General features: G+C 45.4%; 2 protein-coding genes across 2 annotated transcripts; both read right to left on the reverse strand.

Annotated features, from left to right (window-relative positions):
• Positions 1 to 14,158: 14,158 nt before the first annotated feature.
• On the reverse strand, positions 14,159 to 57,536 carry RAMP1 (receptor activity modifying protein 1). Its single transcript, XM_045558677.1, has 3 exons — positions 57,472 to 57,536; positions 42,300 to 42,438; positions 14,159 to 14,683 (listed from the first exon to the last, which is right to left on the reverse strand). The coding sequence occupies exons 1-3, from the start codon at positions 57,521 to 57,523 to the stop codon at positions 14,428 to 14,430; spliced, it is 447 nt and encodes a 148-aa protein (XP_045414633.1). The 5' UTR covers positions 57,524 to 57,536; the 3' UTR covers positions 14,159 to 14,427.
• An 18,559-nt stretch (positions 57,537 to 76,095) lies between these two features.
• RBM44 (RNA binding motif protein 44) lies at positions 76,096 to 107,702 on the reverse strand. The gene is made up of 15 exons (XM_045558678.1): positions 107,616 to 107,702; positions 96,206 to 96,296; positions 91,114 to 92,705; positions 90,766 to 90,824; positions 89,447 to 89,620; positions 88,823 to 89,006; positions 88,714 to 88,736; positions 88,248 to 88,332; positions 86,440 to 86,554; positions 85,582 to 85,710; positions 83,009 to 83,085; positions 82,829 to 82,902; positions 80,809 to 81,097; positions 76,356 to 76,501; positions 76,096 to 76,219 (listed from the first exon to the last, which is right to left on the reverse strand). Exons 2-15 carry the CDS (start codon positions 96,276 to 96,278, stop codon positions 76,096 to 76,098), a joined length of 3,144 nt encoding a protein of 1,047 aa, XP_045414634.1. The 5' UTR covers positions 96,279 to 96,296; positions 107,616 to 107,702.
• Between the last annotated feature and the right edge of the window lie 8,920 nt (positions 107,703 to 116,622).

Raw genomic sequence — 116,622 nt, forward strand, 5'->3', positions numbered from 1 at the left:
TATCTCATTGGGTTAATCTTTATTTCCATAAAAATGCAGCACACATTCCCAGCACCAGAGGGAGAACAGACCTCATTCACAAAAGACTTAATCATTATTTGACCTGTCTTCCCTGTAAAACCAGCCCAAAAGACATGTCTTTATTTCTCCTGCCTTGGACTGGTACAGTGGCTCACGCCTATAATCCCAGCACTTTGGGCTGAGGCAGGAGGATTGCTTGAGACCAGGAGTTTGAGAACAGCCCAGGCAACATAGCGAGACCAGTTTCTACATGAAAAAATTTAAAAAGTAGCTGGGTGTGGTGGCTCATGCCTGTAGTCCCAGCTACTTGGGAGGCTGAGGCAGGAGAATAGCTTGAGTCCAGGAGTTTGAGTGAGCTATGATGACGCCATACAGTCCAGCTTGGGCGACACAGTGATACCTGTCTCTAAAAAGAAAAAAGATAAAATTGGTAAACCTCTAGCCAGGCTAACCAAGAAAATAAGAAAGAAGACACAAATGATCAATATTAGAAATGTAAGGGGGGCCATTACTACTAATCCCGTGGATATTAAAGGAAAATAAAGGACTCTATGAAAACTGTATGCCCACAGATTTGATAACTTAGATAAACTGGATCAATTCCTTGAAAGACATGAACTACCAAAACTCAAACAAGGAGAAACAAATAATCTAAAGAGGCCTATGTTGGGGCTCAGAAAAGGAAACCCCAAAGTACGGTACTTTGGCATGTTGAGCAGCTGCTTGGGAGGCTGAGGCAGGAGGATGGCTTGAGCCCAGGAGTTTGAGGTTGCTGTGAGCTGAGATGATGCCTGGGTGACAGAGTGAGACCCTGTCTCAAAAAAAAAAAAAAATTAATGTGATCCCTCCTATCAACAGGCTAAAGAAATCATATGATCATATTCATTAATGCTGAAAAAGCATTTGACAAAATCTGTTGCCCATTCATGGTAAAGACACTCAATAAATTAGAAATAAGGGGAACTTCCTACGCTTGATTAAAAAATCTATAAAACACCTACAGCTAACATATTTAATGATGAGAATTTGAATGCTTTCCCTCTAAGACTGGAAATAAGGCAAAGATGTCCCTTTTACCCCTGCTATTCACCGTCACACCAGAAGTCCTAGGAAGTGCAATAAGACAAGAAAAGGAAATAAAATGTATACATATTTGAAAGTAAGAAGCAAAATTGTCTTTGTTCATAGACAACATAACTGTCTATGTAGAAAATCCTAAAGAATTGACTAAAAAAACTCCTAGAATGAATCAGTGTTTGTAGCAACATTGCAGCATACCTGTTGATATCCAAAAGTCTATTACTGTCCTATGGATGTAACCATTTAGGAGGTCGGGGGATCCCAGGAAGATATGCAGACCGTAACAAGAGAATATAACTGTATCACAAATTATGCAACGACTTCAGTGAAGGGGATGGGAGGAGAAGTGCTGACTTAAGAAACTCTGGAAATGAGTGGCATCTGCAAATCTAAAGACAGAGGGACCGCACATAAGCATTGTACTCTAGTCAGTAAAGTTGTTTGCCATGGGGTATGGGCTAGTAATTCAGATACTGCCACACACACATACGGGCATAGGGCAATTTCCTTTTTCTTTGCCCCCTAACAAAACCCCTGACCCTCACTGTGAACTTCTTTCTTTCTCTTGTGCCATGCCCTTCCCACCTTTGGGAAGTACAATAAACTTTCTTTCTTTAAAACTATTTTAACCTTTGTGTGAGAATTCTTTTTTATTCCATGATGTGAGTCCCCAACCTAACCCTTTATGGCTGAAAATTCATAATAGGAAAAACAAAAGCACCAAAATGAAGAGAAAATAACCCCAGCTTGTAATTCGCAAATACTTCCTCATTTCTGTCCCCTGTTTTTAGACAATTAACGGCAGTAAACTCTGTAGCTGGTCTCATTGTATAAATATGTTCTTCTTTGGGGAAACCTATTTTTGTTAACCTCTTGATTCTGTTAAAAACATAAGGAATTATGACATATATTTTCATCAAAACAGGGGGCAGAAAATATTTTTTAAAACAAAATTTAAAATTTTATATTTATTCATCCATTCAAAACCTATTTATTGAGCATCTACAACATCCACTTTCTGCTCCAGGCCATGGGGGCTCTGAGCAGGCAGCAAAGAAACCAAAACCCCTGCTCTTGTGGGGCTCAGATTCTAGAGTCAGTGGCTGGCAACAAGGAGCAAGCCCTTGCTGGAGAAGGATGCAGGCTGAGGGCCAGGAGCGAGGGCCAGCTGTGTGGCCAGGCAGGACCACTTTGGGCACAGACCTGCGGAGGGTGAAGCATGGGAGGAGCGTCCCAGACAGACGGCTGCAGCACAGAGGCTGTGCGGGGGTGCGCTGGGCTCGCCTGAGGACAGTGAGGTGGCCGGCCGGCTGCAGTGGTGCAGGAGGGGCAGGCAGTGGACAGGATGAGGTCACAGCGGGCACAGAAGCCAGATGAAGTAGAACCCTGTAGGCTGTTGCAGGGATTTGGGCTTTTACTCCGAGGGAATGGGACGCTAGTGGTGGCACCCGAGCAGAGGGGACGTGCGTGATCTGGCTTCTGTTTTTAAAGGATCACTCTGACTGCTTTAACAGACTGGAAGGAAAGAAGGAAGGAAGGAAGGAAGGGAGGGAGGGAGGAAGGAAGGAAGGAAGGAAGGAAGGAAGGAAGGAAGGAAGGAAGGAAGGAAGGAAGGAAGGAAGGAAGGAAGGAAGGAGAGACGTGGGGAGACTAAAGTGGGGCTGATTGCGGGGACGTAGGTATGTTGAGTGAGAAATGATCAGATTCTGGCCCACCTCGGAAGGCAGAGGGACAGGGTTGACTGACAGGATGGAGAGGGTGGAAGGGAAGTGGGCTGGACTCCTCGGTTTGCCGGTGAGCAACGTGGAGAAGAGGGAGGCGCCGCGGGGCAGGGAAGGCAGCGGGAGGAGCAGGGTGCGGGATCCCACGTGGGCTTTATACACCTGGGCTGAGATGCCTCTCAGCTCTTTTGTTAGTTTCTTCAGGTGGTCATTGATTTGAGACCTTTCTTCTTTCTAACATGGACATGTATTATAAATTTATCATATAGGCTGTAAATCTCCCCCAATTCCCGCTTTAGGAGCACCCCACAAATTTTGATATGTTGGTTTCATTTTTATTCAGTTCAAAGTATTTCCTTTTCTTTCTTTCTTTTTCTTCCTTTGCTTTCCTTTCCCCTCCCCTCCCCTCTCCTCTCCTCTCCTCCCCTCTCCTCCCCTCCCCTCTCCTCCCCCTCTCCTCCCCTCCCCTCCCCTCTCCTCTCCTCTCCTCCCCTCTCCTCTCCTCTCCTCCCCTCTCCTCCCCTCCCCTCTCCTCCCCCTCTCCTCCCCTCCCCTCCCCTCTCCTCTCCTCTCCTCCCCTCTCCTCTCCTCCCCTCCCCTCTCCTCCCCTCCCCTCTCCTCTCCTCTCTTCTCCTCCCCTCCCCTCTCCTCCCCTCTCCTCTCCTCTCCTCCCCTCCCCTCCCCTCTCCTCCCCTCCCCTCTCCTCTCTTCTCCTCCCCTCCCATCTCCTCTCCTTTCCTCTCCTCTCCTCTCTTCTCCTCCCCTCCCCTCTCCTCCCCTCTCCTCCCCTCTCCTCTCCTCTGTTCTCCTCCCCTCCCCTCTCCTCCCCTCTCCTCTCCTCTCCTCTCCTCTCCTCTCCTCTCCTCTCCTCTCCTCTCCTCTCCTCTCTTCTCCCCTCCCCTCCCCTCCCCTCTCCTCTCCTCCCTTTTTTTTTTGAGACAGAGTCAGTCCCCAGGTAGAGTGCAGCCATTGTAGCTCACAGCAAACTCAAATTCCTGGGCTCAAACGATCCTCCTGCCTCAGCCTCCCGAGTAGCTGGGACTAGGTAGCTGGGACCATGTGGCTGCGATTACAGGTACAAGCCACCACGCCTGGCTAATTTTTCTATTTTTAGTAGAGAGGGGGTCTTGCTCTTGCTCAGGCTGGTCTCAAACTCCTGATCTCAAGCGATCTTCCCACCTTGGCCTCCCAGAGTGCTAGGATTACAGGTATGAGCCACCGTGCCCAGCCACGTTTCATTTTTGATTGACCCATGGGTTATTTAGAAGTGCATTATTCAGTTTCCAAACATTTAGGGATTTTCCAGAAATCTTTTTGATTTGTCATGTAACTCCACTGTGGTCAGAGAACATGCTTTGTATGACTTGAATTATTTGAAAACTTTTTGAGACCTGTTTTAAGGTCCAGAGTGGGTTTATCTTGGTGAATGGGTCCTGATACAAACTCAGTGATGCTATTCTGAAATTCTGCACCTTCTATTAATATGTTTATTGTTACTTGAAAAATAATCTCGGGCTGTGCTAAGGACACCTGGGAACTGATTTATCTGTTTGGGGTGTGTACATAACCTCTAATGGTGACATTGCAACAGAGATGCATTTTGGCGGGTGGGCTGTCCCCACCATGTGACAACTGTGACTGTCATTGCTCTGGAAGAATCAGGACCCTCACTCGACACTCCAGCTGACTTTGATGCTTCGTTTCTAGAGACCCACCCAGCAGTGTAGGAAAATAAACTCCCCGAAGCTGTGAGTTTTGAATAGCCTAGGGTAAAAACAGAGCCAAAAGTTCCAGAGAAAATATTTCAAGCTATGGATGTGTTTGAGGAACTGAAAAGTCAAGAAATAGCTGGGAAAGAGGGCGTAGTGTGAAGTAAACTCAGCTGCATAGACATATGGTCTGTTGGTGGAACTGGAGCCTGACCAGATACTAATCCTCGGGGAGTGACACTCTGAGGAAGCCTCCCATCAGCAGGTGGGGTTCAGGGCTGCCATGGAAAGTTGCACAGGTGCGCACTGCACCAGTCAGGGCCACCACTGACACCCCACACAGTGGTACCTGGCAAAAGCCTTGGTTGGCTAGGGTGCAGCCTTTTGTCTTTTGGGTCAGCCGCTGTGCCTCTGAGAGCCTGCCAGGGCACAAACCCCGCAGGGTTCCTCTGATGCCGCAGTGTGGTGCCCCACAGCTGTTCCCCCAGGGCCCTGCCAGTGGCAGCTCAAGTCTCAGGGCGTGGCAGACAGACCCTTGGGGAGCCCCAGAATATCTTCCCCTTGAGTGTAGGTGGGGCCCGTGACTTGCTCATAACCAGCGGGACACAGCGAAGGTGATGGGATGGCAGCCCCTGACAGTGTGACGGTGGATCCGCACTCGAGGCTCCGTCTTACGCACACACTAGACGGTCTCCTTGCCGGCCTCGTGTAGCGAGGTCCATGTCGTGGGAGTTCACCGAGCAGAGAACCACCAGCAAGGATTTGAGGGGGCCCCGAGTCAACGGCCAGCAAAGGCAGGGCCCCAGCCACACAGCTGGAAGAAGATGAGTTCCGTCAACGACCCGAATGGGCTTCCCGGGCTGAGCCTCCAGAGGAGGACGCAGGCCTGGGCGACACCGGGTTACAGCCTCGCGAATCCTGCAGTCTCGGAGGACGCAGCGGGGCAGCGCCTGGACTTCTGACCACGTAAGAAATGCGCATCCTTTCAAACCACCGAGTGTGTGTGTGTTACACAGCAACACAGCTAACACAGGGGGTCTTGGGAACGCAGTGCGAGTGGAAGGGGAAAGGAGAGGACTTGGCTTCAGCTGGTGAACATGCGATTTTTACTTCGATTATGTGTCTGTCTGCATGGCTTGTGGATGCTGGTGGAGTATGGGACCATGGTAGGGAAAGTCCCTGTGCGCCACCAGCAACCAGGCCCGGTGACCTGGAGGAGGAGGCAGCAGGGCTGGCCCCTGGCTTGTGGAAGAGGATATCTGCTTGGAACATTCTAGTACAATTAATTAGTATGAAAAGGGTCGTTGTTTTTGCTGTCATTTTGACTTTTTGACTCAGTTTGGTTAGGTTCGATTAAAAAAATTATAATGCAATATATGAGATGTTACTTAATACACAAACACAGTAAAAATTCAACACTTCCAGAGGGTACACAAATTCACCAATTCCCTTCCTCACCCAGTGCCCCAGTAACTTTCCCCTGCGGCAACCAATGCTAAGTTTCTGCTTTGACCTGCTAGAAATTTTCAGTGGACAAATGGCATCACATTTTTATGTTCTTTTCATTTAACAGAATGTCATGGAGGTAATTCCCTATCTGTGTTTAGAGATCGTCTTGTCAGTGGCTGCACGACCATCTGCTGTGTGGGCTCGTGTTCTCTGCCTCACCCGCCCCGACAAGACACTCAAAATGACCCTCCGGAATGAGCCACTGCGCAATGCCAAGACTGTCTCAGTTTGTGCACAACCAAAGCTATCTACCCTTCCCTCCTGCGGGGATGAAGGAAAGCAAGAAAGCTCAGCCTGGCTCAGCCAAGCCCCAGCCTGGTGCTCCCCAGGACCCCAAAGTCTCTTGCTGGCCATGTCAAAGTCCCAGTTTGCCCCAAGAGGACTTGTGGGGGCAGCTTTGGGGGTTTGTAACCAAAGGCTGGTTCTAGTGGATTTCCCAAAGCACAGAATCAGGCCGCCCCAGCACTAATTCTCCCCACAAGACATTGATCTGCTTGCTACTTATGAGAGAGGGACTGCCCTATCCCTGTCTGCCCACTCGCCCGCCCCCACCCTCATCCAGCCCCTTCCCTGCCCCAGCCCCTGCGGGATCAGTGTGGGGTGCACGCCTGTAACCATGAGTACAGCCAGGGCGAGCCAGAGAAGGCCTTTACAGCGTTCCCACCCATGCCATGGCTTTGGATTTAGAGTCTGGAGCCATCTTTTAGCACGGGGGGCCTGGGGCCCTGGCATCCCTTCTAATCCCTCCCAGGAAGAGCACAGGGTGGCTTTAAGTGACCAAGGCTGCAAGGCTGTCACAGGGGCCAGTACCCATCATCTTCCTGGGGCTGGTGCCACCTGCCCATTCTAGAACAAACAATCCATCCGGCGGCTCATGCCTGTAACCCTAGCACTTTGGATGGCAGAGGTGGGAGGATCACTTGAGACCAGGAGTTCGAAACTGGACTGGGCAACATGGCGAGACTCTGTCTCTACAAAAGGAAAAAAAAGTTAGCCAGGCATCCCAGCTACTCGGGAGGCTGGGATGAGGGGGAGAATCATTTGAGCTCAGGTGTTCAAGGCTGCAGTGAGATGTGATGCGGCCACTGCACTTCAGCCTGGGTGACAGAGCGAGACCTCGTCTCTAAAAAAACGGGGGGAAGAAAAAAAGAATCCATCAAGTATTGATCGAGTTTCAGCAGCCATGAGGACAGACAGCACAATATGAAATCCTGCCTGGCGTGTTTACAAAAGAATTCGGTCAGTTTTCTCCAGGGCCCCCCTGAAACCTTTGATATTCAAATCACTCTCTTATGAGCCGCCTCACCTCGCCTCTGCAATCCTCTTTGCACTGACTGCTTCTGAATTGCAGCGCTGGATACTGTCATTCCACAGTCTACAGGGGCACTCACCAAACTGATGGGAGAGGGACAGCACTGCTTTTATCTTTTTAAAATAATGCTTTTATTTTAGAATGGTTTTAGATTTACAGAACGATTGCAAAGAGAGCACAAAGAGCACCTATATACCCCACACTGTTAATCCTGTTATTAACATTTTATGTTAATTTGATGTATTTGTCACAATTAATGAACCGATATTGATACACATTACTATTAAAGCTTATACTTTGTTCCAATTTCCTTAGTTTTTCCCTAATGTCCTTTTCACATTCAGGATCCCATCCGGATATCGTATGGCATCTAATCATCATGTCTCATTAGGTTCTTCCCCGCCGTGGCAATTTTTCAGACTTCGCTTGTTTTTGATGACCCTGACAGTTTTGAAGAGTGTGGGTCATATATTTTGTAGAATGTCTTCAATTTGAACTTGTCTGATGTTGTTCTCATGGTTAGACAGAGGTTATAGTTCTTTAGGAAGAAGACCACAGAGATGAAGTCCATTCTTAACACATCACAGTAAGAATACACACGCTGGCGGCTCACACCTGTAATCCCAGCACCCTGGGAGCCGAGGCTGGAGGATCGCTTGAGGTCAGGAGTTCAAGACCAACCTGAGCAAGAGTGAGACCCCCCCATCTTTACAAAAAATAGAAAAATTAGCCAGGTCTGGTGGTGCATACCTGTAGTCCCAGCTGCTTGGGAGGCTGAGGCAAGAGGATGCCTTGAGCCCAGGAGTTTGAGGTTGCAGTGAGCTCACCAGAGGCCATTGCACTCTAGCCTGGGTGACACAGTGAGACCCTGTCTCACACACACACACAAAAATACACACTCTCAACAAGACTCACCACTGATGGTGTCAAAGCCAAGATCATCTGGCCGAGCTAGTGTTTGCCAGGTTTCTCCATTGTAAAATTAGACTTATCCCCCCAATTTTTAAAATTGAGGTATAATTCACTTAACATAAAAGTCACCATTTTAAAATACCCCATTCAGTCATTTTTAGCATATTCCCAATATTGTGCAGCCATCACCACTATCTAATCCTAGAACATCTCCATCATCGCCCCCAAAAGAAACCGGTACCTGCTAGCAGTCACTCCCCATCCCCTCCCACCAGCCCCTGGCAACCATTAGTCTACTTTCTGACTCAATGGATTTGTCTCTGCTGGATATTTCTCACAAATAGGATCATACGATATGTGGTCTTTTGTGTCTGGCTTCTCTCTCTGAGCGTAGTGTCCCCCAGTTCATCGTGTTGCATTGTGGATCAGGCGCTTCGTTCCTTTTTATGAATGAATAGTACTCCACTGTATCGACAGACCACGCCTGGTTTATCCTTCCGTCGCTTGATGGACGTTTGGGTTCTTACCCTTTGGGGCTATCATAAGTAATGCTGCTATGAGCATTCACGTACAAATTTTTGCATGGACATACTTTTAGTTCTGTTGGGTACAGACCTAGGACTGGGGTTGCTGAGTCATATGGCAGTTCTATGCTTAACGTTTTGAGGAAGTGCCAAACCATTTTACAGTACCACTAGCAAACCCAGGGGTTCCAATTTCTCCACCTCCACAACAGCACTAGCCATTTTCTGTTTTTTAGTCTTTAGGATAGCCATTCTGGTGGGTGTGAAGTGGTGGTCCATTGTGGTTTTGACTTGCATTTCCCTAATAGCTAATGATGTTAAGCATCTTTTCACATGCTTATTGACCACTTGTCTATCCTTTTTGAAGAACTATTTACTGAAATCTTTTGCCCATTTTAATGGGCTTATTTGTCTTTTTATTGTTAAATTGTAAGAATTTTTTATATATTCTGGATATGAGTCCCTTATCAGATACATCATCTGCAAATATTTTCTCCTAACCTGTGAATTGTGTTTGCACTTTCTTGGAGTCCTTTCATGCAAAAAAAGTTTTAAATTTTGATTAAGTCCAATTTATTTATTTTTTCCTTTTATTGCTTGTGCTCTTGGTGTCATATTTCAGAAACCATTGCCTGGTCCAAGGTCATGAAGATTTACATCTCTGTTTCCTTCTGAGAGTTTTATTTACATTTAGGCCTTTGATCCCTCTTGAGTTAATTTTCACATGTGGCCTGAGATAGAATACACATTCTTTCGCATGTCCCAGAGACATTTGTTGAGAACACCATTCTCTCCCCATCGCATGGTCTCGGCATGCTGGCTGAAAGTCAATTGACCATAGATGCGTGGGTTTATCTCTGGATTCTCAATTCTATTCTATTTGTCTATGTATCTACCCTTATGCCTGTACCACACTGTCTTGTCACTATATCTCTGTAGTAAGTTTTTGAAATCAGGAAGCGTGAGTTCTCCAAATTTGTTCTTTTTAAATTCTTTTCGCTACTCAGGGCCCCTTATATTAATAGCAAGTGGGATCCATGCCAGAGAGCGGAGACGGCGCAAATATTTGCCAGGGATCTGGTAACATTTACACAAAGCTTAAGGATTCCTTTGGCCCAAATATTGCATTTCTAAACATTTGTTTTAAGGAAGCGCACATCAGAGAGTTGTTTATAAATAGCAATAAACAACACAGACAAAATCCTTGCCCTTAGAAGCATATAAAAACTGTGTAGTCATTTTTAAAAAAAATATTTTTAAAATTGAAAAAGTCATTTATAAAACAGTATGAGCTCATTTTTTTTGTTTAAGTATCTATCTATCATCTATGTGCCTAAGCATAAATTAAAGTTTGGAAAGCTATATGCCAAAATGTACATTAAAGATTATCTGAGCAGTATGAATTAAGGCTTTCTGTTTGTTTACCTGGTTCGACAATGTACTTCTGTAACAGAAGAAGTTGTTTTTAAATACCATTGGCATGACAAGAAATAGGGGGAAATTGCTAACAGGTTAAATGTCTAACAGTAGAGGATCGGCTGATGAAGCGTGGTGTGCTGATTTATGATTTATGAATCACAGTTAATGAATTCAATAAATCCTTTTTGAACACCTACCAGGTACTAGGCACCGTTTTACGCATTAGAAGTTCTTTGTTCATTCTGCACTGTCCATGTGAACGTGCCTTTCCTGAAGAAAAAGAAAAAGAAAAGAGAAGAAAATGGAGGGAGGAAGTGGAAGAGGCCAGGGCGCCCTGGGCTGGCTGGCGGCGCGCTGAGACGGTGTCGCCGCCGAGCCGCGTGCGCCCCTGGCGTCGGCCGAGCGCGCGCACCGTGTCCTCCCGGCCCGCAGCTCTGGCCAGGCTGAGCCGCACCCCAGTTTTGCTTCCAGAGCTCCCACCGTCCTCGAAGAGCCTGGGCAGCCAGGTGTCCACCAGGTGTCTCCGGGCCAACAGGGGGCCAGGGAAGGGACGGCCTGGGCAGCTCCTGGCCCTACCAAGGGGCCGGGGCTTGAAAACTGGAAGGCAATTATCTTTTTAAAACCATGGGAACTGTGACCTCGGAAAGTCCCCCTCCAAACCCGTCAACAGGAATTCACTGTTCTATTGGTACCAGCTTTGGAAATCATTTTAGAAAGTTAAAAATTGTAGGGTTGGGAAGAAAGAAGGGCAATCCCCTTGGCAGCAGAGTTGAGGTGAGGGGCTTTGGGCTGCGACAGCCAGAGGCTGCAGGGGCTGTGGAGGGTGCTCTGCCCCCAGGGTCAGCACGGTGTTAGGCCAGAGACTGACCTGTGCTCCTGGGGACACACGGAGTCCCCCCTCCACCGTGGGACTTTGCTTTCTCAGCGTTCACCCCAGCTTGCTCTGGTGGTGGGCCGAGCTACTCACCCTTCCCGGAGCACAGGAGGCGGAGGCGGGAATCCATCCCCAGCATGCACAGGTGAGACTTGCACGCACTGCCCTCCTTCCAGTGAGCTCAGCTGAGCCGAGAGGTGGCGTGGAAGAAACAGGTGACCACCCAGCTTCTTCTCCCGGGTCAGACTTAGAGCCATACCTGAACCTGAAGGGCCAGGAGGGAGAACTGGAGCATCCCGTGGGGCTCCCTGCGTTGGGCTCCTCCAGGCACAGAGCATCCGGGGGGAGCTGCTGTGTCGGGCACTTCCCCAGGGCAGAAGTGGCTCCAGGGGGGCTTGGGCAGGAGTGGGCACGAGTCCTGCATGGGTGGCCCACTTGGACTTAGAATTCCTGGAGTTGCAAACACCCAGCTGTGACTCACCTGAACGCACACACAGCTGGAGGCAGCCAGCCTCTCCTGCCCTCCCTCTCCTTGGAGCCCCCGTTTCTGATTGTTCTGCACTGTCCTATGTCAAGGCAGGCAGCACAGGTTCGTGACTGGGGGCCTTGGAGTCCGAGAGACCTGGCTTCAAGTCCTGGCTCCAGCACCCACGCTCAGGGACACCCGGCATGTGTTCTCGCCTCTGTACCTCTGTCTCCTCACCTGCAAAATGGACGTAACCTCCGGAGTGGTGAGGCCAAGGAGAGAAGTCAGTGGCAGAAGGCCTCACAGTGCCTGCACACCCTGTGTCCCTCGGTGCTCGCTCCCTGTGCTGCCCCCCAGCTCTTGCCCCCGGGAAGCAGGCCCAGGCTGTGCCCCTGCACCCTCCCCACTGCATGCAGCAGACTGCACAGGTGCCTCTCTCGAACTTTCTCTTACATTCTTCCTCTTTCCCCTGCTCTCCGGATGCTTGGCCCATTAACTCAAGGAAAATAGCTATTTCTTTCTTTCTTCTCTTTTCTTAGCCTTTCATTTCTTTGTGCCTTTCTGGATACCACCCTCGCCCCCCCCCCAAAAAAAAAAAAGAAAAAGAAAAAAGGAGGAAGAAAAAATAAACCCTTCCTGCGGGGAACACAGGCATCAGGGGAGAGGAGAGCCGTCCATTTGTCAGAGAACAAGATGAAAAGCCTGTGCTGCCAACTGCCAATGCCCCGAACACACCGGCTCAGGGATCCTCCAGGAACCTCCCCTGAGACCTTCCTGCACTCCCCGCCTCGCTCCCTAATTAAGTCTGAATTTTCCCCCAATAAGAATGTGTGATGTCTGCAAGGTGAGATGACATTAACAAAAAGAAAGAAAGAACGAAAGAGGCCAGGTGTGGTGGCTCACACCTGTAACCCTAGCACTCTAGGAGGCTGAGGCAGGAGGATCGCTTGAGCCCAGGAGTTTGAGGCTGCAGTGAGCTGTGATGATGTCACTACACTCTACCTGGAATGACAGAGTGACATTCTGTCTTAAAAAAAAAAAAAAAGAGGAAAAGAAAAAGAATGTGTGATGACATGTATTGATGAAAAGCAGGATTTTATCCAGTCCCATGACGTTTCTGTAGCGATTGCCTTGCCACAACTCTGCTTTCCACTAATTTTCACAGCAAATCACAACACTTTAGCTTGAATCGCCTGCAGTGGCACCCCCCAGTGGCACTTTGACGGCTGCAGGAAGTGGGCTCTTGTTATGGGCTGAGTTGTGTCGCGTCCCCAAATCCACATGTTGAAGCCCTAAGCCCCAGGACCTCAGAATGTGACTGTATTTGGAGGCAGCATTTATACAGAGGTGATTAAAGTTCGATGAGGTCATTAGGGTGGTCCCTAATGCAAGGACTGGTGTCCTTTTAAGAAGAGGAGATTGGGACTAGGACAGTGACCGGACCTCCCCTCCGGGCTGCTCCGGGAGTTTTGTGCACAGAGGTTGGTAGCACTGGTCCTGGCTCACCACAAACGCTTTGCTGTTCTTCTTGTCATACTTATTTCCAAGTGGCTGAGAGCCACGGGCTGGTGGGGACCCTGTGCTTCTCCACTTATGGGCGGTCACCTTATAGAAGCGGAGGACGCTGGGCCTGGGACGGCAGTTTGACCAGACCCTCAGCGAGGACCCGAGGCTGAGACCTGGACGTGGACGCTGGAATCCCTGGGCTTCCCAGTGGGACGGAGACCAGGACTGGCCCCTGAGGCCATTGTCCGCCGTCAGCAAACCCTCTCCTGACGTGGCATAGGGCTTGTCTCTGGGAAACCACCCACACCACACGGTTCAGTCCGGAGGGGACCCTCTGGTCCTCTAGGCCAGCGGTGCCCCTGCAGACTCTGCTGCCCGTCCGCACTGGTTGGGGTGGGGGCGGGGCTGCCCGTGGTGGGCAAGCTCTTGCGGGGCAGCTGCTGGAGGACACAAGGGGCAGGGACAACGACACCCTCCCTGGCAATCACCAGGGCCCTCCCTCAGGGGGCGGGGGTGTCTGGCCGGGGCCGGGCAGCGGGTGACCCCACGTGGCTGTGCTGTGCTAAAGCAGAACAGTTACAGGCACCTGTCACGGGACTGCCGAGTTTGGAAGGGGCTGTCCTGCGGGGCAGAGGGAGGGGCCGGCCCCTCGGGTGGGTGGACACCCTGTCAGTCGTCTGGAGAAGGGACTGGTCCTGGGGGCAGGCTGGGGGCTGCAGCGGCCTGAGGAGGGGTCTGAACTCAGAGGACATCCAGAAGGACCTGGGGGGTTTCCCTTTGGGGATCCAGAACCTTCTGAAGTCTGGCTACAGGTGGGGGCTCAGGAAGTAGTGCGGGTGGGGGGAGTGGCAGCAATCATGGCGGGGTGGAGGGTATGAAGTGCAGAGGACTGAGCTGGGGACGGACAGGGAAGAGCCCTGCACGCGCGGGCTGGCTGCCAGTCCGGTCCTCAGCGCCCTGAGCCAGTGGCTCCAGACTGCGGGGGTGGTGGGGGTGCCAGCCGCGTGGGGCAGCTTCAGTGCACTCAGCGCCCCTGTGGTCCTGTCAGGCTCCTCCTCCCCCTACTCCCAGTGACAGACACCCAGAAGCAACGACGCTGCCCAAGTTCACGAACATCCTTTTAATCGCACACTACTCGTCCACAGACGCGTCTGTGGGGTGAGCAGTCTGGCAGGCTGGGGGGCGCGGGGCTGCGGGCCCTTCCCAGAGGTAAACCAGCTGGGGTGCTGCAAGGCGGATGCCTGAGCCACGACTGCCAGGACATCCGGCCAGCTAGAAGAGGGGACTCAGGGCCCGGCCCATGCTCCCCCTGCCCCACCCTCCCCGTCTTGCCCTGCAGCCATAGTGCATCTGGGGGCAGCCCCGGGCCACCGCCTACACGATGCCCTCCGTGCGCTTGCTCTTCCAGACCACCAGCGCCGTCACCAGCAGGGTCACCAGGATGGGGACCACGATGAAGGGGCAGAGGACGCTGTGGGGCGGGTCCCGCACGGCCCTGCCGGAGACAGGGCAGCTTCTGAAGTAGCGCTGGTGGACAGAGATGAAGAACTTGTCCACTTCCGTGTTGGGCCAGAAGCAGCCCAGCTTTCCCGCCACCAGGCAGGTGCAGTTAGTGAGCTCTCCGTAGCTCCTGCAGGCGGAAAAGGAGGTCATCAGACCCTGGGAAGGTGGGAACCAAGGCAGGACCTATACTGGGGGCTCTCTGTCCCATCTCTCATGTGGCAAATCACCCCAGAAGCCCAGACTCCGAGGCAGTGGCCCCGGCTGGAGGAGCTGAGGGTCCGGACAGCCCCCAGGGGATTCCCAGCTGTCCTGAACTGGAGGACTGCCAGGTGTGTGAGGAGCACTGGCATGACTGTGGGGCTCTCGCAGCCCTGTGTGCACCTCAGTGACCGCTGGGCAAGGTCACAGGCCAGGGTTGTCAGGCCTGGGGCACTAGTGAGAAGCCGCAGCCAGCCAGCATGGTGGGACCCCTGCAGAGGGCCAGGAGCCAAGCTGCCTGTTGTACTCTCAGCCATGAGACTGGAAACTAAGCCGGACGGGCCTTGTGCTGTGCCCTGGTCACGTCCCCCACCAGCCCTCCAAGGCTCCCGGCCCCCTGCTCTCCCCATATGCTGCAGGGATGCGCCAGACAGCCCAGCCTGCTCCTGCCCGCCAGCCCCCGCCCGGCCGCCATCCGGGGAGCCGAAGGCTGGGTCAGGACCCGAGCAGAACCCACAGGGAGACCACACCGGTCCCGACGAAGTCTCGTGACTTCTGTGGAGCTGTTCAAAGAGGAGTGGGGTGTCCCCTGGCACAGCTTGGAAAGGGGCCACAGGAGTCACTTCTGCCTGAGGACCCTCCAGAGCCTGCCCTGGACCCGGCGGGCAGGGCTGTCTGGGGAAGACTAAATGCCGTCTCCTCTTTCCATAAGCTTCTCCACAGACGTGGGTCTGGAGGCCACGGGGCGCCCTTTGAAATGAAGCGGAACAAAGCCATTCCCAAGTGGCTCCTGTGCTGCTGCTTTTCTGTGTCATCTTCAACGCAGGACGTGGGAATCAAGTGCCCTATTGCAGCGTGGGAAACTGAGGCGCAGAGATCACAGACTGTGCCAGGCCCCACTGTCCCCAAACCCTGCCTTCTCCCCTGGACCTCTTACTCCACAAAAGGGAGAAAGGCCCTTATGGGGGCTGGGTAGGGCTCAGAGGCTGTTCTCAGGGACTGATGGTCTCACAGGGGTCTTGGTGGCACTTCATTGTTGTCGTCATCTCCATGACAACCACTGCCATTGCCAACACTCATTAAGTGCTCATTCATGCCAGGCACAGGTGGGCTCAGCAGGTTCTGTGTGTGATCTCATTCGGTCCCAGGTACTGCTGTCACCTGTCATTTTATAGGAGGAGAAATGGGGGTTTAGGAAGTTTCCAGAGCTGCTGGTGGGAAGGTGGGAGTGCCAGGGGCTGACTGCAGGGTCCTCACACCTCACTGCTCACTGTCCCCTCCTGGTGTGGATCCAGTCACAGCTTGGACACGTCCTTGTCTGGGTCCAAATCCCATTCACTGGGGGTCAAGGCCACAGTGGGCCTCTGTGAACCCTGAGGCCTGCATAGGCCTGTCTGCCCCGGGGGCAGCTCAGGCTCCTCGAGGGCAGGCTCAAGTCCCCTTCGCCTCTGTCCCTGCAGTGCCAGCTGGGTGCCAGCATGTGTGGCGGGGGCCCTCTGGCACCGGTGTAGAGGTTGTGTGTCCAGGAAGAGCGAGTTCTGCACCATAGCACAGCAAGTCCTGGAGTTCATGGCGGTCAGTTTCAATTCTGGTGACCTGGGTCCCCCCCCCCACCCCCCGAGGAAGGCCCCAGGATCGTGTAACCATGGAGGCAGGAGTCTGAGCACGTGCCATGAAGCTGGAGGTGGGTCTGTGACCCAGGGAGTCTAGAGGCCCCCACATCCCACGAGAACGCCGGGTTGACTGTGCAGTTTCTCTGCCACGTTGAACAAGCTGAAATGTAGTTTCGAGAAGGTGAATCACTGCTGCTTCTGCTTAGGATGTAGAAGGCAGTTGCTCCCACCCGAACAACAGAACAGCTGGAGAAACTAGGAATCGTGCATTTGCTGAGTCTATGGGAGAGCGAAGGCTGCAAGGCAAGGAAGTCATCCCACCTGTGGCAAAGCCGGGGGAGGGGAGACACAGGCCCACCCCACAGGTGGGAGGAAGTCGGCTAACTGCTAAACTGCCAAGGCCAAGCGTGGGCTGGAGGGTCCGTCTGAAGTTGCCCGAAACTCGCCACTCTCTCCCACGAGGCTCCACCGGGTGCGCATGAGAAAGACTGGGGGCGGCACAAACACTGGACGTTTTCCGAGTCCTTCTTGGTAAGAAGTGAGCCTCAGGCCCCTGGAGGAAGAGCCTCCTGCCCGCAGGCGGAAAGGAGCTGCTCAGAGGGTGGGAACAGGCCACAGCCCTTTCCACTGTCCACTCTTTTCCCGGGAAGCAAATGCCTTAAGCTGCTGAAGGAAGGATAGCAAAGCCTGTCATCCCCAGGACATAGGCAAAGACATACTACAGCCGGGGGAGCATAAGAAAGAACTCTTTTCCCTTGGGAGGGCACCAGGAAACTACCCTGGGCCTAGGATCCTGCATGATTCCAAACAGAGGTCTTCTACCACCGGGGAAGGGACAGGAGAGTCTCACCCAAGACCCCCGTAGATATAAGGCAGAGTTTGGCTAGCACAGGGAGGAGGGGCAGGACTGCTGAGGCCGAGGGCACAGCCCTGTCTAAACTGAGGCTGGATCAGGACACAGAGAACCCCGTCTCCACGCCCCCAGTGCAACCCTGGCACAGAATAACAAGCAGCATCTGTCTGCCGCTGGGAGGAGGTAGGGAGAGATCCAGGCTGCAGCACAGGCAGGCAAGGGACAGGGAAAGCTGAGGGTGGGGCACCACATGGAGGAACATCCTCAGAGCCCCAGCCCCCGCCCTGAGCACAGGGCAATGGCAGCCCACTGCTGGCGGCGCTGGAGGCCTGAGGTGCAGTGAAGCAGTCGTAGCAACAACAAATCCCAGACCCATCTCAGTTCTTGACAACATTGACTCAAATCCCACGCTGACAGCCTGACAGAACAGAAAAGGCTTGCTCATTTCCACATGTAAATATTATTTACCTCAATCTCTTCTGTCCTACACATTCAACAAAAAATTATGTTCTGTTCCAAAGCAACAAAAGCCAACCAACCCATTGCCAAGAGGCAAATCAATCAATGGAATAAGACTCAGAGATGACCCAGATGTAGCAACAGTGGTGTGTATGGCACAGGGTCTGGTGGGCAAGGTGGGCAACATGCAAGAGCAGATGGGGAGTGTCAGCGGAGAGATGCAGACTCTAAGTTCACAAAGACACTTACTAGCAAAAACCATGGTAGCAGAAAGAACTGCTTTGAAGGGCTCGGCAGACATGACAACTGAGGAAAGAGTGAAGATAGGTCAGTAGAAATTACTAAAACTGCTGAAACACAAAAAGAAAAAAAGGTGGGGAAAAACCATAAGAGAACACCCCAGATCTGTGTAAAATAACGTTATAAATGGTATGGACTCCAACTCATGATTGGAGTCTCAGAAGGAGGAGAGGGAATGGAGCAGAAGAAATATTTCAAAAGATAATGGCTGATGAGATTTTCCAGAAAAAATGAAAAGCAGCATATCCCAAATCCAATAATCTCAAAGAACCCCAAATAAGACAAGAAACAAAGCAACAACAAATAACCACACAGACAAAGTCAAACTGCCAAAAACCAAAGAAAAAATCTTGAAGTCATTCAGAGAAGAAAGACACACGCTGAGGACAGAAGTAACAGCAGGCTTCTCACCAGAGACTGGGCAGGCGGGAAGACGGCCGGCAACGAAGTACTGGAAGTCTCTGAAGTACTGGAGGGGCAGAGTGGGGGACACACTCCTGTCAGCCCAGAATTCCATACCCAGAAAAATACCTTTCAAATATGAGGCTGAAGTAAGGACCCTTTCAGAAAAAAAAGAAGCCGAGAGAATTCACTGCCAGCAGACCTGTGCCACAGGGAACGTTAAAGAAAGTTCTTCAGGCAAAAGAATATACCAGAAAGAATTTTGGATCCACACAAAGAAATGACACGCTCCAGAAATAGTAAAAGTGAAGATAATTAAAAGGTGCTTTTTGTTATTTATTTATTTTTTTTTTGAGACAGAGTCTCACTTTGTTGCCCGGGCTAGAGTGAGTGCCGTGGCGTCAGCCTAGCTCACAGCAACCTCAGACTCCTGGGCTTCAGCGATCCTCCTGCCTCAGCCTCCCGGGTAGCTGGGACTACAGGCATGTGCCACTATGCCCAGCTAATTTTTTCTATATATATTTTTAGTTGGCCAGATAATTTATTTCTATTTTTAGTGGAGACGCGTTCTCGCTCAGGCTGGTCTCGAACTCCTGACCTCGAGCGATCCACCCGCCTCGGCCTCCCAGAGGGCTAGGATTACAGGCGTGAGCCACCGCTTTTTGTTATTTTTAATCTAGAATGTGAAAAAACGGGGCGGAGGCCACACATCAAGTGTGAGGAGGCCCTCAGGGGGCTTTAAGAGGCTGCTTGGAAAAAGTGGGGGCCCCTCTACCCCAGGCCCTACCACACAGTCACTGCATTTCCTGCCTGGCTGCCCCCGGGTCACTGCCAAGTGCACAGGGCCCCCCTCAGCCCACACGAGGGCCAGTGGGAGAGGCCGGGGCGGGGGCAGAGGGTGTGCGGGACCATCCCCACGGCACCTGGGTGCGTGGTGTCTCCAAGCGAACAGGACTCAGGTTTCAAGGAGAAAAGAGAAGTGGAGGCAGCCGCAGGACGCCGTGCGGGCAGGGTCTCGTCGTGAGGAAAATATGAATTTTCAGCGCACGGTGAGCGCTGAATGCGTTAGGTGCTGCCGTTGAAAAGCCAAGTGCAGCCTTTTCAGCTGTGGATCAACTGCCGGGCTACACGGCAGCAGACACTGGTTCGAGGAGCATCCACCTCCTGACCTTAGACCCTCGGACCCACCAGACTCGAGGGCAGTTTCTGGAGCTCCGCAGACCCAGTGACACGTGATCCTGGACATTGTCCCCCCGTCCTCTGTGGCCTGAGAAGTGGAGCTGGGATGTCTTTACAAGAAGCCGTTGCCATCTCTGGCCAACCAGGACAGGAAGGAGCCCTGGACTCGGGAAGCCACGTGACCACAGACCCCGCGCCGAGGCTGAGCGTGGGTGGGCTATTCTGGGACCAGGCGCTCTCTCCTCCATGCGACAGCCTTCTAGATTGAAAAGCCACTCATGTCTAAAAATATCTCCAATGTGCACTCGGCTGCCCACTTCATCCTGTTTATTTATACAGAAGTGACAGCTGAAACTTTCAATAAATGCTGTGAGCTCTGTCAGCAAGGATGTGATAAAAGAATTCCCCAGGGACTGCAAACATTCTTCTGCCCAAACGAACTAGTACTGACTGAAGGATCCAAAATAGTAGTAAAAATGCTCTGGCTTTACTGCTCTGAAGTTGCAGTTCTCATGTCACTGAATAATTATCCTTTTTTGGCTAGGACTTTCTATTCTGGGCCCCTAAGCAAACTTTACTTGGAATGTTCCTGAATACTATGGTAGGAGTTTCCAAAGCATCTGCCTCCCAAGTCAAGGCTACAGGCACCGTGATGCATGGTTGCTTACTTGCTGACGAGAAAGGGTGTCCACTGAGTCGTCTGCTCTGGGGACACCCTGTGGTTGCGGTTGTCCCCCAACCAGCCCTAATATGAAGTATCTGAGCCTGGGCCCTGGCACTGCACAGACCTGGGCTCAAACCTCAGCTCTACGCCTTACTCTGCAGACCCCATCTCTCCTATTCCGGCCTTGGTCTCCTCACACTAAAGTGTAGAGACAGGTAGCCGCCTGGCAGGGGGTCGGGGCAGGCCAAATTAACAGAGGCAGAGGGCCCGACTCATAGGAGGTGCCCGCTACGTGGAAGTTTTCTCACTGCCTCTTCCCTGACAACTAGTGTGAGACTCATGAGAGATAAATTTTTTTATCTACAAACTCAAGCAGAAACTGACCAGGCAACATGTGTCTAAATCCTCAGAAAGGAAGCAGTGTAGGGTTTCAGTTCACTCCATCCGCACCTGGGTCTGCCTCCTCCATCCCGGAAGGTTCGCAGCCTAGTGGCTGCCAGCAGTTTCCCTACCTCCTGGGGGAGGGGTGCCACCTCCTGGCCTCCTGGCAGTCAGCGCAGGTGACCCACCGCAAGGCTGGCTTGAGGAGCCTGTCACACAGCCAGGCTGACAGGGGGGTATTCAGATAGGGAGCAGTGTGGTGGCTGCAAGACAGAGAGGGATGCCCACGGGGCGTTTGATAAACGTTTCTTCTGGAAATGCTAATAAGCATCTGAACAAAATTTTTAACCTCACTAATAAAAAAGAAAAGACCAAACATCCCAATGGCACTTGTCTTAAAAATGAGAATGCTCAGTGCTGGTGAAGGTACAGGGAAATGAGCAGGCACGAGCATCATTACTAAGGAAGATAAATTGGTACGATTTTCCTGAACAGCATTTGGGAATATGTCACAACAACTTCAAAATCATGGATACCCTTTGACCCGATATTTCCATTTTTGGGAATTATCCCAAGTTAATAATGTGAAATGTAGACAACAGTAATGTAAGACCGTGTCCCCTGCAGATTTATAATTATGAAAACAGCAAACACTGCGACGCTGGCAACAGAAACTGTTGCTAGGAGGCTCTACTGTGCAGCTATTAAAGTTATACCTGGGAAGAAAATTTAAGATGTAGGAAATGTGTTACAAAGTTGAACAAACGCAGCAGCAGATCGGACCAGGTAACACAAAGTGGCTTCAGTGGAAAACGGCCGGCGCGGAGGACGACACCGGAAGCTTAACAGGCTGCGAGCACAAGAAGGATACCCATATGAAGGACTTTTATTCCTTCATCTCGGCTTTCTCAGACTTTCCAAGTTTTCTACAGTGAGCCTACGTTATTTTTATAATTACATTAAAAAGGTTATTTTAGGAAAGCGGCCCACAGGACACTGGACGTCAATGTCACTGCATCTGCGGCCACCGTGCCTCGTTTGCGCGACAGCTCCGCCTCCGACCGGGACTCGGACGAGCAGGGCTGGGAAGGGACCGCGGGGCGCCGGGTGGGGACGCGACCTGGGACGCCAGGGCCCGCTCCTGCTTCCCTGAGAGGGGACAAGGCGTCCGGCCTCTCAGGTCTCGGTGGCCTCAGGCGGCATGTGCAGCCCGGTGGCGGCGGCGGGGATCAGATGCTGAATTCCCGGGGTCCCTCAGGCGGCAAGTGAGCTGCGCGGGGTGGGTTTCGGGCTGGGACCCCCTTTCCCACGTTCCCCACCCAGCCCGCTCCGGCCCAGGCCACCAGATGGCGCCCGCTCCGCGGGGACCACGTCCTCCTCCTCCTCCCCCTGCTCTCTGTCGCGTCCTCCTCCGTGTCCCGCCCCCGCCCGCGCCCGCGGAGCCCCCCCCCCCGCCCCTCCTGGCCCGGGGACAGCGTCACCCCGCAGTGCTGCTTCCCCTGGGCCCGGGGCTGGGACGTCTGACACCCGTGACGCCCCGTCTGAAGCCCTGGCCCGTCCCTTCCGGCTGCCAGCGTAGCTGGCTCGCCCCGCTGGCCCATCCCTGGGAGGTCAGGGGCGCCCCCTCCCCAGGGACCCCCCTCCTGAGCGTCGCCGTGCCCAGGAGGCAGAGGCGACTCGCGCAGGTTGCTGCAGCTCACACGCCGGCTCCCACTTCCCCGCACTGAGCGTAGGAGGGGCCCGGCCTCCGCGCACCCTGCTCCTCTTGCCCCCCAGGTCGGGAGCAGCCGTCCGATTCTCTGCATCGGGCTCAGCCCGCCACGGGCCCTCCAGGCCTGCGGTCCCTGACCCGGCTGAAGACTGGTACATCCCTCTGTTAGGTACCTGCGCACAGAAGCTTCACCTGCGTTTACAGCCGCTCCCCATCCTGGCATCACCGCCTGAGCTCCGCCTCCTGGCACATCAGCGGGCATTAGATTCCCATAGGAGCGCGGACCCTACTGTAAACTGCGCGTGGAGGGATCTAGGTTGTGCACTCCTCTGAGGATCTAACGCCTGATGATCTCAGGTGGGGCTGCAGTGGGGGCTGCAAATACAGATGACCATCAGCAGAGAGGACTGCCAGGTGAGTTGTATTTAACTCAGGCTAGTTTTGAGCCCAGGGCCTTATGAAACAAAACCTGCAGTTGGTTCCTGAAAATTTTACTTGTTGATGTTCTTATTATTGCAATTAATATTGACAATTTAATTCTAAACACATGGACTGCATTGCGTTTTACTCACACACAGAAAACCATAAAAAATAACAGATTAGAAAGGGTTGTTTTGTCTTAATAAAACACTGTGGCCCCAGGGAAAAAAATTCTTTTTTCTAGTGTGGCAATGTGTTACAAAGAACAACAAAGTAAACCTCTCCAACGGGGAAATAATTTAAGTCCATCAGTAATTATGAAAAATGAATATTTGTTGACATATTAAAAACAATAAAATGGATAAATAAGTTCAATAGCTGATTTTTATTTTTTAGAGCCAAGGTCACACTCTGTTGCACAGGCTGGAGTAGTGGCCCAGTCATACCTCACTGTAACCTTTAACTCCTGGGCTCAAAGGATCTTCCTACCTCAGCCTCCCAAATCGCTGGGACTACAGGTGTGCACCACCATGCATGCCTAGTCTTTTTTATTTTTTGTAGAGAAAGGGTCTTGATATGTTGCCCAGGCTGGTCTTGAACTCCTGGGCTCAAGTGATACTCCCATCTTGGCCTCCCAAAATGCTGGGATTACAGGTGTGAACCACCATGCCTGGGCAATAGATGATTCTTTAGAAAAATAGCTACAATGAAATAGACACATTTCTGGATAGTGTAATCTAGAAAAAAAGCAGAGAAAACACCACTATACAAAACCACAGATAGGAGAATATTAGAAAAAGTACACGAGATTAACATGTAAAAAAAGTGTATTAAAAATTGGAAAATCCTTGATGAATAGGGATACTTTTGGGGAAATTATATACTGTCAAATATTGACCTAAAAAGTAGAAAATCTGAGAAGAAAAATGGAAAATGTTATTAAAGAATTACTTTCCCAAAAGGTATTAGATCCAGGCAGTTCTTTCAAATTCTTAAGATCATAGAAAAAGATGTCAAGCTTCCCAGTCCCTTTAAAGAAGTTACAAACCCTGGTCCCAAACCCAAAGGCATGTCACGTGCCCCGGTGCACGCACCCACAGAGGGAACAGCTGTCCTTCACTTCCACTTATAAATAGACCCAAAAGTCCTCTGTAAAACGCTAGCCAGTTTCATCTAGCTGTATAGAACGCGCTAAAGGAGGTGGATTTCAGCAATGCTTTAAATCTGTTACTACGACATCACCTTCCACATGCCAAAGGAAAAAACATCCCGTCATTTCAACACATGTTGAGGAGGCATTTGATTCAACATTCATTTCTGATTTTAAAAAAACCACAACCTTGAAAACCATGAAGAGTCTCTTTTCTTAATGTGATAAAGATCTCTCTCAATTCAATCAATCATAAGCCTCACATTTATTATTGCGACACTGGAGGCACCTTCATGACAGTCAGGAACAGGCCTCTTCCAGGTTTAGGTGGTCTGGTGTGTTTTCTCCCTTGTGGTTTCCACCCAAGATTCCATAAATAGTCGCGGTGGGACCTTTCCAGGGCAGGCAGAGGCTGGCCACTCACCCGCTACTTCCTCTGTTGACAGAGAGCCATGCTGGCCTGGCCCCGCGCGCCAGGCACGGAGCCTGCAGGCCCAGCTCGTCCCTACGGAGGCCTCAGCCTAAAGCCGGGGATGAGGAAGGCCGCGACTCAGTGTCCCGCTGCCTCTGCGTATGTGCGCGGGTGAGGCCGGCTTCCTGCCTGCTTCTGCCCAGCACGGCTACAGGCAGTGAGGAACAGGGCATCTTTTGTTTCTCTCCGCGCTGGGGGAACGTATGAGGAAGTCTTGTTAATTGTTTGATTAAAAACACTTCACATCAGCACCCTGTCATCATCCTGGGAAGGGGTGCTGGGCCGCAGGGACGGAGCCAGCTGTGCACACCTGGAACTCACCCCGAGCGAGTGGCTGCACCTGCACCCAGGCTTGGCAAGAGGGAGGGAAAGGTGGACATCGTGCAAATGCCCCCTAAATCAGGCTGGTCAGAGAGAAATCCAGTCAGACTGGTGACGTCCTCAGACATCTGTGCTGGCCCGGGCTGTCCAAGCACTCGGCCTACCGCATGGCTGAGACAGGAATGTCATCACTTGCATTAGTGTCACCCTTGCGTGCAAATGAACACTTTACCAGGTCCTTAATGTGGTTATCTGCTTAAGTTGTACAACAGGGACTTCTGACATCTCAGCAAAGCTGTTTTCCCAGGGAGCAGGAGGGGAAATGCCAGCTCCATCCCAGTCCGAGGAATGTCCCAGCTGAGCGTGCGTCACTGAGGTTTCCACTGAGACTCTTGGTCAATAAACAACACAAGCGCCACCACTGGCTTCACGCAATACTTGCCGAGTCTCTAACGGTGATTCCATCCCACACCTTGGTTTCCAGCTAAATATCGTATTTCCCCGACCACCGACCGGGCGCTTGCTGGGCAAGGAGGACAAAGGCCTCTCTCTTTTAGGAGAAAGAAAAATAGGAATAAAGCACAGAAGAAAGAACCCCGGGAGGGTTCAAGGTAACGAGAGGAAGACGAATGGCAACGGGCCAGTTCTATCACTGCTGTGTAGGAGGCAACAACAGTTCCTCCCGCCACTCCCCCCAGGCTTGCAGCCCGTTAGAACCCGCTCATATTAAACCGCAGGCTGGCGCCGGGGAGGGGTGACCCGGGAGAGCGCCCGCCTCTCCGCAGCTTGCCCGCAGAAAGCAAAGTGGCACCAGGGTCTCCGAGGCCTCCTTCGCGCCATTGCTCCCCTCACCACCCCCTGGGGCCCTGGCTTCGGTCCCCTGCCCTATCTTAGGCTCTTCCAGTCTCTTCCTTTCCTGGCCTGAAGTGAACCTGCTTCTCCCAGCCCAGAACACGCTGGAAAGGAAACCTTACAACAGGCTTCTGGGGCCAAGCCGGCTTGGGAAACCTGCCCAGGGGAGCGCCCGGACGCACAGCACAGGGCGCCTCCAGCGCGTCTCCGCCCCAGAGTGATCCATGGCCCGCTTGTGCCCTGTCTCCTCCCCAGCTGGGACGACCTGCCTCACGTGTCCTTTCTGGGGGCAGCAGCTGTCGGAGCAGGGCCGGTGGGAGAGGCTGCTGGGGCGGAAGCGTTGCTCTTCTCTTGACACCCCGGGTGTGCTGCCCGCTCCTGGGAGGCCTGGTCTGGCAGTCCCCAGGCCCCTGCCCCCAGCCCCGTGGAGCCAGCCTCGGGCCTTTGGACGTGCTTTGGACAGGCTTCCTCCAACTCAGTCCTTGTGTCCCGACCCTGTACCTCTCGCTCTGGGCCCCGCCCTGTCCCTCTTGCCTTACTGCAGCCGCCTGCTTGCTGCTGCCTTCCTCCCCGGACGATGACCTCCAGGAGGGCAGGCAGGCCCGCTCTGTGCCCTGCTGGATCCTGGTGCCCCCACTCCTGCAAGCACACAGCAGGGCTCAGTAAATGACGGTGAATGACCATGCGGCTGATGGGCCTGAGACTCCAGTGCCACCAGAGGATGCCGTCCTGGGCCCTGCTCCCAAGCCTGGGGCTGGAGCGGTGGTTGTGGTCACTGGCCCCGTGAGCCTGGCTGCCTTGGGGCCCCCAGAACCCCCACGTCTCTCAGAAGCACGGTCTGCGGTCTGTCCGTTCAGAACTGTGAGCGTCCCCAGGCCAGCCCCACACAACCCTGCCCCTCGGACCCCAGAACCAGGACACACATTTTGGGGGAGGAGTGGGGACCCTGAAGCATGTCCCTTGGCTCAGCAGCCCGAGCCATCCAGCCACCCCAAGCCCTGCGCACAGGCTGTGTGGGGCTGGGCCCCGCGTGGACCGCGGAAGGGCCCCTCCTCCAGGCAGGGTGCGCGGCTTGGCCAGTGGAGTATGAGCTGGATTCCAGCCTCCGCCTCGGCCAGCAGCCCTGCGCAGGACACGGTCCCTGGGCTGCCGTGTGAACTTGGCTTGAGAGGCGACCTGGTATCTCCATGTGGAAGACGGCCCCAGGCTGAGATGGAGGCCATCCAGCAAACGCACCAGGGTGACGGCCACCCCACGCCCTCTCGGCAAGGCGCCCAGCCACGGTGGACAGCAGGGAGCTTTGCTGCCACACGGGCTGCCACTGCCCCAGGCCTGGCCAGGCCACAGTGAGAGCGCGGCTCTAACATCTGCTTGCTCTTGGGAGGGCGGCGGGGGTCTTGCAATCCTTGCCCAGTGCTGCAGGCTTCCTCAGCTGGGCCCGCCTGCGGACAAACACCCCAGGGGGAGCAGGAGGCACCTCAGGGAGCAGCCAGGGGCCTCCCTGCACCCTGGGAGATCACATCCTAGGGACCCAGGGCCGCAGAGGGGCCGTGGATGCATGCTGGCCTTGGGCAGAGGTCAGGCCCAGTCCACACCCAGCGACTGATGGACACCCCATAACTAAGAGTGCACCCCACAGGAGCATCCAGTGAGCTGTCGGCGTGTGAAATGGGGACCGCTGAGGCTGGGGTAGATGGCCCACACGCCCCTGTGGCTGGCTGTGTCCTCTGAGGACAACAGATCACACCCCCTGGTGTTCAGAGGTAGAGAAAACCCTAAGACCCACGTTCACAGGTAGGAGTACCCTGCACAGACGAGGGAGCCTGCTGGGGTGGCTGGGGTGTCCCTGAGGTGGCAGTGCAGAGTGGGCCAGGCCCGGGCCAGCTTGGCCTCCACTCAGGCTGCTGCTGCCCCTGACCCCCTGAGAAGCCGCTCCCGGGAAGGGGGAGGTCCTGGGTACCTTGTCCCCTCCCTCCGCAGCTCCTGCTCTGACAGCTCTGGGCCAGGAGGAATCTGGGCGTCTCCGTGCAGGCTGGGAGGAAGGAGAGGTTTCTAAATCCATCCCTGGCTCCGTGCAGCCAGCGCTGGCACCAGACGCAGCTCGGGAGCTGCCAAGCAGGCCCCCCACATGGAGGCCCCACCACGCGGGCACAAAGCCTCCTCTGAGGACAGGCCGGGGCAGGGACCTGGCTTCTGGGGCTGCCAGATGAAACAGTTTTAAAATTCAGCTGGGGTCCCAGGCGAAGTCACAGACTATCCTGTGTCGGCACCAGCATCTGGGCCCGGGCAGGGGGGTGCTCTGTGCCCAGCGATCCTGGCCCCCAGGGTCTGAGAACACAGGGGACAGTGGGCTGGGCACACGTGACCCCTGCAGCCTCGCGGCAACTCTCAGATCTCCCGGGACCCCCACGAGGACACCCAGGTCTAGCTGCACAGCTGTGCGCGGTGGTGCTGGGACTGCGCCCAGGCCTGCTGGGCCCAAGGGCTCCCACCTCATGGGGTCATGGGTGTGACATATGTCCAAGCCCCAGGATCAGGCATGACAGCTGGGATGCTATATTTGGATGCTAACACCCTGGGGACATTACCCTTATCCTTGAAGCCACACTGGCGGCTGGAAGGGACCCAAAGCACACTCTGCCCTCCGTGCCGTGCCAAGGAACGCACTGTCTCCCTGATGCCGCCGGACCCCACCGGGCCCCGCAGGGACCCTGCAGGGGTGCTCCCACTGGGCTGGCCCCCCCCCAAGTCTCAGCAACTGGCCACCTCTGTACAGGCAGCCCCGATCCCAGCTCAGGGGCAACGCTGGGTGTGGTAGAAGGGAAGGGCCTGGAACATTCCGCACAATTGAATATTCACTATAGGTGGGACTTTGAGACGTCACTAGTCACTGAGCCTTGGGGTTTTCACCCTTAAAATGGGTACGGTGGTCCCTGGCACACAGCAAGGGTGTGATGAGAACCCCCTGGGGGCCACCACACCACTGTCCTCCGACGGGGCCCACCACACCCTTCCCAGGCCCCTTGCGTCACTGGCTCACGCAGCCCTGGGCGAGCGTCTCGCTCTCGCCCACCTGCCTCTGCATGAAAGCCCCTGCGGGTGGCCAGTGCGTGGCCCCTGTCTTCCTTCTGTCTTGACAGAGTCACAGAGACCCACCCGCAGATGAGACCATTCACATGCAGGACTCGTCCCTGCGCCTGGCACAGGATAAGCTGTCAGAGATGCCAGACAGGCCCCGCTGGCATTGTCAGATGTGCCGCACGCCAGGCTGGCATGGGGCAGACACAAAGACGTCACACCTGGCCCAATCCAGGACGTAAACCCAGCCAGGGAGCCCGGACACCACCCGAGGTTGGGACGTGGAACAGCAGCTGCCAAGGGCCTGAAGTGACAACCAGGAAACTGAGGCAGAAACCCCGCTGGTGCCCACTGTCTCTGCAGGAACCCTGACCCTGGCTTGGGTGAAGCCCACTCCCTGGAGGGAATCCCCCCGCCTGGCTGAGGCCTGGCTGGAGGGTGGGCACAGCAGAGGGTGCAGAGGTGGGCTGGAGAGCAGGGGTGGTCAAAGGTCAGGAAAGGAGACAGGTGGTGGCCCCTCTGTGCCCTCACGGCTTCCTGTCCTGTCCTCACCCCGGGCAGAAGCCCAGGCAGCTGGCAGCGGCCCTGACACGGGGTTGCAGCTGCAGGTGCCAACCCCACCTTCAATCCCCACCTCGGGGCTGACCCCAAGGGAGGGTTAGGGGCTCCCAGAGGCCACAGTGCTGGGGACTGTGACTTCAGGAGGGAGAAGGTCCTGTCCTGCTGGGTCCTCAGCAACAGCTGCTGAGCCGAATCGAGCATCTGGGTTCTGAGGGCCTCCATGGTACCAGGGTGCCCTCACCTGACCTGTTCAAGGAGAACCGCAACCAAACAGGAGTGGCAACAGGCCACCCCGGCCCCCTGGGCTGGAAACACTCTGTCTCGCCTCGTGCAAACACGTGTCCCTCCGTTCTGTTTCTGAGTGTGCCCCTGTACAACAGGAAGCCACCGTCACCCCGCAAGGGAGAAGCTTCCAGCTATCCCTGGAGTCTTCTCCCTAATTCAAAGCTATCATGGACACAAGCCTCGGAGCAGCCCCAGTGTACTGGGAGGACAAGGACACTGAGAAATAAGTATGATGGGGACCCACAGAGCCTCAGACCCACCTGGCTTCTGGGAGGGAGGGCTGGCATGGGGGCCTCAGCCCCGACCCAGGTCCAGCTGGGGAGGGGGATTCAGGCACTGGTGCTGCCTGACAGTGACATTCCCTGGTGGTCCTGGCTGCCCAGGGTCTGAGGACACGTGGCCTGAGAGCTGCCCACAGGGCCTTCCGCAGGTGGTCCTGCCCCTGCTACCTCTCAGGCAGCCCCCACGCCCCGCAGTGGCTGAAATCTGGCCTCCCGGAAAGAGGTTAGTTAATATGTCCATTAGGTTTCGGGATAAAGCAAACTTTAACTTACTGCACTATAATTAGTACCAACTGCAATATCTTAATTACGAACTGCTTTAGACAGAGTAAAAGGCAGAAATTGTGCTGCAGAAAACAAAAGCAGAGTAACTGGAACAATGTATCCAGAAAGAAGACGTAAGGACTAGCGGCAGCAAAGTGGGAGGCAGGATAAAGCACGGAATTCCAGCGGGGGCCGGGGGCTGGAGGGAGGTGCGGGAGGAGCAGGGACGGCATCCCTAGCTGACAGTGCGACAGGAACGCCGGTCCTGTGAACGTCCAGGTGGGAACCGAGGCGCGGGAGAAAGCCCCCTGCGAGTTTAATGGCGCCACCATCCAAGCAAGTTCTCGCAAGAATTTTAAACTAAAAGGAACACGGCAGCAACCACGCCGGAAAGGAGGAGGTCATATTTTAAAAATACACATAAATCAAAACCACTTCTGCCTTCTCTGATGACATAATAAACACCCAGAGACGATGGAACAACATCTGCAGGATCTTCAGAGAATGAGGTTGTTTCTTGTAGACTTATTATCCTGCCAAGCTGTCATTCTTGTACAAAGGCAGCAGAAAGCTCCTTAGAAATTTTTGAATTCTGAGAATATATTAATCACAAGGCTTATTTCTAGGATCTACTTCAAACAATCTCCTGAATTTAAAAAGGGAATGATGGCGTTAAAATAAGGCATGCTTAAATCAACAAATTCTCTATTTGTTAATTTGCTCTATTTGCAAAGATAAGTAAACAAGAACCCTATCAGAGCAAGGGTCATTACTGATAGAAGTGTGCAAATAGTACAACTGTCAGAAAAACACACAGTATAACAAATAACAACCCAAATAAATAGGGGACAGAAAGGAAGAACATTAATTGCAATCAATGAGAGACAGACTGAAGCCTAAAACTCTGAAATTCCTGTTGTTTCACGGGAGAGGACAAGGGGTGCGGCTTGACAATGCAAGAAAATAAATACAGGAATAAGAACATTGCCTCACATTTCAGTGCTGGTTGAGTGAAAAACAGCTTGCCAATATTTCAATCTCATTTAAAAGAGAAAACACATAGTGTATCAACAATAGAGAACAAAGAAAAATAATCAGCATAGAAAGATAAAAATCGGGATGACAAAAAAGCGGAGTGCCTGAAGACAGAATCAAAAGGACAAACTCAACGTAACTGCCTTTGTTAAAAGGCTGTCACTCTCCAGATGAAAAAGTATCCAGCAATAAGCTGTTTACGAGAGACAACTAAAACAGAAATGCACAGGAAGACTAAAAGAGTTATCAGTAAAATATCAGTAAAAATTCTGGGGTTTCAATGTTAATATGAGGTAAAACATCGTCCAAGCAAAAACTATTACATGTGATAAGGACGATATAATAAGAGGCATGGCTGACAGCAGCGTAATTATATTGAATCTAAATGCGCTAAAGACAGAGCAAAATGTATATGTAAATACCTGCTAAAAAAGTAAAGTAGAAATGATAAATATATGATTAGAATTGAAGCACCTAATAGTTCATTATCAAGTACATAAAACAAATTCAGAAACGCGTGAAAGAGCTAAATATCAAAACAAGGTGACATTACTGGTTGTGCGAACTAAAATAAAATCTTAAGCCCCCTTAGCTGATTGAGTGGACCCCCTCTTGGCCCAGGGGACCCCATAAATACCCTAAAGCTGAGTTGCTGCATGAGGAGGGAGGTCAGACAAGCCTCGTCATGCCCCCTCCCTTCTTGGAGATGTCCTTTGTAACTCAGGCCAAAGGTGAACCACACCTACAGGTCCTCAGTTTATCCAACAGATCTCATGAGTCTATGTTTGGTGACTTGTCTCTGATTAGCAGACTTCCTTAACTTAAAACATTCCAAGCTTCATTTCTTTGACTAATTACAAATCGAAGAATCTTTAAAACCACCTATAACCTGTAAGCCTTCGACTGGAGATGTCCTGCCTTTTTGGGCCAAACCAATGTACACCTTCCATGTACTGATTTATGACTATACATGTCATTCCTGTCTCCCTGAAATGTCTAAAACCAAACTGTAACCCAGCCACAGCAAGTCCACTTGCTCAAGGCTTCTTGGGTGTGGATCTGGGCCATAGTCCTCAAACTTGGCTCAGAATAAACCTCTTTAAATTATCTTACAGAGCTTGGGTTACTTTCCGTTGACCGTTGTTTTGGTGGGAATTAAACAGAATGAACAGAGAACACATTTCATCTTCATATATTCATGGCATGCTCACAAAAGGTCATCATATACAAAAGATCTCAAAGAAAATCTCAGTGAAAATGCAAAAGCAGAAATTATTCACACTACCATCTTTCCCTATATTAAGAGAAGAGAACAAGAACAAACAGAAACAGAACAAAGTCTGTGAGAAGTAAAATACACTTACCTAAGGAAAAAACTGTCAAGAAGAAAGTCAAGAAGATGGTAACTGTCTATTAAGAACTTTCAGTTAAAAAACCTGACTTCCAAAATCTACAGAAAGTGATGAATAAGGTACTTAGAGAAAAGCATCAAAGCTTTAAATGCCTTCAGTATGTTAAAGTGAGAAAAGATGATGAACTAAGTATCTATGTTGTATCTTAGCAAAGAACCAAATTTTTTTTAAGAATGGGAAAAGGATGGAAAAGTGAATGACAAAAGTTAAAGCAAAATATTTAGAAAAGACACTGCTAGGCCAAACGTAGCCTATTCAACAAAGACTATAAAAATGGGCATGTTCTGCAGGGCACGGTGGCGCATGCCTGTGGTCCCAGCACTCTGGAGGCTGAGGTGGGAGGATCCCTCAAGCCCAGGAGTTGGAGGCCGCAGTGAGCTGTGAACACACCACTGCACTCCAGCCTGGGTGACAGAGTGAGACTCTGTTTCTAAAAGTGAAAAAGAACAAAAACAAAAAGCAAAAAACCCCACATTCAATTAATGAAAAAGTGGGCCTCCTCATTTCCTTTTGATGAATGAAGTGACATCTAAACAAAGAAAAAAAGGAAAAAGAAGAAAAACATAGAAAAAAATTTAAAAAAGAGGTATAAACTTGAATATATAGGATATTAAACATTTAAAGGAATACTACACATCAATATGTTGTAGTGAATTGAGAAGCCTGAGAGACACAGACCAAATACACATAGATGAAATACAAACATTAATAGAGAATCAAAATAAACTGATAGTGGAGAAAGAGACTAGAGAAGGAGATTCCCCCAGCCGCCCAGATCTGCTGGTTTTAGTGATGAATTCATTCAAACTCCCAAGGAATAAGTAATTCTCACATCACAGATTATTTCCTGCTCTTGCCTCCAGTGGTCAGCTAGCAGATCTATTCTATTAGGCAAATGTGATCCTAACCCTGAAACCTGATCAGGGAAACACACACAGAGGATAAACCAGAATTGCCAATGAGGTAAAACTTCTATACTTGCTTCCTGGGGAGGAAGCAGGGGCCCGAGTTTAAGCCGTGATGGCATCAGCAGGCCCATCCGAGGCGTCCCATGTGGAACCATGCTCGGTGCACCGGGTCCATGATGGTTTCTCTACTAATTGTTCAAAAGCAGTTTCCAGTAACAAGGTGGCAACAATCCATCTGAGCAGTCCCGCTGACAACCCTGAGGACACGGGGGCCACCCTGTGCCCCCACCAGGGGAGGGACTCTTAAATCCATTGCAGGGATTCCCAAGCTGAGGGACTGAAAGTCACGGCTTGTCAATGTGGCCATCTCAGCTAGAATCCCAATGACTTTTTACAGAATCTGGCAAAATGATTCCTAAATTTTTTTGGAAAAATAGGCAAAAAATGTATCAAAGAAAGTGAAACAGTGTATAATAGAATGCAAATGAAGCATGCTAAGAGGCCTTCTAAATTGTAGAAGATACTATAAAGCCACATTAATTAAAATGGTGTAGTATGACTCCAAAATATAAGCAAAAATGAATTGAATCAGACTCTACTGCATACAAGGAGGCACAGTGTGTTAAACAATGGAAGCAGGAAACATTGATTGAATTATGTCAGGATGATCGAGGTAGGAAGGAAATAAATTTTAATTATTTATGTCTACATATTATGTTAAGACAAATATTACAAAACACAAAACTACAAAGAAACAGAACATAACACTGTAGCCGTGTGGCTCTGGGCTCGTGGAACAGGAGGACAGAGTGAACTGGGTACAGACCTCTGGGGAGCCGGAGCTCCGTGTCAGCTGATTAATGAACACACGGGAAATCGTCATCACCAAAATAAGCACAAACGAAAGAAGAAAACATTTAGAACATAATGACAAATAGTCACTGTGTATCCTACTCAAGGATCTGTAAAGGAAGATTAAAAATACCTGGATATAGGGAAAATCTCTACCTCCCTCTCAATTTAGCTAAGAACCTAAAACTACTCTAAAAAATAAAGCCTTAAAAAAAAGAAACCCAAAACCCCAATGACTCAAAGGACAAACAGAAAGGTCATGGTGAGGTAATTTGCACTTGAGAAAAAGCAGCTTGCAAGTAACTGTAGGACCCTGTGTCAACCTTCCTAACAGCCAAAGATGTGCAAATTAAAACCAAAGAGAAAACTGCAAAAGTAAAGAAACTCACCCCATGAATGAATTTCAATAACCCCTATGTATTTATAATCCTCTTCCTTAGCCACCTACTTGACTTTCTGAGTTGTTTCCCAGAAATGGGGGATTTTCTGCCAAAGGGGCTGAGATTCTCGAGGTCCTGGACAGACTTCCTGATGCCAAGACTCACCACCCCCGGCACCTCCCCAAGCACGCGGCCCCTGTTAGTCACAGCACGACCTCCCCAAGCACACGGCCCCGAATCTCTGAGCCCTGGAGACAGACTGGAGGCAGCTGCTCCTGACAAGACGTCTGTCATTAAAAAATTCCTTTCTTCCTTGGCAATCCTCCTTGTCTCAATAACTGGATCTTTGTGCCACGAGCAAAGCTGGACCTAGGCTGAAACCCCCTGTGGCTTTGATAACAATAAAATCTCTACAAACTCAACCACCCGTGGACCTGTGGGGAAGGAACTATTCTCATATGCTGCTGATAGAGTTAGTCATGTTTTTCAGAACAGCAACTGGGCAAAACCTATGCAGAACCATGAATGTTCACAGCACACGCTGCAGAAAGCCCATGTGCAAGAATGATTTCTCCCAGGAATTTTTCACAAAGAAATTGGTCAGAAAAGGGACATATGTACATAAGTGCTGACAGTGTCATCACTTAGCTTATAATAACAAAAACCTGGAAATGGCTCCATGAGCAGAATTACAATCGTGGCTCAATAACTTGGCTTTCCTGCTTGCACTTGGCCTTGGCAGTGAGGGTGGCTTCTCCTTTTTCTGATTGAGACAGGAAGCTGGGAGAAGAGGAGACTCAGACCTAAGGCCAAGTCCCACAAGATACCCCGTGTCCTCAAAATATGCACGGGGAAGGCCAGCTGCCATGCTGAACCACTGCTCGCTGCAGACCCCCGACAGGGGACCCAGAACATCCCTGTTCTAGCCTGTGCCCGGCAGATGTCCACCAACTGGACAATGAATGAATGGATCCCAGGAAGTGGCTAACCGGGCCTAGGGGTGGGGTGAAGGTCAGAGTTAGGAAGGGACATTGGCTACCATCCCTACCCCACCGCCCAGGTGTTGCCCACCGAGCACATCGTCATCATCCTTCCCACCGCGTGCCTGCCCCGCCCCCTTCCACGGGGACAGCCCAGCAGGCTGCCTGTGACGAGACGAGGGCCAGAGGGAGCGAGCCTGGCCTGTGTGCACAGCCTGGACGGCTGCAGCCGTGTGTCCACGGGGGGCCCCACCGGCGGGACACGGCCCACCTGCCTGCCCTTCTGCTCACGGCGGCATCTGCTTAGTGTTGCCCCATTTCTGTCCTCTTCCATGCTGACACGGAGGCCTGATTTCATCCGTAGACTGGGGAGGATGTGAAACGGTGCAGTTCGTCACCCGATGGGAAGAGATGGCACCGTGGCTCAGGCCACGCTCCGTGCTAAGCTACCACCGAGGCTGGGGCAACGTCTCTCGGGCCCTGCCTGCCCTCCCAAGGCCAGAGGCTCAGCATGCTGGAGACAAAGGGGCTGAGGACACGCGGGGGGCTGGGTGTGGAGGGGAGGCCAGCAGCCCCCCATCTCCCCCTTCAACAGCCCCTCTGCTGTTGGCCTCGGTGCTGCTGACCAGAGCTCTTGGGTGGGTTGCCCTGCTCAGCACCCCATGCCTGCTCCACGGGGGGCGGGGGCTCGAGGCCCCCCTGCCGAAGCCCAGCCACGGAGACCTGAGTGAAGGTAAATGAAACAGCTGCAGAGGCTCCGGGAAGGGCCTCAGGAGGTGTCCCCTGCCCCAGCCACTGCAAAGCGGTGTCTATAACCCTTCCCCATGGGGACGGAGCACCCCAGCTGATGCCTGTGCTGGTGGCAGGAGCGATGTCCTCAGCAGAACCAGCCTGACGTCACTGGAAGAGCTGGAGGGTTTTCCTGGTATCTCCCCTCCCCCCCTCGTTAGGCTGTGGCCTGGCCTGGCCTGGCCTGGCATCTGGGAGGACTCAAGTCCTTGGACCTCTTCCTGCTCCGCCCACCTCCCTACTGGGCTAGAAGTCACCCTGAAGGCCCCAAGAGGTCCAGAGGTGCCAACCAGACTTCCACGCACCTGGGCATGTTCTCTGGAGACACCTGGAAGGCTCCCCCTACCCAGGTGGGCAAGGGGTGGGGGAGTGGGCATCTGTGCCAGGTCTTCTCCCATAAGACGGGGCTCTGTGCTCTGTGCAGACCCACGGTGGGCAGCCTTGGCTTGGGCAGCACCCACCCTCCCATCCTCCGAGGCCTGGCTGTGCTGGGCACCCTGCGTGGGTCCAGCCTAGGGCCTGGGGGCTTTTCTGTGGAGCCCACACTCTCCCACCGGTACACGCAGTGACGTCAGCGCCACAGCCACCAGGCCAAGCACAAATGTGACTCGAAGGCTTGTGGGCACATCGAGAGTTCCGGGGCAGAAGCCTTGATGGACAAGCCCCGAGGGTACTGAAGGCAGCCCCGCCCCTGCTCTGGAAGCTGCGGGCTGCGCAGGAGGGACTCGGGCAGGGCCCCCATGCCAGGGCTCCGGACAGGGGCCACGGCCGTCAGAGACCTTGGCGAGGTGAGCGAAGCTCAGCAGGAAATGCAGGGAGGACGACACGCCGCTGGCCCGAGGGCTCTCGTGATTTAAGAAGATGCCTCCCTCTCAGTTCCTGTTGAAATTCAAAACAAAAGCAGCTGTTCGGACGTTGCTGAGTGCTGAAGAATTTCCTGCCCTGACTCTTCACAGGGACACACAAAGGAGGCTCATTGTCCCAGCAGCGAAGCTGGAGCCGCGCAGGCCCGGGGTCCCCGGCCCTCCGGAACCAGGCGCCACGCTCGGCGCTCTGCTTCTGAGCGACAGCACCGTCGCCGGCGCTCCGAACGCGTGTCCTTCGTCCTTCAGTTAACACGCTGGGCTGCGCCCCTCCCTGGGGCCCGGACCCCTTCCCCATAATCGGGCAGCTCCCCAGGCCAGGCCGGAGGCGCCTCCTCGCCCAGCACAGGGGCTCCGACCCGCGGCCCTGGGCCCCAGGGCTGTGTACGGAGGCTGTTGTGAGCTGAGACCGGCACGCGCAGCGTTTACAAACCCGGAGGCTTTAGGGCAGCGGGAAGGAGGCGCCCGACTGGCATGAGGGTGACCGCCCATGACCGTGCACGGCAGACGCTGGCCTGGCCCCCGGCATCTCCCACCTCTGACCTCTCTCCCCTGCCCACGGTGATGCCTCAGCCCCTAAAGCTGTACGGAAGCGGAGGGGCAGAGGTATCCCCAGCATTTCTTGCCTGGGTGGGAAATCCGACGTGCGGCATCTTAAAACCACCCTTCCGTAGCCGAGTCCGGGCATGCGGGAGATTCCCCCTCTCCGCTGCCCTCCTCCCCTTCCCCAACACCCACAGGAAGGTTTCTGGACGTGGGTGTTCCTGTGACACATTTTCCACGTTCTCTACACCTTCCCAAGTTAGGCGAGAGTCCCAGGTAGTGGGCTGCATTATGCTCTGTCTCCATCAGCAAACCAGGCTGCTGTTTCATGCGATGACCACCTGGCAGTGGTGGCCTCGCTGAGCTGGGTCCCAGACACCCGAGCACTAGAGAAAGTGCTCAGGAACAACCCCCAGCCACGCTCACAACCACCCGACCAGGTATGGAATCGAAAGGCCGGGAGGTGGAGTGGGGGTCTCTGTCACGGTGGGGGCTGCTGGTGGCTGCAGACCTGAGTGCACCTAACTGGGAAGCTTTAACCATGCAGACCTTGGAAACGCAAAAGCAAAGCGAGCCCGCAGTCCCAGGCGGGCCACTGAAGAGCGCCCACTGTCCTCTGCTTGGGCTGTGGCCTGAATGTTCTCAACAGCCCTTTGCTCTCATTGGGGACATTTTTATCTTTGAGCAACGACACACAGTGGTGACAAGAAGTCCTTTTAAAATAATCTGATACTTCCATGCAGTGTCCTAAGTGAGGCGGGGTCACGCGGCCCTCCCGTCTGCGTCGAGGCAGGAGGCAGCACTGTCGGGCCAGTGCCCCAGGAGCTGGCTGGGACGAGCACGTCCCTACACTCCCCACGTGCTCCTGTGTGTACATCCTGCAAAAGCCTGGCTCACGCTTGTCTGTTACTTGTGGGAAGTGAGGCCCCTCTGACACACAGCTGTTGTTGAACTAGACCTTCTCTGGTTTCAGAGAGCCTGGAAGCTTCCCTCTGCCACATCCGGAGCCACCTGCAGGCCCAGCCCAGGCCCCGAGGACAGCTATGACCTCGGCAGCAGGAGCGTGGGGCTCTGGCCCCAGTGGCTCTTGCCTTTGGAGTCCCCGTGATCTCTGCAGGGCCCTCTTCTCTTCTCCTTCCGCCCAATCACTTGGACAAGCCTGTGCACCCTGGACCCTGGGCCTCCACTGCTCCAGGAGACCCCGGAAAGGCTGTTCTCGGCCCAAGCACCAGGCTTGGCATGGCAATGCAAATGGACTTTGCCAGGCCCGTGGGACATTGGCAGGGCTGAGACGGCACCTGAAAGCTGGCATCCACCTCCCAGGCAGCCACACGTATGCGAAGGCATCCCCACACCTCCCCTGGGGACCAGGAGGGAGCCACTGGTTACCAGGTGTGAGACCCTGCGCAGATAAAGCAGGATTGCACCAGTTGTTCCTCCTCCTCCTCAGATTGTTGTCACTTAAATGAGATAGTACGTGTTAAGTGCTTAGCACAAAGCCAAGCATGTAGTAAGTGCTCAATAAATGCCAGCTGTAATGCATTTTTTTTTGGAATGAGGTAAGGGATAGTCAAACATTCAGTAGGCGGTGAGGACCCGCTGATGGCTCCGGAGAAGAATTAATGTAGATTCAGGTAATATGAGGAAGGCTTATATTTAGAAAGGTACAGGCACAGTGCATAGGGCAACTTCGTGCATGATGAAGGTGGCATCTCCGATCACTGGGGGCAGAGATGGACTGTTTAATAAATGGGACACCTGTGTAGCCCATGCGGAGAAAGATAAAATTCGATTCCTAGTTTGCACCGTACACAAGAATCAACTCCAGAGAGACCAGGGATGTGGGTGCAACCAACAGAGCCAGACAAGCTAGAGGAAAACGTGGTGGGCCCCTCTCCAACCCTGGCGTGGAGAAAGGCTTTCCAACTGAGCCTCAGATCCAGACGGGATGAAAGTTTGATGGTTTTGACTGCACTAAATAGTTGCATGGCAACAAAAACACCCAAGTCGAAAGACAACCAGCAAACTAGGAGAAAATATTGAACATATATCAGAGATAAAAATGCCTCATCTAACATACAAAGAACTCTTTTAAAAGGACCAGAAACCTGACAGAAAATGGGAAGAAACAATTCACAAGAAAGATAAAAGAATGGCCCTTAAATGTATGAAAGATGTTCAGATTTGCTGGTAATTAAAGAAATGCAAATTAACATGTCATTTATCAGACAGTGAAAATTCTGCCGTATGACACCACAGTCTGTGGGTCTGGGGACAGATGGCACATGCCTGGGCACCGAGGCACCCGTCTCACCCCTGGTGAACGTGGGACCGGTGTGGGCCTCCGGAGGGAGACGGGCAGTGCCCAGCGAAACCGCACAAGCTCCGACCCTCTGACCCAGCAACGCCACTGCCGGGCGTCTACCCTGCAGGTACAGCTGCAGCCCCCCGGAAGTCCACACGCACAAGGCCCTTCGTCCTGGAGCTACCTGAAAGTGGAAAATGCCAGGAACAACCTAAAGGCTAACATTCTAACATTCGCATAGCAAAGTAGCTGGAAACGGCGCGGTGGAGCACTATACAGCCCTGACAATGGACGAGGTTGCTCTCTGTGTCCTGGTAAGGAGAGATTTCCAGGATATAGTGTTAAGCGGGGCAAACCCACCAAAGTGTTAAACAATATCATTTGTATTCCATCCTTCATGTAAGAAAGAAGGGGAAGTGAGAAAAATCTCGTTTTTGCAGAAGAAACAGAGGAAGGACAGAGCAGACACTAATGAGAACAGCTGCCCGCAGGAAGCGGGTGGGAGCGGGGTGGGGGGAAGGAGGGAACGGACACCTTTGAGCGGAGAGTGCAGACCTTCAGCCCCGCGGCATGCCGTGAGTTTGCGTCAGCCTGGCCAGGCGACAGTGCCCAGTGGTGCAGTCACACGCGGCCCAGGTGTTGCTGTGGGTGTTCCGGAGACGCGGGTGGGGTCTACACTCAGTGACTCTCAGTAAAGGAGATGACCCCGGGTGGTGTGGGTGGGGCCCGTCCAGTCAACTCAAAGACCTTACCAGCAACTTAATTTCTTAGCAATTAAGAATTTATGCAAGAACACTACACCAAATTATCTTGAGTTTTTTTTTTTTTTTAAATAGAATCCCTAGCAACCCTCCCCATTCTATTTCCAGCTGTGCTGCCACGTGGCTCTGAGGATGGCAAATGCTCTTTGGCTCGAGTGCTAATTATCCCTATTTGCACCTAGCACCTTCAGAAACCGTGGGAGGCTCCCTTTGTGGTAACAGCACGTGGCTGTTTTTAGAGCGTGGCTCGTGTGGCCGGCTGCCTCCCCCTCAGCCCGCTCACTCAGAAAGCAGGCGGGGGGCGCTCTGCTCCAGGGCCTCCCCCGGCGCCTCCCTGGATCATAACAAAGTGCAGTCTTTGATTTCAACACGGATTACTCAGCTGAGGCAGAAGGCTAATTAGCCTAAAGAACAGGCTGTTCTGATTTTTGACAAGCCCTGCCCCTCTATTTCTAACTCCCGATTAATTTCTCTGCTTAGAAAATGAGACCCTGAAGTATTGAGGAGGCCGTGAGTGTGGAAGGGCGAGGAGACCCCACTGAGTGCACTGCCGGGTCCCCCAGCACACCCCGAGGCGGGGGGTGGGGTGGGGGCTCCTTGGTTAGCTGTGTCCTCTCAGGGCCTGCAGGGAGCACGTGGCAGGCGGAGAGAAAGACGGGGTAGCGGTCCACCCGCTCTGTGAGAGGACACACCGGGGTGCGGGGCTCTGCGGGGTGATCAAGCGCCCAGCCTCACGGGCGGCCATGGGCGTACCCCACCCCCACCCCAGCCTGCACCCCATGGGGAGGGGCCGTGAGTTCCAAGGAGAGACCGTCACTCCCACAGGGCTTTGCCCAGGTGTGTCCTGGACCCTTGGGAGAAACCAAAGCCAAATGTGCTTTGTGTGTGACCTTGGCTGGACTTTTCCTCTGAGAGACCCTCCCCAGCCCAGTCCCAGTCCCCCCTGCCCCCCCCATCTCGGGCACAGGCTTTGGAAGCACCAGGACCTGTGCACCTACCATGTGTCATGCACCGTGCTGTACCCCTGGGCACGGGTGTGTCTGAGGGCTGCCACAGCTGGGAGATGGTAGCCCCCAGCTACGTGCACCCACTGCTGACCCTGTTTCTCATCCACGGGAGCCCCCAGGCCGCCCCCAGCACCCGGCACACTGAAGCAGAAACATGGACTGGACGTGCCATGATCCAATCCCTGCTCCAGAAGGGGGAGGAGCCTGGGCCTGGCGGGGGGAGAGCCCCAAGCACGCTGAGGGGCACCCACATGGAGGGAGCCCTGCGGGGTGGGAAGAAAGGCCTCTGGCAGGATGGCGGGGCCAGGCAGGGCAAGGGCTCCGCTCAAGCTGTCCTCGGTGGGGGGCTGTGGGTGGGGTGGGAGGGACAGCCTTGGCCTGACCACGGGGACCGAGGGAACTGGCAGGGATGTCCCTGAAGGCCAGGCTCCTGTGACAGAGGCCCCCCAGGGTTAGGGACTCACCCGATGGTCTTGCCCCAGTCGCACCACAGTGTCTCCCCGACAGCCTCCATGTCCGCCTTGAACTGGGCGAGGCAGAGCTCCCGGAGGAGGGTGCCGAGGTCAGCGTCCCGGCAGGCGGTGACCAGCGAGAGGAGATGCGCTGCAACAGAGGTGCCAGGACCATGACCGCCGGCCCCGGGCCCCAGCCAGGGGCTCCCACCCCCGAGCCCCCCGCAGGAGCATGACCGGGACAGGGTCTCCGCGTGCTCCCTGGAGACGGTGTCTGCAGCTCCGGCCAGATTCTTCCCCTGTCAGTTATTCTCTGTCCCCACAGAGGCCCTCCCTGCCTGCCACAGGCTCCTTGCGCGTGGGGCCACACTTCCCGTTGTAGGTGACGAGCACCCCCTGCCCCGAGGTGGCACCGGGCACTGGCTCTTGCACGATCTCATCCTCCCATCGACCCCTGATGTGGTTCTCCTAACACCTCCACTTCACAGACATGGAAACCGAGGCAGCAAGAACAACTGGCGAGGACTGAACCCAGGTCTGCAGCCTCCAAGCCCAGCGCTGCCCTCCTTTGCTGCCAGGTGGCCCGGTGAGTGAGGAGCCCCTGGCCGCCCCTGTTCCGGAGGTACCTGGGGGCCGGGCCATCCAGCCTGGGAGCTGCTGGCACGTCCCTGTGTCTGCGTATTTGCTGGTTATAAACCAAGCTGAGGCACTGAAACATGAGCTGTGTCCCCAGTTCTACCTTGACACACACACAGATCAAAAATGACGCGTCAGGCCGTGTGCTACGTGCAGTCAAAATCCACTCATTTCCCCCAGAGCTCGCTACTGGCCGGGGGCAGGCGGGACAGCTTCCCCCTTGGTCCCCCCGCCCACCTGGCTTCCTCTTTTGCTTTCTCAGCCTCTCTGTGGGGCAGCTGGGGGGGTCTTCTGTTCTGGGTCTGGCTGCCTGCTGCCCCCACCCCCCGCCCGGACCCCTCTTGTCCCCCAGGCTATGCTGGGCATCCTCTGCCCACAGAGCACTCCAACCCCTCCCCTACCAGTCTGGCCCTTCCTAACTGCTGGAGGGGGCTGGGAGGCCAGGGCTGCGCTGGGAATCCTGGGCTCCCTGGTCCCTGGTGGTCCTCACCAGACCAGCTGCTGGGAGGCCAACCCCAGGCCTTGTGAGTACCGACACCAAGCTGCCCCTTGCAGCCCTGGGGCTCAGGGAGCCCACAGGGGCAGTGGCAGAGTGCCCCACCCCAGGGAGAGGCAGCCTTGGGCAGGCAGACCTGGAAGGGGGTTCTGGAGTCCCAGTCCTGGAACATGGCCCAGCGAGGGCTGTGAACTCAAGTGTCCCCTTGGACTCCGGGGTGAAATGCAGAGGAACTGGGACTCGAGCCCCTCCCATGTGCCAGGCTCTTCACACACAGCTGCCACGCGGGTGGGTCTTACGGGGGTCACCAATTCACAGGTGGGGGCACTGAGGCTTCGGAGTTCGGAGACAGGCCAAGGGCCCACAGCAGGAAGTGGTGTGGCGACAGCTGAACTCAGGCCTTGCCTCCCGAGGCCCAGTGTCCAGCCTACTCCGGCCACCAGGCTCAGGACCAGGCGGGCAGCGGGCATCGCAGCAAAGGGCCTGGCTGTCCTTGGAGGCAGACCCGGGGGAGAGCGGATTGAGGGGAGCTGAGCAGGTGGTCACAGAGAGGGGATGGGCGATGGGTGGCGGCTGGAGACAGGCCAGCAACCTCACACAGCGCAGACCCCACAGCCGAGAGCCCGGGCGGGAGAACAGGGACGCTGAGGACGGGGCAGAGGTGACGCGTGGCTCACAAGGAGCCAGGTGTGTGGAATCAGGGGTGAGCAGGTGGAGAACGGTTCCCGGTTCCAGGTAACAGCCGACCAGCTGAAAGGGAAAGGCTGACAGGAGCTCGAGGCGTCCATGCGGGCTGGGCGGCCAGCCACCCACAGGGCCACGTGCGCGAAGCTGGGAGCGTGGCAGCACCCCTGAAGTCGGCCCCACGTGTGCCCTGCCTGGGCACCTCCAGGGGACCCACCCCTGGCTGGAGGCGGGGCCAGACGGCACACAGAGGCAAGAGCAGTCCCCAAAGCACTGGGGGATCTTGGGAAGGGGCAGGTGGCCGGGGACCGCGTGCACCCACAGACTGTGCCCGGCCCCCTCAGGCAGGGTCAGAGACTCAGGGCGGGAGGGAAGCTGGGGGCATGGCAGGAGGCATTTTCTGATACCCTGGCAGGTAAGGCGAGGAAGCACCGCGCGGAGCCCGACGGGGGCTGCTGAGCGCTTTGTCAGCCCAGCCGTGCCACGTTCCTCGGCAGGATTCTGGGAGGACCCGGAAGTGCGATGGGACTGGGAGGGCTGACTCGTGTGGAGACCACAGCTCCAGGCTGCACACGTCTTGACCGCACGGGCCAAAGCTGACACTGTGGAATTTCACAGCAATAAAAATAAAACTCTGTGTTTAATTAAAAAATAAAACCCAAAACACATGTGCCCCCTGCCTCCAACATATGGAGAAAGAGGTGAGGCTGCAGGTTTGGGGTCTTCCCTGACCGCAGGCCGAGCTGCAGCCATCCTGTGCCCACCCACCCTGGAGGGCAGCCCCGCGGGCACAGCTGCCCACCAGGTCTGGGCAGGGCCGGGCGCCCTGGAAGCTGGGATCTGACTCAGGGGTCCTGTCTGAGGAAGGACGCCGCAGGAGCATGGCCGGACAGTGGTCCGGGCCAGGCCGGAGGACAGTCATTGCCCAGTGTGGGGGGCACCAGGGGCTGAGCAGGAAGAGGACCAGAGGCTGGGGACACCCCAGGGCTCCTGAGAACATGGGGGTTGTGAGCCTGAGAGGCTGGGAGTAATGGTGGGTGGGGACAGGCTGAAGCGAAAGGCTGGCATAGGGGACAAGCTCCTTGGAGGAGCTCCAGGGGAAGGGACCCGCTGTCTGCCCATCCTTCAACACCAGTGAGAGTCGCCCACCTTTGGCACGAGCAGCCCCCACTGGAGTGCTGGTCCCTTACCCCCAGGCTGCCCCTGCCACCCAGAAAGCCCAGAGGGCAGAAGAGCCTCCCTCCCAGCTCTCCAGGGACCCCTCAGGAGCCTCGGTACCCACCTGCGCTCACGTCAGCTCCCAGCAGCCCAGGTGTGCCCCCGCTGTGTCCACACCAGTAGGGCGAGTGCACCCGGGGCCAGCTGTGGACACACCCCTTACCCTGGGGGCTTCTCCCACCCACAGTCGGGGCAGGCTTGGGGAAGGGCCTTTCTCCGACACACCCCTAGAAAGCCCACCTACTGCGGCCAGGTGAGGCACCAGGGGCTCACCGGTAGCTCAGCAGGGCTCCAACGTGGCCTGGTCAGCTCATGTGAGGACTTCCCAGCCTCCTGTCCAGCCTCGGCCAGAGGGCTGTCCCTCTGTCTGTCCCTCGCTGCTCCCCACCTAGGATGCCTTCCCCCAGCAAACCCTGGGCCCCCGTGCGACCTGTCCTTCTCCACTGCCGCCTCCTCCAAGAGGCCCCTGGCTGTCCCTACCCAGGGGAAGCCACCCAGCCCTCAGAGCCCACCCAGGGCAGGCAGACGCTTCCTTCTGTTGGAGCCCTTCGTGCCCCTCCCTCCGCTCCCACTCCTTCCGGACTCCTGCCTGCGTCCTCCCTGGCACCCAGCAGCTCTGCTCCTTAATATTTGTCACACGAGCCATGAAGTAAGCGAGCCATTCCCAACTGGGTGGACGTTCTGTAGGGGCAGTGCGGCAAGGTGCCTCAGGCTGTTCGAGTGCCGCGGGCAGGCTGGGTGTCCTTGGGGGCCCCCTCCTGCTCTGGAAGAGACACAAAGATGAACGTGCATCTCTGTGCCCCGCCAGGGTTCTCGGCTGCACGGAACAGAAGCCAGCTGTGAGCAGTGGAAGACTCTGGGATGAGGACCCTGGTGGCTCCCAAGGCCCCAGGAGGTTGGGGAGCAAGAGCTGCACAGCCACCGTGCAGAGCCAGTCCCCGAGGGCCGGGCTGCCTCTCTGGTGGGGGTCTCCAACAGACAAAGGGAGTGCTGGGGGCCAGAAAGAATGACACTGTCCCCTCTGCCTGGTTGGGATGTGCTCCCAGGGGGAAGTCCCCCAGGCCACAATTCTCCCTGTTAAGGCCGCCTTCCCTGACACTTCAGGTCGATCTCCTCCTGTTGTCCTCCAGGCTATGAGACCAGCTGCCTGCCCCCACCCCTGCCCAGCCCTCGGGGGCTGTCTCGTCTCGCCCAGCCAGCTCTAGCTCCCCCAAGCCGAGCACCTGCGGCCCTGGCCCCCCGATGCTGCATCCCCAACCTGTCTGAGCCACCTCTGCCTCTGCAGGGGCAGGACCTGGCATGCCCAGCCCCACCTATCCCGGCTCTTTCTTTCCTGCCCTCGGGAGCCCAGAGTCCTATGGCTGGGGTGAGGCCAGGGGAGCTGTGCGGAGGAATCTGGAAACCAGGTTCAATTTTAGTTATGGGAGAAGAACACACAGTTTTCCTTAAGCAAGCCAGATATTTCATTGGAGAGACAGGAAACATCACAGTTGCAACACTGGATACAGTTGCCAAAAGTTTTTAAACCAGCCCTTTGGGCCCAGATGGGCTCCATTCCTGTGTGATATAAATTTAATCATTCATAACTCGCGTCTTTAATGAGCTGTGTGCTGAGGCAGCCTTCCTCCCTCAGCATGTTAAGACAGGAGCCTTCCCTCGAGTTGTGCATAATTTAGGAATTCGCTACTGCCTGGGGGAGCTCAGAGGAGGGGCTCCCCTCCCCACAGGAGCGAAAATGGCCCTGAAATGACCATAAATAGCTGTAGCAGGGGGGGGGGGTCCATCCAGCAAAGGAGGCGGCCAGTCTCCGGTGGGGACCCAGGACACTGCCCACCAGGTATTTGGGTTTTCTAAGGAGACGGGCACAGAGGAGCTCAGCTAGCAGGTGTCGGACGCAGCAAACGCACTTTACTCTTGTGTTTGGCCTGTGCCTGCCGTTGGCAGGGAAGGCTGACCCTGCTGTTACGCATTTTACGCTTGCAGAGAAAATCTCATGGCCTGGCCCTGTCCTTCTCCGGGTCGAGGTGGGCAGCTGGGACCGTCACCCACCAGAGCGGCCTGCTCGCCCTGGCCCTGCACCCAGGCCTCCCCTGCTGTGCCAGCCACGCCCAGAGCCTGGGACCAGTTGCCTCCAGGTAACCCCAGGATGCTGCCCCTGACCAGAGGAGGCCTCTCCGCCTCTGGAGCAGTGGTTTATCTGTGAACTGGGGACCTCCTCGGCCAGAGGGGGCTTCCAGAGGATGCTTCCATGGGCTGATTCCACTCACAGGAAGCATCCTGTCCCTGCGGGGTTTTCAGTGGGAGCTGTCCTTAGCAACTCACAGGACACCTGGGCCCCGGCCCTTGGAACTCGGCCTGGTGGCTGGCGAGGGGTGGGAGGGGCCGGGACGGGGAGATGACCAAGGGCACAGGACACTTTTGGAGGTGACGGATGTTCGCTTTCTTGAGTGTGGTGAGGGTGTCACGGGTGTATACATATGGCAGAACCTTTCGAATGACACACTTTAAATTTATTCAGTTTATTCTAGGTCAGTAGAATGTTTGAAAATAGTAAGCGGGAAGGCAATGTCAAGAGCAGGCTCCATGAGTGGTGATCACACATGGTCCTCATTTCTGCCTTATGCTCTTCTGAAAGTCCCACAGGTTAAAACAAACCCACCATATAGTCTGCAAACGTTCTCTCTGTCCTCTGTGAGCATCTTCTCTTTGCTCTGCAGGGTCTTGCTGCAGCCTTGAGTCATTTCCTGCTCACCCAGCTAAGTGAAAACCACCCACTTCCCAGGACTCCCCTGGTAACAGCCCCTCGGGAGCCAAATCCCCAGGATGCTACATGCCTTGGTTTGAACAGCCTGCCCACAGCCTGCTCTGAAAAAAGAAAACAAAAGCCAGAACAATAAACTGAAAGAAAACCGGCATTTGCCCAGTTAAAACTCCTTTTGAACCTTCAAGGCCCCACAAACCATTGCCTCCTCTGCCCAGCACAGCACATGCCCCTCTGAGCTGAGCTGAGTGACCACCGTGGTCTAACCTTGAGCAGGAGCCCTTCCCATGGTCAAGTGCAGGATCCCAGGGCCTGTGTCTCATGCCAAGAGATGTCCCACCCCCAGCCGGGGCAGCTCTCTACCTTCCACCACTGCTCTGCTTCTGGAAGCTCAAAGGGTTTGTCTTGATGCCTTCCTCAGCCAAGCTCTCCTGAGATAGGTCTTGTTAAGTGTTCATTTGTCTCCTCTCAGTGGGTTTTGGTGCAATGTGATGTGACAAATCATATTCTGAATTACGTTTGATTCAGCAGTTCCACTTCTGGCATATGCCCACGAGCAGGGAAAGCAGGGTCTCAAAGAGAGATCCATACACTCATGCTCACAGCAGCGTTGTGGATAAACAAAATGCTGTGTACGCACACAGCGGAATGTTATTTGTCCTTCAAAAGGACAGAAATGTTGACCTGTGCTACAACACGGATGAATCTTAAGGACATTATGCTAAATGAAATAAGCCAGTTACAAAGGACAAATATTGTGTGATTCCACTTACATGACGTCCCTACAGCAGTCAAAATCACAGAGACAGAAAGTAGAATGGTGGGTTCCAGGGCCTGGGGGGAGTGGGGAATGGAGGGGTGGGGTAGTGTTCAATGGGGACAGAGTTTCAGCTTTGCAAGACAAAAGGAGTTCTAGAGATGGACGGGTTCTAGAGATGGACGGTGGTGATGGTGGTTGCACAGCAACGTGAATGTATTAATGTGACTGAACTGTACACTGGAAAATGGTTAGGATGGTAAACTTTACATTGTGTATACTTCACTATAGTTAAAAATAAAGTTAAAAAGCAACGAATGGGACAGAGAAGGTTATGCTATGAGAAGTCGACCAGGCACGGTGGCTCACACCTATAATCCTAGTACTTTAGGAGGCTGAGGCAAGAAGATCGCTTGAGGTCAGGAGTTCGAGACCAGCCTGAGCAAGAGTGAGACCCTGTCTCTACAAAAACATAGAAAAATTAGCCGGGCATGGTGGCATACGCCTGTAGTCCCAGCTACTAGGAGGCTGAAGCAGGAGGATCACTTGAGCCCAGGTGTTTGAGGTTGCTGTGAGCTGTGATGACGTCACAGTACTCTAGCCTGGACCACAGAGTAAGACTCTGTCTAAAAGAAAAACAAAGTGCCCATGCAGCCGTATTCCCTATCGTCCCCCTGCACCGAGCATCCAGGAGCACAACCACAGGGAAAACTGACAGAATCTCAAAAGTAGTGTGAGCTTTTGACACGACTCTCACATATCTGGAAGACTAAAATAAATAAGGATACAGAGGACTACATGTTATAATTTAATATGCTGACTAGAATCAACACGTAAAAATTTCACACTCTTCCCATGGGTTTATGGGACATTTACAAGTGGAAAAATGTGTAAGAAGACCAGGAAAGAACCCACAATACACGCTAAGCATGGTCATGCGCATGATCTGGTCCCTGACCACAGTGCAATGAAGCCAGCGATGAGTGTCGGGAATGAAACCAAAAAGCCCAGGCCACCGGGACTGGTAAAACCTTACCTCCTAAAAATTCATGTGTTAAAGAGCAAATAGAAACCACAAACACGGAAAATCCAGAACATGTCAACAACCGGCACAAGACAGACAAAAACTCAGGGGATGCAGCCAGTATGCCAAGCGGAGGACTGACAAGCACGTTTCATTCCTAAACAAGAAAGAACAAAAACAAACGGATTAGGCATTCAAGGAAAAAAGCAGAGTAAGTCAACTCAAGAACTGGGCTTTTGGTGGTGGGGAGGGGGGCCCAGTAACAGAGATTAGTCGCTGTCCCTTCTGATAAAGAAATAACATGAAAACAGCAATTCACAAAAAGGGCACTGTCCACGAACGCAGAGGACTAGAGAAATAAGATAATTGTGTATATAACGACATGTCGGATAAAGTGGACATGTTCGTAAGAAAATAGAAAACAACATCCCCGCTATAAGACAAAGAAAACCCAAGTGGACCAACAACCGTGCAAGTGCTGAAAAGGTTTGCCGATTATCCTCACTGCCAAGAAGGCCTGGCCGGAATGGCTTCGGGGTGCGGGGGGACGGAAAGGAGGACCCTTCAGAGCTCAGCGGAACTGCTCATCCTGAGCAGCTGACCGTCCCCACACAGAGGGAAAGAATAAACATCCACACATTTCTTTTGGGAAGAAAACTCAATACTGGAAATGAAACCCACAGAAGAAAGTGCAGAGCAATCTCACTGGGGAAGAATGAAGCAAAACTCGAAGTAAACGCTCATCATTCCCGAGTCCTCCGCGTGGCTGCTGGGGGACGTAGGGAGCAGCCCATCTGTCCCGGAAACTCAGGACGAGTCCCAGCGCCTGTCCTCTCCACCAGTGCCAACGCTCGCCAGCCACGGGGGACACAGAACTCGGCAAGCTGCTGCGTGTGATATTAGACGGTTCTTCCTTAACACACAGAAGCGTACTTTACACACGGAAAGGGGATGCACGCCCCGTGCATCTCCCATGCCAGCCCCACAAAAGCAAACTACAAAGGCATCTGGCCCCAGAGGAGACAGACGGAGGCTCGAGGCATCACAGCTGGCCCTTGACCGACAGGGGCCGGCGCTGCACAGGTGCACTCACACTTGGGTCTCTTCCACCTCCGCCAGCCCTGAGGCAGCAAGACCACCCCTGCTCTTCCTCCTCAGCCCACTCAATGCGAAGGCGAGGATGAAGATTCTCTAGGCTGATCCGCTCCCACTTAATGAGTAATATATTTGCTCTTCCTTATGATTTTCTTCATAACATTTTTTCCCTAGCTTACTTTATTGTACGAACACAGTGTATGATCCACGTAACATACAAAATGTGTTAGGCCACTGTCTGTGATATTGCCGAGGCTTCTGGTCAACAGTAGGCTACTAGCAGTCAGGTTTGGGGGAGTCAACAGTTATACATGGCTTTTTGACTGTCGGGGCGGGGTTAGGTCCCCCAGCCCCCGTGCTGTTCAAGGGCCAGCTGTACCCCACGTGTCTGGTGCAAAGGGGACAGCTGCTGTCACTGCCCCACTCAGCAGTAAGCTGCTCTCCACCACAGCAAGACTGGAAAACAAAGCGAAATAGTTGTCAGCACGGGGGGCAGTGGCGCGACTACCCCTGGGTACAGATGATCTAATGACCTGTCTGCGGAAGCCACGGGGGAGAAACTCTAAAACAAGAAGCAAGCACTGCTGGAAACAGAAGGAGCACAGGGAGATGACAGTCAAAGCCAAATACAGAGAGGGGCTTTCTTACAGGCCAGCAATGACCAGCTAAAAATTACACTGGGGCTAAATATCCCACTCACAGTAGCAGCCCGAACCCACCGCGTTCCTAGACACCGAGCGAGGAATCTGCAGGAGGAGCGAAAGTCCCGAGGAAGGGCCTGGATGAAAGCGTGGGGAGGGACAGACTGCTGCATCTTGGGCGGGTGGTCTTTACTGAATCTTCCCTGACCAATGAATACATTCAGAGCAATTACCATTAAAATCCAAAAAGATACTTAGCAAATGATTTAAAAAATGCTAGAAAGTCAGGATAAATCCTGGATGAATCAAAGGTTTGCTCATTTCAAACCGTAAGGCAGCAGAGGAAACCCCAGTGGACACGCTCTCTGGTTTTACCTCCACCAGGTGGCATTCGCTGCCGCTTCTTTCACGCATGACCCTGCCACCTGCCGGCCCTCCCTGCCAGCCAAGTCAAGGCGCTCCTCGGCACCCGGGGCTGGTCTCCTTCCTTGTCCTCCCTGGCCTCTCCCCGAGAGCCCAGGCCAATCTTCATCTACTCTCACCGCCTGCCTTTCCGTCCAAGGCTTTGACATCATCTGGACACTGACGCCGCCCAAAACGCCTCTCCTGGCCACACCTCTCTTCTGAGCCCTAGATCTGGGCGGACACCTACCTGCCGCCATCGCCTGAATGTCCACAGGCAACACCTGACCCCCCGAGGCTGCTGCAGATGGGGCTGCCAGATGCAGCAAAGAAAACTACAGGCTGCCCTGTTATGTCTGAACTCAGAGAAGCTATCTTTTCTTTGTTGTAAGTATGTCCCAAATATCACATGAGACATACTTATACTAACACAGCTTGCTCACACCCGGAGCCTCTCCCCAGCCTGTCCTGGTCCCCTCCACCCCAGCGCCCCCAGCCCACGCTGGGGGCCAAAGCCCAGGCTCTCTTAAACCATACACCCCACCCGTCACCCCTTTAATCTTCTTCGAGTCTTTCCCACGGCCCTTGGAATGAGATCCGAATGCTCAGGGGAGCCGTCCCTCCTCCGGCACGAGCCCTTGGCTCAGAGTCCTCTTTCCTAACATGCTTCAAAAAGGTTTCCAGAAACTTCCAAGGACCAGGGCCTTTGCACAACCATTCTTGCATGCTGGAGTGCGCTTTCCAAGCTCCTCACCTCCAGCTCTGCCCCCGTGGTCTGTCTCCTGCGTGAATGGCACCAGTATATGCACCGTGTATACGGACCAGGGCTGCCCCGCCTCGGCACTGGGGACATTTGGGGCCAGGTCATTCTCTGCTGGGGGTGGCCCCATGCTGTCCAGCATGTCCTACAGCAGGAGGCTGCTCAGTGGCATCCTGGCTTCCACCCTTCCCAGTCATGACCCTAGGTGACCACCTGTGTGACGTGACAGAAGTTTCCAGAAGAAATAGTGCATGTGCCCACCTCCCCACCTCCCCTCTCACAAGTATCTCTTCTAGAGGCGATAAGACCTACGCAGTGAGAGCCACCGTGGGCACCGGTCACCACGTGTCTATTGAAGGGACCGTGCTTTCTAGACCTCTGCTCCCCACCGCGTGGGCTTTGCTACGGACACAGCAGCTACTTTCACTCCAGCAGTAACTGGCCAGGGTACAACACGGCCATCGTTACTTTGCAGACAATGTCTTGGTTGGCAAACTGTTGGCTTTATCCCCCCAGGTGAAGCCTGGCTTAGGACAATACTCCCTGAGTCCTGTGAGGGGGTGTGAGGTCTTGGGGAACATGGTGGGCGCCCCTGGGCCAGCTGTGCCTGGGCCCCATGCGTGAGCCAGCCCCGGGCCATGGGCCGCTATCTCCCTGCCCCCTGGGTTTCGGCAAACTCTCGGCCAACTCCAGAGCTGCTGTCCAGGGTTGAGGCTTGTGGGGGGTGATGCCAACATGGCACAGTGAGGGCCCTTGTGGGGGCATACAGGAACACAGAAGGGCCACCTGCCCCCACGATGCCAGGAAGGGTGGGAGGGCAGCCGTCTGGGGAAGGGGTGACCCCGGTGGGCTGTGGGCAGAGTAGACACTGGGCAGGGTGGGACATGTGGATGCCCGGGGTTCTGGTCCCGGAGAATCCACTATGGAAACTGCACATGCGGGGAGGGAGGCAATCTTGGAGCACAATAAGGCGTCACCATGAGATCCAGTGAGGATGTAAAATAAAGCCAACTGTGTCACCCAGGCCCACAGGCCCCAGACCCCTGCAGACACTCACCCGTGGGTCCCCACAACCCTGCTCCAACAAAGCAACTTAGAATCCGTGCTTAAAGCAATGAGTAAAGTGTTGTCTTTTGGATGTCAAAGAAAATATGCAATAAAGCCATCTTAGGAAAAAAAATCTTTTACCTGAACAACAATAATGCCATTATGCTAAATGAATAAGGTCTTGTTTAGGTCAGGAGCCCTCCTGTGGCGGCCAAACTGACATAATCCTCCTCACTGAAGAGAAAGGAGTCCTCTAGCAACACTGCCCAGCCCGGCTTGTCCTGCCTGGAGCGGTGAGGGCTGGTGACAGGGGACCCCTGCAGGGGCTCCGTGGCGGGGGGTGGGGGGGTGGGAAGGTGAGCAGGCAGCCAGGGCCGAGGGCACCTCGCTGCCGTGGGCTGGGAGCAGGGCAGAGCCCTGCTGGCATCATCTTTGCCTCCTTATTTGCCACAAAGAATCTGGAGTGCAGAGGCTGTGGGCACACGGGTCCCACGCAGGTGCTGGGGTCACAGGGGCCCTGCAGCCTCTGTCACCCCTTCTCCCCTTCCCGGCTCCTATTGTCTTAGCTGCAGCGTCCCCTCCTTCAGGAGGTCTCTGAGTCCCCAGTGGAGTAAGGGGCTCTTGGGCAGGATTCCCACGGCCCCCTTAGCCCTGCAGTCCCCCGGGCACTGTCCCTCCAGGGGAAAGACACCCAGCTCAAACATCACATGTGATGGGCTCACATTATTGAAAAGGGGACCCCACAGGCTTGATCTAGGGGCTCAAAAGCTGTCAGGAGCCCTCTGTCTGTGTCATGGTCAGGTATTCCCCTGTGGCTGGCAGGACAGACTCTGGCAGCCCACGCTCAGATCCAGCCTAGAGGAAAGACAGTTTTTCGCAGGGCTCCAGCAGCAAACTGACTGTTCAGCCTGGGTCCCATCTCCTCCTCGGGACAATCCCAGTGGCCATGCCTGGGTCAGGGCCCACTGAGGGACAGCTCACGATGCCACATGGACCTTCAGGAAAGATGAACTCTGGGCCTGAAGGAGGGGCTCAGCACTGGAATGCACACTACACGTGGCACCCACATCACACACTCTGCCAGATGCCAGTTTAAACTGATTAGAAGCTATGAAATGCGTTCATTCCTGGGGGGGGCGGTGATCAGAACAGCTTTTCCAACTAGCTATTTGCCTCAAGTAAGGATTCCACCTAAAACATTTCCTTTTGGTGCTGCTGAACACCATTTCCACTGTGGATATAAACGTTTCTTAATAGCCCTGGTCTCAGGCTGACAATACGCACACTGACAGATATGTGCCTATGGAAGGAAGACAAAAATCCAGAAATTTCTTCCTGTAGCTAAACACACAGAGAGGGTGAACAAACACACTGAGTTGATTAGCAAATAAGAATCGTCAGATTTGGACTTCAGGATTAGAACTGTGTCCGGATTTAAAGTGCATGACAATCTGAAGCAGTCACATACATTGCATTTCCTGTGACGTCGCAGTCATTTCCACTTATACTTGTATTTATAAAAAAGTCATATTTCAATCAATATTGCAATCATTCCAGAAAACCCCCAAAGCCACCAGCAAGGCAGCTAAGGCAGGCATGCGTAGGACTGATGGCTGAGGAGTTCAAATAGGACAGCACCGGTGGGCACTCCCCAAGTGAGGATCGGCTCAAAAAAACAGAAGCTTGCAATGCAGTCATCATAAAGCAATCCTGGCTCACCTGGAAATGTCTTTCTTTTCTGGTTGATGAAAAACTTTTCAGTGGCTATATACAAAACTTTTAAAATGCATGTGGTCTTATCAGAGTCTTCTGTAAACATAAGACTATACAGGGTGCTTAGAGAGAAAAGAATTATATGTATAGTGAGATTTTAATAACTGCATAAGAAAAATATCTTGATTGTAAAATTGTCAAAGATAAATTCTTAAACCTGTGGACTAGCACACTTTTTTTTCTTTTTTTTTTTAGAAAATTCCACATTGCCATTCTGGGTAGCAAAATCTTCATCACCAAGGAGATCTGGCTAGTGCTACAGCTTGGAAAGGAAACAGCCTGTGCTTGGTAATTCTACTAATCACAGCTGAGCTCCAATGACATTAATTTACTGATAACTTCATAAAGTTGTGTCTGTTTTTCCAGGATATAACATTAGCCAGACCACTCAGAATAATGTTAAGATTATAGGACTTTGGACTTTCAACAGAACATGAATTGTTTTCTTGGTAAACAAGGAAGGTCTTTATATGTGATCCAGACATAGTGTTTTATTTACATAAGTTTTAGAAGGTGCAGCCTCTGGACACCAGTAAAGAACATTTATTTATTTGTTTATCTGTTTTTAAAAAAATTACACAACCCAGCTCTCCGCCTTGCTAAGAGAGAAATGTTTGTTTCTTAGGAAACGAAAACAGTAAAGGCTATGTCAAGCCATACGGATCCTAACACAACAGAAGAGAATAAAATTATTATAAGATTTTGCTTTTCATATAACTTGAGTCAACACTTAGGTTATATTCTGTTGAAGCCGACTGAGGCTTTTATGTAGCCCTGACACTCCTTAGAGAGGTTTACAAATAGGGGCCAGTTACCTCGCGGCTCCTGTGAAGCCCTCGGCCCTTCTCCTCCGGGAGCCTGGGCAACCCCCACCGACGAGCCACGTGGCCATAAGCTGCTTCCCCAGCTGCAAAAACAGTGGTGCTGGTGGCCGCTTCCCCAGTGCCAGCACAGAGAGCGACCTGGCAGCTGGTGTCTCTGACCAACACCGCCGTCTTGGGGAAAGGCCACAAGTACCACAAATCACTGTAGGGCCTTCCAAGGGCACTGGGTTCTCCCACTCATGTAATCAATTCAGTTTTCATTAAAAGGTAGCTAAATACATGAAATAGCTAAAACGGTCTAGAAATGGTCTTGACTTTGCATTTTATGAAGATATCACAGACAATGGAAGTGAAGAGGACAATTTCTTGCTAAATCCGCTGCAGGTTACTGCCTCTACCGGGCTGTTTATCATCTCTCTCAAAGCAGAAAGCCAGCATGTTCTCCCCGCTCACCAAGGGCCCCCGTCCCCCTTTAAATTTCTGTTAGCCAGAAGTGCCAAGTTAACAAGCAAGCAAACAAAAAAGCTGTGCAAATGTCCCCGAAAAGGAAGACAGCTGCCCTCATTTCTGCAAAGGACATCATTTACAAATAAGCAACGCTGCATGCGACAGAGTCCGTTTTTTCAATTTTAGCCAATTTCCAGGTCACTGGACCATGGTTCATGATTCCCGAATACTGTACTAACTCCGCGAGGCGGCTGCTTCAGATTTAGCTAACGTGACAGCCCAAGGAATCCTGAGCCGGCAGAGAGGTGCGGGGCAGGGGACCCGCGCTCTTCCGAACGCCTGGCTCTCCGGACGTCCCCAATGCGGTCCATTTTCCCGACCGCTAGCGCAGCCCCGTGCAACCACCCCCACCCCGTGCTGGCGGACCTCCTGCCCGGAGCCAGGGCCTTGGCCCCGACGCTCCCCGGCTCGGCGGCCGTGTGGACCCCTCCTCAACGCTGACCCAGCAGTGCGAGGCGGCCGCTGGCGCTCAAGGGCAGGCCCGCTGCGCTCGCGGCGTCCGCCCTCCACTGTCCTCCCCGCGCGGGCGCCAGGCGGGGGAGTCGGGGACCTTACTCACCCAGGAGCAGCCAGAGGCCGCGACGCGGGGAGCCGCGCAGGCCCCGGGCCATGGCGCGCAGCCGAGCCAGCCGAGCCGGTCCGGCCGCAGGGCGACCCACCGAGGACTAAGGAGGACTAAGGCGGCCGCGGCGCCGGCCGAGGAGACGCGCCCGGGGGCGGGGACGGGCGGGAGGCGGCGGCCCGGCCCACTGTGGCTCTGCGGGCGGGCCGCGCGGGTGCCGGGCTGGGCAGACACCTGCCGGCCCGGGGTGCCCGGAAGCGGGAAGACGCTGGGGGCGCCGCGCGGAGGTCTCCGGACCCCTACCGGGGGCGGCGCCCTGTGCTCCAGCAGCCTCCTGGACAACTCCGAGCAGGCGGCACCGCGGTAGGTCTCGATCTGAGCATCTGCCTCTCCTAGTGGCCCAGCTGTGGCCACGCCTGCCTCAAGTTCCGTCTACCTCTCCGCCCAGGTGAAGACCCTGGAGGAGCCCATGGGGCAAACCCAGCCGCTCGCCTAGGGAGACCCATAGTAATAAAAAAGGACACCTACGGACGCGGAACTGGAATGCCGGGACGTGCAGGATGAGTGGCGTGGCAGTCGGGAGGACAGCAGGGCCGGCGTGGACAAAGGCCAGCGGGCTGGAGGGAGCAGGGCTCTTTTGAAGGACTGAAGGTGGCCTGGGTGGTCTCCCTAAGGATGGGTGGTGAGAGGTAAGAGGCCCGCAGGAGGCTATGAGAGCCTCAGTCCTGACCCTGAACTTAAGGGCAAGGGGCTTGTAAGTAGAAAGGGACATTCTTGCCTTAGGGTGCAGTCACTTGGCAACTGCAAGGAGCTGATTGGGGTGGGGGTTGGGTCTTGCATCTATTAGTTTATGTAAAGTGATGAGAGAATGAGAGAAGGGCTCCCTGGAGTGACAGGAGATCCGCAGGGGAAGCCTGGAAGGGGTGTGGAGGGGGAGCAGCCTACGAAGCAGGAGCCTGACCTGGGCTCTGGCGGCGTTACTGGCTGGATTTCACCTTGCAGTGGTGGTTCCTTCTTGTGACATCCTGTCTCAAGAACTCTTAGTAACTGAGTAAACTCATGTTCCTGCTAAGGAATACACCATGGTCCTTGGAGGGGGAGCTCACCACCCTCATGAAGTGCCCATGTTTATCTCCTTAGTGGCAAAAGGTTCACCCGTGGGCAGCAGTGGGCACACAATATTGCTGAATGGCCAACATTTCCTCACATGAACAGGAATGAAAGCGGACAGCCTGTGGCTAAGAGGCTGCTGCCACCTGCTGTAAGATCAGAGAAGGGGTGGCGGCTGACAGCAAGGTGGTCATTCATCCCTTCTTTTGAACACAGCTGAGAGGGCACTCAGCCAGCATGCCTACCACCTGGGGGCACTGTGTCCAGAGACTGAGGGGTCTGGGTGAGATGGCAGGGGAGGAGACATATTCTCTTGATTAGCCCCCGTTCTTGCACCCTAGGAAGATCCACCCCATCAAGTGGGCTGGCTTCCCCATGTCATCCAACAGACATTTGAGTCCTTACTATGTGCTCGGTAAAACAAGCTCTGCCCTTCAACTGGTGAATTTAGTGGGTGACCTCTAAAATATCAATAACATGAGTGCTACGATACAGGAACCATATGGGACAAGGGACATCTGCCTCAGCTGCAGTGTAAGGAGAAGACAAAGGAAGATTTTGGACAAAATGCAGCCCTAGGCAGTCTTGAGGCTGGGTGGGAGACAACTGCACAAGGGGACTGCAGACAGCACAGGTCTGGTGGCCTGAGGCTGTGCCACGTAAGAATGGCATGGCTGAAGAAGGAATTGGTGCCAGTGCAGCCCTGGTACAGGTGCACTGTGAATCCCACACTGGGTGACAGCGAGCCACCAGTGAGGGAGAACCTGTACGTCTCTGCAGATATTACTCCTGCTCCACACTCAGGTCCCCTTTGGCTTGAACTACCTTTTCCACTGTTGGCGTGCAGGTTCCTATGGTTGGCACCTGGGAGTCCTCCTTACCAACGTTTTCTCTTTGTAGCTTAACTGCTAGAGGAGGTAAAGTCAGGGTGGGGAAGCCTCTCTCCATTTTCTCACACAACCTCTAACAGACACACGTTCCTAATAAGAGAAAGCATATTTCTCAAGTTCATGTGCTTTTCAAAGACCACAATTCTCTGAAGAATGCTGAAGTGGCGGCATACACCCTGTGGCACATTCTCTCCTAATGATTTTCACTTCTGCGTGTCTTGGGTCTGGATAAGAGATTTCTTAGTAACTACTATGGGTGTCCCCTTCTTTGTCCCTACAGTGACACATATCATAGGAGTGTACTGCATACACTGCAGGGTCAAAGATGCAATCTAGATAGGTAAACAAGACCTGATCAACGCAAATTCACAATTGACATAAAGCTTCTGCTTCCAACCACAATGAAGTAACAGGACTTGATTTACTTCCTGCCTTAAACTAAAAAAACAAAAACTGGAGAAAATGTATGAAACAACAGTTGTCACACTGGACCACAGACAGTGCAAGGGTCCCTGAGAACAGGAAGACAAATCAGGTGAGCCCCAGGACTGCTCATTACCTAGAGTTTCCAGAGCACGGGAAGGGAGAAGCAACCGGAGTCCGGAAGCCAGAGAGCTAGAGTGGGCGGGGCACAGGATCAGAGAGGAGAGAGCTGCACAGAGAACGTGCTCGGGAGATCCGCACAGGGTCCCCTTGAGTCTCAGGCACACATATAACATACGGATACTAGCTGAGGTGGGGAAAAGAACCTAAGAGCTCAGAGCCATCTGGGAATAGTTCTAGTTCCCACCAACCATAGTGGAAAAACCTGGAAATACACAGACCATTAGAGAGAATAAGTAGAAAGGTAAAGCCTCAGTAGTTGGGCAGAAATTATAAAGGCTGCTCTGGTGCTGCCTAACAAAACTTAAAAGCAAGAACTAACAAGAGCAAAGGATTTCCAAGTAGCCACTACATTCCAGAACAGACTTTAAAAAATAAAAGAAGAGAGCACCAGAGAACCATGAGACACCTTTAAGTGGCCTAATATGGGGTTTGTAATTGGAGTTCTGGAAAAAGGGGGACAGGAAATATGTGAAGAACTATGTGAAACAGTTTCTATGAACTTATAGACTCAAGAACATCAACAAACCCCAAGCATAAGGATCATGAAGAAAAATACGCTAAGGCACATCATAATCAAATTGCTTAAGCCAATAATAAACAGAAAACCTTAAAGGCAGCCAGAGAAAAAAAGACATTATGTACAGAAGAACACAGATAAGGGTGACAAAAAGAGTTCTCACAGAAAACAATGCAAACCAGAAAATAACATCTTTTAATACTGAGAGGAAAAAAGCATCAAATGTTCTAGAGACAGTTTTTCAATAATTTGCTGATACAGAGGGGAAGATTTTGCTGGCGTTCTATCAGGCTGGCAATTTAGAGGCTAAACTTCAGTGGTTTGAAGATGTTGTTTATAAGCAGTAACAGCTTAGTTCTGTGAGTTGTTAAATAGTACAATTGTTAGGTAAACATAAATGAAACAGATCTGGGGCACTCAGCTTCATCAAGCATCTGGTTTTCAAATCCCCCAAGGAAGTCCTATTGTTGGGACCGGGATCTGCAAGTAGCCGAGGAGCACAGTGGCTGCACATCATCTTATTCCTCCAATGCCCTCCCCCAAATGAAACAAAACACAAGAAGTAAAAAGTAAATTCTACATAAAACTGTGTGCTCAGCGTCACGTGGAGAATTTTAGGACTGACAAGTAACTGAGTAAGACAAAAAGCCCACCAAAGCCCACTGTACAACCTCACACTCCTGCCCTGCCCGCAGCCAGCCATGAGCTTAGTGGTGAGGAAAGGCAGACTGAGGAAAACCATGAAGGAGACAGAGGAGGGGGCTGGCGAGTGAAGGGACCTAAAGATGATGTGGAACAATCTTCAGAAAGATGAAATAACACTCCAGATATGAAAGTTTAAAAAACCCCAATATCATAAAAATGAACAAGAGAAGAATCCATCCAGAGCTACTGCAGAAAGCCAGGAGATAAAATTTCACAGATATAAACTGAAGAAACCCCCACCCTCCAGGAGACTCTATTACAAATGTGTAACATAACCATGCTGAGGGGGATCAGGAAAATAAAAGACACATCCTAAGTAAATTTAGAATATAGTACTTTGCATACTATAAAGCTAAAGACAAAAAAAAAACTGTGTACAAATGCTATATTTCAGTTAGTAAATCTGTTTCTCACAGTGCTATGGTTTAGCAACCCCGTAATGACTTTACGTACATACTGGGATTAAACAAATAAATGGATTGTAGATACAATTGTGAGCCAGATTTCTCACCATTGGTGAAAGTAGAAATAACGAAAGAGATAGAAATTCAAAGTATCAGTATAAACACAGATATATACTGTACTCATGACTAGCTATAAATATAGAAATACAGCTGTCAATATACATAGATTAATACATACACTTATTTCTTAGCTATATCTACTGAGAGAGCCTAAGGCCAACCCCAACAGCAATGAGCACATCTACTGACCAGATCTTGGTTTTTTTTTTTTTTTTTTTTGAGACAGAGTCTCACTCTGTTGCCCAGGCTAGAGTGCTGTGGTGTCAGCCTAGCTCACAGCAATCTCAAACTCCTGGGCTCAAGCGATCCTTCTGCCTGAGCCTCCCGAGTAGCTGGGACTACAGGTGTATACCACTGCACCTGGCTATTTTTCTCTATTTTTAGTAGATGGGACCTCACTCTTGTTCAGGTTGGTCTCAAACTCCTGAGCTCAAGTGATCCTTCTGCCCCAGCCTCCCAAAGTGCTGGGATTACAGGTGTGAGTCACCGTACCATACCCTTATTCTAAGAAATATTGAGGCAGGCTGCAAACATACATAGAAGAGAAACAAAAATAAATTAAGTAGAATGAAGTAAAACAGATTAATTTCAAACATCAGGGCAGAGTTAATATGCAAAAAGATGCATCATTATACACTGCTAGATGACAGCACTACCAGCAGTAGCAAACCTTATGATGGAACGCTCTTTACAATGTGACAAATACAGCGGCAAATACTTTATCCCTGTGAGGGCAGGAAAGCTTTACTCCACAGAAAACGCTGCAGAGCCTGCATTCTTAGACAGTAACCATTAAAGATGAACCACAAGTTTGGCTATCAGCTTCCTGGCAGTTAAAGCAAAAGCCCTTTATAGCATGCCGTCAATGTCTATAATGTAAGTAGTGAAGACATCTTCTGATCTGTCTGGAGAGCATTACTATCAACCCTATCATGTTATTAAAGTATAAATTCAATGTAAATACTAGTAACTGGGAACTTATATAACACTCATAATTCATACATAACTTCCCCCCCCAGGGCAAAATCTAGACAAAGAGACATAGAAACTGTAAATAATCTTATATTATTCCTGACAGTTTATAGAGAGAACAATTATGTTTTCTATTGCTTATATAACATTACCATAAACTTGGTGACTTAAGCAACACAACTTTATTATTAAATTTATACTTCTGGAGGTTAGAAGTCTGACATAGGTCTCACTGGACTAAAATCAAGGCATCGGCCGGGCTGCATTCACTCTGGTGGCTCCAGGGAACATCTGTCTCCTTGCCTGTTCCAGCTTCTCCGGGCCACCCACATTCCTTGGCTACTGTCCTCAAAACCAGCCACTGGGTAGAGTTCTCTCAATGCCATTTCTCTGGTTTTCTCTTTTGGCTCTTCAGTTTTTAAGGACTCGTGGAATAAGATCAAGCCCAGCTGGATAATCCAGGATGAGCTCCCCTTTTCAAGGTCAGCTGATTAACAAACATTACTTACATCTGCAACCTTAATTCCCTTTGCCATGTTAGATACATTAACAGGACATCTTAGAAGGTCACTGTTCTTCCCATATATTAAACATTTTACTATTATGTGCCATATATACATTTGATAATTAGTAACAATGGTTGATAGTGAAAAAGCCGTACTTAAAAGTCAATATATACAGATTACTGGTTGAGAACCATTTCTTTAAACTACATGTTACACTGAGCTTCTCATTCACACATATTTTTGCCTTTGACCAGAATTCAGGTTGGCATCAGGCAGAGCCAATCGGGAATTTTTAGTCCCACTTTTTTTGCTGACAGTCTTAGGGTATTTATAACATCTCAGATCTTTGGCTATCTCCAAACATAATTATCTATATATGTTGATATTGTTAAGTGCTCTTTGGTACCCTAATGCTACAGTATGAAAGAAAAATGATTTTGAGCGATAATATACATATGATAAAATTATGTGAAATTTTGTTAGTGAAGATTTTTGAAAACTTGGACCATCTAACCAGTCTTCAACAATTCTACAAGAATTTTACATAATTATCTAACGTCAAATTAGAGATTTTAGAGAGTAAGATAAACAATGATTTTTCATTTGAGGTTCCAAAATATTCATGAAGCATAACTCCAGTTTTTAAATTTAACTAGGGAAGCTTAAGAACAATTTACTATCAATTTACTGGTCACAGCTGAAAGCCCTGCAATTTACAAAAGTTGCCTGGTCCTTACCTGCAGTTTCTGGAGAGTACTTCTTTATTGCAAAAGACCTGAAAGTTATAATTTCAAATAACCTTTCTTATCCTTTCCCCAAATCAAATGCAGTAATTTTGTCTCTATGTTACTGTTAAAAGGGAATTCCACTTTATCATTCCTTTTAGAAACAAATGACTAGAGGTATGCTTATTTCTGCTAGTATGTTGAAAATAATGTCTATTCCATGTTGCAGGTTTATTCAGTGCTAATTCTGAATGTAGCCTTTTAATATAACTAACCATGTAACTTAACATATAGGGAAAAAATCCTATAATTTTAGGATTCTAATTTGATGTATGGCCCAAACCAATGATTCTAAAGTTTCATTAAATAGGGTCCTTTTAAATTTTAATTTTTTTCTGGAACCCAATTCCTGGTAGACATTGGAGTAGATGTGTTAATAACTGGATACCAACTAATATATGAAATAAAACCGTATTCTCAAAAATCCTATAAAAGAGGAAAATTTTGAAATCCAGTAGTTTGATATAGCCTTATCATCCATGTATATTCTGTGTACATACTCATAGGTTAATTTACACTTGGAAAATGCCATTGAACCTGTAGAAAGTATTAAATTTACAGTGGCAATACGAATTAGCTGCCTAAATATAAATACATCAAATATAAATGTTAAATGGGTAATTTTTAATCAAGTGATACCAACTAAATATTGGATGCTCTAAACATTTGAAGAACAAAAAGCATACTTAAATGTTAATCTTACTCGTAAAAATGCAACTTTAAACAGTATGCTACTTTTAAAAAGCAATTAAAGCTTATATTCTATATTGCTATTAAAGCACAAAATTAGCCTTTTAAGATTGTTCCAATTTACACTCTAACCTAATACAACAGAGCTTATCACAAAATGAATGCTAGCAATATGGTGACCATTAAAATTTATGTACTTTACCAAAGCACTCATGAGTTCATCATTTCCAGTGAAAACCAGGATAATACACCTGAATGTTTTATACTGAGGTCACAAAAATGCATCAAATGTATCACAGCAGTAATTTAATTATCTTGGAAGTTTAAAAATATACACATTCCAAAATGTTGTGTTACCTATAGATTCAGTTTATTTATCTGTTATCCTATAGTCCAATGTAAGAGTCTTAAGACAACTGAAAACTATAACTAAGATATGAACTTCACATGTAAATTACATTTTTTTAAATGTATTGAAATCATTTCACAAACCTCTCAGTCAATATTTTAAAGAACCAATTTAATAAAGGTTTTTTAAGTGGACAAGACTATTTTTTCTAATCCAAAATATGCAGCTTGAAGTCTCTAAGTAATGAGTTCAAAATAAAGTTTTGTAATTTATTAAAATTCTATTTTTTATATAGAGAAGATCTTAATATTATAGAGGCAACTGTTGCTAGATTTTAAAGGAGGGCTATAAAGTAGAATATTTTAACAGCTAAGTCCATTTATAGAGCCTATTTAATTACATCATTTTGCTATTATTTTTTTCTAAGTGCTGTAGGACATTCTCTGAAGCAGGGATCTCATGCTTTCCAGGGAAATCCTATAGGGTCAAGATGAGAAGAAAGAAATCAACAATAAATAAATAAACATGTCAACTAAGCTAAATCCAAAATTCCAGAAAAATACATAATTAGTTATCAGTATACTCTATTAAACTGATCATTTTGATAAAACATTTATCATATACATGAATATCATATACAGTTCTTTACCATTAAACTCTATTTCATGATTAATCAAGTCATTAAACTCTTTTACTAAATTAACAGAAACAGGCCACCAGATATATACACAGAGAACTTTTCAGACTATTTTAACAGAAAAAACCAAACTGTCAAAGTGGTAAAAAACGTTGCAGTGTTTTAAACAGAAAAATCACTTGAAGTCGGGTGATAAATTTACTTCATTCACTATGAAGCACCTAAGCTACCCCAGTTATTTTCTAGCCCATTACTCTGCTTTGTATAATTTGTCACTATTTGAAATTATCTTTTTGATGTATTTCCTTCTCCTCTCCAGAAGGTAAGGTCCTTGAAGGCAGGGATTTTATGTTTTCATTGCTGAATTTTGAGCACTCAAAAGTCAGAACAAGGTTATCTCTGTGGGTAGTTGTGTGTGGGTAATAACTGAGAAGGGGCATGTAGGAATCTCCTGGGATACTGGAAACCTTATATACTTTGACCTGGTATATAGACCTGTGCATAGACATGTGAAAATTCATTGAGCTGTACAGTTTGGATTAGTGTACTTTATTGTAAATATGTTGTATCTTAATTTAAAATAATTGTAAGGGAATGGCTCATAAAGACTATGAAATGTAACAACATGGTTTAGGAGTATGAAGAATGAGGAAAGTACTTAGCTGATTATTTGGGAACTAAGTTGGAAATTGTCAAGATTAGGCTGAATAAATTACTGGGGGTAGAAACAAGATAGGTACGATGGTTAAGAAAGCAAATATAAAGCAGTATATTTAAATGTGTGGCTGTAAAAAGGAAAACAAGTAGGAAATGGTATTTAGAAATGACAATCTAGATGCTAGTTGTGCTCAATGTAATTGGGTTGTCACTGCTTCTAAGTGTTTCCAGTGGAAATGCTAAAATATGTATTTTTAAAATACAAAATGAGTTTATATTACTTCTGACTCAAATGTAATGGTATAGAATTTAAAACTCCACTCTTAATTTTTCAACCCATATCTTTTTCCTTGTACACAAAAGGTCTTGGTTCCTATTGATAAAACATTAACATAATTACCCTCTCTTACATTGATTTTCCAATGTTAGCTCAATCTTGCATTCCTGAAGTCAATTCGGCTATAATGTATTATTTTTTTCATAAATTGCTGAATTAAGTTCGTTATATTTTGTTTAGAAGTTTTTGCATCCATGTTTATGAGACTGGTCTTTACTTTTCCATTCTTGTAATGTCTTTATCTGGTGTTGGTGTTCAGACTGCTGATTTCTCTGGAAGGCTTTTTAGAATGATGTTCTTTCTTCTTTAGGTGTTTGGGAGAAGTCATCAATGTAGCCATCAGAGCCTGGATTTTATTTTGTGGGATTCTATTTATGATTCAATATCTTTAATAAATATAGGACCAGTAATATGTTTTGTAACGCCTAGTGTCATTTCTGTTAAATTTTTTCTAGGAAGTGGCCCATTTAATCTAAAATTTTAAATGCATTAAAGTCATTCACAATGTCCTCTATTGTCTTTTTAATGTCTATAAAATCTATAGTCATACTTCCTTTCTTGGAAAAAATTCTTTACTTTGGCTATTTTTGCCTTTTCATTATTTTCTTAATCAGTTTAATCACATATCATTTAATATGATAAATTTATATCTGCCAATACAAAATTAATATAAAAATCAATTTTATTATATTTCTTCAAGAATCAACTTTTGGATTTGCTTCTTATATTTGTTTTTGTTTCATTAGTTTCCACACTTCAATTATTTCCTTTCTTATACTTCCTTTGGGTTATTACTTTTCTTGTTTTTCTCCAAACTTCTTTAGTTATATATTTTGGTCATTAATTTTCTGTCGTTTTTCTTCTGTGACACAGGCATTTAAAGCTATCCATTTCAGTTAGCACAGCTCTAACTGCATCCCACAAGTTTTGACATGGAGCATTTTCATTATCATCCACTAAAACATTATGTTCTAATTTTCATTATGACTTCTTTCATTCACTGGTTATCTAGACATATATTTCCAAAACAGAGCTTTTCATTACTGATTTCTAGGTTATTAGCATTGTAGTCAGAAAACTTTTTTTAGTCCACTGGTATTTACTGAGACTTATTTTTATGGTCCAGCACATGGTGAAACTAAATATTTCAGGAGACCTGAAGTGACTTGACTTTGCAGTTCTTGTGTGCACTATGTTCTATATAAGTCCAGTAAGTCAAGTTGGTTATTTGGATAGTTCAAATGTTCTACAACATTATTGATTTGTCTGCTGTTTCCATCAGTTAAAGAGGTATGATTAAAATCTCCCATTACAATAGCAGAATTGCCATTGCCCTTGCTAGTTCTGGAAATATTTGTTTCATATATTTTGAAGGTATTTTATTAGATGCATAAGAATCTTGAGTTATTATTTATTTCTTTTTCCATGCTTTTATCTTTTTAAATTATTTATTTTTTATTTCAGGAAATTACAGGGGTATATTTTGGTTACATATTATGACTTATCTTTTGATATACTGGTATTTTTTAGATATATCTCTAAAGATACTACAAAGGTTTGTTTTCAAATATCCAATCTGATAATCTTAGTTTTTTATAGTAATATTTAGTTCATTTACATTTATAGTTATATTTGCTGACATAATTAGCTTTTCATCATCTTACTAAGCACTTCCTATTTATCTTGACTCTTCTATGTGTTTTTTTACTTTCCTTTATTACCTACTTTTGTACTATTTTTTATTAATCCATATCTCTCCTCCTATAATAGTATGGGAATTATACACTTTTTCTTGTGGTAAAATATACATAACAAACCCTGCCATTTTTAAATACACAGTTGTGTGGCATTAAGTAAATTCACATTGTTGTGCAACCATCACCACCAATCTCCAGAATTTTTCCATTGTCCCAAGGTGAAATTCTGTACCAATTAAACACTAACTTGTTATTCTCCCCTTCTCCCAGCCCCTGAAAAACACCATTATACCTTGTCTCTATGAATTTAAATATCTCATAAAAATGGAATCATATTGCATTTATCCTTTGTGACTAACTTATTTAACTTAGCTTAATGTTCAAAGTTCTTCCATGTTGTATAATGGATTGGAATTTCCTTACTTTTCAAAGTTGAATAATAATCCGTTATATGTATATGCCACACATTGTCTTGATCCATTCATCTAACAATGGACACTTGGGTTGCTTCCACCTTTTAGCTATTGTGAATGCTACTATGAACATGGGAGTACAAATACTTCTAAGAGTTCTTGTTTTCACTTCTTTTGGGCATATACTCAGAAGTGGAATTGTTGGATTATATATTAATGCCATGTTAATGTTTTAAGTTACTGCCATATTGTTTTCCACAGCAGTGGTGCTATCTCACATTACCACCAGCAATGCACAAAGCTTCCAGTTTCTCCATAACATTATTATCTTCTGTTTTTTGGGTAATAGCCATCCTAATGGGTATGAAGTGGTATCTCATACTGTGTGTGTGTGTGTGTGTGTGTTTTGAGATGGGGTCTTGCTATGTTGTCTAGCCTGGTCTTGAATTCCTGGGCTCAAGCAATCCTCTTGAGTAGCTAGGACTACAGGAGCATGCCACAGCACCTGGCTTCCCATTGTGGTTTCAATTGTTTTTCCCTAATAAGTAGTAATATTGAACACCTTTTTGTGTGCTTATTGGCAATTTGTGTATCTTTGGAGAAATATCTACTCAGATCCTTTGCCCATTTTTTAATTGGGTGGTTTTCTTGTTGAGTTGTAGTTCTTTATATATTCTGAGTATCAATCCCTCATCAGATATATTTAGGTCATTAAATATGAAATGTCTGATTTTGAATCAAAAGTGTGGTTTATTGTATCTTAAAACAAGAAGCGGTACAATTAATCAAAGTATGTGCCTAAACTATTGACACAGTTTTTCCATCTTAATGGTAGCTTGTTTATGCTAGCAGTGAAGAAGCCTGGAGAGCAAATGGCAATGAAATCTCGAAAGGTGTTTTCCATAGCTTGTTGAGAATTGAGTATTTTTCCTTTCAAGAAATGGCCAAACCCTGGAAGTGACAGTTAGTTGATACAAGGTCTGGTGAATATGGTGGATGACAGAGAGTTTCCAAGTCCAGCCTCTGTAGTTATAGCAGTGTTGTTTGTGCAATGTGTGGTTGAGTATTGTCTTGCAAGAGGATTGGCCTGTCTCTATCAACCAATCTCGCTGCTTAATCGCAAGCATCCTCATCATTTCATCCAACTGGTTGCAGTAGACATCCACTGTAATCCATTGACCAGGCTTCATTAAGCTGTAGTGGATAATACCAGCACTGGACACCAAACAGACACCATTAGCTTTTTTTGATGAATATTCAGTTTTGGACTGTGTTTTGGCACTGCATCTTTATCTAACCATTGTGCCAAATGCTTGCAATTATCAAAAATAATACATTTTTCATCACACGTAACAATATGGTATAGAAATGGCTCATCTTTATGTTGTGGCAGCAAAGAAAGGCAAGCTTCGAGATGATTTCTCTTCTGACACTCATTTAATTCATGCAGAACCCATTTATCTAGCTTCTTAACCTTGGCAATTTGTTTCAAATGGTGCAATGCTGCTGGAACAGTAACATCAAACTTTGCTGCTAATTCATGTGTCCATTGAGATGGATTCGCTTCCACTACAACTTTTAGCTCATCATTATCCACCTTGGTCTCAGGTTGCCCAAGTGGCTCATTTTCCAGATTAAAACCACCAGATTGGAACTTCAAAGCATTGATAATACTGGGTGTTCATTAGCTATATCCTTCCCAAACACTTCGTTGATATTTCAAGCTGTCTGCACTGTACTGGTTCCATTGACAGACTCATATTCAAAAATAACAAAAAATTTTTGACTTATCCATGGTTTCACAAAAATTGCCCCCCCCAAAAAACTTTGAAAGATAATCATAAGCCAAAATGTGAGTTTGAAAGACTGAGAATATACCTTCATAATAAAAATAAAACAAGTGTTGAAGTGAAATGTCAGAGATACCAACTGTCAAACTTTGTACTTAAGGAGATCAGACATTTCATACTTAATAACCTAATACAATTTGCAAATATTTTCTCTCATTCCATGGGTTGCCTTTTCACTCTTTTGATATTGTCCTTTGATGTTCAAAACTTTTAATTTTAACAAACTCTAATTTATTTATTTTTTTCTTTTGCTGCCTGTGCTTTGGTGTCATATCTAAGAGATCATTGCCAAATCCAATGTTGTGAAGGTTTTTCAACTCTGTTTACTTCTAAGAGTTTTATAGTTTTTACTCCTATGTTTAAGTCTTTGATCCACTTTGAATTAATTTTTGGATATGGTGTAAGTAGAGGTCCAACCTTTTTGTATGCTTTTCAAAATTATTCTTTTAGGGTTGCCCCCAAAATTACAACATGCATTCTTCAGTTATCAGAATCTGATATCAACTTGTACATGTGTGGCAAAGAGAGTTAACATAGTAGGCCTGAGACTGATATCCTTAGAAAGATCTGCTTGCAAGGGTGGCCCCTGGCTGATGTCTGGAAACTACAATTTGTCAGGGTGGAGGGTGAGGGGAGGCTTCTCACTATTTCCAGCACTGATAAGTACCTCACCATTTTAAAACTGTACACCAATGTGGTTTATGCTCAACAGTGGCTTGCTCTCTGAAGGAGTCTGGAACTTCAGTATGTGCTAGGCAGAAGGTCCGTACATGAGCAACCTCCAATAAAATGTCTGGGCATTGAGACTTTAATGAGCTTCCTTGGTAGACAACATTTTGTAGATGCTGTAACAATTGATTACTGGAGGAATTAAGCAAACTCTATGTGACTCCACTGAGAGAGGAATCTCAGAAGCTTATTTCCTCCAGACTTCATCTCATATGTCTTTTCCCTTTGCTGATCTTGCTTTGTATCTTGTAATAAATCACAGCCATGACTACAACTATATATAAGTCATGTGAGTTCTCCAGCCAAATGACGGAGCCTGGGGTGATCTTGGGGACCCCCCCCAAAAAGGACATTTTACCCTCTTACTAAACTGCAAGGTGCTTAGAACAGTTACCCTCAACAATACTAGCATTGTCATGCATTTCAATTAGACCCCCCCACACTATTATTCTTGTTTTATAAGTCAGTTGAGATACACCACATAATTACTTTTTAAATCTTCATTTCTCTTGTACCTTTGACTTTTCATTTAAAATTACTTTCCTTCTTCCCAGAGAATGCTATAGTATTTTCTTTAGAGTGGGTCTAATTCTAAAGTAACAAATCAGTTTTTTTTATTTGTGTGAAAATTATTTTATATTCATTCTTGAAGGCTCTTTTCTGGGGTACAGAATCCCTGAAGTTTATAGAATTATTTGACAGTTTATGTTGAGAATCAAATATCAGTATAATTGCTGCACTCAAGGTAAACTTTTTCCTTCCAGCTGCTTCATAGATTTTCTTTCTGGTTTTGATTTTTTAAAGCAGTTTTTCTCCGATATTTTTATTTTTCATACTTAGGATTTAAAAGGGTTTTACTGAATTTGAATCTTGATGTTTTTCACTATTTTCAAAATAATTGAGCCACAATTTTTTCAAATATTATATCTGCTCTATTTTCTCTTTCCTCTCCTTTTTTTGTTAAAACTCCAGTTACACAGATATTAGAAATCACCACAGGCAGACTTTGGAGATATTGTGGGTTTGGTTCCAGACCACTGCAGTAAAGTGAGTTATGTGACTTTTTTGGTTTCCCAGTGCATAAAGAACACTGTAGTTTATTAAGTGTGCTATAGCATTGTCTAAAAACATGAAGTACCTACCTTAAATTTTTTTTTTTTTTTTTTTTGAGACAGAGTCTTACTCTGTTGCCCGGGCTAGAGTGCCATGGTATCAGCCTAGCTCACTGCAACCTCCAACTCCTGGGCTCAAGCAATCCTCCTGCCTCAGCCTCCCGAGTAGCTGGGACTACAGGCATGTGCCACCATGCCTGGCTAATTTTTTTTTTCTATATATATTTTTAGTTGGCCAGATGATTTCTTTCTATTTTTAGTAGAGACGGGGTCTTGCTCTTGCTGAGGCTGGTCTCGAACCCCTGACCTTGAGCGATCCACCCGCCTCAGCCTCCCAGAGTGCTAGGATTACAGGCATGAGCCACCGTGCCCAGCCTACCTACCTTAATTTTAAAAATACTTTATTACTAGAAATTGCTAATGATCATGTGAGCCTTCGGTGAGTCAATCTTTTTGCTGGTAGAGGGTCTTGCTTCACTATTGATGGCTCCTGACTGATCAGGGTTGTGGTTGCTAAAGGGTGAGATGGCTGAGACAGTTTCTTAAAATAGGACAATAATGAAGTTTGACACATCAATTCACTCTTCCTTTCACAAAAGAATTCTCTATAGTATGCAGTGCTGTTTGATAGCATTTAACTCACAGAACTTCTTTCAAAACTGGAGTCAATTCTCTCAAACCCTGCTGCTTTATCAACTAAGTTTATGTAATAATATAAATATCTTGTTGCCATTTCAACAATGTTCACAGCAGTTTCACCAGGAGTAGGTTCCATCTCAGGAAACCACTTTCTTTGCTCATCCACAAGAAGCAACTGCTTATCCATTCAACTTTTATGATGAGATTGCAACAATTTAGTGACTTTCAGGCTCTACTTCTAATTCTAGTTCTCTTGCTATTTCTGCCATGTGTGCAGTGACTTCCTCTACCAAAGTCTTCAACCCCCTCAAAGTCATCCATAAGGGTAGAAATCAACTTCTAAACTCCAGGTAATGTTGATATTTTGACCTCCTCCCATGAATCACAAATGTTCTTAATGGCATCTAGAATGATAAATCCTTTCCAGAAAACTTTCAATTTGCTTTGCCCAGATCCATCAAAGAAATCAGTATATATGGCAGCTACAGCCTTACAAAATATATTTCTTTCTTTTTTTGTTGAGAGAGGGTCTTGCTCTGTCACCTAGGTGAGAGTGCAGTGGTGCAATTAGCTCACTGCAGCCTCAAACTCCCAGGCTTAGCGATCTGCCTGCAAAATATATTTCTTAAATAATAAGACTTGAAAGTTGAAATTACTCCTTGGTCCACGGGCTGAAGAATGGATGTTAGCAAGCATAAAAACAACTTTAATATCCTTGTACATCTCCATCAGAGCTCTTGGGTGACTAGGTGCATTGTTGATAAGGGGTAATATTTTGAAAGGAACCTTTTCCTGAGCAATAGGTCTTAAGAGCAGGCTAAAAAGATTCAGTAAATCATGCTGTAAACAGACGTGTTGTCACCGAGGCTTTGTTGTTCCACTTACAGAGCACAGGCACAGTAGAATTAGCATCATTCCTAAATACTCTTGAATTGTCAGAATGGTAAATGAGCATAGGCTTCCATTTAAAGTCACCAGCTATATTAGCTCCTAATAAGAGTCAGCCTGTCCTTTGAAGCTAGGCATTGACTTCTCTAGCTATGAAAGTCTTAGATGATATCCTCTAACAGAAAGCTATTTCTTCTACATTAAAAATCTGTTGTTTAGTGTATCAACTTTCATCAATTACCCTAGCTAGATGTTATGGATAACTTGCTACAGCTTATCCATCAGCACTTGCTGTTTCACCTTGCACTTTTATGTTATGGAGATGGCTTCTTTACTTAACCCGCATGAACCAACTGCTAGCTTCATACTTTTCTTCTGCAGCTTCCTCACCTCTCTCTGTCTTCAAGGAATTGAAGAGAGGAGCCTGCTCTAAATTAGATTTTGGCTTGAGAGAATGTTGCAGCTGGTGTGATCTATACAGAGCACACAAATTTTCTCTGTATCAGCAATAAAGCTATTTTGCTTTTTTGTCATTCATGTGTTCACTGGAGTGGCACTTTGCATTTCCTTGAAGAACTTGTCCTTTGCATTCACAGCTAGGCTAACTGGTGTGAGAGGCCTAGCTTTCCCTGAGCTTTTGAAATGTCTTCCTCATTTTTTGTAGAGATGGAGTCTTTCTACGTTGCCCACGCTGGTCTCAAAACTCCTGGCCTCAAGTGATCCTTCTGCCTCAGCTTCCTAAAGTGCTGAGACTACAGGTGTGAGCCACTGTGCCCACTGGCCATGATTATTTTTGATTGTATGTTCTTATTTATAAAATAAACTAACAAGTACAAAATTGTTGGCATAAATAATTTGAGGCCTAAAATGATATTATTTTCTTCCAGAGAAGTCTTACTTTCATTTCTTCCAGGCAGAATTCTGCCTGGAAGAATCCATAACCCAAGATCATCTCAATCTAATTTAGGGACTAAGTTCTGAAGCTGAGTTACAGTCCTTCTGAGGAACATGTATTTCTAGTTCAAACTTATTCTCAAGTACAGCCCTTTGGGGTCCCAACTCCCATGCTGAGAATTTACCAAGACCCCATTCCCCTGGCTGCAATGCTATCAAAATGGCCCATGAACTCCTTCCTAGCTTCCCCTCTGCAAATAATACTGGGGAAAGTGGCCCCAAACACTGGGCATACTTTGAGACTCCTCTTTGTACCCTGATCCAGTAATTCATCATTATCTTGACAGCTCATCAGTGCCTTCAAGCAGATGTTTTTTTTAATATTTATTCAGCTTTTCTAGTTGTTCTCAGTCGACAGTTGGCTTGCGTCATCTACACACCTATAACTGGAAACAGAAGTCTCTACTATTTTGTAAAAAGGTATTGTATATGTTCATCGGCAGTCATTTAAAAATATATAAACAAATTCTTTGATATGCCTTTCTTTAAGAGGTGGGGTTAAATTTCCCTCCCCTTGAGTGTGAGATGATGTAGGAATATTCATCTAATAGAATGTGACAAAATGATGGATTGTGATTCCTGAGGGTAGGACAAAGCAGCTTCCATCTTGCTCTCTTGCTCAGGGGAAGCCAGCTGCCACAATGTAAAAGCATTCAAAGAGTCCTATGGAAAGGCCCATGTAATAAGGAATCAAGGCCTCTTGCCAACAGCCATGTGAATGAGCCATTTTAGGAGATACTCCAGGCTCAGTGTGGCCTCTGGATGACTACGGTCCAGGCCAACTTCTTTACTGCAACATGAAAGACTCTGAACTAAAACTACCCAGCTAAGCCATCCTTGAATCTTAATCTGCAAACTGTGAGATGATAAATGTTAAACCAATCAATTTTGGGGTAAGTGGTTTTATATTAATAGTAATATGTTTGTTTTTAAATTTTACTATTTTTAATTCAATATTATTCATTTTATGTGAAAAATGAAATCAATAGCTTAAAATTTTAAAGTAATATTTAGATAAAAAAGAATATGATTGTTTTACCTCTTGTTTTTATTCCTAACTGGAAGCAGAGTTTTTCAAAACAGATGAAGTCATTTCCACAATAGTATTAATAGATAAGCCATTCAGAAAACCTTTATGATTTATTCTTACTTCCTGAAGAGCTTCTATAATATGGTCTCTATGCAAAAGGAAAACATACATGAGCATTTGTCTTTTTCAAAGTAACACATTCAGACTATAGCTAAGTTTTTGAATTGAACTATGCTTTTACACAAAAAGCTTAAAACCAATTAAAATATAACTTTAGTTGTCACCTGCTGACTTCTGGATGTAATTCAGCCAGTCTCTTCATGATCTTGGTGAAGCTACGCAAGTTCAACGTATTTGGAGGTATGAATCTAATAGGTGCATCTGGTAATAATTTAGCAGATTCAATTTGTTTACAATTCTTCTTGACACCCTAAGTGAGCATTTTAAAAGTTTTCTTAAAACCATTACATAGAGATAATCCAGCTTATTCAATTAAAATAAATTTTAAAATTATAAATAAAATCAAATGTTCTAAAAATTTTACTTTTAAGATTATTTATACCAAGTAAATTTACTTCAGCTGTGTTCAGGGCCATGTATTAAAAAAATATGCCCAACATATTTTTTTATAGTAATGATAAAGTCTATGAGACTATGTCTAAATCAGCCTTTCTCAACTGGGATTCCTCCTCTGAACCACAGAACACAGAAAATGATGTAACTATTTTCTCAACCTTCCCAAAGACAGGACATAACTAGATCCATTCTAGATGCACAGGAGAGAGGTTAACCTATTAAATAAAATGAATGTTTTAGGCTTAGGGCATTAAAGCTTAATTCTTTTAATCAATCCAACTGAGAAAGGCTGGTCTGAAGAGTAACTGTAAATATTCTATATTTTATTTACTAAATACTGTATGTAATGAACACAAACTATATGCCCAGAATTATGTCACAGGTTATGGGGGGAAAATAGTAATATAAAGTGCAGTCCCCTTCACTTGTGAAAAGATAAAATGATTAATTGGTTACTATTAACCATGCAAGTAGACTATAAATTGTGGGAAACCACTGTAAATCCCATCAAAGTTCAACAAAGGAACAGCTCAGACTTTAAATCTTAGATGAAAAGTCAGGGAAAAATACATAAAATATTAGCTGTGTCACATCAGAATATTACATTTTACTTATTGCCATATCTCCCCCCACTAGATTTAAGCTTCATATAAAAACACAGATTTTTGTCTATTTTGTTCACTGTTGCTTTCCCAATTCCTAGAATAATGTACACACAGTTGGTATGTAATGTCTTTGTTGAATAAATAAAAGATTGGAATGTGATAGTTTAAAGTGATAGTTGAAACCACAGAATAAATGAGCTCTCCAAGAAAAAGCCAAATTACTGCTATGTAATAGCAACGATAATAGCTATACTTACCGAGTACATTCAAGAATGTTTCTGTATTAAGCCCATTTAACCTTCTAAATGTTTGAGGTAAGAACTATTATCCTCATTTTAAGATAAAAAGCTCAGAGAGTGAGGTAACTCTCCCAGAGTCACAGGATGAGTAGGAGGTAGAACCAGGTTATAAATATAAAAGTTGTTTTTAATCATCATGATTTTGCCTCTCATTGTAGACAATAAATATTTTCTAAACAAATGAACAGAATGTTGAGAATCTGAGAAAAAGAAAAAGGGAAAAAGAAATTGCTACAAAGTTGGGAGCACTTGGAGTATAGTTTAACAAAGATGGTACAAGGAGCTTCCCTCTCCATATACTCTAAGACAACTACCACTGACAGCCCACAGGGCCCTAGTTATACCTTCCCTCTGCCAACCTCACAGCCCACTGCCACAGCTGGACCAAGAAGGTTGTCTTTTGAGCTAATTTAAGACAAGAATCACAAGCTGGATCAATTATATTTCCTGTTAAAGAATGTGGAATTGGAATATGAAGCAAATTAATCTGTCAAACTGAAAATACTGTAGAGTCAGAATTAAGTAAAACAAAGCCAAGTGGGGGCAGAAAACAGTCATGAGCAGAGAAAACCAGTGTGCAGAGAGGAGGAGGAGAATGAATACAGAGACGCAGAGGCAAGAAACCATATTAATTGCTACATAAGAAGAGAGAGGAGAAGCCACAGTTCTCAAACCTTCTGTTTAGGTCCCTGTGTAACCTAATTGTACTTTGTTTCCTTCTTTCCTATTGTGGAAAGAAGGAAACAAAAAATCCATCATAAACATAAAGTGTCACTGAGATGAGAGGAAAAGAGTTTCAAGAAAGAAATAACTAATTTTGAGGAGGCCAAGGAGTCAAGAAGAAGGCAGATGGGGAAAGACCAGTAAAAAGGTCACCAGTGACAACGGAAAGAGCAGTTCAAGTGAAAGTGTAACGACTGAAGTCCGATTATTAGGACAAAGGAGAGAAGCAATCAAAGAAATTGAGACATTGTATATAAATCACTTCATTGAGAAGTTTGGCAATAAGAACACAGGACAGATAAGGATAGTAACGTCAAAGGAGTGCAAAGTCAAGTGAAATTCCTGTCAGGATAAAGAAGGGCTCTGCCTGACTGCGAGTAGAGACAAAGGGCTGTGAGTGGAAATCGTAATGGTATAGAAAAGGAATGTGATAACTCCAGGAATTAGGAAAAGATTGGAAAACAGACATAGTTAAAAGAGCTCCCTTTATCTTATTAAGGTAAAAATTTAGATTTATTTATTCAACAAATATTTATTCTTTCATCCACTTATTAAAAAGGGATTTGTGCTCATCTGTAGATTCAAAGTAACCCCAATAAAAATCCAAGTAGGATTTTTGTTATAGATAGACAAGCTGAATTATAAAATTTATACAGCAAGACAAAGAGACTAGAACAGCCACGATTTAAAAAAATAATAAAGTTAGAGGGCTCATTCCACCTGATTTCAAGAGTTACTATAAAGCTACAGTAATCAAGGCCGTGTAGTATGGGTGGAAAAATAGATAAACAGTTCAATGGAACTGTTACAGTCTAGAAACAGATCCACACAAATAGGGGCAATTGATTTTTGGACAAGGTGCAAAGGTAATTCAATGGAAATTAGATAGTCTTCTCAACAAATGACACTGGAACAATTCGATATGCAAAATAGAAACAAATGCAAATAAACAAAACCACCACAATTCAACCTGAAACAATATATAAAAATTAACTCAAAACCTTTGTGACCTTGAATTATGCTAACATCTCTTGGCTACAACACTAAAAAGTATAAGTTATAAAAGCAAAATTAATAGATTATACTTTATCAAAATTAAAACCCCCTGCTGAGAAAGATACTGTTAAGATGAAAAGACAAGGCACAAGCTGAGAAGAATTATTTGCAGTTTATGTATCTATCTGATAAAGAATTCAAGACTCGGTAAGAAAATAACTGAATAAAAATGAGAAATACATGAACAGGAATGAAATACTGATACACACAACAGCATGGATCAACGTCAAATGCATTAAGCTAAGTGAAAGAAGCCAGACTACTGGGGCTACATAGTATGATTTCATTTACATGACATTCTGAAAAAGGTAAAATTGTAAGAACAGGAAATATATCAGAGCATGAGAGAAATTTCTGGAATGATGAAACTGTTTTGTATCTTGATTATGGTGGTGGTTACTTGCCTGTATGCATTCATCTAAAGTCATAGACACCAAAACGTGCATTTTACTGTATGTACATTAAAAAGAAAGATCTGTGGAATGCCTACGGGATCCCAGGCATTTGGCTGAGCAGTGGAAAGAGTGAACAAAGCAAACTTCCATCATTTTCCACATAGTGTTTAAAACCTCAGTGAGGTACAGATGAGGGCACAGGAAAATAAAATGACTACATTTTATGGTTTTAACAATTTTGAGATAAAGTTAGCTATAAAAATGATAAAAGTATAATAATTAGTTACTTACAGAGTAAAGTAAGTATATTCTTCTTCAAGAATAAAGAAGAAAAAAAAGACTGTAAAGCAGCAGTCCCCCACCTTTTTGGCACAAGGGCCTGGTTTCATGGAAGACAATTTTTCCATGGACTAGGCTGGGTGGTAGATGAGGAGGATAGTTTTGCAATGACTCAAGTGCATTACATTTATTGTACACTTTATTTCTATATTACTACATTGTCACTTGCCACTCCCTGATAGGGTTTTGATATTAGTCTGCAAGTAATTGATTTATTATGGTCTCTGTGCAGTCAACCCTCTTTGCTAATGATCCCTTGCGTGTGCAGTTTACAGTAGGGTTGGAGCTCTTATGAGAATCTAATTCCACGGCTGATCTGACAGGAGGCGGAGCTCAGGCGGTGATGCAAGTGACGGGGAGCAGCTATAAATACAGATGAAACTTTGCTCATTCACCCGCTGCTCACCTCCTGTTGTGCAGCCCAGTTCCTAACAGGCCACAGACTGGTACCAGTCTGTGGTCCAGGGATTGGGGACTGCAGCTGTAAAGGGCTGGCAAAGACCCTAAAGTTAAAAAGAATGAGTTTCTCTTTAGCTAGGTCTATAAAGATCTAGATTTATACCCAGGAACAACTGGAATTGTACAAAAGCAGGTTAGGGTGGATCCAAGGTTAAAAACAATTCAGATTACTGCTCTCATTCCCACTTCACGACTACTGATACTGGAGTTATTTTTTCTACAAAGCTACTTATAGCAACATGGCATGTACAAAGACCATTTAAGGGATATGTCAAGGAAACTAACCTTCTGGTCAAAAGAAAAAAACTCACTGTCTTGCTCAGATCCCAGCTGCCTTGGCCTAGTTCTGGGCAATCTAGGAACAGGGATGGCTGAGTTGATTTCTTTGTCTGTGCTTTTCTCCAAATTATTCAAACTAGTTTTATTCCCAAATTTGGAGGCAAGTGGTGACGGGTATTCTCCAGGAGTTTTAACAAGCCGCACATTTACTGATTTTCCATTTATTTCTAGCCCATTCATTTCTTTCACAGCCATCTTTGCATCACTGTTTTTTTTGAAAGCAAGAGATGCATATCTAAAATAGAAAAGCAGAAGACCAAAAGGTTTTCATTAATGACTTTAAATTACCTCAAACTTAATTTCGTAACCACTAGTTCAAATATGGTTTTCACAATAATAAATGCTCTTATAAAGGTTGATATACTTAGCTTGAATCAGGAAGAATATTTATTTAGGATAACTAAATAAAAATCAAAGATGGGAAATAAAAGATAGTGAGCATTTCTCATGAATTATCTCCTATTAATTTTATATTAAAATTTAATGTAAAACATTTGCAAAGCTGATTTATGATAAAGTTGCAGAGATTAGCAATCTGGGGACTAGTTATTTATACTAAAAAAATTAAAATTAATTCCTATATTCAAACATAACCTCCAGATGACTCAAAGGCTTGCAATGTGAAAGTCAAAATTTAAAACATTTACCAGAATATTTAAGAGAATATCTTTGTGGCCTTGCTGTGGGAAAATATGTAGACCAAAAAAAAAAAAAAAAAAAAAAAAGTTGGAAAATCTAATCAGAATTTTAACCATATAATTGAGGAAGTCAGGCAAGAGCTATTCCTATAAAAGCACCAGACCTAGTCAGTGTCAGTGGAAGGATATATACCAAATCTGAAAAGTGGTTGTTTTCAAATGATGAGACTACGAATAATTTTTTATAACCTCCTTGTATTTTTGCATTTAACTATATTTTCTAAATTTCCACACAGTATGTATGATACTTAAGAAAAAAAAACCCACAAAGTTTTTTTTAAGTATTCAACAAGATACTAAAAGAATCTTTCACATCAGGTAATACTCATAGGATTATAATACTACTTTAATATAATGAAATGTATTAATACCACATTAATGAGTAAAATTTAAAAAGCATATAATCTTAGGTGACTCCATTAAATAAAATTAAACACCTATGTTTTAACAAATTTCAACCCCAACTACAAACAGGATTCTTTCTTAATTGATAAAGATTTTCATATCTGCAATGAACAACCATCATTTTTTATAAGAAGACAGTAAAGGTATTTCCATTAAGCCATCACCATTGTGATTTGATACTTTTGAATGATCTGACAATGTAGTAACATACATATTGGAAGAGATTATATACAGATGATGTAGCTATCTACCTAAAAAGTATAAAAGTGTCGTCTACAAAGCAATTAAAATCAGAAATAATAGAATACAATTTTTTGTGCATCTACTATCTGCCAGGCTTTACTCCTAGTGCTTTACATATTTAACTCATAATAGTTTCACAACAATGCTATGACAGTACTATTAACCTCACTTTATAGACAAAGAGGCTGAGGTACAAAAAGGTTAAGTAAATTGCCCAAATTTATTCATCAAGTTGCTGATAGAACTGGGAACGAACAAAAGTTATCTATTTCTGGAGCCTATTCTCCTTAACTAAGGCACTCTACTACTTTCCCTACGAAACAGTAAGTAACAAGATAAAGTACACAAAAGTCAGTAAGTCTGGTATATACCACTAATAACAAGCTACAAAGTATAAATCAAAGAAAGATCTGATTAAGAACAGCACAAACTAATGCCTGAAGCTATTTGTCTATAATGACAGCAACTATATGTCTACGTGTCCCTTATACTAGCCTGGGACACTCCTGTGGGAATGGCCTTTGACTTTATCACCACTGTGGCTGATGTTTGGTACAGAACCTCTAGTGAACAGCAGGCACAGAGTAATGCACATTTGACTGAATTTGGGAAACACACACCTGTAATTAGTAGAAGAATCATAAATTGAAATTTCAGAAACTTGGTATTTCTGGAAATGAGACCTTAAATCAGCCTAAAAAAAAGAGAAATAAGTTTGTGAAAAGTAGAAAAACAAATAATCATAATATGAACAATTAATAAATTTAAAAATGAAGTTCAAAAAAGAAATCTTGGCATACCTCAGATACTGAAGGGCAGAGACCACCAACATGTATCAAATAACCTTTATCTCTTCGTAAGGGTTCAACATTCATTTCTGCTTGTAGAAAAACACAATATACAACAGAAATGATCATTATTGTGTCAAGATGTTTAAGAGAAAATCAAAAACTGCTAAATATTTCATGGTTTCTTTTTACTATCAGAAAGCTTATTATACAGTTATCAGCAAATATCAGCAAGACTAGACTGAAGACCAAATGCATGGAGTATAGTGTTAAGATTTCTTGGCCTTAATCATATTATCTTAAAAAATAAATGGGTTGGATTAGTTGATATTAAGTTTCTCATAGCTCAAATGAATAAATTACATCTAAATGGAGTAATCACTTACAGCTAGCTGTCCCTTGGTATCCCCGGGGGATTGGTTCTAGGACTCCCTGCGGATACCAAGATCTGAGGATGCTCAAATCCCTTATACAAAATGGCATAGTATTTGCATATAATCTACACACATCCTCCTGTATACTTTAAATCATCTCTAGATTACTTATAATACCTAATACAATGTAAATTCTATATAAATAGTTGTTATGCTGTATTGTTTAGGAAATAATGACAAGAAAGTTGGTTGAATCCATGAATATAGAACCCATAGGCTGACTATACATCACGACTAAAAAAAGTCTGTCATTTGTCTCTGGTTCAGAGAAGTGCTATGAGAACACAATGTACACAGGGTGTTAGTGCTGGCTAGAGCTAGTGGTTTGAGAGACCTCTTTACACACATTCCTTTGTTGGGGAAATAGCGCACCAAGAAAACCTTTCAATCAGACAAATATCAACAACAGGTATTATACAGCTTGTGATAATGTTAAGAGCACATAAGAAAACAAGAGACAAATTACTTGAGTTAGCATGATTTTGGAAACCACAAATACTAGGATTATAGATAATTTTTTTCTTGCTTGATAAAAAAAATTCAAAATTCTTACACTGCAATCTCATAATCAATATTGTGAAGGGAACCTGGTCTGAAATCAAAAAAGATTCACTAAATTGAGATTTGAATTACTAGCAAATCCTATACCTGGCATATAGGGAGTAAACAAATATTGTTGAATGAATCCATGAGTACGTTTACTTATGTTTTAATAATTTTTAAATAATAATGGGAGACTTGTAAATTTTGTTGTTTTCATTAAGTAATAATAGTAACAAGAGTAGCCTAGCACTTATTGAATGCTCTGCTCCAGGCAATATGCTAAGCACTTTATATACACATCATCTCACATGATTCTCCCAACTACCCCATGAGGGAGCTATTATTAATATTATTTCCATTTTACAGATGATGTTACTGAGGCCATAGGAGTTTAGGTCGCAAACCTGTTAAGTATTAGTGCTAAAATTCAGGCAGAGTCTTTTATCTTTAGGTAATTAATACCTAACCTTCTTCATTAACTTACTTCATTTAATTTGTTAATCTCTTTGGATTACAAATGTATTCTACAGAGAAAATAGTGAAACTACCTAGCTTTACATTTTTATATTGCAGTGAAAAAGAAGAGATACAGTACATACAGTAAAGGAGTCAGAAGGTATACATTACACCTATCACCTAACCCTTCACTAATTCAATACAAAATATCTACTGGATACCCTATGGGCTGCATGCTGTACTTGGCAGTGAACAAAAATCCCTGATCTTGCTGAGCTAATATGTAAGGGTGGGAAGGCAGTCAACCAAGTAATCAATCAAGTATCAAGTAAGCAAAACACACAGTATTGTGACAAGTGATATGGTGGAAAATAATGCAAGGCAAGAAAAAAAGTTACTATAAAATCAGATGATATAATATTATTTTAAGTTGTATATATGTATTAATATATGCATAAAGAAATGCATTGAAATGGTCACTAAAATATTCATAGTGGTTACTGCAGGTTGGAGAAACCAGGTAATTTTAATTTTCTTATATTTTCATATTTTATTTAAAAACCTTAATAAGCCATTATTTATACAAGCAGAAAAAAAATAAAACCATTGCTAATATGGAAAATTTAAAAACCCACAGAAATATACAGATAAAAATAAAGGAAGGTAGCATAGCTATCACAAGAAATGATAGAATAATCACAGGCACTAGAGAAAATTCTAACTATTGAAAGCATTTAAAGGACCATCTAAAGATGAAAATATTCCTGAAATAGATGAAATTACTAAAGTGAGGGAAAGCAAATAGTTTTCATCACTAACACCAATTTGATAGATTAGTGCTGGTTACCTGATGAAAACTGAGAAGTTGGTTTTGTTCACCAGGTAACCACACCTGGAAAGTGTCCAATGAGGGCTCAGTGGAAAAGGATGCAGGTTATCTACTTGCTAACTAAATCTTGGATTTAAGCTTTTAGCAATTTTCTGCTCTTTAAAAAGTTGACCTCCAACTGGCCAATTTCTCATTTTGTATAAAGAAAAGCCACAAACAGAAATAAAATATTAAAATAGCCCAGTCACCCAACACAACAAAGCAGCAGCTAAGCATTATTTTTACAAATAGGTTAGGATTTCTCAGTAAATTGTTAAACCAACCTAGTGGAAATTTCGGATTCCATCTATCTTGTTCTATTTGATTTTCTTGTATTCCTGAGAAGTCAACTCCTGTCAGGTTTTCTTTAGCATCAAACCAGTCTTCACTTATTTCTTGGTAATTTCTACAGTCTAATAAATTCAAAACAATGAGCTATGAATTACCTATAAGGTTTAACCCTCTGAAAAGTTATCTAAAAAACATGATGAATCACGATGATGTTATTTGTTTTACATATAAATCTAAAGATGAATATTAAGCAATATAAGACAACCAAGCATAAAGATTCCGTGAGAAGGGATTTCAGCAGTCCCAAAATAAAAAGTTCTTTTCAGTTTAAGTGATCTGCTTCCTAGTTTCCCTTTAATTAATACTGATTCCCAGTTTATTAAAACTGTTAATTTTCTGATTTTTCAATTGTTCTTTATTGGAAAAAAGACATTATCTTTATATACAGAATAACAGAAAACTTCTTTAAAAGGACTAAATAGTGCTGCAGCTCTTTATATTATTAAAATTAATGATCTTTTTGGAATGACCATAATCTCTTTTAATAGAGGACAAAACTAAAAAAATGTACACAATTTACAGAGATATAATTAGACAAGAAAGAGTTTTCATATTGGAAACATGAAGCAGAAGAATAAAAGTCCATATTATTATTCAGCATTATCAGATATATTAGGTGACTTTAAAGACAAGTCAAGCAAAAATAATAAGAACATACTTAACATGCACAATCAGAATGATGCCAATTTAGTCAATTAAAAATATTTATTTTGATTTAATGAATAAACACTAGAGATATTTTAAACCTTGTTTTCTGGCAACTATGAAAGATAATATATTTTTATACTAACCTTTATCATCAAGTTTCAGTTGATCAAAGTCTACATTTATATCACCATTTTTTAAACCATCTTTCTTGGGTGATGTATCTTGTTTAGGATGACTATTGTCAGATAACAAAGATATCTGAGGATTAATAAAAACAATAATAAGGACTAACAATTACTGCGGTCTTACTACGTGACAGGCACTCTTCACTGGCATTATTTAGCCCTTACAATAATGAAGGCTATGAGAGTAAAACCATCAACTTGACTTCACAGATGAGAAAACTGAATCTAAGAAACTTACTGTGCCAAGTCACAGTTAACAAGAATTAGGATTTGAATCCAGTCTGTCTATAGTTACTATGTGCTAACACTAGTATTTTGCAAAGTATGGCATATACACACGAGAAGTACTTGAGATAATTTTTGGAGGTACATATAAATATTGATAACATTAACCTTTAACAGTTACATATTTAATTTAGTATATGCTTATGTATATCTTTTATTTATGGGAAGTAATATTTCTTTCCTATATGTAAGAGTGAATTGTTTACACTTAAATTTTTATAAAAAGGAGAATCATTTAAAGAAAAATACAGAATAACTAACATTATAGGTAATATAGTGCTATGGTTAATTGTGAAGATGGTACATGAATAGCTGAAATTTAGAAATACTATACTTTCATGCATAACTAATTTAATGAGACAGGGACTAAAATGTAATCCCAACTTAAAATAGACATTGTCTTATAGCCAAAAGATTATAAAAATTATGTTACATCTGCATCTTGTACTTTTAAAAATAATTTGTTTTCTCTCTAAATAAACAGGTTATACCATTGGTACCATTACAATGAAAATAAAACCCTTAAGAATTATCATATAGTACTAAATGTACAAATTGTTGAAGCAAAGTATTAATATGTAAGAAATTTAAGTACATAAAAATCTAGTTATGAATCTGTTAATTCTTTGTGGATAACTGAGTTCTTTAAAAAAACAATTTAACAATAGAATAATTTGTTAAAGCAATTTACTTTTTATCATTCATGTTAGTAGAAAGGAACATATATTAACCAAGTATTTCACTTTGGACTTGGGAATCCATCTTGGGGAATTACCTAAGACCACTCAAATAATGAAACCATAAGGTTAAGACCAAAGTCAGAAAAGCAGAAATAAACTTCAGCTTTCCTATCCATTGCCTCCTCACTTGATAATGGAATGTAACTTATGTTACTATAACACTTTATAATTTGCAGGGTGTTCTTATATAGATTAAACCATCTTTCTTGACTGTCATCTGACCAAGATTCCCTTGGGGCAATAAGAGAGAATGAGAAAACCTATGAGAGGCATTTAAAGACTATTTTCATCATTTCAACAAAGGAGAAATTAAAACTTTTCCCTGCCTAAAATAAATGGAACAGTATTTTATTCTGCTTCATGAGATGAAGGTGCATGATATTAGTTTTAACTACACTCACGCAACATGATGGTGGCTATATATCATGGATTTGCCTGGGACAGTCCAGATTTATACCTACTGCTGTGGTGAATGATTAACATTACTCTCTTTCATCCTCAAAAGTCTACTGATTTGGTGATAAATTATATGCTTATCCTACTCAAAATATATTGCTGATATCCGTTTGATTAGGCTTAAATACACCATTATGTTCCTCATAATTAGTTATCTCTCTCAAATGGTAGTATATAAAGTAAGCTAGTTGAGTGAAAAGAACGATGTCGGAGTCTCTAAAAATTATAGTTTACTTAAGCCATAAAATTAAAGATTTATACAGATGAACTTTCTAACAATCTTACTTGAGAGAGTGTCTTTTTTACGTTCGAAGAAACATCAACATCCTGAGCACTCTCATTATCTAGTTCAGAATCTCCTCCTGAAAAGCTAAAAAGATAAACACTTCAGAAGGAATAAGATCAAAATGTTTGATAGCAGACTATAGTTAACAATGTATTTTATATTTCAAAACAGCTAGAAGACAGGACTTCAAATGTTCCCAACACAGAAATAATAAATATTAAATATATGAGGTGATGGATATCCTAAATACCCTGAACTTGATTATTACACATCCTATGCATGTAACAAAACATTACATGTACCCTACAAATATGTACAAATATTACATATCAGTAAAAAAGAGAAACACTTCATTAAAGAATTCATCAATGTTTTAAATAGGGACCAAAACAGAAAATTTAAAGTTAACTGGATTAAGTGATTTTAAAGATTTAATGAGTTCTAAATTAGATGAAATCAACTCACACATGTGATTCTTCTTTCATCAGCTGTAAAGACAGAAAAGAAAAATCTGTTTAAAATGTTTTCTGTCTAAATGAAGTAAAATTTTTATTCCTAAAACATATATACATACCCTGGAAGCAAAAGTAGAGAAGGTAGATAACAATTTTGATTCTACTGACAGTGGGGGCAGCTCTTCCAGTGGTATGCCCTTGTGTATTTTCTCTTTCAAACTCACATATCTAACTTTTAAGTCTCCCAAAAGAGATAGTAGTGCCGATCCTAACTCCTTCTTAGCAGAATTACTTGATAAATTCCTGTTCAAAATTTAAGTTCACAAAACAAAATTATTTAGGCCCAAGTCATCCATTTAACACTAATATTAATGTATTACATACTTAGTTCTAACTCTCTAGATCTTAAATTTTTTCTTTTAAATGTTGAGTAAAAGAAAGTGAACCACAATTAATGTGCTTTTCTAAGGGCAGTACAAATACTCTCAACAGATAAACCAGAGGGAATGTGGTAGAATGTCATGCAAACCCCCCCTGACTTCATTCTTACTTGGACTTACATAAAGTTCAAACATATTACTTTTTCTAGGAAAAGTCCATTACCCCTAGGCCAGCTAACAAGCCCAGTTACACTCTACCCCTCATTCTGCCCTTCAAAAATGAAAATTAAAAAAAATTTCCAGAATAAACTTAAAGGTAGTGATACATTTCTTAAAAAATACAGATTTAAAATCAATAAACACCTATTTAATCCCTCCCTATTTTCCATTACAAGTTTGTAAATATCACAACAATGACGATGACACATCTGATAGTGAACATTTAAAAGTTGCAGCTCTGCTTTCATGGCTCTCTGCATTATTTTCTGACAGCACACTGATGGCAAATTCTCCATCTCTTTAAAAAGTTGAAATTCCCTTTAAAATAAAAAAAAAAAAGAATTAGGTTAAGATTACAAACATTTTTCTATAGTAATGACAGGCCTCTAGAAACATTTTAAATTTCTTGCATTTCCCTGTCAAGTTTAAATTGATTCTACTGAGGATGGAGAGGCTGTTGAACACTTAACAGCTTCAGAAAACAAGGACGTCAAGAATTATGACTAAATATATTCTTTCTAGAAGTCAAGGAAGTAAACAATTTTCAAATTCATACTTTCTTTTACCAAAAAAGGATTCCAATCTAAGGTAATAACTTTATCCAGAATCAATGTATTTTTCAACCTAAATCAAACGTTGCCCAAGATTTTTTTAAGTTGTAAGCATTTTGGATGGAAATTGTTCTTAAACATATTATCTTTTTAACAGCAAATAATTTACATTTTCCTTAGTAATAAGAGTAATTAACATAAGCAAATATTTTGCTGTGCTATTACAATGTATCCATCTAAAAGCCCCAAGTTACTACATCTTTTTGAGTGTTAATGTTATTAGAAGTCTTCCCTTGTTTCCAGTTGCCACTTTCAGCTGTTCTCAACATTTCTGCTTCTGGAGTTGAGATGCCAGAATAAACTCATTAGAAGAATGAATGAATGAAGGAAAAAGTAAATGACCTCAGAACATTATAACTAATTTGGCTTCTTACACACCTCCCTGTTTCTTTCCCTTCCCGCTTCCTTGTTCTTCATTGTGCTCTGAATTATAAGCGTATCTTAATAAATGCAAAGCAAATTATATAATAGATTAAAATTAATATTAAAATGCACCAGTGAAAGTAGCTATTTACTTCTTCAAATTTATGATATTTTCAAAAAACACTTTTTGTTTTTGTCTACAGGGGAATAAAATGAAAAAAAAAATGGAAAATTAAATCAGTATGAGTTTGGGTTGAACAGGTAAGATGCCAGGAGTTTCTGATGAAATTGAGACTGAAATTTCAATAAATGAAGAGCTTTAATATTCTATATTGTTTTATTTATTTGTTTGAAGCCAAATGGCTGAAGCAGATGATTGCTTAAGTCACTTTTAGCTATTATTCTGTATGGTTAAATACGCTACACAGAAAATAAATACTACTTTGATTTCCCCCGACATGTATCTGCAAGCTCATACATCTGATGTACCTCTCAGGATGTTTCTTTAAGTCTGTGATAGCAGATGTTTTCCTTAATTCCAGGGAATCCTGAAAAAATGATTTTAAATTAAATTATAAATATATGATAAATAACACATGGTCTATCTGGAGTTCCAAACTAGTATTAATAAAATGTAAAATTCAACTTCTAATGCACTTTGTGGCAACAGCAGCCATGAGAGGATAGAGCTGGTAATAATCTATATACCCTTTCCCCTCATCTAGCATTTTTCTCACAAAAGCCTCAATATAATCAATGAACCAAAAACATTTGCTAGCATATACTGTCTCTTTATAAAGTCAAATAAAATTTTGTTATTAATCATATTGATTTTACCTTATTTAGAAAATTTCCATTAGGTTTTAAACTGTCAACTGAGGAAGATTTTTCCGATCCTTTTATCACAGCCATCTGCGTATCTACACAATCTTGACTGTACGACCACTCTGTATTACAAGCCACACTTCTTTGTTGCTCTCTTTGCCATTCGCCAGGCCGGTTTTTATTCATCATTGTAATCTCTGTGTTGCTTGATGTAGATACTATAGAAGATCTTGCACTTGTTGCCCTGCTGGTTGTGAAACAAGCCCTAAAATCAGTGCTAACATCCACAGTCTGATTAATTGTGACTGTGCAACTTGCTGCATCTGTCACTGATTTAGGATTTATTCCTTCCATATTGTGAAGGCATGTTTTATTTGTGGCACTGCTACTGGCAACTTTTGGGGAGCTACCTTCTTCTATTGCCTGAATATCTCTGACTGTAACCCTTGGTAGTGTAATAGAAAAATCTAAGGCTGGGTCAGGGGTGTTTTGTAGGCTTTTATAATGTGAATATTCACAGGCAGAAATTACTGCATCATCAAAAACAGAGGTCCAGGAAGTTTGACAATCTTTAAAGGGTTGTAGTAATGTCTCTAAAGCTTTGTCTTGTGGTAATGTGCTAGAATTTTGAAGGTGCTGTAATATTTTGTTCTCAACAATTGTATTTCCACAAAAATCTTTACTTTCAGTTATCTGAGATTTCATTTTTTCAGTATAAATTTTAGTTTTTAATGCTTTTTGAGGGTTCAAGAATCCACTCTTAGATTGAGATTCCTGGTTTCCAAGAGAAGTGCTTCTTAGTATACTGTCATCAAATACTGTGTGGTACATTAAATTAGTTTCTTGTTCCTTATGCTTTTCATAATATTCTCTTAACATGACAGAATTCTGAAATTTGGAGACATGAGGTGAATCTTCTCCATAAACATCGAGTGAATCTAAGGAAAAGATAGAACCACTTTCCAATTTAACATGATTATCTTCTAGATTGCTATCACATTTAACTTCATAACCTGAATTTCTTAATTCAACAACTTCCAGATTAGATACACTTAATGTTTTTGTATGATCAAAAGATAAATGGTTACTTATATATTCTTGTTCTTCTGCACTGTGATATTCCTGCTGTGAGTCTTCATCTGTATCATGCTTTTGCATATCTTCAGCAGTTTCTTTATATTCACCATCTGAAATCTTGTACATTCTTTCCAAGTCAACAGTCTTATTACCTCGATGTTCCATAATATCAAAAAACACCTCCTTTCTTTTCTGCATTTCAGGATCTAATTCTGAACTTAAAAGAATGAGACTTTCATGCTTTAGTTTTGACTCTGAATAATAAATAGAGTATGTTTCATTTAAGGAAGCATAGTCAGTACTGTCTTCAAACTCACTTGACTGAGACTGAATACTCTCTCTGTTAGTATCTTGACTCACTGAAAAAGATGGCTCCAATAAATCTTTTTCGTCAATATTGCTTATTTCTTTGTCATTAGCTCTTTGCTCTAGTGCCAAAGAATCCCAGTCATCATCAGGAAAAGTCAATTTGACTTCATTACAACCATTGGAAGATAACAAATTTTCTTTCTTAGTTTTAGGTTTATCTGATTAAAAAAAAGGGATAAAATGTTAACAGCAGCAACATTATATAATTTAAACACTAAAAAAACCTTAGATACCATCTGGTCCAAGCTTTTACCAGTACACAAATACCTTTTATATTATTCATGACAAATATCCCTTATAGTAGCTGTTACAGACTGAACTGTGTCCCCCTACAATCCCCAAATTCATATACTGAAGCCCACATCCGCGATGTGATGGTATTTGGAGGTGGGGCCTTTCGGAGGTAATTATGTTTAGATGATTAGCACCCTTATAAGGGACAGGAGAGAGCTTTCTTCCCCTCTTTTATGTGAGGACACAGCAAGAAGGCAGCCACCTACAAGCCAAGAAGAGATCTCTCACCAGAACCTGACCATGGAGGCACCTTGATCTCAGACTTTCAGCCTCCAGAATTATGAGAAAATGAACTTCCGTTGTTTTAGCCACCCAGTCTATGGTATTTTGTTATGGTTGCCTGAGAAGACTAAGATAGTAGCCAAGATTCTGCTTGAATTTTCAATGGCAAGGAGTTGACTATAGGGCAGCCACTCTGTTTGTAGGCAGGTCTAATAAGAGACTTTTTTCTTAAAAAATTATTTAATAAATCTTTGAGTGCCTCCTAGTGCCAGCCCTAGGCATTGTAAAAACAAAGGGAAAGAAAACATGAGTGCTGCCCTCAAATGCTTACGGATTTTTTAAGAGTCACAAATAAGCACACAAAAATGTACTAAAGATAAAAGTGATGACAGAGTTGTGCTGACAGAGCAGGTAAATGCTTGAGAGGAAAGAAGTAGATTTCAGAGAAACTTTCTATTTAAAAAGTATTTTGAAACAAAATAGACAAAATCATTTAAGGCAGATCCAACAGCAAGTACAGTTAGCTGTGTGAAAGGAAATGGCATTTTCAGGAAATTCTAAGTTAGCTTGTCTGGAGTGAAAGAGCTCGATGGGAGTGACAAGACCTGTGAACTGAAAGAAGCGTTTTATGATGTGCTAAGGTGTATGGGCTCTTATTCTAAGGCAATGGAAGACCACCAACAGCTCCTTAAATGGGTAATCATGTGACTGGAATTGGAACATTGGCAACAATAAGAATGAAGGCTTGAAGGAGGAGAGTAAAGGCAGGTAGACCAAAAGAGTGCAGAAGTGAGACTGAAAAACATACTGGTATAAGTTCCACAACTGACCAAGTCTTGGTGGCTGATTAGAACTGACAGTGAGAGGAAGAGAGATATCAGCAATTTTCAAATATTTTTTTGACTAAGAGCACAATTTGAAACACATTTTATATCATGACCCAGTACACACATTTGACAATATATGTGTATATAAGTAAAATGAAAATTTTACAAAACAGTAATTACTCCATTTCCAATGTGTTCTGTTATTTTCTATTTTATTTCATTTCATTAGAAAAAACCTGATCACAATCAGCTAAACTGATTTCATGACTCACCGATTGGCCACTACCTGTTTAATCATTCTAAGATAATGCTATGGTTTACAACTTGGTGCTACAGTTCAATGGGAATACTCATTGCTAAAGAGATAGAGACTTTATGAAGAATAGATTTAGAGGGTAAAGAGGAAAAGTGAGAAGTAAGGGGAAGATAAGGAGTTCAATTCCAGACAAGTGAACTTTGAGGTTAGTGATAGAACACCCAGATGTAAATGTCCAGCAAGCTGTTATAAATATGGGGTTGGAGATAAGAGATCTGTTTAGGAGTTCTTTATACATTCTAAATACTAATTCTTATTTTTTAAAATGTATAAGTGAATTTTCCTAGTTTATTATTATCTTTTAATTTTTTTTTTTTTTAAAGAGACAAGGTCTTGCTATGTTGCTCAGGTTGGACTTGAACTTTTAGGTTTAAGCTATCTTCTTGCCTCAGCTAGGGCTACAGGCATGTGCCACAGCACCTGGTTTAAACTTTTTACAGCACTTCGTTATACCAAAGTCTTTGAGATTACTTAAATGATTTGGTCTTTTGTTTTATGACTTCTGGGTTTTGTGCCTGGCCTTCCCTACCAAATAATTATAAAAAAATTCTCCTATAATTTATTCTAATTCTATGTGTTTCTGTATGTTTAACACTTAGCCTTTCTACATTATGTAGAATTTATTTTTCTCACTAGCATAAGGTAGGAATCTAACTTAATTTCCTTCCAAAATGGATGGTCAATTGTCCTAACACCATTTGCTAAATAATCCATTGTTTTCCTTCTGAGTTGAAACAGCATCTTTACCATATCCTGAAATCTGTTTCTGTTTCATAATTTTCTAAGAGTTTATTTCTATTTATTCTATTTCATTAATCTATTATCTTTTGTGTAACAGTATTATACTGTTTTAATTATTATAGCATCATAGAATATTTTTGCATCTGGTAGGTTAAGCTTCTTCCTTTTTTGTTTTATTTATTTTATATTCTATCCCCCAAATTAAATTTTTTAAACTCATTTTTTTGGGAAAAATTTTGAATTGGATGAAAAATCCTATTGACATTTACTGGGAAAGAGAGAACCATTATCATGTCCAATCTCTAGCAACCTTTCCTTAATTCCAACATTTAATGTATGAATAGAAAGTACACTGTTTGTTCCATTAGGGTTCATGACTGATGTCTTCATTGTATAATATATTCATTGTCTAATACTTTATCACTTTTAAATGGCCCTCTTTATCTTTGTATAATGGTTTTTGCATCAATTATACTATATTAATACTTAAGATTAAGTATTAAGTTGTTTTTTTTTAAGTTCATTTGTTTCTTAACTTGTCTACCCTTTTATTTTAAACCTTTCTTTTCTGTTTTAAATGTGTCTCATGAACAATATAGGATGGGATTTTTGTTTTGACCTAGAATCTCTCTTAATAGTTTAAACCACAAGCCAGGCATAGTGGTGTGTGCTTACACTCCCAACTACTCAAGATACCAAAGCCGGAGGATCCCTTGAGCTGCAGTGGGCTATGATCACACCACTGTACTCCAGCCTGGGTGACAGAGCCAGACAGTATCTCAAAAAAAAAAAAAAAAGTTTAAGCCACATATGTTCACGGGCACATATCTTGCTTTTTATGTTCTTGCTAGTTCTTATTTTCTTTCTACCATTACCAAAAAGAAATTTTGGATTTATGGGAAGAAAAAAACATATATAACTTGTTAGGCAGTGGAAGTCAACCTGCCCACTTTCCACCTATCACCCAAATGCAGCTGTACATGTTAACAGTTCTGGAAAGCCTGGCTGGACAGAAACCCTGCTTCCTGCTCCCCTTCCCCTCCCTAAATCTTCCGTTTCCGTGAAAGGTCTTGCCTAGACTGCCCATAGCCACCAAAAATCACCTCAGTGAATTTGCCCAGTTAAAAACACACTGAATCTTACTGCCTCATGGGACGAAGGCTTAAAAAGTACCAACATTGGAGGGGGAACTGTTTGACACAATTACATTTATCACCCCTTCCCACCCAGAATAAAGGCAACTGGCCTGGACCCTCACCTTTTTGGAAGTTTCCTCCATTACTGTGGTAGCCTTTACCAGAAGCTGTCTCCACCACTGCAGTGGCCTGCATCACTCAAGGATATGTAGTCTAGAAAAGTATAAATATTGAACTATTATTATAATGGACATTATATTTTTAAAAAACTATTAGAAATACAAGAAGAATGGGATAAAGCAGCAGTTATAGTCAAAGGTTCTAGTATCAGAGGGATAATAAATAATAAAACTGGTAGAACATATGAGTAACTTTTAAAAAAGCATGAATTAACAGTGACACAGAGAACAAAGGCATTCTTTTAAAATTTCTAAGGAACATCTAAGAAACCACCAATATGTTAGGTCACCAAAAAAAGTCAAAAACCAAAAAAACAGAATCTTAAAGACTATAATGTGACTCTATTTATATCAAACCTAGATCAAAAATATTTTCAAAACAAATTGTACAATTATTAAAAACCAATGACATAATATATCCATACAGTGGAGTATTTTTCAGCAATAAAAAGGAACAAACTACTGAAACATTGCCTCATAGATTAATCTCAAAAACATTATGTTGAATGAAAGAAGCCAGACAAAAGAGGTTACATACTGTATGATTCCATTTAAATAAAATGTCCAGAAAAAGCAAATTATAGAGAAAGTAGATTAGTGGCTGCCTGGGATGGAGGAGCGGGTGGGGGGGGTGGGGGGGGTGGAGAAGTTAACTATAAATGGGCATGAGGCATCTTATTTGAGAGATATAAATGTTCTAAAACTGATTTATGGTTTTATGTGATGGCTGTACCACTTGATAAAGTTACTAAAAAAAATCACTGAAATTAGCAAAATATATCTCAATAAAGCTATTTAGATGAGAAAACCCACGCTAATCACTAAAAGGAAAACCAAGACACTCCAATGGACACATGAATAGCCCCAAAGGAGACCAAGAGGAAAGATGTCCAGCCAACTTGCATCATTTTGAGCCTCTCATCCCTACTTATCTTTACTGTCCATACTTCCAAAAAGCTGAGGTGTCTTCAATGGAAGTCTGGTGATCAGGTATTAGAAAGGTTCCTGGTGAGTTTGGGGGGAAAAAAAGTTTACTTTAATTCTCAATGAACTATTTCAATAACCAATCCTGAAAAAATCATCTAAGTTCACTCTGTTCTATAATACTATGAGAAGACATTATAAAGCAGAAGATCTCATTCCATGCAGACAGCCTATTTAGCTTTGAATCCTGACTTTGGTACTGCATAAGCAGTGTGGATTTTGATAATTGAAAAAATTAATGACAGTAAGAACAAAGACTACCAAAACCTATGGGACATGGTCAAAGTTATCACCAAAAGAAGCCATAGATTTAGAGGCTTGTTATTAAATAAAACTGGAATTAAACCATCAACTCAAGAATCTAGAAAAGAACTAAAAATAAACCAAAAAGGTTGAGAATATAATTAGTTAAGACAAAAACAGAAGTGATCAATTTAAAAACAGTAAAAATGGTACCTAAAATCAAGAAGTATTCTTTTAAAAGACTAATAGAAGTAGATAAATACCAGACAAATCTAAGAGAGGACTAAAACAGAAATTAGTAATGAGAAAAGGAGCATTTTAACAAGAGATAAAGAAGTACTTTTAAAAACTAAGATTGTCATGTGCACCCCTGATGGCTAACTTGAAAACTTAACAAAAAAACAGGCAATTTTCTAGGAAAACAATTTTTTAAAATGACTCAGAAACAGGTGAACAGAGAATCAACCATAGAAAGAACTTAAAAGGTTAAAGATATATCCTGTAACAATTCCTATCAAATCTTCTTTGAACAAAGAGAAATGGTGACAAGCAACCCTAAAAACTAAGCTGGGCAGGCTGGCATGTGCTTGTAGTCCCAGCTACTAGAGAGGTCGAGGTGGGAGGATCATTTGAGCCCAGGAGTCTGAAACTGCCACAAAAACAAAAACCCTAAAACTACAAATAAATAAAGCATTGAAGGGATAAGGGAATACCAATTTACATGGGTATATATTTATATGTGTAAGGAGAAGAGGTTTTCACTTTTTATTATTTATTTATTTGAGACAGGGTCTCTGTTGCCTCGGCTAGAATGCAGTGGCATCATCATAGCTCATTGTAACCTCAAACTCCTGGGCTCGAGCAATCCTCCTGGCTCAGCCTCCCAAGTAGCTAGGACTACAGGTATACGCCACCACACCTAGCTAATTTTTTTAATTTTTTGCAGAGATGGGTCTGCTTTGTTGCTCGGGCTGGTCTCAAATCTCTTGGTCTCAAGTGATCCTCCCACCTTGGCCTTCCAAAGTGCTGAGATTACAGGCACAAGCCTCTGTGCCCAGCCAGGTTTGCACTTTAAACAAGGTAGTCAAGGAACACTTCTCTGATAAGGTGAGACTTGAAAAAACTGAAGGAGGGGAGGAAGAGAGTCATGTGGATATCTAACCAGTCAGGAGGCCAGTGTAATAATCTAGGCAAGAGATAGTGATGGCCAGGAACACAGTGACTGCAGCAGAGGAGGTAAGAACTGATTAGATCCTGGATCTATTGAGGTTAGAACTGAAAGGATTTGTTTTTGTTGGAATGGATATGAATTGTGAGAGACACATTAATTCTGAGATGTAAATTAGACATTCAAATGGAGATACAGAGGTCTGGCAATCAGTGAAGTTGACTAGAGCAGCACTGTCCAGTAGCCACATGTGGCTACTAAGCATTTGAAATGTGGCTAATCTGAATTGAGATGTACTGTAAAAGTAAAACACATACCAGATTTCAAAGACCTAATATGAAAAAATATAAAATCCCATTTTTATTTCATTACATGTTGAAATAATATTTGATATACTAGATTAAACAGAACATATTAAAATTAATTCTACTCATATCTTTTAACCTTTTTTAATGTGGCTACTAGAAAACATAAAGTCATATATATTGCTTATATTATATTTCCACTAGATAACACTGACCTAGTTAGTGATGTAAATTTGGGATTCATTAGAATGGAGATTTAAATCTATGAATTGAATGTAATCACCTACTGACTGCAGAAAGAGAGAAGAGACTCAAGGATTAAGCACTGAGGCATTCCAAAGTCGAAAAAGGTTGAAGAGATGAAAAGTAACCAACAAAGGAGACTGAGAAGGAAGAATACGTGTAGCAGGGGAAAAACCAATAGATGTAGATATGGAACAGTGGAAGACAACAGAAGAGGGTGTGCAAAGGAGGAGCGGATGATTATTGTGGTGCAGGATGAAGATTGGAACTTATCACAATTTGGCAGCACAGGGGTCATTTATAACTTACAAAAACTGATTTGGGGCCGGGCGCAGTGGCTCACGCCTGTAATCCTAGCACTCTGGGAGGCTGAGGTGGGTGGATTGCTCGAGGTCAGGAGTTCGAGACCAGCCTGAGCAAGAGCGAGACCCCGTCTCTACTAAAAATAGAAAGAAATTATCTGGCCAACTAAAAAAAAAACATATATATATATATATAGAAAAAAATTAGCTGGGCATGGTGGCGCATGCCTGTAGTCCCAGCTACTTGGGAGGCTGAGGCAGTAGTATCACTTAAGCCCAGGAGTTTGAGGTTACTGTGAGCTAGGCTGATGCCACGGCACTCACTCTAGCCCGGGCAACAAAGCAAGACTCTGTCTCAAAAAAAAACCAAAAAACAAAAAAAAACCTGATTTGGTCAAATGATGGGAATGAATGCCTGTCTGGAGTAGATTCACAAGAACTGGGGACAGTACACACAATCCATTCAAAATTTTTTGCTCTAAAGGGAAACAAAGAAATAAGTAGATGTGAAAGGGGGTTCAAGAAAAATTTAAAAATTTCTTTGAAACAATTAGAACCAAGAATAAAATTAAACAAAATGCTAAACTAAGGAAAATTATTTCAAACAAGAAGGTAACAGACTTAAAGCATAAAGTGTTCCTGCAAACTACCAATATGCCAAAAATATAAAAAATCTGTGTTTGCACAACTCCTAAGACTCGTAAGAGTCAAATATATTTTAAAAGATGTATAAACGCATTACTATCAAAAATGCAAATTAAAATGGATGGATTTTTACCTATCAAATTGGCAAAGACTGATCATATGCTGTATTATTAAGGGTGATGAAATGGACATTCATACATAATGAGAATTTAAATTCTCCCAACTCTTTCAAATATAATGGAATACCTATCATGCAGCTTATAAAAACAAAAGAGATAGATCTTTATTTACTGATATGGAACATGTTTATAAAATACTGAGGATTTTTAGAATTTCTTTCATAGGACTTCAGTTAAACCCATGTTAGACCTTTTCAATATCCATCACGTCTCTTCGCTTCTGTATTTTTCCATCCTTTTGTCTCCCTCATGCTTCAGTCTGGACAGTTTCTTATAACCTACCTTCCATTTCACAAATTCTTTCTACAGTTGTACTAATTCTGATGTAGAATCAATCTATTAAGTTCCTAAGTTTGTTTACCTGAATTTTTCAGTTCTAGAATTTTACCCAGTTTTTTCCCAGTCTGTTTTGCCATTTTTAATGTTGTCTAGTTTATGGTAAATTTTTTCACATTAGCTGTTCTCTCCCTCCTAAAAGACAGTAAATATAGCTGTTTTACAGTCTGTATTTAATAACTGCAGTAAGTGGAATCCCTGTGGATCTGTTTGTATTGTCTATTGTTTTCTGGCTCACGATGTCATTTTGGGTTCCTGGTTATTTTGATTAAGTGCTAGACACTGTATTTGATAAGTTGTGCACATAAATAATTTGAACCCAAGGATGATGTCACTTTTCCTCAAAGAGAATTTTTGTTTGCTACTGCCAGGTGCCACAGGGAACTAATTATCTGGAATTATTTTATTCTGACCAAAATTTGAGATTTCTCTAAGCTACTCAGATAACTATAGTCTGAGGGAATCCGATCCTAGTAAGCACATTGGAAGGGGTAGATTACCTGGCTCCTGCCTTTGACAGACCAAGGACTCTGATTTTTGTCCTTTTATTGCCAGGAGGCTGTCAAAAGCATAGCCTACTCTCTGTTATTTCTTCTAAATTATAACAGAGAGTAGGCTATGTGTTTCAAGGCAAAAGTTGTTCCTAATGCTAGGCTTACTTCTCGGGGTTCCCATCCTTTCCCAGGTTGTAGCCTGGCAATTTCTCCTTATCTGGCCAGTTCTTAGATGTTTTTAAGAAGATTTTAAAAATATTTTTCTAAATTTTTTAATTGTCTTCAATGAGTAGGAGGTCTAATTACCTAGCTTGCCATTATCCTTACTTTTAAAAGTTTAAATACAGTTCTGTGACACAAGTAAAATCTCTTGATTGAAAGATTAACTATTTAAATGATCTGTTTTAAACTTATAACTAAGTTTACTTATAAACAGAAATAGGCATTTTAGAGAATTTATGAAAATGATTTAACAAACTTACAAAACTGAGAAATATTAAAAAGTAGACATTATGGCAGCAACAGTGGGATTCAAAACTTTTTTTTTTGCTCCCGATAGTCCCCACCACACTTTCAAAACTCCTTGCCAGGTTCTGGGCAGAGTGCTCTGAGTAGAAGAAATGTACATTATTTTAAGGTTAAAGCACAGAATAGCTTCATGGAGTTTTAACTACAAATATACACATTAGTATCTGTCCAGGATCAAGGGGGTCTCCCTGCAGATTTCTGGAACTCTTTTTCTACATAATTCCCTTCTCTCAGGAACACCGCCCTACAATTTCTAACTGCCTTAGCCTTTCTGAACTCCAATCTCTGCCTTACTCAGGGAGACCTCTGCTTTGCTTGAAGTCTCTGTCCTTGCTGCATGGTCTTCAGTGTGCTTCCAAGCAGGAAGCCACGCTGCCATAGGGCTAACGTTGGATGTTTCCTTTCTCTTAGAGATCGCAATCCTATACTGCCTGTTGTCCGGTGTGTTACTCTATCATGGCCAGAAGCCTCAATATGCTTGAGAGTGTGTGTTCTGACTACAGTGTAATTAAGAATAAAAAAGATAATAACTTCCCTAATATTTGGAAATTAAGCAACACACTTATAAATAATCCATTGGTGAAAGAATGTATCACAATGAAAACTTATTTTGAACTAAATGATTATAAAAATATCACATGTCAAAATTTGTAGGATGCAGCTAAAAGTGCTCAGAGAGTTTATAGCTTTCGATGCTTATATTAGAAAAGAAAGTTTAAAATCAATGATCTTAGGTTCTATCTTAAGAAACTAGAAAAAGCAAAAAAATTAAGCCCAAAGAAAGTAGGATGGAAATAGAAAAAGGAGAAGTAAACAAAACAAAAATAGATGAATAGATAAAAATAAACAAAACCAAAAGTTGTTTCTTTTTTTTTTTTTTGAGACAGAGTCTCACTCTGTTGCCTGGGCTAGAGTGAGTGTCATGGCGTCAGCCTAGCTCACAGCAACCTCAAACTCCTGGGCTCAAGCAATCCTCCTGCCTCAGCCTCCCGAGTAGCTGGGACTACAGGCATGCGCCACCATGCCCGGCTAATTTTTTCTATATATATTTTAGTTGGCCAGATAATTTCTATTTTTTTTTTTTTTTTAGCAGAGACGGGGTCTCGCTCTTGCTCAGGCTGGTCTCGAACCCCTGACCTCGAGTGATCCACCCGCCTCGGCCTCCCAGAGTGCTAGGATTACAGGCGTGGGCCACCGCTCCCGGCCCAAAAGTTGTTTCTTTAAAAAGATTAATAAAATGTATAAATGCTTCACAAAACTTATCTAAGAAAGAGAGAAAACACAAACTATGAATGTCATGAATAATAAAGGGAACATTACTACAGAACATATAGATATTAAAATAAGGGGGTATAATAAACAACTTCATCTAATAAATTCTATAACTCAGATGGACATACTTCCTTGAAAACCACAACCTTCCAAAATGGATACAGGAAAAAATAAGTCATATGAACAGTCGTGTCTCTTAAGGAAATTAAATCTGTAATTAAAAATTTCCTCTCAAGGAAAATGGCAGGCATAGATGGTTTCATTGAATTCCATCAATCAATTAAGGTAGAAATAAAGCTGGAAATCAATCTTGACTAACTCCTTTAGTGAAGTGAGGAAGAGGGAAGACTTCTCAGTATGTTTCACCGGGCCAGCATAATGTTGATACCAAAACCTGAAAAGAACATTCCAAGAAAAAAAAAAAAGCAATACTTTTTATACACAGACTATTATATGCTAAATTAATTTTTTTACAAAGCAAAAAAAGGCTAATACAGCTGGATCAAGTGGAGTTTACCTCATGAAGATGAGGGCAGTCCAAAATTTATAAATAAATCAATGTTATTCACCACAGTAAAAGAATAATGGAGAAAAATCACATGATCATTTCAATAGATGCAGAAAAAGAATTTTGATAACATTTGTTAAAACTCAAAACCCATTCATGACAAAAAGCTCTCAGCAAATCATGAATAGTAGGAAACTTCCTCAATCTAATAATAGCTATCTACAAGAAAAACCCCAAAACCTATAGCCAACATCACACTGGGTAATGAAATACTGAATAATTTCTGTCAAAACAATAAATTTGTTCTCTTACCTATTATATTTATTATATCAGAAGTCCTAGCCAGTGCAATGAAGGAAAAGAGGTAAAACTGCCTTTATTCACAGGTCACATTATAATGTACAGAGAAAAAAACAGAGATATACAAAGAAACTATTAGAACTAATAAGTCAATTTAGTAAGGATGAAGGATAAAAAGGTCAATATGCAAAAAAATCAACTATATTTCTATATTCTAGCAACAACTATAAAATGAAAATGTAAAATAGTACCTACCATTTATAATAACGTAAAATATTTGGTGATTAAAGGTAATAAAATATGTGCAAGACATCTATAGTAAAAATTATAAAACACTGATGAAATTAAGGAGGAACTAAAACAAATGGAGAGCTATACCATGTTCACAGACCAAGAGACTTAATATTGCTAAGATCTGTTCTCCGCAAATGGAGCTGTAGAGTCAACACAGTTACAATCAAAATTGCAGAAGAATTTTTTTAGAAGTTGACAAATTGATTGCAAGTTAATATGGAAATGCAATGAACCTAGAATAATGAAAACAATCTAGAAGTTAGATGACAGATATTTCAAGAATTATAAAGCTACAGCTATTGACAGTATACTATGTCAGATTAAAAGATTAATGGAACAAATTATGAGTCCAGAAAGAGAGCTACATGTATATGGTCCCTTTGTTTTTGAGAAGGTCACTATTTCAATTCAATGTGGAAAAGAACGCATAAGGCATATTCAATAAATGGTACTGGCACACCTAGATTTTACAATGTAGTTTTTTTTCCTAGAGGAAAATAAATGCCTAGACCTGTATCTCACACCACACTCAATAATAAATGCAAGATGAGTCATGCTTCTAAATGTGAAAAACAAACCTATCCCATTTCTGAAAACATAGGAGAATATATTTATGATTCTGGGGTGGGCAAAGATTTATCAGCTAGAATACTAAGGCATTAATTAAAAAGTTGTTGATTTCTCACATTTGGTGGCTCACACCTGTAATCTCAGCATTTTGGGAAGCCCAGGTGGGAGTTCAAGACCAGCCTGAGCAACAGTAAGACCCTATCTCTACAAAAAGTTAAAAAAAAAATTAGCCAAGCATGGTGGCAGGCACCTGTAGTCCTAGCTACTCGGGAGGCTGAGGCAGGAGGATGGCTTGAACCCAGGCATTTGAGGTTGCAGTGAGCTATCACGACACCACTGCACTCTAGCCTGGGCAACAGAGGGAGACCCTGCCTCAAAAAAAAAAAAAAAAAAAGTTGTTGATTTTGATTCAGCAAAATTAAACTTCTGCTCACCAGAAGATATTACTAAAAAAACGAAAACACAAGCCAAAGACTGGGAGAGAATATTCACTCTCCATATTCAACAAAAGGCTCTTATTCAGATTATGTAAAGAACCTGTACAAACAGATTTTTAAAAAATCTAATATAAAAGGGAAAAATTCAAGCATTTACTTCACTCCCACACACACACAGAACATATGAATGGCTCTCATGTGTATCAAAAAGTGCTCAACATCATCAGTCATCAGGGAAATGCAAATTTAAGCCACCCAAGGTGCCACTTCACATTAGAATGGCTTTTTAAAAAAGGCTGATAACACCAGATATTGGTGAGGATGTGGACAAACTGGGATTCTTACACATTGCTAGAGGGAATACAGATTCTTAAAACCATTTTGGAAAACTGTCTGGAAGTTTCTAATGATGTTAAACACACACCTACCCTATTACCAAGCAAGTACATTCCATTTTCAGGAATGAATGCATTTCTCTGGAGAATCGTTCTTTGATATATTATTCAATAATGACTGAACCTCTATTTGCTAAGTCATTTGCTAAATGTTGAGGACATACAGGTGATCAGTCTCTGCCTCTATGAAGCATAACAGGCACACAATTTCCAAAAGTGGGGTGAGAGGAGGGGAAAGGAGCATATAAATTTTATTATAGAGTACCTTTCTCAAAACTTGCCCAATATAAGAATCACTTGGGGAGACTAAAAACACAGATTCAACAGTCTAAGGGTTAGTGAAGGCCTTTGAGAATGTCATTTAAACTGAGATCTGAAAGATGAGCAAGTGGGAATTAGCCGCAGGAGGAAGGACTCCTTTAGTATTGATTTTGACAGAAAGGGTAAGGAGAGGAATGATACAGAACTGGATATGTCTTTTATATAAAAATGAAATTATCATCATTGATTTATATTCACTGAACTAGGAACCTACGTAGAGAAATAGTTTTTTGTTTTTAATGTTATTTTGCTTTTGGTTGAGGAGGAGCAATGGAGATGATGAGTTCATTTTTATACAAAAGTTCCAGGTGCGTATAATACGAATGGAAAAGATACACAGATGTGAAGCTTAGTAATTTAATTAGCTAAACTGGAAGTATTCGACACCCTAATATACATATGTATGTATGCATGCATTTATTTATTTACTTTTTGAGACAGAGTCTGGTTGTCACCCATGCTACAGTGCAGTGGTGTCATCACAGCTCACTGCAACCTCAAACTCCTGAGCTCAAGCAATCCTCTTGCCTCAGCCTCCCGAGTAGCTGGGACTATAGGTCTATGTTTATGTAATTAAAAAAAAAGTTTTTGGAGACAGGGTCTTGCTCTTAAATAAACATTTCTCCAGAGATATACAAATGGCCAAGAAACACACGAAAAGATGCTCAATATATATCACAGTCATAAGGGAAATGCAAAGCGAAACAAGATACCACTTCACACCCGCTAGGATGGCAATAATGATGATAAGTGTTGGGAAGGCTATGGAGAAATCGGAACTCCCATCCATTGCTGGTGGAAATGTAAACTGTTGTGGCCACTTTGGAAAACAGCCTGGCAGTCTCCCATAAAGTTAAATACAGCATGACCACATGACCCAGCAACTCCACTTCTAGGCATTTACCCATTTTTACTGTCCTTGGAGTTCCCATTTACCAAACCGGTTCCTCCAGTGTTCTCGATCTCAGTGAACGGTACCAGCTGAGCCGAGCCAGACATTGCAGAAGGCGCCCTTGGCACCCCTCCTCACCGGGTCTTGCCAGTTTTAACCCCCGACTCTCAGGGTATCATGGCAACAATCTCCCATTCGGCCAAAATACTCTTTCCAAAATGCTCATCTGACCGCTTCGCTCTACTGCTCGAAACTCAGCGAAGGACTGTCGCTGTTTTCAGATGCATCAAAACCTCGGTACATCCCTTAAGACCCCACAGCGGTCTGGACCGCGCGTCAAGCGGGGCGCTTTGGTCTCCCAGATGCACCGGGCTTCCCGTTTCCTTAAACAGGTCGGGCACGTGCGTCGTCCGGCCGGCCGCGCCCCTGCCCGGCCTTTAGTTCCCGCTCAACCTTCAGACCTCGTCTCGCACACCCGCCTTCCAGGGAAACCTTCCCGGCCCTACACGCTGGCCCGGGAGCGTCCCCGGTCCCGCGGGCACACTGGGGACACGCAGCGACCGCCCTCCTCCCGCTGGCCGGTCTGGGCCGCCGCACCCTGTGGAGACACACGCAGGAGCGGGTCTCCATCCCTCCCCGGGGAAGCCACTGCCTCGGAAAGACGGTCTCGGGGGTGCAGGTCGCGCGGCCCGCGAGGACGAGCCGGAAGGGCCCTGTCGGAACGCGCGCGAAGGTCCGAGAACCCCGGGGCCGCCCCGGGAGCGCGCAAGGCCGCGGCCTCTCCCGCACCTCGCCGGCCTCGTCCCCACCGCCGTTTGGCGTCCCGCGTGCCTCAGCCGGACGGGCCTCGGGGCGTTCCCCGGCCACACGGGTTCACCGCCCCCGACCTGCTCAAGCCCAGCGGCCGCGCCCTGCCCCGCCTCGCTGCCCAGCTCACCGTCCCGCGTCCACGCCCGTCGCCCCTGGGAACAGCGAGGCCGCTGTCGCCGCAGCAGCCACACATGAGGCGTCCACTCTCCGCAGCCGCCTCACGGCTAATGGCGCTCGGAACGCTGCCACGGCGCCCGTCGGGTAACGGCTGCCGGTGGCCCGCCCTATTGAGCGTGACGAAGCACGCTCCTATTGGTCATCACGAACAGGGCGACCCGTGATTGGCCCGGCGTGTGGGCGCCAAAGCGCGGGAAGGAGGCCGCCTATTTGGATTTTGCACGTTTGGCGGAAGAGGAGTGTATGTGCGCCGGGACGGGAGGGCAGAGCCACCTGCGAAGATTTTCCTGCTTTGCAGCTCGAGACCCTCGTCCGGACCTCGCGGCCCTTTAAAGCCAACATGCGAAAATACTGGGGGGCGCTGCCCCTGCCGGCAGAGGACAAACTGCCCCCATTTGGGACCAATGCCGCCCTCAGTGCCCGAGGGGGTCCTGTGACCGTCCGGCAGAAATGCCGTTAGAGGGCCCAGGGGCTAGGTGAGGTCAGTGAGGCATTTATTGGTCACGGATGCAAAATTTAAGGGGTTGCCAAAAACCTCAGCAATCGAGATAAATAACATTGTAGTGCAACTGTTTTACAAAGTCAAAAGTAATGAAAAAAGATCCAAGATGAACAAAACACCCAAATAAGTGCCCCGTTTTGTTTTGTTTTGTTTTTTGCTTCAGGCTCTAAATGGCTCCACAGGGCACACTGTGTTTACCTAAAATTTGGCTATTTTGTTCACCATGGATTTTTTGCATTTTGATTTTTTAAGCAATTGCATTAAAATATTATCTGATTACTGAATTTTTTGCATCCCTCCCTTATATATTGTGCCTTGTCATCCCTGATGGCAAATTTAAACTTGCACAAAATGAACAATCCTGAAGGGATGCAGATGGCTTTATTTGCTTATTTGTCTCAACGTGTGCTTGACTGTTGAAGAGGGCGGGCTCCTTGGATAAGTGGCAGCTGGAGGAGGGAGCTGTGAAGCTATGCCTGCCCCAAAATTGTCCCCTCAAAGGAGGCTGCCTGTGCAATGCACTTCATTCCTGTGTTCATTCCCAGATTTGTGTTGGCCTGCCAGGACCAAGAGCTGGGCGTGGTGAATAGTGAACAGTGAGCATGGGTCTACCAGAAGTCATCTTGGGGTGACTTAATACACTTTAGAGCACGTCTTGCCATTATCTAAGGTGCCTTGGAGTGCCTCTTAGAGTGTAAGTCTTGTCCTTTTGCAGTGGATTTAACTTTTGAAATCACTGTATCATTTAAAGTTAGTATCAGTGGATGAAGGGGGTGGCCAGGGCAGCAGCATGTTGTTGTGACGTGCTTAAGCCCAGTGACTGTGCCCTCACAGGCCAGAGCTTCACAGGGGAATGAAGTCTGGCCTGTGTTATAAAAAAGGGCTACAGGCTGAGGATCACATTAGGCTGGACACTGTCCCCTTATCTGGGCAGATGGCATCAAGAATAGGACTTGTAGTTCTAGGCCATGGTGACCCTGGAAGGGGTGGCTCTGGACGTGTGTCCATGGGAAGGCAACCCTGATACCAAGACAGCTGGAAACCACGTCCTTCTCCAGGCCCTTGACTCTTCTCCTTTGTCTGCTCCAACACAGTGAGAATTGTTAGGAATTTCTTTCCTGTGCTGAACATAAATTTGTCAAATGGTCATTCCACTGTTGGCCCCCTCTCTGTGCTATCGGTACAACACAGAAATAGTCAAATCTTTCTTTCCCATATCAACCTTTCAAGCTATTGAAAGCAGTGATCATGGCCATCCTTATGGAGGATGATTGGGATTTGGGAATAGAGTTAGGATGTTGTGTCACAAGGTGACAGGGGCCCAGACATACTGAGCTCTGACATCACGTGTGTCACCAGGTTGCCGGATAGGTAATCTGTGCAGGACGGTGACACTGTTGCTTGCAGGCAAGTCGCAGAGCAGGTGGCAGGAGGGGCTGCGGGGGTGGGCGGGGAGAGCGCTGGAAGGGAGGCGGTTTTAAAGTGGCCAGGCAGACCCTTTGCACGGAAGACACTAAATCTCCTGTTACGGTGGCAGGTGAAAGAAACATACCCACTTAATGACCTCAGTCGTTTTAGTGTGGCCGTGAGCTCCAGTGCCAGTTGTGTCTTCCTCTGCCTCACCCCGCTTTTTTTTTTTTGACAGTGACTGGATACTGCCCACTGGCCCTGGGGGCGTGGACCCTTGCTCCTCTTCATCTGACTTCTCTGTGTTCACGTGCACGGCCAGCAGCTCTGCCTCTTCTGCCGGGCCGTTCTACCCTGTCCATGGAATTCATTTGGGGTTTATATTGTTTTGATGTGAAGTTTTACATTTTTAAGAAATTGATCCAGTCTGTGATTTCAATGATCTTAGAGATTTTTTACCCCATTCCGAGTTCAGAATAATCATTCACGTAATGGTTTTTACTTACCTTTTGTTTTACATTTATTTTTTTTGCTTATAATTTTCAGATATCCTATTAAAGTTATGTGTTTAATGTAGAAAATGAATATGAAGAAGTGGAAATCTCCTATAATCCTACTTCTCACAGAGCCTTATTTTGGATGTTCTGAGGGAGCTATAGAGAGAGAGAAACCACCCAGATCTCCCACATGGACTGTGATGTCCCTATACATATTTAACCTCTCTATTCAGGAGCTGTTACAATTATTTTATTCCACAAATACCTGCTGAGGCCTTGCTGTGTATCAGGCAGGCCATAGAGTGCAAAGCTTCTTCTGAAAGAACATACAGTCTGAGAGCAGAGAACATATTAGTGGCTAAAATGTGTGGAACAGACAGGATGCGCAAAAGGGTGACAACATTTACAGACAACTGTTTGAGGGAGTGTTAACAAAGTCTTGATAGCATGGAAGCCGCACCCTGGGAATCCTCAGGGAATGTGATGGGAAAATAACATAGAACTAAGCAGCCAAGTGCCCTTTTGAGAAAGGCTGGGTGGTCCCACCACAGGGACCTGTCTTCTCACTTTTGTGACATTGGTAATACCTCGTGGAAGCTGTCTTTTATCAAAATTATCTAGTCTAGTGGCAATGTTGCTATAGTTTAACTTCCAGAGTGTTGCAGCTGCTTTTTCGCTCCTGAGCTTGGTAGTGAAGGAATAATTACTCGAAACAGTGTTTAGAGAGGAGGAGAGACCAAAATCTAAAGGAGAAAATGGCCTCCTCAGCTAAGTTCCTCCCCGTATTTATTTCCAAGCACACGTGCAAAGGGTCAGGGCTGTTTGCTACTTTAGCAACTTCCATACAGGTCAGCTGGTTTCAGCTGACCTCTGCACACAGCAAACAAGCAGCTTCGGGCAGGTGTCTTCGCCTGACCCTTCATTCACCTGCTCACATTCTTTCCATCCATCCCCCCTTCCTTTCTTTCTTCTAGGCCGAGTCCCCACATGTCCCCCTTTTTAGTTAAAATTAGAGATGGGGTTCAAGTATGAGAAAGATGTAAGCTTCAGCCAGTGACCTCCCAACACCATTATGAAGAGACATCAATTGGTGGATCCATCCTGGAAAATAAGAGAAAGTGACAAGACCAAGCACGACTGGTTGCTGATATACTTTTGGGTAGTCATGGGAATGCACCATGTTGTATTATGTAATTTGGTAACAAAAGAGTATTAAAGGAATGATAAACTACTGACACTGATATTAAGCCAGTCTGTTCCATTTCTCTGCCAGGAACGTGGAGGCAACCATACTCCAGTCCATGTCAAGTCCCACCATGTTAGGGGCTTAAACACAGGCGGGTTTTTTTTTTTTTTTTGAGACAGAGTCTCGCTCTGTTGCCCGGGCTAGAGTGAGTGCCGTGGCGTCAGCCTAGCTCACAGCAACCTCAAACTCCTGGGCTTAAGCGATCCTACTGCCTCAGCATCCCGGGTAGCTGGGACTACAGGCATGCACCACCATGCCCGGCTAATTTTTTCTATATATATTTTAGTTGGCCAGATAATTTCTTTCTATTTTTAGTAGAGACGGGGTCTCGCTCTTGCTCAGGCTGGTCTCGAACTCCTGAGCTCAAACAATCCGCCCGCCTTGGCCTCCCAGAGTTCTGGGATTACAGGCGTGAGCCACCGCGCCCGGCCTACAGGCGGGTTTAAGACATGAACCCAGGCTGCCCCATGTTAGAAATTCCCTTCTGAAACTACACGTATCTGTCCCTTTCCCAAAGCAGCAGGCGGGACTGTCCCTCACCCTCATTGTAGTCCAGGCGATGGAAACGCTCACTGGTCACGAGGATTCCTGAATCACGTCGGGGTCACCACTTGTTGCGGCTGCTTTTCGCTCCTGAGCTCAGTAGCAAAGGAATGAATAATTACTCGAAACACATAGTGTTTAGAGAGACCAAAATCTAAGGGAGAAAATGGCCTCCTCAGCTAAGGTCCTCCCCGTATTTATTGCCAAGGACACGTGCAAAGAGTCAAGGCCCTTTGCTAATTTCTTTAACAACTTCCATACAGGTCATCTGTTTTCAGCTGACCTCTGCACACAGCAAACAAGCAGCTTTGGGCAGGTGTCTTCGCCTGACCCTTCATTCACCTGCTCACGTTCTTTCCATCCATCCGTCCTTTCTTCTAGACCCACCCCCCACAAAAGATGACTACTAAAGTAATTTTGTGAGATTACCCTCCAAAAAGCTCAAAGTGCATTTCATAAAAAATGTATTAAATCTATAAATTTGGGAGAAGATCACACCTTTATGATATTCATTCTTGGCATAAATCTTTCTATAGTTTTTCATATCTTATATCTCTCAGATTATACAGATTTCCTAATGTAAGTTCTTCTATTTCTTAGGATTATTACTATTGTTTTGTTTCTTGGGAGAATTTTGTTTATTTTTTTTTCTTTTCTTTTTTTTTTTTGCTATTATGAGTTCCTAAATACTTTGTTTTTCATTTTAAGAAGGAACATTTATATCATTCAATAAACATTTGCTGAGCTTTCATTATGTGCCTAACTACTCTTTAGTTAGATTTTCTAAGTCTAACTGATCAGTTTTGATATACAAGTAAGTTATTGATTTCTACCACATATACTAATATTTTAAGGAATTCATTAAATTCTATAGTTTTGCGATTGAGTACAAATACTTATGTTGCCTCTTTTCCAATATTATACCTTATTACTATTTTGTGTTTTAGTGCATTTTCTAAAACTTTCAGAACACAGTGCTGAAGTATGATGCTTCTAGGCATTTTTTTCTTCTTGATTTAAATAGAAATGCTTCTATTTGCTGTTTTACTACCAAATGTGATGTTAACGGAGATAGTATTTTTAACGATATTGCAGAATTGTCCTTCTATTCCTCAGTCTGTTTTATCTTTATGAAATATTTTTAAGGTCTATAGCTTCCCATCTATATTGATAAATAAAATTGAGCTTTAGCAGGCAGAAGACCATGGAAACTGTTCATATTCTTCACCCTGCCCCCTGCCCTCATACACATTTTATTGGCCAAAAACATTCTGAAGTCTATGATCAAATCCATAATATAACAATATTATTCCCACTGATGAAAGATTGAGGACCAGTCCTTCTGCTACTATCTTCATTATTTTGATAATTGGCCTCTGACAGGGTAGAATATAGGGCTCTGAAAGAAAATAAAATGGTAGAAGAAGGAAATCTTGATAAAGAAGAGTGTAAGGCATGAGTGGGTCAATGAATTAAGCTATAGTTTTTCTGGTGGTCTTGAAACATGGTGGCCACATCTGAAGACATCTGCAGACCCTCCTGGGTTGGTCCTCTCAAGCAGAGATGGCCTCACACGCCTAAATATGCAACTTCCAGGGCTTTCTGTGGTGGGAGAAGAATGGAATCTTGCTCTCTGGACTGTGGGGACTCAAGATATTGAAGAGCATGGGGATAGGGAGGGATGCGGGGGTGCACCTGGAGGCAGGTGTGGATGCAGGGACTCAGGCTAGGAGCACACACGTTGTGTCTGACCTCGAGGCTAGACGAGCATTTCCTAACATTTGTTCTGCAGAACCCAGAAGGCTCTGTGAAGAAACAGGTCTCATGATCACACAGTTGGGGAAATAGTTCCCAGGCCATGTCCCTCTTGCTAGGAATCCCAGTGACATTCATGTTTAAGTGCTCCTCAATGAGCAGATCTATCAACTGTTTAAGGGGGTGTTAACAAAAGCTATTTGTTTACAGAGCTCTTTACTTAGAGACCTCACTGACATTCCTAGAAATTGGTGGTTCATGAAAACACACTTTGGGAAACACGTGACTTACAGTACATTAGTAGTCACAATGAAGAAGCAACACTAGCTATTGTTTTCCAAGTGTTGAGTAGCAGACAGCATTCTAAGCACTGGGCCCCTTGTGCCGAGCAAGACAGACATGCCTCGGGCCTTGGCCAGAATCGTATTACTCGAGGACCCTCTATTTAGCAGTTGCCTGATTTTTCTGTGCTTCAGTTTCCTCACTCAGAACATGGAGTGCCCACCTCGGTGGGTTACTGCAAAGATCAAATATGGATACAGACATAGAGGAGGTCAGGAGTTTAGTCCAGCGGGTTGGAAGTGTGAAGAAGGCCAGGAAGGGTGGGTTGCCAAGGACGATGGCCTGTCCAGAGGGGCAGGCGACGGTGATGGAAAGGGATGGACTTGTGAGATCTTCCTTCAGTGGAGTCGCTGGGGCTGTGCTGGAGATGAGTGTGGGGGCATGAGGGAGAGGAGGGGTCAGAGTAATACTGAGGCTTCCACTCAGGGTGGTAGCGAGGGTGATGGTGCCACGTGGATGTGGATCTGGGGAGGGGAGCATGCTGGTGGGGGCAGGGTGGGAGGGAGACGAGGAAAACCTTGGCTTTGTAAGCCAACCTGGGTTGTGTATTTTTATAGTCTGTCTACTGCCCTATGACATCTCTTAGTACCTGATCCTTTGCTGATCCTCCTCAGTACCCACTGCTGGCCCCTATTCCTCTACCTAATCCCGGTTAGATTGTTCTAGGCTCTTCCTGTGCCCTCTCTTTAGTTACACCCTCCCCCTAGGCAAGTGGAGTCCCAAGACTTGAAAATTGCATCTTTGCTGATGACTCCTAAACCTACACCTCCAACCAGATCTCTTCCTGGAGTTCCACACTCAGTTCCCTATCATCAGTCGTGGAGCTTACATGCCAGCAGGGGACGACAGGCAGTAAAAGGAAAATCTCTTGTATGTTAGATGGTGATAAGTTGACAAAAATGCAGCAGGAAAGGGAAACAGGAATTGCTGATGGATTGGCAATTTTATTTTATCATCTTTCTTTTTAGAGAAGGGGCCTCACTATGTTGCCCAGGCTGGTCTTGAACTCCTGGGTTCAAGTGATCCTCCTGCCTCAGCCTCCCAAAGTGCTGGGATTATAGGTGTGAGCCACTGTGCCCCGCCTGGGATTGGAAATTTTAAATAGGGTGTCAGAGAAGCACTAACTGCCTCATGGCACAGCTGTTTTGATGTTTCATAAGCTGAATTTTGATGTGGCTTAAACAGAACTCGCTAGCCCTCCTCTTTGACCTTATTGTTTTGGTTGGACTACATTTCACTGTCACTGTTGCATCACATAGAATTTTACTGTTATTATTGTAGTGTGCATGCGAGGCATGTCTGTCATTCTTTTTATTATACATAAACACATCTAGTTGGTGTCAAAAGACTGATTCAGCATGAATGATTTTTTCTATGCACAAATACAACATTGCAATACGTTTATCTGAATATTTCATGCAGACAGCACAAGTCACATGATACCGTAATAAATCATATTTGGTAATTAAATTGAAATACTTAGGTTTAGTTTAAATATAAATTCTTTTTCTAGTTCAAAAAAAAATATGGATACATTTTAGATTTCAAACAAAGACATGTTACTGATGCAGAATCAAGTAGAGGTACAGAAGCTAATGCTATGACTGGAACAGTAAGAAAAGAAAAAGAGACTAGGAGAAGGTATGTTGCAAGTGTCATGATGAATAGCAATCGTAGTTTTTGGGGAAGAGCAAAATGAAAATGTGATTGGTTTGTTATATAAAAAATGTTTAAAGATAATAAACTAGACAATATTAAGAGACATTTTCAGCAAGTACATAATGTGGTGGTTTAGGAAGTATGTCCCAATTTTTTTGATACTCTTCTCAAGAAACGGAGCTAACTTCCCTCTCCTTGAATGTCGTTAGTGATGAGATGTTACTTCCAAGATTAGGTTTAAAAAGACTACGGCTTCCACCTTGGGCTCTCTCTATCTCTCTCTGACACTTTATCTTGGTTTTAGATGAGACATTTAATATAAGAGAAATAACCCAATTAATACTTTGGGTACATTTTGTTTCAGAGGACTTCCAAACTTACAAAGAAATATCAATTTGGAACCTAAAAAATTGAACTTGTGATGTGAATATTTTAAAATCTTTTACATATCTCAAAAAAGAACTTCAGCTAGATATGAAATTAGATATGAAAACGTGAGCTTCTACATGATGGATGGTGGTTCAGACATATTAGGTCAAAAATACAAATTTTTCTGGTATTCTAAAATGAGAGACTAATGTTTCTTTTATTGCTTCATTTCACTGTATGAAACAATGAAAACATTTGTGCTCAGTTTTCTGAATCAGTCTCTATCAAAAGAGTCATGGATACAGTTGTTAAAATCATTCAGTATACACATACAGATGCTATGAATCACCAGTTTATGAAACTGTTGAAACAGAAGAGATGAATTTATGACCTTGTGCTCTTAGCCAATGCTCATTTTCGTTGTCATGAGTTTTACAAAGATTTACTTTTTGTTAACTGCAGTTCAAGATTTTCTTGAAACAAAAGGAAGCTTGTTAAATATTCGATAATTAAAGTAAAAAAATGGCATTGTAACTTATATTTTCTCTCTGATGTTACATTACATATGAGTGAATTAAATTTGAAGTTCAAGAAGACCTTTATATGTGATTGATCTAAACAAGTATGAGGATTTATG

This window comes from Lemur catta, chromosome 8 (assembly GCF_020740605.2).
Source record: "Lemur catta isolate mLemCat1 chromosome 8, mLemCat1.pri, whole genome shotgun sequence".
Lineage (NCBI taxonomy): Eukaryota > Metazoa > Chordata > Mammalia > Primates > Lemuridae > Lemur > Lemur catta.

Excerpts from the sequence above, each read along its gene's own strand:
- RBM44 (XM_045558678.1), bottom strand. The coding sequence starts at position 96,278 with ATGCAGGCCACTGCAGTGGTGGAGACAGCTTCTGGTAAAGGCTACCAC. Across the intron at positions 88,737-88,822 it reads TCTCTACTTTTGCTTCCAGG|CTGATGAAAGAAGAATCACA; the intron begins GTATGTATATAT and ends CTGTCTTTACAG. Across the intron at positions 88,333-88,713 it reads ATGAAAGAAGAATCACATGT|CTTTTCAGGAGGAGATTCTG; the intron begins GTGAGTTGATTT and ends TTATCTTTTTAG.
- RAMP1 (XM_045558677.1), bottom strand. The coding sequence starts at position 57,523 with ATGGCCCGGGGCCTGCGCGGCTCCCCGCGTCGCGGCCTCTGGCTGCTC. Across the intron at positions 42,439-57,471 it reads CGGCCTCTGGCTGCTCCTGG|CGCATCTCCTCTCGCTGGTC; the intron begins GTGAGTAAGGTC and ends CCTCTGTTGCAG. Across the intron at positions 14,684-42,299 it reads GACTGGGGCAAGACCATCGG|GAGCTACGGAGAGCTCACTA; the intron begins GTGAGTCCCTAA and ends TTCCGCCTGCAG.